The following is a 144179-nucleotide window of genomic DNA, read 5'->3' as shown; positions in this document are numbered from 1 at the left end:
ACCTCAAAATCAGGAGCAACCATCGACTACACCCTGGCAGACCCAGATTTTTCCCCTTTGAGATAATAGAAAGAGGAGAAAGCGACCACTATCCTCAATTATTTACATTAACTGACCTCATGAAAAAGTCTCAGCCATCAAGTGCGCTGACGCATTCTACCCAACTGTAGAATTTAAAATGGTTAACATGGAACGAAAACACTGCAGATAAAATTATGGATTCGTGTATACATTTCCTGACCACTACAGGAGCAAAACCACTGGGGATAGATGCTTTGGAGTGCCTAGTTAACAGATTGCACAGAATGTTTATACATAGCTCCAAAAATCAAAAAGCGGCCGGATCATCGTGTCAGAATGGTTCACTATAGCGCTAAGGTAAAAAAAAAAAAACTGAACAAAGCATTGAGACTATTGCGAACAAATGGTCAACAACCTTCCTGGGAGGCCCTGACATCAATTAAACAAATGAAAAAAGACCTAAAAAAGGAGACCCGGGACGCCAAACGTAAACACAATGAGCAGCTCTGGACAAAAATGCTCCATGTAAGTCGACAAAAAAATTCAAAGCAGTTCTGGGCCCAGATCAATGTTCTAGCTAACGGGAAAAATCGGCACTTTAACTCAGATATAACCGAGCATGCATGGCAAGCTCATATAGAAGCAACATATAATTCACAGACAGCACCCAGAGCAACAACTGAAAACGAAATAGGGAAGGCGATACAAACATACCCTAGCACCGCCAGTGAGACTCTAATAAAAGAGCAGAAGCAGGCAGAGACATTGAATCAAATCTCACAGGCCCGTAACCAGATGACCAGTAACCCGTATTTGGAAAATCATAGCAACCCACAAGCAAAACAAAAAGAAGGAAAATTGCACCAAAATCATCCGGAAACATCAGGGTCGGATCAACTGGTCGTCGACAACCAGACTTCACAAAAACAAGTAATGAATATCATAAAAAAGCAGAGATCAGACGGAGCGCCGGAATCCAACGGTCTGCCAAACGCCCTATTCAAAAAAGACCCACAATTTTGGTCTAAACATCTAGCCACACTGTTTGACAACATTTGGGAATCCCACACTATCCCCGATTCATGGCGAGGAAGTATATTGCACCCAATATTTAAAGCAGGGGCTCGCGCAAATCCCTTAAACTACAGGTTAATAGCCCTCATAGACGTCGAGGCAAAAATCTACGCTGCAAACCTGCTTAAGGATCGAGAAGATTGGGTAGAAAACATCAAACTGATCCCCAACACACAGACGGGCTTTCGAGCCGGAATGGGCACTTTAGCAAACATTTCCGCCGTTACACTCCTGGCCAATCAATCTATCGCATACTCCAAAGTACCCTATGCGTGTTTCGTGGACCTCAAGGCGGCCTTCGACAAGGTCCCTAGACAAGCCCTATGGGCAAAAATGAAATCCTGGGGTGCACCCTCAAACTTATTAAATGCAATCATAGACCTTTACTCAAAAACATGGGTTCAAATAAAAATGGGAGATGGTCGAAGCCTAACAAACAAAATCACTACCATCAATGGCTTAAAACAGGGGTGCGTGTTGGCCCCCTGTTTATTTAATATATACACAGCTGACCTAGACAACCACTTACGTTCAACATTAGGCGATCCTCCAAAACTGGGGAATGAGAGAACAGCAAGTCTGCAATACGCAGATGATATTGTGTTGCTCTCCCAAACGCCTCGTGGCCTACAACGATTAATAAACAAACTGGTAGAATACACAGACCTCAACCAACTACAGATAAACTTTTAAAAAACAATGGTCATGTGTTTTTCAAGTCCACAGGAAAAAAATACCAAAATTCACTTGGACGATTAACAGCAACAGTTTGGACCGCGAGGAGACATACAAGTATTTGGGGTTAACGCTGGATAGCCATCTTAATTACAAGCAACACCAAGAACACCGGAAAACTAAAGCTAATCAATTACTCTTTGCATTTAAAACCTTGCAAAAAAAACGTAGTGACAGTTCCACTACCCACTTATTAAAGGTCGTGGCATCAAAATTTCTACCCGCAATCACATACGGTTCCGAACTATTAAACACAAAAGATGCAACATCCTTGAATATCGCCCAATCCAGCCTCTTCAAAAAACTGTTCCACATCCCGCGCCATATCTCACAAGACCGAATAAGACTTGAATTTGGGCTAAAAAACCAGATCATGGCAAGACAGGGAGCGCTGGTCAAGTACTACTGGAGAATGCGAGCAGCGGAGGACGACTCCCTGGTACACTGCTGCTGGCTGGAGGTCGAAAAACAATCAAAGCTGACTAATTCGGCCTATTAGTTCCTAAAAAATCAATAGAGGCTTTAAAGTTAGAGGAAGCATGGCACACTGCACTGTCCTACTCGGAGTTCAAGCAATTGGTCAAAAAAGTATTCAACCAAATGTCCCAAGACCAGGACAAAGCCTCGTTGTCGATGAAAACAAATGCTTGGATGGTGCTGCCGACATATAAAAAGCTAAAGCCCCAACCATACCTTTTGGAACACTTTGCAAACCGAATGAAACGGCAATTAATTCTACTGAGACTGGGAGTGTACCCAACTAAAGATTTAACACCCAAATGGAAACGCACCTGGCCTTCAATGGACTGTCGCCTTTGTGGACAAGATGACGAATCAGTGCTCCACCTACTTTGTATTTGCCCGGCACTATTATCAGAACGGAAAAGACTGCTGCGGCCGTTATTGAAAAAAGAACTGATAAGGACATGCAGGTCCGCAGTAATAAAATGTCTAGGAGGGTCAACAGTGCAATTGGCATGCAAATCATTAAAGCTTTTGAATCTAGCTGCAAAAGCGTTAGAAAAGAAAGACACGGAACTTGATTCAGAAAACGCTTAGACATTTACTTCAAAGCAAATATACAAGAACCAGATCCCGCAAGGTTGAACAACTCCATAAGACTAAAAGGCACAATTTGCACAGTTTTTCTTTTCTTTCCTTCGTCTTACTGATTACAATGTTTTAAAGTGAAACTCTACTAATTAACTAGTATTCAGACATGAATTTTAAATCACAAGTGTTTGTGTTTTTAGCCAACCATCTTCGTATGATTTAAACCAAATCAAATAAAGTATTTTTTTACTTACTTACTTACTTACTGTGCAATGCTGTGACCTAACGTTTTCCTATGTGCACTGTCACAAACCCATATGCCAGGAGAGGGGACCCTGGTGAAGTGAGAAGGCTGTTGCCTTGGAGCAGCGTGCAGTTTCGAAGAAGAAGCAAGCCATTACTTGCGGAGGAAGATCAATGATTTAACTACCCAACAATCCAGGAGGACCCAAGACCTGCAGCCAGATTCAGGGATGCCTACCACATAGGCAGAGGAGCATGTGGGCACCTGCAGCCTCTACCGTAGCATCCAGTCTTCTGGTCACCACCAGTCCACATATGCATGACAGGGCGCTCCGACCATCCGCTCCTGTACAAGCGGGATAGACTGGATACTTGGCCACCAATACTGGGCTTACTCTGACTGACACACTACAGCGCCGAGGCACTTTGGGGCTGATTCACAGAAGTCAAGCTAAACCAAAAGTTGATATAAGTTAGACTTCTGGTCTAACTTTACCTTTGAGAATAACTGAGAAGCAGTAACGTTTAGGGCCAATTCACAAAGGTAAAGTTAGACCAAAAGTCTAACTTAGGCCAAAAGTCTAACTTGACTACTTTTCAGTATTCACAAAGGTAAAGTTAGACCAAAAGTCTAACTAAGATCAAAAGTTTAACTTTACTTGTAGTAACTTACCTTTGTGAATACCGAAAACTAGTAAACTAACGGTGACATGCATCAATAAAACGTTGTGCGATTCCTTATTAGCGATTTTTAAGGAATCGCAAATAAGGAATCGCAAAACGGGATGCATGATATAAATTGCATAATATTTGCGATTCGGCAATAATCGCAATTTTTACCAAATCGCAAAAATTATGCGAATTTCAATTTGCGATTTCGCAATTCCCATTGATTCCTATGGGCCAAAAGGCCCATAGGAATCAATGGGAATAGCGAATTCGCAAATTGAAAATCGCAAACTGTTGATGCATTCCATGGGTGCAGGGGGGGGTCCTTTGGACCCCCCCCTGCACCCCTGAAATGTATTTTGGAGTGCATGTTTCAAACATACATGTCCTAAGGACATGTGTGTCTGTAACATGACAGTGTTTTTAAATGCAAATTAGAGCATTTTAACACATTTTCGCAAATTACCACGAGGTTCAACCTCGTGGTAATTTGCACCCCAGATTTGCGAATTTGCAATTTTAAAATTATTCATGCATTGCTTTTGAGGAATCGCAAATTTGTGATTCCTTAGAAGCAATCGCATTTTTGGGATTCGCTAAAAATAGCGATTTTCCCAAAAATGCATGATGCATCTCAAAACATGATTTTGCATTCGCAAACGGCCGATTTTAGCGAATCGCACCGTTTGCGCATGCAAAAATCGTTGATGCATGTTGGTGTTAGACTTTTGGTCCGCCTTTCCCTTTGTGAATCGGGTCCTTTGACTTTCTTAAAGCCATCAGGGAACTTCTAAGACTTAAACTCACTAGCGGGCCTAACTGGAATGCCGCCTCACATAAATAGGGAATAACCTCGCTCCTTTTACAGGGAACTGGAACTCGAGAGCTGATATAAGGAAAGCTAGTGTGCCTGCATTTAAAAGACAGTACAAACAATAGGATGGTCCTAGTGACTAAATATACAATATTGAATTACGTATAAAAGAGATACAACATTCGGTTTGCTTTGAGAAATGAAATCCATTTTATATGTTATAATAGAAATTGTCAAAGAACATTTATACATAAAGTGTAGTATGGCTGCTCAGTAATGTGCAAAGTGGTAGTGCTCATATGCATAGTGATTTTTAAAAAAAGACAGAAGGAGGAATCATAAAAGTATATAAAAAAGTATATATTTTTTTTCAGGATTGAAAAATGGTTCGAGCTGTTCACAAAGACCCAATAAGAACCTATTTGTATGCTGTTTTGTAATATAAATTCTATTCCATAGTAAATACAGGTCGATGGTCAAGGGATTTAGACTCATCACTAAAAGGAATAGGGATAAAAAAAAAAGGCCAGACAGAATGTCGACTTTTAGACCTGACTAACATCTAGTAATCCAGGTTTGGCATGCGGGTCATCATCAGGACAGATAGAAAAATAAAGATCAAAAAGGCAACCTGGGTGAAAATAGAAAAGATCAATTACTAGAACTTCATGTTTGAAGGGAAAATTATTCTCTATCCATCCGCTAACAAGAGCCACCACTCACATAGGATAGTGTGAGCGAAAGGGCTTGAACAATAACTTAGGCTACCAGGGCCAAGTTGCTCCCAGTGCTGGGGAAATGTAGAGATCAAGCCAAAGATTCTAATATCATCAGAAAAATATATTTCTCAAAACACATAACCACATGATCACAGTTACAACCAACACTGCGATCATGCCTCATTAGATGAAGAAATGCGCTGATGTGTATACCTTCCTGCAGTGCCATACTTACCCCAGACAGGTTAGGGTTACATCGAGCATGTGTCTTATGAGAAAATTTGGGTCCGAGTAGTATACTTATATTCAAATGATGACGGCAACTAATCCAAAAGTACAGAGTACACATGGCACAAGTGAATCGCTGCCATTCCTGAAAACAAAGAACGGAACAGTGGTCAATGAAAATTGTCCCATATCTACCAGGGTGGTGACAGGAAAAAGGAGGAAAAAAAACAGGGGGACAGAGAGTGCTTACCTAGTTGCAACTGTCTGACATTTGTCTGGATGTCAAAACTGTTCAGTCTCACTCAGATGAATTAAACAAATGGATGCAGCCGAGTCAGAATGCACGCTTACATGCTGTTCCGACCGCATGCCTTGGATGCAAAACACATACTCCCAAGATGGCCGCTCCACATCCTAGTTCTAAAAGGACAACTTCTGAAAAATTGTTTTTTCATTGGGCCAACTACGAAGAAACGTCTAAAAAAAAATAAGCATTGGCATAGCCAATAAGTCTCGCCTTTCTGACCTTATAAGTGTTTAGTTATCCAGCACAATATCCTTGGTGCAACAACATCACCTGTTGCATGGCTAAACACGTATAAGGTCCCAAAGGCGAGACCTATTAGCTAGGGTGGGCGGCCAGCTACGCTCCGTGCACGGAGTGTGCGTAGTGTCGCCTACTCCGCATTTTGCGGAGCTGGCGGAGCCAGGCGGCAGTACGCACGCTCCGCAGACGGAGCGTAGCTGGCCGCCACCCGCCTCCCTCCCGCCCTCCCTAAATACTTTAAAATAAAGGAATGCAATAATTTAAAAAGCACTTACCTTGCCGCCGCTGCCCGCCGCGTCCCCGGGGCTCGTCATCTCTTCCGTCTTCCGTCTTCTTCAGTAATGCGCATGCGCGGGCGGCCGCGCATGCGCATTTTCACGAGAAAATGCGCATGCGCGGCCGCCCGCGCATGCGCATTACTGAAGAAGACGGAAGATAGCGAGCCCCGGGGACGCGGCGGGCAGCGGCGGCAAGGTAAGTGCTTTTTAAATTATTTCATTCCTTTATTTTAAAGTATTTAGGGAGGACGGGAGGGAGGCGGGTGGCGGGGCTGGCGGCCAGTGGTTTTGCGGAGTGGGGCTACGCGGAGTGCGGAGGTGGGTGTAGTTTCTCGCCCACTTCGCGAAGCCCCACTCCGCCAACTCCGCCCAGGGCTACTATTAGCTATGCTAATTTTTGTTTATGATACTATGGAAATTTTAGGCCTCCCTCTGGGATGACTTGGAAAAATAAAAAAAAGAAGGATTCGGCTTTGCAAAAGGTTTCTTATGCCAGGTCAACATGGCAGTTTTAAAACTACACACACTTGCTGCAGTGGCAGGCCTAGAGACATGTTTTATTTAAGTGCAACTTTAATCGGTGGCACAATGAGTGCTGCAGACTGCTTGTAGCATTTAATTTACGGGCCCTGGGTACAGGCAGTACCATATATTAGAATGTTAAAAGCAAATAGAGCACAGGCACTTCACCACATGAGTAAAGTGCTCAGTGTCTACCGCCAATAAAAATAGGGTTCTGTAAAAAAGCGAGAGAAAAAAAAGGGGTTGCTCTGTAGAGAGGCCAAATTTCCAACAACAGTTGTATGGCTCCATGGGTAAAAGCTTTCTAATTACATCTGCAATGATCAGACAGCTACAAGTTTGAATCCTGGCAAAACAGGGAAGTCAGTGACCTGAGTGCTACTGAATTTGGTAACAGTAGCATTTGTTATTCACAGTGCTTAAGAACAGCAAAAATACATTTTAAATTGATAGATAAACACAAAATATTACGGACGCTTACCACCAATATGCAAACAGAGAGCATCATCATATCAATCAACACTATTCCAAAAATTACCTCCCATAGGGCAGAGAAAGCAATATGCCAGGCGAGGGACTCATAATGCCAAGAACAGCCACAATGTGGCAATATTAAAACCATTGACAGGCGCAAACATTATGCTAATGAGGGTGCAATTATGTTAAAGATGGCCACAATGTGCCATGCGGTACCACCATTATGGGGGTGGCTGCATTAGGAGGGGACAGTCATGATTCGGAGGCCATAAATGAGGCTGGTATGGGCAACACGTCATTGCCACCATTATGTCAGGCTATCATGAGTGTGCCCATAATATATCAAGAATGACTACGATTATGCAAGCATATTTTATGCCAGTTGTGGGTACTATAATAACAATGATGCACGCAATATAACAAGTATGGCTAGCATAAGTCCAGGTCCTGAATTATGCCTGAAGTGGCCAACATGACTAGGGAAATAGCAATATGGGAAACTTGATATCACTATTATAAGAGAGGCCCCTAGTAAGTTAGGGTAGGTCCCATCATGCCAAAGATGGCTCCAGTACATAGGGGAAGGAAGCTTACTAGATGCTTCACATGTTGGGGGTTAGGTGGGTGGTGAGCTCCCACTCTTTCACCCAGACACATGCATTCAGTGCCACTGCCTTTGCCCTTCTGCTAGACCGCAGTGGTTTCAGCCCCATCACTCTAATAGTAAAATCGCATCCCAAACTATGCTTGTGTGGTTTTGTAATACAAGGCAAATGCAATGTGTACAGCTTTTGCCATCACCCGAGAAACATCTCAGGAATGTGTCACCTCTGCCTTATTGTTAACTTTAGAATAATGAGACCTTCTTTTAATCTGACTATAGGCTATGGTAGCATATTCTGTACTATGCTTAATGCATACTTTCAGCAACTTTTTTGCCCACATCATATTTTTCACAAATAAACAATTTCGGTGATTATTTGAATTAACAAGGAGGGACATCAGTGGAATAAAGGAGTTTACCAAAACCCATATTTTCCAGAATCGTTCATGGCACAGTGCTGCTAGGCATAAAACAACAGAGCACAGTCCTTCCAACAACGCCAGCACGTGGGCATGTTTACCCGACATATCTATACGGCTAGGTACCAAAAAAAATACCAGAACGAAAATAAACAATCGTCACAAAAACACGGAGTACAAAACAACGAACCTGCTATAGAAACGAGTGAGTTATGTTAAAATAAATACGTTTCTGTTCCATTCGGAAATGAGCAAACCAAACTTTGCAAAATAGAATGGCAAAACGAAAAAGGAACTAACTAAACATGTAAATCAGAAAAAAATATTAGAGAAATAAATACTACAAGATGCATGAAAAAAGAACAACTTGTGTGATCCTACATTCAGCGTGCGCAGACCCCGTTTAAAGTTCCACTAAAGGTTACCACTTTTTAATTCGACAGGAAAACGCTCGATTTTTAGACCGAGAGATGCCTTTTTTCTTTGACCCTTATCCAGGAGTGTTTGGCACTGTTTGAAGTGATATTATTTATGAAAGGTCTTTTTTTAACTTGCATGTCATTTACTATGATTAGACACTGCGAGACGAGGTTGACAAGACCACCGAGTGTCGTCATCAAAAATAAGTTGTTAAAAAGTCTAATGGGGAATCACTAGAAAAGGCACAATAAACGTACCCCCAATATTGTGTGCGTGACGGGAGGCTCCTGTGTTTCACACTGTCGTTTCCGGTGCAGTGACATCTCTTCTTAGGACTTTAGAAACCCTCATTACCACATTTTAACAATAGCTACAATATGCATGTCAGTGCTGAGCCGCTGTGCAAGGGTTACACACTTCACGAGACAGAGAGCAACACGTTGATCTGAAGCCGGAACCGTGTTATAGCTCGGAGCCCTTTCCAAAGGCTGTAGTTATCCTCATCCTAAAAAGAAATGCCTCGCTTGTTCATATGTACAAGCACAATGCAAGCAAAAAAAACAAGCCGAGAACGGAGAAATAAAAAGTGCGTCAGCCATTTTTGAAGGCAAACGCGTAATACGAAAAAAAAAAGCTTAGGGGCTAATTGAGAGACACTGTCTCCCGCCACAAGTAAAAGATCAAATTCCGGTGGGCGGGGCCAAAAGAGGACAGGGTGGTAACCCTCAGTGTAATGATTGCCTCTGGTGCAATCATTCCACTGTGCATTGCCTAATCTATGACGCAAAACGACGTGCTCAAATCAAAAATGGAGGCGGAGCCGTGACAGGACTTCTGGAATCTTATAGATTCCAAGATCCCTTGGATGACGAGACCAGCGCATGCGGTGCTTTCGCCAGGCCGAGACCTAAAAAAGGCAGAGCTTTTGAATACAACTCAACGTGTGCATAATTTTTCAAAAACATCATGACATCCGGTATTTTTTCTCCAATATTAATTTTGAAATGATCTGGACAGGAAAAACAAATCCTTCTCCTGCCTTTAAACAAAAAACATTAAAAAAAACTATAGCACATATATACAATTCACAAATTTGGAACATGATAACAAAAGACAAAACAGTTTTCGACGTTTAAAATACTATGTATGGTACACCAACATATGTATGGAAGGGGCCCAAAATATTGGTCCATGAAACTCACATGGTACATGCCAAGGAGGAAGCTGAGATCAAGCACTGAGTCACTACTCACTCCTTTGAGAATTCAAACTGCCAGGAATGGAGGTCGCCCTTTCTCCTTTTTGGCTCCATCCCTCTGGAATAAAATGCCTCTCAGCCTGCGCAGGCACAACCTCCGAACACACTAGTTTCCGAAAGAAGCTTAAGACCTGGCTTTTCTGCTAATCTTTGCTACCTACCCTTTTGGTCAGAATCGTCTGCATGCGCCATGAGACTCTTTTGGACGTGATATGTGCGCAATACAAATATCCTGACTTGACTTGACTTGACTTTTTACAGAAAAAATAAAATGGTGTTATTATATGGCATTACTCTCATGTTGTAAATAGAAACACGTTTGTGGATAAGCAAGATACTATCAACATTCCTACATCTGTGGAAATAAATATCCAAGTAAAGCTAGTATTCCTGCCTTTACTAGACTGCCTATATTATTTGTTCACAAAATACGTGTGTGGATGTACAGCAGAGTTCTTCAATCTGTGGGGCGCGCCCCCCTGGGGGGGCGCGCCACCATCCCAGGGGGGGCGCGAACTCCTCCCTAAGATTGAACCTTTGTTATCTCTTTTACTGTCCCACGTGGGGATTTTCGATTTGCTGCGGCTCCGGCTTTCCTATCAGCACGTAGGAACGTCACCAATGAGGAGGACAGCAGCTAGCTGGCATGTTTTTTTCCCCCCACCATCTGCGTGTTTGTGGTGAGTGCCGTTGTTCCAGAACAAGTAACTTGAGCAGCAAACGTGTAAGTCCTTAAGCAACAGCCAAGAAGGTGTTAACTGCTGCTGAACGCGCCTCTTAGCGCCCAGGTGTGAATGCTCTCGTTCTGTTTTAACTGTGAGAAAGCCTGATCCTATTGAAAAGCAGTGTTAACTCCTTGTTTCCCTCCCCAGTGAGGGTTTGTAAGTATGTTTCATTTTATTTTCATAGTTTCCAGCGCCACAAGCACGGGTAGTAGAGCAACACGAAATACATGTTGACATTCTCTTAAATGCCATCCCTGTCTAGTGCTTTCTAAAACAGGAACGAGGCACCGCAATATGATGCAACACAGAAGCGGCAGGCACAGATAACACATGTTTAAGCGAAAACCAAAGACAGCAGCTCCGATATTATTAAAAGCATGAATTTTTTAAACCACCGCACCCACCCACTGTCAAAAACAATGAGAACTGATGAAAGAGCGAAAATAGGAACAGAAAGATCAACAAGTCAAAGGCGAACCCATCTGAGTGGGATGTGGAAGCTGTGATCACAAAATAAGAAGGGGCTTCATTTTAAGAAGCTTTCACTAGCCCCAAAACGGCATGTTTGGCAATAATCACAGGGTCCTGGGTTTGTTACGTTTTACCAACTATGGCGCAGTTTTGCACTTATGTAAAGTTCAACAAGTGACAATTTATTTTCTAGTGGTCAGACAGCGTAAATGCCGGGAGCTGTAAATATGGATGCAAAATATCCCCTGCACCACTGTAATCTACATAGCATGGACATAAAATTAAATGAAAATAATAAATCTGTAATCCTTCCAATTACAGGACCTGTACCAACAGCCCCCCAGTGAGATTTCCTCAGGTGTCCCTCTCCCTCGCATTCAATACCTGCTTATTCTCTTTCTGCATTGGTCTCACACTAGCCCCTGCCCTAATACCCCATACCTACGGAATTGTTATCCCTCCAGCTGCAAAGTGCACAGTTGCTTTCTATGTATTCAAGTTTGCTAGTGACATATAATCCGTACATGGAGCATGTCTTCAAAGCCTCATGCATCTCAAACCTACATCCCCCACATAAGACATGCTGCATCCAGGGCCGTCTTAACAGCATTCTAAGCCCCCAGCCAAGCAGTGCGCGAGGCCCTTCCTACACAACCACTCACAGGAATAACAAGCATTTGCAATGCAATAGGTCTGGCATTATTAATGTTGGAGCTATTGGTTATTTAGCAATGCCAATAGCTCAAACTTACATAATGAGAGACCTATTGCATTGCAAATGTTTGTTTGCTTACTGTGAGGGCTGCAGTACTTTTGGGGTTTATGAGATACTCCGGGGGGCAGATTTACAAGTCCCTTGCGCCACATTTGCGTCATTTTTAACATGGAACAAATGACGCAAAAGTGTCGCAAGGGGCTTGTAAATCTGCCCCCTAGTCTTCTGTCTTCAGAGGTAACTTTAGGGCAGCAGCCCCTTTTCTGCACAGAGAAGCCAAATCACACCATTTCAAACCCGTTTGTAAATATTTGGAAAATGTTTAACTTTCTCTAAAATATTCCCAGACTGGAGTTCAACCATCACTTAAGCCTCCCGGGCAATTGTGTGGAATGTTGCACTTGGGCTGCATTAGAAGAGCACAGCAGCCAAGCTGGAAAGGTAGTAGTTTCTTTCAGAATTATACAGGCAGGCGGCAACATCCACAGGGCTAAAAGGTCTTCAATTTGCCAAAAGAAAAATGCCAGACATGTGTTCATAAACAGCCTGTGAAATTCCTTGTTTTGGCACTAAATGCGGTTTATAAATAAAGTAGTATGCATTTATTTGTAATGTGACTTTTCTGTCTTTGTTCCTTTTAATTATCAGTCATGGATCTTTCAGGCAACCCTAGAACACAATTTAAAGTGCTTTCTATTCATATTTGCTGTTCAAAGTATGCACAGATAAATTCTGTAAATACAGCTTTAGTGAGTGCTTATTTTTGTACCGCCTGGGACATCAAAATAATGAGCTGACAACCTTAATCATAAAACTAAGTTTGTTGCAGGATCAGCATATTATCTATTTCCTCCACCCTCGATCCCTGTTTAATTCCATAATAGCAACAGTTTAACTTATATGTGAAACGCTACGCCGCCGTCAATAACATGCTGACATACTTCAAGTGTCTGGAAATGCACCCTGCATTCAGACAACACTCTCCTCATTTTCATCCTTAACTTTTACACTCAACCTGCACTCACAGCAATCATAATGCCCTCACACTGTTCCCCATGCACTCCCACATTCTCCCCCCACCCTGTACTCACAGTGATCACTCTGCACTCACAATGCACTTCAATTAATGGCTGGTTTCTTTAACTTTCTGCACTACCACCACACCCTTAGCTTTCAGGCAGAGACTCCTCAAAGTCAGTTATAACCATTCAGGGGCAGTTTTTGTGAAAGCTGAGTCCATGGGGTGGCAGGTAGAAGCCCAGCAGGGTTGCATTCAGATGCAGAACCCTAATCCTCTTGATCCCTGGGGCCTCACAACAATGGTCTAGGCGACAAGAAAGGAGCGAGATTCATAGATATTGTCAAAGAGAAGGCCCAGAATAGGGAGCACTGTATGAGGACTCATTTTTATGTTTACAAATGGCCAGAGACAACATCTTCAGAGAGGTACCACAAAGAAGGGGACAATCAAAGTTTTCTTATTTTTTAAGGGACATTCATTAGTGAAGCTGATACTGCTGCCAAATGTGTAAGTGGCCACTGCTGGTTATCATTAAGGAAGTAGATGCAGCAGGACTGGAGCCCAGGGATTTGAGGGGCCCACTGCATCACAGTTATTACTGTCTACCTTTAAAAAGGGGGCATCAGAGCTTATTTTTCTTTCAAGCATTAGGACCAAGGTGATGATCTGTCATGGTGGGGTAGAGGTAAAAGATACAGAGGAGATAGCCTGATACTCAGGACTGCACTTATCATTAGTGCAGCAGGTGTCGTTGCAAGGGGGTCAACGCGTGTGAGGGGCTCACAACCTCCCAATTATAGGGAGCAGTTTGTTTGGGATAAAATCTGTTTTTGTTTGATGCATTTGCTGTTTTATAAGTCTCATATTTAGTGCAGTTCATAGGCTATAGAAAAAGTATTCCTGATACCATCTCATAAGCCCCGCTCCCTGCACGCAGCCATGTCCCTCCCGCTCCCCAATACTTGGCATAAAGATTTGGAGGGGGGCCTGACCCCAAATCATTTTGCTTTGGGGGGGCTCAGAGTAAAAAAGTTTGAAGACCTCTGATGTACAGGAACAGCAACCCACCACCAATGTAAAACCTACCTCACGCACGGTAATGCATGGCAGCGCAATAGGCTGCCTTGCGTATTTTTTTTCTAAAACCACTCTAACTATTATGAGGCTATTCCCTCTCCATCCATGCAAAGAGGAAATGGATATATTTCTCCTTGTTACTCCAGCCTCAGGTAAATTGACCACTTTGGTTCAAATCTATGTTTACAAGTCTTTGTAAATATGGGTTTGCATCAAAATACATTGATGGATGCACAGGAACGCCTTAGCACCACCCATGTAATGCCTACCCGATGTAAGATAACACAAGGCAAGGCAATGTGCTGCCTTGCATTATTTTTTTTAATGTTATTTTTACAAACCCACACAAATGGGATTTGTGTGGTACTGTAAATCCCAAAATAGATTTCACACCAGGGTTGTGCCAGAAAATTGACTTAACCCTGGCACAAAATATGGGCCTCAACTTATCCATTCTTTTTAAAACTCTGCCACAAAGAAAGTGGCAACAAGGAGAAAACTGGGGGGCTGCACTGTATTTACAAGGATACGGTGCAGCCCTGCGTTTCTCCCTGCATCAGCTCTGATTTGGCCGCATAGAACCACTGCAGACACCATTGCACCATAGTGCAAGGGTGCCTACGATGCAGGGGAAGATTGTTTATGTGCAGGTAGGTGTCCATCCTGCACATAAGGTCTGAAATGGGGTTTTGTGACTTCTATGTCTGCTGCTGAATGCATCACACAGAAGTTCTCAAACGTCATTTTTTTAATGATTGTTTATGTGCAGGAAGGGACACCTTGCTGCACACAATCAATGGGCTTATGCTGTTTCCATGTGTGCTGCACAATGCAGCACACATTGAAACAGCTAAAAACAAGAAGGAATTAAACATTTCTCGTCTTTGCGCTAGGGTAAGACCAGGTTTTCCCTGGTCCTAATTTTGACGCTGCCCCATATTTACACCACCCTTGTAAATATGGGTCAGCGTCAAAATCAATGGGTGTTGCGGTGGAACGCCCACTTTAACACCCATTGCCCGCCCCTTTCACACTACTTATAGTGTGAAAAGGTGCCTTATTTACATGGCAGCGTTAAGCTCCTATCGCCAACTCAACAGCAGAAAAAGTGACAGTGTGGCGGCTATAGGGGCTTGTAAAGATGCCCCTGACATTAAATCCGTTCAGCTTAATTAGATGCAAAGACTGTATTTTAAAATATCTTTTGGGTTGAAGGCACCTTCTGCAGAGATCTGTGTGTTCCCAGTAAATCTTAGTGAATAATAATGGCAAGATAGCTCTGGAAGTTATGGCACTTGCGGGAAAGATATGTGTTTTGTTGAGCCTCGATTTTGACTCAAAGTAGCATAGAGGGTTAATGTGTCTCCTGCAAAGCACTGCATGTAACATGTAAACAACAGATTTTATTTTATGTAGATAAAGAAGTGGGTTACTGCTTTGAACACAGAGATCTTTATGGTACTTGCAGTTGCTTCTAATATAGCACAGTGAGCTATGAAAAATGTGTGACTTCTACACCTTGTACCCACCACTGTTTTATGTAACACATCCTGTAAATTATTTTACAAATGTACATGATTACTGTATATTTAATATGTACGTGTGATGTAAAGCGATCTGACACCCTGCCTTGGGATGAGTAGCACTATAAAAGAAAAAATAGTGGTATTTTAATTATTTCAATAGCTCCTCATGGGTAGTAAGTGCTATATAAGTGCAATTTATTTTTGTGTAAATACTGGGAAAGACCACCACATCTGACATTCTTACATTGCAAGTGTATCTCCTAAACAGAGACTGAACAGAGTGAAAAGCTGCCCCTCTTAAGTATGTGTGAAGTGCTAACAAAGTGTGAGCCTTTGTTTCCCCTACACTGCATTTGCATCTAGGTGTGAGGCTCTTGATTGCTTCCACACAGTAGACAAGAACAAAAGGAGGCCTGATGACCCCTCAAATTCGGCCTTTGTTATGGACCAAGCTGGAGAATGAAAAAAGAGAGACGCCTCCCACCTGCACGTTGTTGCGGATCGAAAGCAGACAACCCGCAGGCGCTGCAGAATGGGTCCCGGTTTTTTAAAATGATACTAGTATGAGTTCAGCACATTTTTCAGTGAGGCACAACTTCTTGTCAGGGTGTAAGGCATCCACCTTGTGAAAATAGAGGGTGGACGCCATCCATGCCATCCACCCATGTGTACCCCCGACTAGTGCCCTGCTGATGGATAAAATAGTCAAATACAGTGTGAGTTCCGAGTGGTTTCTAATGTTCGACAATTATCTATGGAGGCTCCAGTCAATACCACCTATTTGAACATGCTGCATTCGGCCAGGTATTTTCGTTGCACAGAGAAAGACAACAATCCCTATATCAGTGCTGGGATCGAAAAATGGTTATGGGAACGGATGTATGACGTTACAACTCATACATTCACAACGCATACCATTACAACGAAACTTTTACAACGCAGGATCCATTACAACGCATGCCATTACAACGCATGCCATTACAACGCACTGCTATTACAACGCATGCCATTACAACATAAGTATGGGTAAGTATATATATATATTTTTAATTAATGGGAATGTAATAGTAGTGTAAGTGTTGGATAGTGTAGGGGTTAAAATTACTATTGTAACTCCAGGGGGGTGTAATAGTATGGTAAGTGTTGGATAGTGTAGGGGTTAAAATTACTATTCTAACTTCAGGGGGGCGTAATAGTAGAGTAAGTGTTGGATGGTGTAGGGGTTAAAATTGTATTAAATACTTACCCATACTTACGTTGTAATGGCATGCGTTGTAATAGGAGCTGCGTTGTAATAGCATGCGTTGTAAAGGCATACGTTGTAATGGATCCGGCGTTGTAAAAGTTTTGTTGTAATGGCAGTGCATTGCTTTAGTTGTGTTGTAATGGCTGTTTCCCATGGGAACACTGTGCTGGAGGGGACCTCTACAGATAATATTGACAAACTGCAAATGCTGCAAAATATTCCATTATGAGCAGTTTTTGATTTACCAAAAACGTGGCACACCTCCTCCTGCTTTCAGAAACTACACTAGGTCTTAGTTGCAGACAGAATTCAGTTTAAGTTGATAATCTTAACATATAAGTGACTTTTTGGCAATGTCCAGAGGCATTTGAGACATTTTATCCCATAAACTCCTGGTAAACTACTCAAATCAGAGATCAGAAATCAGCCAGATTCATCAGAAAAAAAGGTGGGAATAAAGTTGTTCCGCGTTCATGCAAGCAATTTAGGGAATGCACTAACTGAGAAATTGTGATGAATTAATCAGATACTACCATTTCAGGAACCACAAAGGTCTCATCTTTGTAGATGACTATTTGTTTCTATTTAAATTGATCATTGCACAACTGTAGGCCTCTGGCATTCTATAAATATTTGCTGATGATCATAATCATGATTATATTGTTGACAATGTAGTGTGCATGCATAGAATATAAAAGTGCTGAGGCATACCGAGGGGTATATAATCTGCTTACAACAGAACATATATTGAGGTATTTTGCAGAACAACACTAATATTTGGTGAGTACCAAGATCAATTACCCTAAGGAGTTGGCAGATTGAGGGGTCAACACAGGAAAGCCCCTGGAGTGGCCAGCAGAAAGGAGACCCAAGCCATTCAAGCTGAGCTTATGGGGATTTGGAATCAAAAGTTCCACAAAAGCACCAACATCTAGCTGAATGATAGGCATTTGCCAGAGCACCTTGGGACAGAAGGAAAAGGGTTTTCTGAGAGGCAGCATTTCCTTGACTGCTCAATAGCATCAACTCTCAGCAGGGGCTGGTACGAACCTATCCATAAAAGGGGGCATGAGGACTGTCTAGAGCCCTCCTGACTTCCCATAGTATATATGTCTGTGTAGTATGATCTATTGGCATCAGGCTGGATGAGCGTAATCACCCTTGTTAAAATGGATAGTTTGGAGGTGAACCCTAAAGTCCTGGGGATGGAGTGTGTTTGCACTGTCAAATACTTCTAGAGGCCCTTCTTGAATTAAACACTATTTACTGAGCTGATAGCTACAGGTGCGTGTGAGATCATGGTGGAGTAGATTTTGTGCCCCCAAACCTGTAGCTCCCTGGCCAGTTTTCCAGGGCACCTGATATTCCCCCATCACTATGGCCAACCTTCGGTGGAGCAGCAGACAGATTGTTTCCAATAGAATCTACACGTTTATCCACCTATATATGTTCATCCTTGGAAATGATCTGCCAGACTGTAAATTAGGGGCAGTGCAACTAGTTGGTAGCCTGAAAAACCTGCATTATATGTGCACTTGATCAAGAGGGCATTGGCACTTACAGGAGAGGGCCCTGAGATTGCACTTCTGAACTTGAAGGGCTTCCATATCTGGAGCACTTCTCAAAGGCACAAAGATAGTATAAACTCTTTAAAATAATAGACATGAGGCTGTGCATCTTTTATTTCCTAATTTTATAGCTGCAAGTTCTGCTGTTAAACCAAACACATACACTTATCTCGCTAAAGCGAAGTCTTGCTTGTCAGGGAATCGCCCATGTAGATCCTTAGAATATCATAGGGGAAAGGTGGATTTACCCTTGTGGGCCTCCTAACATGGTCTGATGGAAATTGTCTCACTTTCTGGCCAGGTCCATACTTCAAACAGCAGCCCCAGAGCTGAGTATCCAAGAGACATTTATAAAGATATTATGCTTAGTCCAATATACACTCACTCTACTTAAAGATGTTAGCAACCTTTAAAAATAAATGTTACTCTAAGATTGAAATATACAATTCTGACCCACAGCTTGTTACTGTGTGTTCCACTTTGGATAATGTTGTTTTCTTTTCCTAAAAGCAGTGTCTCTTTAATTGTTATTGTTTTTAGATGGTCTGAAATATGCCTTCTTCAGCTCTGTTTTGTATTTATTATAACATACATTGGCAGACCCACACTGCCCTACCAAAATGGTGAGTAAAATTATGGGTAGGCACCCTTGGGTCATCAATATCATAGAAAAGACTATCTTGCTCTCTCTCTCTGTCTCTTTCTCACTCTCTCTATCTCTCTCTATTCTATTGGCTTTGGGACTAGTCCATATTTTGGTTTGCTTCCCAGCACACCGGCTCAGGGAGGTACATGCAAGCACTGTCTGTTATTAAACTATACACTGTGCTAAGAGTGGACTTTAATCAACGCTCTTGTGTTTTTAAATAGAACAAATCTGGTTTTAATCATGTGTGATAGCTTAATATATAGGGCGATGCTTTTTTAACTGTAGGTCAATTCCTACTATGACACCATGCCCAAGGATGAGGAAAACACTGGCATTTTAAATGTTTAAAACTTGAAAGTTAATGTCATAAAGTTTCTCCTGGTCATAAACCAGAATAAATACTTGAAGAGATATTGTCTCCTTCAATCCCACAAGTTGTGTAATCATAGTTAATAATACTTCAGTTAAACAGAGGTAGTATAAACTTTACTAATTCGTCTGAACAGGGATTTATTTATACAACTTTCTATTACAATTCATGTCAGCCTTTAATAAATACTCCTTTGATTATGACCCTTGAAAGTGGTATTGCCGTGTATGCTGAATCAGAAGCAGCTGAGCTGTAAATAAGGGTAATACTCTCACTCCATAGGAAATCTAGTTTTAGCATTCTTATTAACTTTGCGTCAAAGTTGAGAAAAAACATCGCGATGTCTGACAAATTTGGTGCAGGCTCATAAAATAGTGCACAAGATAAAACGGGGAGTCCCAAAACGTGCGATCAACATCCCAATTGGTTTCCAATTACAACATTTCTCAGTGCAAAAATTTGTATCCGCTGGACAAAAGTTCACCACCTTTTTATGGCACGGCCTAATTTCTGTGTCTTTTCTTGGTTTGGTGGAATTTCATCCAGCCTTTCCTGAGATGTGACTGTCTTCGGCAGATATCGAGTAGGTATTTGTGCTCGCCTGATAGAAAAGAGAATTTACAGTGAGCAATACAAAGATAGCCCTGCACATTCGAAATGGGCATATGTTGCTCTCCCTGCAAATGTTCACGAACATCGGGAAAAAAAAGAACAAGCATTTACAATGCAACGGTTTCGCCTTTGACAAAGTTAGATCTATTGGCATTGTAATTGCCAAATTGTTTATTTATGTGTTGGTTTTGAAAACAGATGAATAAATGGCATTGTCATTTACAATGTCAATAGCTTAATCTTTCGCAAATGAGAGACCTATTGCATTTGCACCCACACACACAGCCACACGCACACAGAGCCACACACACACACAGAGCCCCCCCACACACAGACACACAGAGCCCCCCACACACACAGACACACACAGCCCCACACACACACAGCATCACACACACACAGCCACACACACACACAGCCACACACACACACAGAGCCCCCCCACATACACACAGAGCCACACACAGACCCCCCCACACACACAGAGCCCCCCACTCACACAACACACAGAGCCCCACACAGAGCTCCACACACAATGCAAGCCTAGACAATGGCGCCATATAGCACAGTAGGCCAACATCTGCAAATTAGGGCCACATAACAAAAAAAATTGTTGAGCCCCGTTTTAAGGTAATCTGTTGTACTCAGATTTGCAATCTAGCTAATACACCACTCAGATTCTTAGCGGGCATTTATTCACTTCAAACATTGTTATTTTATAACCTGTCAGATTATACATTATGAACTCACCCCACATGCCCGGCTTAATAATATACTGAAAGGCGGTAATGCATACTGTAGGAATGTACGTTTTGCTGTCTGGGCAATTAGTCTTTTGTAATACATGCACCAGTGCCTTGCATTATCTCAGCACAATCTGTGTGGCACAACCCGGGCATTTCATTCGTGTGAAAATAATAAGGAAAATAAAAACATGCCTTTCGTTGTCAACGCAATGTTCCATGACTAAAACTGGGAGGGAAGGCCAGGGGGTTAATGCACATGCTGCGCGAATGTACCAAATACTTTCTGGTCTGCGTTGTGTGCTGTGGCACTGTAATAATAACTTGTTATTGCAGCAGCGAGTGTTATGTGCAACTACAGTTGCCGTGACAGCGGTTGCAGTGCCCTGCTCTGTCCTACACAGCATCGCTGACAGCAGAAGGTGCATGTTCTACAGCCAAGCGTGTACGGTAGTGAAAGCAGTGCCATGAATGCGTCTCGCATACACACACTGACAGCAGCAGGGTGGATGTGACATGCTCAGCCTTACACTCGTGGACAGAGGCAGCCGGGGTGCGTTGGTCTCATCCGTCCCTGTATATCGCAGCAAGGTTGAACGGATGAACGCGTGTGCCACGCGCAGTCGTGCAACAGCTGACCTCGCACAGCGCAGACCCACCGGCCCGACAGCGGCGCAGCCTGGCAGCGCAGGTAGCAGTGTCTTCAGCACAGGAACAAACTACTGCCTCTGGCAGAGTGACTTCAGCACGCAGGCTGCTCCGCTGCTCCCCCACTTCCCGTACCACAGTCACCACGCAGGCAGCCGTGTCTGTTAGCTATCACAACATACAATGAGTGAGGTCTAGATCTCTGTTAAGTGTTACCTGCTATATTTTTTTTCCGATGCGGACGCTGGGTGGAATATTTTAACACCATTTTGCCACTCGATCTGCAAGCTCATTAAAGCGTATTTCATGTTTTTAAAACTAGTCATTTGGGCTAAGAAGTGCCTTAAAAACCTGAAGCACAAGATTGGTATTCACTAGTCACTGGCTGGACTAGCAAAAAGCTATGGAGCAGTGATCTTTATTTTAGAACTTTCAAGTCACAAGGTGTTGGCTCTGGTGGAGTCCGGGAATGTGGGGACTGTTGAGTGGGAAAAGAATCATAGGACGGCAGTTGCTGCCTAGACTTGGGGACTGACTCTCTCAGTGCAGTCAATTAATTTTTTGGAGTGAAAAAGTAGTTTGAGGCAGAGGCCGACAGGACACAGAGTGTAGAGAGAAAGTGAGAACAGAGAGACGGTGTGCATGGAGAGGAAAACGAGAATACAGAAATGGAGTTAAAGGAAGGAAAGGAAGAAATGTCGAGAAAGCAAAGAAAAAAGTGAAAGAAGCGTACGTGAGAAAGAGGTGAGGGCTGAGATAAAAACAAAATGAGGGAAATGGAGGCGAGGAAGAGAAGGAGAGAGAAAGGGAGAACATATCAGCATTACAAAGGTATGCCTGGTGCTTGCCTAGATCACCAAGGGGTGGGTGTCAAAGGACCAGCAAAAGCACAATGAAAATTCCACTATAAAACCACAACAACAACGTTTTCAAAAACAGTTGTACATAACTGTCCTTCCAGGTTATTGCACTTTAAATAAAACATGAATAAATAAACTTCTTAACTGCATGCACTCAAGCCCATTTTGGAGGAACAAAACTTATCAGCTGACCCTGGTAAGAGAGGAAACAGCTATCCTTAAGGAAGGCCAACCAGGAAAGAAAGGCCAGGTGCTGTGCCCTATGCAGGTAGTCCACTGAAGGGGCGAGTTGGAGGGGTCCAAACGGAAATGGATGTGAAATCCCAAACTGCACTAGAAGAACTCGAAGTTGTTCGAGAGAGAACAGGGTGGAAGGAGAGCGTGGAGAGGAAAAGAAACAAAGAAGAAGGAGAGAAAGCAGGGGAGAATGGAGGAGACCAAGATAACAAGAGAAATCGTGGTCACATTAGAGCTACCCTCTTCTGCTGGCAAGTCACTGCAGACGCAACTCCTCTTAGCTTAGATCGCACACAGCAGCCCAAGACCTTCCTCTGTGTGCAGTGAGGTTACACACAGCAGAGACCTCATTCCCTGTGAAGTTACACAGTGAAAAGTACTCAGACAGTTCCCTCCGTGCAGAGGAGTCAGCAACTGCAGCGGGGTCTCCCCATCTGTGTAGGCAGGCACACACTACAAGCAGCCGCTTCCCGCACAGTGAAGCCACCTCCTTTATGAAAGCAAATCGATCCGAGGCACCACAGAGGGTTACAAACATTCTGGCTGCAAGGCTCCGGAAATACAATCTCTTTGACAAACACACAGCTGGGCTCGAGGAGTCAGCAACTGCAGCGGGGTCTCCTCATCTGTGTAGGCAGGCACACACTACAAGCAGCCGCTTCCCGCACAGTGAAGCCACCTACTTTATGAAAGCAAGTCGATCCGAGGCACCACAGAGGGTTACAAACGTTCTGGCTGCAAGGCTCCGGAAATACAATCTCTTTGACAAACACACAGCTGGGCTCTCTCGTTTAAAAGCTGAAGTGGTCACACGAGCGTTTCTCATTATATAGTGTAGTTCCGGCGCTCATTTATACTCACTCAGTTTTCGAAGTTTCTCTGGTCTGATAAGGCTCTACTTAGCGACCCAGAAAGGCACATACTGCCAGCAGGGCCCGAGGGACGTAGGGTTTTCACAGAGCACTCAGCATTAATACGAGCAGTACAAATTAACAAGTCCTAAACAAGTCAGATCCCGGGCCGGATGCCAATCACAGCGCGGCCCGGAGAATGACGTCATGGGGGTGTCCGGGCCGGCAGCCAATCAGAGCGCGGCCCGGGGAATGACATCACGGGGGTGTCCCGGGCCAGCAGCCAATCACAGCGCGGCCCGGGACACACGGCAACAAGGGGCGGGACTTAAAAAAAGAGTCAGAAACGCCCCGATTCGCGTTCTGACCGGGAAAAAGTGACTGACAACGATGTCTTCCAATGGTTGGCCTCCATTTATGGAGCTAGCCACTGGAAGACAGAGGCGGGACTAAGCCCTATACTGTAGGACATAAGGTTTCGCCCTGGGCGGAGCACCTGCTTCGCAGGTGCTATGGCCAGGGTGAAACCTAAAAACAAGACTACTCTGCTGGGGAACTGATGGTAAATAATGCATAAGTGGACAGACATTGGCCCACTCACTTAGTCAGATTTGTCCCACACCTCTTGTGCAGGGCGAAGAGCAAAACAATCAAACACGCATTGGTAAACGCAATAGGTTTCACCTATGTGATTAATAATAAGCTGTTTTTTATTGTAAGCTGTAGCTTGGTGAGCAGTCAGTTGTGCAATATAAGTTACTGACGACCCTTTTAAGATTTATACCAAATACAATATATTTCACAAGCACAGTGCAAGTGCTGTGCAGGCGAAACCTAACAGCAGGCAACACCTAAAAAGCACAGCGCAAACGTTGTGCAGGCAAAACCTAAAAATTGAAAAAACAGAACAAGAATTTAACTGTTGGAAACTTGCAAATCCGATACAATACAGTTTGAGAGAGAACTATATCCAGCCCCTTCATTTTCTTAAAGCACAGTCCACGCACAATGAAAGTGAGAATGTGGGAGTCCTCCAATTAAAACCCATTCAAGGGAGCTAATCATATACATTGTTTAAAAACAAAACACCATTTTCAACAAAGTGATGCTTTGCATGAGGATTCACTAATTTGAGGACGCCTTTGATACCTTTGATGTTACCCAAAAATAAGGAGTCTTTTAATATAATTATATCTGTTTAAGCATCCCACGTCTGCTGAGCAGGACAGTGTAAGACCACAAGTTCAAAATCTTTGCTTTCATCACACTTCAGAATTACCAAAAAACGGCTTTGTTCGTGCTTTCTTAACTGCAGGAATATTTTGAAATATATGTATAATACATTTACGTGTATTTAAATTTTGTGTTAGTAAAAAACATCTAACTGTCTTTCCTTTCACACTTCTTGTACTCATGCAGCTCACTTTACAAAAACTGCTCACTTTGCAGTCAATAAACGAAATGTAAACACCAATCTTGATGTTCAACAAGTAAGCAGGGATTTGCCAAAAGACATGGCCTGACAGTTGACCTCTTGTTTTGAACGCACAGCAATTGTAACAAGCAATGCAGCGGAGGGAGACAGACAGCAGACACATGCGCTCTTCTAGAGTGCATCTATAAGTGAAAGAGAGGGACTGCAGGAAAGTAAAAACAAGCAGTTGCACACAGAAAAAGCAGCATGGTGCCCTGGCAGCTTTTATCAGAAGAATGCAGCTCTTAGGCCACAGTGCGCTTAGCAACTGGAATCAGAAAGTATGCGATCCCCGAGGAGCCCTAAACAGGAAATTGAGCACCCCAGTTAACCACCAGTATAGTAAGCGGCGCACGAGCAGCCACACAATAAAGAAGACGCGGACCCCAGGTAGCCGCTTACAAACAAATGCAGACCTGGGGCCATAAAGTGTCTGCATCATGGCGCCTAGGCATCTATCTAAGAGTAAGCCGCTCTCCCAATAACTACGTGACATTTGGGTAGCAGCTGCAGTGGCACAACAAAAATATACTTGCTCCCCCCCAATTCCCCTCCTCCGGTAGATGCTTACAAACAAAATAAAGCTCCTTGGGCAGTGAAAAGTCTGAAGAACTTTCCCACAGGATGATACAAACAAAAAACAAAAACAAGCACATTAGAAATGTGTGCAGACGGGTTTTCTGGGAGGCAGCATTTCCTTGACTGCTCAATAGCTTGAACTCTCAGCAGGGGCCGGTATGAACCTATCCATTAAAAGGGGGGATGAGGACTGTCTAGAGCTCTCCTGAGTTCCCATTGGATATTTCTGTGTAGTATGATCTATTGGCATCTGGAAGGATAAGCGTAATCACCCTTGTTGACATGGATAGTTTGGAGGTGAACCCTAAGGTCCTGGGGATGGAGTGTGTTTGCACTGTCAAATACTTCTAGAGGCCCTTCTTGAATTAAACACTATTAACTGTACTGATAGCTACAGGTGCCTGTGAGATCATGGTGGAGTAGATTGTGTGCCCCCAAACCTGTATCTCCCTGGCCAGTCATGAGCCATGCATTCGCAAATGCACATCTAACACATACAAATGAGGCACCTACCACTAATGGCTGAAGGTTCACATTCGCACATGTTGATGTTTTCATCTTAAAACAAGTGCCAGCCTCTGATGTGGCTTTAGCACCCGGTGTGGGCCCAGCGAGACTGGCTAGTGTTGTTGCGATCGGAGCGTGCAGCTCCTGGTTTCATGAAGGCTTTTATCTAGTGCAGCCATGGGGAGATTATGAGGACTCAACAAACAGGGAGTGCAGTGCAGCCCAGGTGCAAACTGAAGAACAAGAACACTGGAATGCTGACCTTTGTCGACATCAAGAGAGCAGCCTCACAAAGAAGTTCGGTGGATGAAAAGGAGTACTTAGGCCTTGGAATACTGATAAGAGCAAACACACATGGAACAACAGGAAATAGTGTGCAACAGCCAATAGAAACTGAGGAAAAGTAAGTGGGAAGAACAAAATACAATACAAAATAAGGGTGGGATATAAGTCCCTTTTAACATTTATATTAAACACAAAAGATTTCACTAGCACAGTGCAAGCGCTGTGTAGGCAAACCCTAAAAATAGTCCTTTACCTTTTCTGAGCTTTCTGTTAGATTCACCTATACGACCACTCATGCACCCATTCACCCACCCATACACCCACGCACATACCCACTCAGCCATAGAGTCACTCACACAGACACTCTCACCAATACAGCCACTATCCCATATACTCAGTCTCCCATACAGCCACTCACACACCCACTCACATATGGGTACAAACAGCCACACACATAATATATGCTAGAAATAGTATCACCCATTAGTATTACACAAACTCTTCTGATTTAACTTTTGTGGTACCTTGGTATATATTTTAAACACTAACAAACTTTTTAAAATCACTTTTGAAGATTGGATGATGATATCAGTGATGTTACTGACCATGTCATCAGAGATGTAAAATGTGAGGTCATAAGCAGTGCATTACGGGGCTCAGCTCAGCTAACTATATCTACTGAAATGTTATGGCTTTGCACAAGTGAAATCTGAGGCTACCTATAATGTACCTGAAACCTTTGTTTTTTTCAGTATATATACTGGCATTCGCCATTAGTTATTTATAGCTAGGACCATGTTTCCATAGGAAGATATTTTTTGACTTTGGCGCCGATTGATGAATCTTCACAAACATTTCAAAGAGAAGTGCCCCAGTGATTCCAGCTGAGCATGTAAAGTTTTGGGGCGATCTGTCAAGCGGGGGCAGAGAAAAAGGGGGTCAAAAAAGTGTTTTTCACATGTTAATTTCATAGAGATTTCAGCCATACCTAAAGCCCAAACGGCTGGATGGAATTACAACACATTTGGCAAAAAACTAGTTCTTGGGCCAGAAAGTGTTTTTTTTTGTGGTTTGGTATAAATCAGTTCAGTAGTTTTAGAGATATTAACCAAACACCAAATTTGTATATAAGGAAGCAGATCCTCTGTGAGTCCACCCATGGGGAATCTGCATACTCACAAGCCAAAGCAGGATTCTGACAGGCTGGCCCCACCTTTACAGAAAAGTTGGGGTTGCCATTTTATATGTCGGGAAATGGTCTCTGGGGCTAAGAAGTTGGTTGAATACTAAGTGAAGGAATAAGGTGAGGGCTTTCCTGACCCCTTGTGTATGTTAAAATAGGGGTCATAAATATACGAAAACATTTGTATTGCCACTCACAAGATCCGTGGTTCTATCGCAGGCCTCAGCGTGGCCCCATGTTAATCTGCAATGTGTCCACGGATCTTGTGTGACAAACAAACTACAAACACTCTCACACCCACTTACATACCCATACAGACATTCATTCACACACTCACATATCCATACAGACAATGTTATATCCACACTTACACTTATACAGGCACTGCCACAGCTACTCGCATACATATACAGGCACTCTCACACCCACACTTACACCTATAAAAACACTCTCACACCAATTCAAATATGAATGGAGACACTCTTATACCCACACCTATACCCATGCAGATACTCTCACACCCATTTACATACTCATACAGACACCCTCACACCTACTTACAAAACCAATACTGGCACTCTCACACCCACTCACATACCCATAAACACACTCTCACACCCCCTCACATAACCATACTGACACACTCATTCATTCATTCATTCATTCAAAAGTCTTTATTTCGATTAATACAACATTAACATATTTAACAATTTTAAAAGAACCAATAAGGTAGAATATAATGTAGTTGATTTCATAATGCAATTTGGCAAATCACAACAGGACATTATAGCAAGTTAAGAACCGACCCACACGATAAAAATATAACTTAAATTCATGAATTAGAGTGTATCATACATTTTAACTTCAGTTATATACACATTCCACTAAAGCTAAAAAAAATATTTTTAAAAAACTACAGCTAAAAGGGGAATGCAGAAGGAATCTTAAAATAATCAAGTTAAACATAATTTACGGGCACGGGTAATCCACATCCAGTGTAAAAACTTTTCGACTGCAATAACCACAGGCTGAGAGGTATTTGTTTTTAGAATCCTAATAGCCTCGCAGCCTGTTTGAAGACCCAACTGTAGACAAATAGGTTTCAGCCAAGATCGCCTAGTGGCATTATAATCTGGGCAAATAAAAAGGATATGTCAGATACTTTCCTTTTGTGTAGGAAAGAAAGGGCAACTGGGATCATGCCCTTCTCTCCATTTGCAAACGAAGGAATTAATTGGTAAAGTTCCCACCCTAAATTGGTGATATCTCTTTCTGGCCTCAGGACCAGTAATACAGTCCCAATTTCCCTCAAGAGCAGTTGAATGTTTGAGTTCCAAAAAGTCCGCCTTCAATGACGGACCAATAGTTGTACCAAATCTTTTCATTGGAACCATGCTCCAATAAAGTTCTCTGAGGGTTTTTCTAGGTGGGAAGGTATTGGCTGTTGGGTCTTCCCATAAGCTCACTAAGCCCATGGCGGAGTAAGTTGCCTTTACCTCCCGCAGGGAATTTTATGGGCCTTGTCAGCATTTCTGACATCTAGGAATGCCTGGTGAACCACTCACACACCCACTCATACCACATGACTCATACACCCACTCACACACCCATACACCCACTCACACAGCCATACAACTGCTCATACACCCACTCAGTTATCCATAGTGACACACACACTCATTCACTCACTCATACAGTCACTGACACAGCCACTCACTTACTCATACACCTTCTCACACAGTCACTCACTCACTTATACAGTCACTCATACAGCCAATCATTCACCCATAAAGCTATTCACATACCCACATATTCACCCATACAGCCATTCACACCCCTACTCACTCACCCATATAACCTCTCAACAGAGCCACTCACTCAACCATACAACTATTCATGTACCCACATACACACCCACACAGTCAATCACACATATACTCTCTCCAATACAGCCACTCACACACCCATAGAATATGTTCAAGTTCAAGTTCTGAAATTTGTATAGCACACTACTCACCCAGAGGGTCTCAAGGCGCTTGAGGGAGGTGCTTTACTTATCAAATATCCAAGTTTTTAGTTGCTTTCTGAAGGAGAGGTGGTTCTGGGTAAGGCAAAGGTGGGAGGGGAGGGAGTTCCAGGTCTTGGCCGCCAAGTAGGAGAAGGATCTACCTCCCATGGTTGATCTGTGAATTCTCGGAATTGCGGTGAGGGCTTGATTGAACGATCGTAGCTGGCGGGAGGGGGTGTAAAAAGATAGACGCGTGTTGAGGCAATCGGGACCTAGGTCATAGAGGGCTTTGTGTGCGTGGGTGAGGAGACGGAACGTTATTCTCTTGTTGACAGGGAGCCAGTGGAGATCCTTCAGGTGGCTGGAGATGTGAGCTTGTCGAGGGATGTCCAGTATGAGTCCGGCTGAGGCGTTTTGGATGCGTTGGAGTTTTTTCTGTATTTTGGCTGTGGTACCTGCGTAAAGGGTGTTTCCATAGTCCAATCGGCTAGTGACCAGTGCGTGAGTGACCGTCTTTCTTGTTTCGGTGGGGATCCATCGGCAGATTTTTTTTAGCATGCGTAGGATGTTGAAGCATGATGATGAGACGGCGTTGACTTGTCTGGTCATCGAGAGGGAGGAGTCTAGGATGAAGCCCAGGTTACGTGCGTGGTCCGTAGGTGTGGGTGCGGTTCCCAGGGCCAGTGGCCACCATGAGTTGTCCCAGGCAGAGGGGGGTGATCCTAAGATGAGGACTTCCGTTTTGTCCGAGTTGAGTTTTAAACGACTAATCTTCATCCATTCAGCTACTCCTTTCATTCCTTGGTGTAAGTTGGTTTTGGCGTTGTTTGGGTCTTTGGTGAGGGAGAGGATCAGCTGGGTGTCGTCTGCATAGGAGATGATGTTGAGGTTGTGTTGGCGTGCGATGGATGCGAGGGGAGTCATGTATATGTTGAAGAGGGTGGGACTGAGTGATGATCCTTGTGGCACGCCGCAGATGACTTCGGTGGCCTCTGATCTGAAAGGGGGGAGGCGGACTCTCTGGGTTCTTCTGGCAAGGAACGAGATGATCCAGTCCAATGCTTTTCCTTGTATTCCGGTGTTGCTAAGTCGTTGTATGAGGGTGCTATGACATACTGTGTCGAAGGCTGCGGAGAGGTCAAGTAAGATGAGGGCAGCTGTTTCACCGTTGTCCAGTAGCGTTCGAATGTCGTCTGTTGCTGCGATGAGGGCGGTTTCGGTGCTGTGTTTGGCTCGGAAGCCGGACTGTGAGGGGTCGAGGGATTTGTTGGATTCGAGAAAGGCGGCGAGCTGACTGTTGACAGCTTTCTCAATGACTTTGGCAGGGAATGGGAGGAGCGAGATGGGACGGTAGTTCTTAAGTTCAGTGGGGTCTGCTGTGGGTTTCTTTAGAAGGGCGCTGAGTTCGGCATGTTTCCAGCTTTCCGGGAAGGTAGCGGAGTTGAAGGAGCAGTTGATGACGTCACGGAGATGGGGTGCGATGATGGAGTCTGCTTTGTTGAAAATGTGGTGGGGGCAAGGGTCGGTTGGCGATCCCGAGTGGATGGAGTTCATCAGGCGGATAGTGTCTTCAGTGGTGATTGGGTTCCAGTCACAGAGGATGTTAGAGGGCGGTAGTGGTTCGGAAGTGGGTGGAGTGGACTGGTTTTCGGACTGGTTTCCAAAGCTGTTATGTATGTCGGCGATTTTGTTGTGGAAGAATGAAGCTAGGGAGTCGCAGAGGTCTTGGGAGGGAGTGATGTCGTTGGTGCCGGCGGTGGGTTTGGTAAATTCTTTGACAATGTTGATTAGTTCCTTGCTGTTTTGGGCGTTGTTGTCAAGACGAACCTTGAATGCTGATTTCTTGGTGGATTGGATCAGTTGGTGGTGTTTGCGGGTGGCGTTCTTGAGGGTGGTCAGGTTGTCAGAGGTTGGGTTTTTTCTCCAGGCTTTCTCGAGGGTACGACAGAACTTCTTGGATTTCTTAAGGTCATCGTTGAACCAGGGGGCTTTTTTGCTACCTTGCTTGATTTTATGGATTTTCAAGGGTGTTAGCTCGTCGGTGCTGTGGGTGATCCATTGTGTGAGGTTGGTGGCTGCTTGGTTTGGGTCCAAAGATATGGCGGGAGGGTTTTGGTGAAGCGAGGTGAAGAGCTGGTCGGTGGTAATTTTGTTCCAGTTTCTTCAGGAAATAGGTTGTGGGGCGATGTGGGTCGTGGTCTTTTTGTAGATGAAGTGAACGCAGCTGTGGTCAATCCAATGGAGAGCTGTGGTATGATCAAGGGAGATGTGCTTGCTGGAGGTGAAGATAGGGTCGAGCGTGTGTCCGGCCAAGTGGGTGGGGGTGTCAACAAGTTGTTTGAGTCCGAGGTTGGCCAGGTTGTCCAGGAGGGTGGTGGTGTTGCTGTCGTTTTTCTTTTCCAGGTGGAAGTTGAGGTCTTCCAGTAAAATGTAGTTTTCGGAGGGAAGTGCATGCGGGCTGATGAAGTCAGCGATGTCTTCGCTGAATTGTGTGCGGGGTCCTGGTGGTCTGTAGATGAGGGTGCCTCTGAGTGTGGTTTTGTGGTCGGTGTGGATTTGAAAGTGAAGGTGTTCCGCGGGAGCGAGGTTATCATCGGAGCTGGTCGTGATACGGATGGTGTTCTTATGGACGATGGCGATGCCTCCTCCTGTTTGGTTGGTGCGATCTTTCCGGATGATCTTGTAAGTGTCCGGGATGGTTATGGCGATGTTGGGAGCTGATGAGGCGTTCATCCATGTTTCTGTGAGGAAGGCGACGTCCGGCGATGTAGTGTCGAGTAGGTTCCAGAGTTCGATTGAGTGTCTGTGGATTGAGCGGGTGTTGAGCAGGATGCACTTCAGGTGGTTAGTGTCTGATTTCTGTTTGGAGTTTGTGGTTTTGGTTTTGGTCCTGATGCAGTTGAACTTGCAGGGGTGGCAGGTGAAGGGTCCATGGGTGTGTCCTGGGGCGGCTTGGAAACAGTTAGGTGGTCGGCCGCGGTTGAGGGCAGAGAGGGTAGCGGCGTCATATGTTAAGCGGGTGGCATGGGAAGGTCGGGGGCCAAGGGGTCTGGCACTGGGCGCGGTCCAGGCGTGGACGGGCGTAGACGGCCTTACCTTTGGAGCACCTTCGGCGCGCATGGGGCGCAACCGCTGCGCGTGAACGCTGCACGCAAAAGTCATAAGTGGATAGTGGAGGGGGGAGGGGCGAGGGAGGAGTAGCTGGGAGGCGGTAGCGGGGTGGAGAGGACGGGCTCCGAGGCACAACAACAACAAAATGGCAGCACAAGCAGCAAAAGTGAAACCGGGACAGAAACACACACACAACCACTCACTCACCCACACAGCCACGTACACAGATACTCTCTCCAATACAGCCCCTCACACACCCACTCAGTAAACCAAACACCCACTCAAACAGCCACCCACTCACCCATACAGCCACTCACACACCCAGTCACTCACCCTTAGAGCCACTAGCACAACCACTCACTCACCCTTATAGCCACTCACCAATACAGCCACTCGCTCACCCTTACAGTTACTCACACTCACTTATTACACCATACAGTCACTTATGCACCCACTCACACACAGATACAGTCTGTCACACAAACAGATGATATATGTTACAAATAGTATCACTTAATAGTCGTACAGAAAGAATAGCAAATTAACTTGTGCAGTAGGTTAGTATATATATCTTTAAGTCTCCGAAACGTTTACAAAACACAGTCACAGGATGATGTCATCAGTGATGACATTTGAGATGTCATCAGTGATGTCATCAGTGATGTCACTGACCATGTCAAGAGGGATGTAATATGTGAGGACATAAGCAGTGCATTGCGGGGGCGTAAGTTATAGTTAGCGCAAGTAATTATAACTACTGAACTTCTATGGTTTTGTGAAATCTGAACTTTCTATAATGTCCCTGTAACCTTTAGTTTTTTCAGTGAATATAAATATGAATATATATATGAGACAATAACATCACATAATGTGAACTTAATGTGAACTTAAATTGCCTCTCACTGTAAGCATACTATGTGGAAAAAAATAGTAGAATTTTTAGAAAACAAAAAATAATTATTACTCACTGAGCTCCGCAAGCTCGACACCCAGCAGGTCAAGCAGGTGCTGTACTTGGTCGAGAATGCTGGCCCAGCTGTGCGTCATCTGCTGTAATGTGCCCTGCACCCTTGTGCTGTGGCTCATGCACTGGTGCACTCTACCCCCAGCAGCTGATGTCCCTGCATTGTGTACCTCTGCCTCAATGAAAATGGGCAGGGGCTTCACCCCTGCATGGTACCCAAAAGGTGAGCGGGTGTCACGGGTGCCAATGTTGCTACCTATTTCCACCAAGGAGGATACTGAAGAAGGAAAGGATGGAAGTGCAACAGGAAGAGGAAAGAAGGAAGTGAAAACAATAAAAAAAGTACAAAAAAGTCCAGAAAAAGTAAAAAACACAGACAGAAATGTTAAATACACACACAGAAAGAAACACAGTGATAAAAAAGAAGTTAATGACTGGTGGATGATGGGGATAATGATCAGAAGGGGAGGATTAAGACACATTGAAAAACAGATCCAGCAGCACAAGGAGAAGCAGAAAACCAGGTAACAAAATGGCCATGCTCATGCTGGGCGGGTGGTGCCGTTCACACTGATTATCGCAGAGAAATGTGCTTCCAGTGTGAAGAAAACAGGGTGAAGACTCGGACAAGCACTCTTCCGCCCTTTAGCCCAATTCCATGGAATCTCGCAGAGATTTTTCTAACTCTATGGTATTCCACTGAATAAAACTCCACGAGTTCCGCCCAGGCCTATTTTTTTACGTGAAGCCAATATTGATATGTGCATTCTGTGCTAGGAACCATTGCATTGAAAGCTTATAATTCAGGTGGAAATTTGAATGAAAGCATTGAAAGAGCAGCTAGACAGGTTATGAAAGGGTTTTGATCTTATTAGTCATAGCCCTCACTCTAGTCATAACATTTGGATTTTCAAAGCACATGTGAAAAAATATTGGGATTTTATTAAAGACATAAAGGCTTGGATTAATCCAACCAAGGTTTTTTTCAATGCCTTGCTTTGAGAGGTGTATCTAAAGTGAACACTCCTTTTATTGGACGACCTACATGTTCAAATCTCTAGCTGTTTATATATAGAAGTAATAAAGAAATCTTCCTGGTGGTTCCTTTCTGAATGAGAAAATTAAAGTCTGCAAAACCTGATCTTCAGATTTTCAGCAAGTGTCATTCCAGACTGCTGAGCAATTAAACTTTTCTGACCAAGAACTTTGACATTTTCTGAAGACCCATCAGAGCACTGGGGTGAAGCACCTGTCCTAGCCCAAAGAAGACTCATGATTCACACCCTTTGTCAGTGCTTGGCCCTCATTAAATCTATTTTCATCTCTGACATGACCATCTTGATGAGCTCCTATTGTGCATATCTAATCTTGCATGACTTTCTTCATCTTCAGCCTATAGCCCTTGACAAATGAATGGAGCAGCTGGTGGGGATGTGATTGATCTCTTCAAGCAGAATAAGAGATTGATGGCCAATTTTATGACTATGTAACACACACAGAAGTGTCTATGGGTCTGAGTGAAACCGAATACATAATATGATGCAATATGAGCAACTCAACAACGTGAAGAACAGAAGAAGTTAAATTCACTAGTCCTGACCTGTCCCTAGAGAATAGGGATACCCATCAGTCACCACTCGATACCGCCCTTCATCATTTGGGACTCCTTAAGAACCTTCCTTTATGCCAGTTATGAGTGATATATGAGGATAAGATGAAATATCCTTTATTTTATTTTTTATTTATTTTATTTATTTAAACTTATAAGGCGCGCAGCTACCCGCAGTGGGTTTCCCGGCACCAAGGGGCAGAATAAAGAAGGAAAGAACTGCCAAATAAGCTTGCTAAAAGCACTGCTCTAATCACTGCTGAAAAAGCCAGGCTTTTACAGGTACATGCATCAAACTCGGCATTTGCGATTCCTTAATTGCGATTTTTAAGGAATCGCAATTAAGGAATTGCAAATGCCTATGCATCAAGAAATCGCTAAATAAATTGCGATTTCTTAGAATTCCTTAATTGCGATTAGCATTTTGCGAATCGCAATTAAGGAATCCCTTCCCATTCATTCCTATGGGCCTAGAGGCCCATAGGAATGAATGGGAAGACAATCTCAATTTGCGATTCGCAATTAGCTAATCGCAAATTGAGATTGCGATTTCAAGGGTGCAGGGGTGTCCAAAGGACACCCTGTTGCACCCCTGAAATCAAACAATGCACATATGTTGTATACACACATGCCCTAAGGGCATGTGTGTGCACAACATGAAAGTTAAAAAAATGCAAAAAATTGCATTTTTCTAACATTTCGCAAAATTACCATGAGGTCCAACCTCATGATAATTTTTTCTCTCTAATTGCGAATTCGCAATTTTTTTTAGTTTCATGCATTGCTTTTGAGGAATCGCAAATTTGCGATTCCTTAAAAGCAATCGCACTTGAAAAAATCGCTAAAATAGCGATTTATTCACTTTTAAGTTGATGCATCCCAAATAGTGATTTGGGAATCGCAAACGGCCGAATTTTGCGATTCGCACCGTTTGCGATTCCCAAATCGCTTGATGCATGTGCCTGATAGTCCCTTGCAGAAGCAAAAGAGATCTGTTTCCGTCTTTAGGGTCACGGGCAAGGCATTCCAGGATTTAGGACCTATATGAGAAAAAGATCGACCGCCCATCTTTACTAGCTTAAATTTAGGAATGATGAAATCGCCATTACCTGAGGATCTCAAGGAGTGCCTGGGCTTGTAGGCCTGAATGAGACCCTGTAGGTACTTAGGGGCTGTGCCTTGTTTGATCTTAAAAATGTGGCATAGAGCCTTGAATTTAATTCGGCTCATGATCCTAAGCCAATGAAGATCGTGAAGTGCTTGAGAAGCAGATATTCTCTGAGGAATGTTACGAAGAAGCCGTGCAGCCGCATTCTGAACAACTTGAAGTTTATTTACTGTTGTCAAGTCTGCTCCAAGGTAGAGGACATTACCGTGGTCCAGGCGGGAAACAACCAGTGCCTGGACTACAGTCATCTGTGTTGAAATAGGGAGCATCCACAGGATTTCTTGAAGCCATCTTAAGGTGGCAAAACAAATAGAGGCCACCTTTACTGCCTGCTGCCGCATCGTGAGCTTTTCATCAATGAGGAATCCGAGATTGCGGACCTGAGCAACGGGTTGGGGAGTAGGGCCAATGTTGAGGACCCCATAGATCTTTACCCTTGCCCAGGATCACAACCTCGGTCTTATCCCCATTTGGCATGAGGAAATTGCTCTGCATCCACTCGGAAACTCGAGTCAAACCCTGCTTCAAAGCCGTGATTTTATTACCTTCCACATTAGAGAGGGAAAAAATAATTTGCGTATCATCGGCGTAAGAAAATAAAGTAAGACCGGCTTCCTCCACAATAGTGTCCAGGGGTCTAACATAGATGTTAAATAGTAGTGGGCTGAGGATAGACCCCTGGGGAACGCCATACGCCGATGGATGGATTGTAGAAGATGCTTTAGCGGAGAAGACTTGAAAAGTGGGACCACTTAAAAAGGAAGCTATCCAAGCTAAAGCAGGGCCTTCAACTCCTAGGGACCGAAGAGTTGTGAGAAGGATGGAATGTGGCACGGTATTGAACGCCGCACTTAAATCAAGAAGAAGGAGTGCAGATGTTTCACCGCTATCGATACCATGGCGCAATCTCTCGGTAACTCCTAAAAGTGTGGTTTCAGTGGAATGGCGCGCTCTAAAGCCTGATTGAGACCGATGCAGGAAGCCTGAGCTCTCTACAAGGTGAGTCAACTGTGTGTTAAAATGTCTTTCCAAGATCTTAGAAAAAATGGGCAGCAGCGATATAGGCCTAAAGTTGGATAAATTAGAAGCATCCGCTCCAACCTTTTTCAGAAGAGGAATAATCATCGCATGTTTCCACTCCTGTGGAACATGTGACTCTGTCAGGGAGGAGTTAAGGAGTTTCATCAACACACGGCAGGAATCCAAGTCAAGTTGCTTCAGGATCTTAGCCGGTAAAGGGTCACGTGGGGAGCCAGATTTGATACTTTCCAGACAGTGAGCAAAATAAACATCGTCAAAAGGTGACCAATCAGTCAGTTGGACTGCCAGGGAGGGCAGACTGTTATGGGCAGACACTGACGTAAGAGGTAATTCCTCATCGGAGGTTAAAGGGCTCAGAGAATCATAGATACGTTCTACCTTAGCTATGAAGAATTCAGCAATGGAATTACATTGTGACTCATCCAAAACAGGGGGGGCAGGGATCGAATCTGCTCCTGTCAGCTTTTTTACCACAGAAAAAGTGTGCGGGGCAGTTCTGGGCATGTATTACAGTATTAGCAATATAGGCAGTTTGTGATAGTCTCTAAGGGCTTCCTTATAGGCCACTTTGCAAGACAAGGAGTAAGAGCGTCTCCATTTCCTCTCGAGAGCCTTGCATTGAGACTTCATGGTATTTAAATTTTACGAGAACCATGCCGCGGGGGATGGTGGAGCAAGGAGTACTTAGGTACCAATGGAAGAAACTTATCTACAGCAGCACTCAACCATTTGGAAACTTCAGCATCTAGGACAGATAGGGACGAGTCAACATCTGGTAAGGTATCAGACAGGTGCAAGTTAAAATCCGTGATGTTAAGTTTGCCCCAACGTCGTAAACTCTCTTCCGTGTCACTGATACCAGTGGCCATAGTCTTAGTACAAGGCAGAGTAAATTGAACAGCGAAATGATCAGACCACTCCAAAGGGCGGGCAGCTGGTTCGCAGTCATACGGAAGATTAGAGAGGACAGGATCTAATAGATGCCCTGCTGAGTGTGTGGGCCCAGAGTTACGCAACAAAATATTAAGGGCTTCTAAATCAGATAAGAAGGTTTTGCTAACAGTGCATTGTGGGTCCTCCAAATGTAGGTTCAGGTCACCAAGAATGGTGAAATTAGCAGCCTTTAACACCTTGCCTGCTATGACCTTTCCCCTCCTGTGCTGGAATATGAGAAATTCCATTGTTCATGGCAAGGTCAGCTCGTCATAAGCACAGCTCCAGTGTACTGCATGACGAGCTGACCTTGTCATGAGCATGGAAGGGGTTAAGGACAACGGGGCAATAATTTCTGAAAAGGACGTCGTCCATACATTAGAATTCCCAGGGGGACGATATATCAAGAGACCAGACAGGGTCATCTGAGGGCTTGCTGCTAGTTTGAATTGAGCGGCCTCACATCCTTGGAGAGGAAAGGCTTCGAACTTACAGATATACATAGATTTAAAAATGATAGCAATGCCACCTCCCTTGCCAGTGTCTCTATCTCTCTTGACCATGACATAATCAGTAGGGAGGGCTGTGACAATGTCAGGTCCAGAGCTTGCATGAAGCCAGGTTTCAGTCAGAAACACGGCATCAGGTCTTTCATCAACAAAAAAATCATAAATATGATTTTTATGTTTAGGAAGGGATCTACAATTTATACTTTAAAACTGGAGTTTAGAACAAGTAAAAGGTGATTTTATAACACTCGGTTTACCATGCTTATATGGACGTTTCATCAAGTTAATTCGACAAATAGCCCGCTGTATTGTCCGAGTGCTGTAAACTAATTGTCTCTTTTTGTGGGTGACGGGATTACAGTGCGTGTGAATGTGTAAGGAGTGTATTAAAATTGGTTGAAGTAGCAAAACATCTTTTATTGTTTCTGCTCAATCCTCCAATATTAAAAACAGAATAGCAAAGAGCAGTTTTAAACAAGTAACCGCCCAGATGGTGTGTAGGTCGACATGTTTCAGCAAAAAAGTGGACCAAGTAGTCCTTGCCTTCTTCAGGACCTATATATAAATGCTACTGCAATATGCAAAGTGATAAAGAATAAAAAATAATGTGATCACCTGAGATCCTAGGTGTCTTTTTCTTCCCTACACATGGATCGATTTTATCACTGTTGTGCAGTAGAAATGAGCCTCATCTCACATTGCAGTGGCTCAGGAGAAGGAAGCACCGCTCTCTCCGTCGGTACTTCTTGCCAGCATCCAAGCCGACTGGGGAAGGACCATTCAGAAAGTAATGGACGGGACAGAATCCAAGATGATATTGGTTGAAAACTGACTTGAAAGGATGAGTGCAGGAGTCGCTAGATTAGAGTTGCCAATCCACCCAATGGAGAAATAGATATATGCTATGCAAGTGCAGACGACTAATAACTCTGACTCTAACTTCCAAACATATGCAGTCACCTCCAACATCAGTGTTACAGACAGACTGGACATTCTAGAAAATTCCAGGAAGGCACAAAACATCTAGCTGATAGATTAGCTGGAAATGGCGGATGTGTGTCTTTTCTGAAAGTTTATTGGGGTTTTCCTGTGGGGCGAGATGAACTTTAAAGGTGACAGCAACTCTAACTAACATCATGCACTAGGTGATGTGTTTGCCCTTGAGAAGTAGGAGTGGCAGTGGCATGAATCAGGGGACAATGCGACTCACTTTGACCAGTGAACTAAACTGATGCTTGATTTTGAGGTGAGGTGGGCAGTATGGAAGTGGAGGATGCTATACTAGGATGGATGACTACTCTTCTTTTCTGACTCTGCTATAATGGCAAAAAAACAGCAATTGCAGATATTGGGGAAGTTTGGCTCAATGGTTAGAGCGGCAGACCCTGATGCAGAGGTCTAGCCCAGGACCAGGGTTCAATTCTCGCCTCTGCGGGTCTTGGGCTCAATTTCCGCGGACCTGATAATTCTCGCCTCGGTGCCTATTCTAATCATGGGTCCCACTCTGCAACTCTGGGCAATAGCTTGCTTAATCTCTCGAACGGCCCCAACAAAGCTAAGATGCCTGGCTTCACCTTGGGGGTACCCAGGAGTGGGCACTTCACAGGGAAAAGCCAGGAAGGGTTCCCCAGCGGTATGCATACAAGCGCCTGAGATACCCCTTCGGGGGTCGATTCTCTGCGCTATACAAATACTACTACATTTAAATTTACATATGTAGCCTAGGCTATCATGCTGGATACTCTACATCTAAAGGAAGTGGTTGCAGAGCAGATCTAAACTTAACTAGAGTTCCTCAAAAAGAATAGCTTCATGCACCTTCAGTCATGCAACCCGTTCATTGATCCTATTTATCATGGGGAAATTTGGAATGCTGAAGATGTTTTACTGCAGCTTTGTATAAGGCCACTGTCTGACATGTATTTCTACATTGAAAATTTATATTTATTTGGGTTCAGTAACCAAACATTTTCAATGAAAGTGCTAGAATTGCTGGGCTGTCCAAGAATGGTAAACCATTTCCTAGGCTATCCTGTTTTCAGTGGTTATTATTTGTGGATTCCAGTGGTGTTTCCCCAGTGTTTCCAACCCTTTGAAATCAGTGCTCATCACTGTTTATTTAGCTGTCCAACCCACAGAATAGACAAAACTGTGCTTTTCCTGTCTTTTCCCTGGGTTTACAAAACATGTTTTGTTTTGCATTGATTGTTATAACTCACATACTTATTTTAAAGAACAAGTAATGCAGGCTGTGTGGTGTCTTCCCCTTGGCATTAGGTCAAATAGGCTTATGTTAGACAGTTTTAAACATAAAAAGTATGCGTATTGCACTCTCACTCACACTCACATCTCAATACCCTCTTTCACATCTCAATACCCATCACAATCTCTTTGTCAGAGCTCTGTCTGATTAAAAAAAGCATAAGAGTGATACATTCAAATGTTTTAATAAACACATTCCTGGACACCGTTGGAGGTCCATTAACCCCCAACCTTATCTGAATATTATGACACTGTAGGGGTGGTCACCCACCCAACATCAGAGTATTGTGAGTATACTTTTAAAATCTGAATGACACCAGATTCATCTGTAGCCTGGCACTCAAAGGCTCATGAATCTTGATGTTTTATGCATGCTTACACTGCTTTCTGCACTTTTTGGCTGACTACATTAAGGTGCTGTGGCTGTTTTGTGGACATTCAAAGCTGTCAAGTGTACCCATGGGAAGTGTCTCACTTTAAGTCAGTCCTGACCTTTTAACAAGCATCACATTTTATTCTGGGACTTGAAATGTTGTTGTTAACATTGTAAGTGTGGGCTCAAAACAACCCCCAGCAGTAATGTGCAGTTGGGTAAACAGCCAGGATTAGTTGAAGGTATCACACACAACAAAAGAGCAACTTGCACTTCTGAATTGTGTTGGTATGTGGAAAGTCTTGTGTCCTGTTTTTACAACTATCCATGTGCTTGGTGACAGCACTCTGGTCACTACACCTTGCACTACACCTTGCATTCAATATTTAAAGCCTGTGTTATTTGACAGGTGACCAGCTATCAATATTGACTTGTTAGAAAAGGGGCGCAGGATGTATGAAAGGATTTTACCCAGTCTGTGTTTGTGGGTAAATGTGATACTACACATTTACCCACAAGATTCAGCCATTTTACTAATCAGTGAATGAATTAAACACGTCCAAAACGCCATATACGAACTTGACATTCCGATATTTTTTGAGGTGTATAAAATAGTTATATCAGACCTAAAATATGCTTCTAACCCCAACACATGTAATTAAAGCACACAAAATTGGAGGGAACAAAAGAAAAAAGAAACAATATTTTAGTGAAATCCCTAAACAATCCATCTCAAGCAGAATAGCCTTAGACTAATCTTTCTTGTTGCTACCTTGCATTACAAAGTTACAGTGACATTCATTCTCTCTCACTTTCCTTTCTGTGAATGGCATTATAGTTTGTGGTTGTGCAGGTGTTTATCAGTATTTACATGCTTACACTGAGTAGGTCTGTTTCCCTTTCAGTGGGGTTTTATCCTTTTTTATAAGCTTAAACCTAAAACAGGATAGCCTAGGCTTTACATAGATTGGGGTTGGGAGTCATACATATCTTGATATCTGTTCTGCAAAATATCGAGGGACATGTTTGCCCTTTTTCAAAACCTAATAAAAATACTTGTTAAAGAAATAAAAATAGAAAAGCTTCTGCATCAAGGATAGTTAATGTAAGACTTAAAAAAAGTATTGTAAAGATTTGGCCTCTTTTTCAACCATTTTGAGGACAGAATGATATAATACTCTGAGGACTCATGCGCTGGAAGGCTTCAGTATTTCATTGACGATGCTATATACTAATGTATATGGGGAAGTGTATTTTTAATACAGCAGTGCCTGATTTCCAGTTTAACCTCCTAATTGGGATATTTCAAATTACTATGGTAGTCTATTATAATGAATAAACCACAGACTCCTGTGTTATGGGGTGCACTATCCACTTGCTCACTATTACGTGATGCGTTATTTCCTCAGATTTAAACGTGCTGAAATATTCGCAAAAAAATCGCAAAAAATATTTCCAAAAATTATTACAAAAAATTAATTAATTAAGAACATGACTATTATTCATCACATAACATTATCATTCTAATCACAGCGAAAGCTAAACAAAAATAGAAATGCCATGAAACATTTGTTGAATTTTCAATCTTCAAAACCACTTTTATTCTTCTTTATCCATCATCAAATGTATGCGTTTGTAATCTTCAAACAACTCTCCACAAATCAACATATGAAGACATATCCCAATGCATTTCGGTATGCACCTTCGTCAGGGGAATGCTCTACAAATAACATAAAGATCTATCACTATACATATCATAAAATATTCACATTTTCTAATCAAAAGTCATTTTTTTATCAAAAGTCATTTAATTTTAACAGAAGCCAAAGATTTACCAGCTAGGCACACATATAGTGCATTACCAATAAACATGCTCATAAAAATTCACCAGTGAAAAAATGAATGAATGAATGAAAGCCAAAAAGCTTGACCATGCACTAACAGTGCCCAAAAACGAAATTCACCATAAAACCATATGTGTATCCAAGTGTTTCAAAATTGATTGACACTCCTACCTTCACTGACCACAATCAAACATATAAGAGATCGATAGTATTTTGCCGAATTTCTGCAAAAAAAGCATATTACATAAATGTTTTAGTTGTTGTATCTCTATGTGAGTTTGTATTGTGCCCCTAGCACCGAACTGTCACTCACTTGTACTTGTAACGATGTACCACTTTCTGAAATGAAATAACAATGCCGTTGTATCAGGCTTGCAACACGTGTTTGCGAAGAGACTAAAAAGGAAATATTACGTTACCCTAAAGAGTCCAATTCTTGCTTATATTTTCATGTGTTCAGCCGTAACTTTTACCACTCACTCTCCGAATCGTTCAGCATGGTCACAGAATGCCGGTACTTGGCGTCTGACGTCACGCCTTATATGAACATAAACAATGGACTACGACTAACTCACCCTATCCAAGATGGCGTGTGTTTACACTTACTCGGTCTGAACAAATCCCGAATGGAATGTCAATGAAAAACCCTTTTCGTGTGCACTCGAGTTCTAAATGTCGAATATAACCAATAACAACTTGTGGTTGAACTATTGATGAGATTCTGAACTCTAAGAGGGTGCCCAAAATAATAATGAATAAATGTGAGGTTTTATGAGCATAAAATCCAATAATGCATTAATGTGATATGTACAAAAATGTATAAAGAATATCAAGCATTTCATCAGGTCAATTACATTTATTTACAGAAAACAGATCATCTCTATCTTATCATTAGGTCCATAGGGAATCAGTGTCCTAAGGGACTTTATCCAGTACGTTTCTCTTTGTGCTAATAGTCTCACAATATCAACATTTGGTGTCTCCACCAATCTCTCTAACACAGTAAATCTTAATTGGGGTATTGTGTGACCAAATTCATGCCAGTGTGCAGCCAAACAAGATTTGATGTTCTTGGTACGTATCATACTCTTATGCTCGGTCAGCCGAACCTTCACCTTCCTTGAGGTACGTCCAACATAAACAAGTCCACATGGACATTTAATTGCATATATCAGAACACTGGAATTACAGTCAGAAGTGTGTCTAAGTGTTATCCTTTTACCAGTCTGTGGATGTGCAAATGAATTCCCAACTAACACGTTACCACAGTGTCCACAGTTTTGGCATTTCATCATTCCCTTTTGGCCTAAATCTTTTACTTCATGTCTGCGACCCTTCAAAATCTCCTTAAGATTCCTCGACCTGGAGTGTGCGAACAATGGTTTATCTAAAAATACATGTCTAAAGTCAGGTTCTTGTTCAATGATCTCCCATCTTTTTCTTATGCATTTTTTTAAGGCCGCTGCGGCTGTAGAGAATTTTAAAACATAAACTTCTCTTTTGTCTTGTACTCTCTCGCTCTTCTCTAACATTGTGGATCTAGATATGGTTGTCGCTCTGTTCTCAGCCTGTTCTAATACTGTATCTGGGTAACCTCTCTCTTTATAATCCTTTCGCATGTTCTTGATGGTCTCGAATCCTTGAGTTTCATCTGAACAAATTCTCCTTGCTCTGATAAACTGTGACAAAGGTAAATGCCTCTTTAGAGACTGCGCATCAAAATGTAAAGCGTTGTTCCTGTCTGTTGGCTTCTTATATACACTCGTCACAAGCGTATCTCCTTTTCTTTGAATTAGTATATCCAGATAGCTTATCTGCACAGAATTGATAGTGTATGTGAACTTGATGAAAGCGTGACAATTGTTTAACTCGTTGAGTCGTTCTCGTAATTTCTCTTCTGGTCCTTTCCACAATACCAGTATATGATCAATATACCTTAGATACAATGCTAGATGTTCTTGCCACTCAACCTTTTGTAGTATGTGTTGCTCTTCGAATTTGGACATAAACATATTTGCATATGTCGGTGCCCCAGTAAACCCCATAGAGGTACCCATAGAGGTACCCGTCTTTTGTAGGAAAAAACAATTCTGCCACTGAAAATACCCATGATATAGGCAAAATTGCAACAACTCTAGAAGAAAAATGTTCTGACTCTCCTCATATTCGTGTCTCAAAAGCATCTATTCTGCTGCCTCTAGCCCTTCCATATGTGGGATCGAAGTGTAAAGAGCTGATACATCAACTGTGCACAACCACAGTTCATCATCAGCAGAGAAAGTTACTCTCTGCAATTTCTTTAAACAGTCAGTGGTGTCTTGTACAAAAGTTGACCATTGTTGCACTAGAGGTTGCATATAATGATCGAGATATTTCCCTAATGGTTCATGTAATGATCCACACCCCGCCACTATCGGCCGGAACGGTGGGTCCTTCGGATCTTTGTGCATTTTAGGCACCATATATATGTATGGTCTACTAGGATATTCTGTTGTCAGGTACCTCCGTGTTTGTTCCTTTATCCAACCCAAATCAATGGCTCTTCTTAAAATTTCAGATAAGATTCTCTGAAACTGGGGGCGTGGCTTGGATGCCGAGGAGGTAGGCAGCGTGAGCTCGGAGCTCCGTGCCCGATCCCGGAAAATATCCTGAAAATTTGATCGGACCCCGAGGCAACCGATACCATCCGGTACTGGAAGGTACTGCGGAGGGTCCGGGTCCCACGGAGGACGACACCGAGCCATCCCACAGCAATATTTCGACTTTGAAAGTTGAACCCAGGCGAGAAGTCGCGGACCCCAAAATGGCGGCGAGGGCATGAGATCGGACGTGACGGAGACATCTGCCCGGAGACCCACTGAGGACTGCTCCCTGACAAATCAGGGGTGTTGGCGGCCGCATCGCGCCTCTCCCCGGGTGCCGAGTGAACTTTGGGCGCACCCTCGGGCGGTGGCTGAGGACCGCCCCCTGGTAGGGGCGACGACAGTGCGGCAGTGACCCAGTGACGAGAACCCCGGGCCCCTGGCACGTCTGGCGCTGGCCGGGCTGCGATCGCTCAGAGTTTCCTGCTTCTTGGTGACAAATCCGGGCCCGGGAGCCCTGCCGGAGGACGGAACCCGACGGCGCTCAGAGGGAGACCAGGAACTTACTCGGAGACCACTGCACAACCCGGCCCAGATGGGGAAGACGAAGGGGAAGGGAGATGGCGCGACCGATACTGAGGCTGCGGAGGGTGCGGAGCGAGACCAAGCGGCGTTGCAGCGGATGCAGGATCGTATCCTGGAGGCCATCGCCACCACAAAGGACGCCCTGCAACAAGATATAGCTCAGGTGGCGACGGGCTTGGGCCTTCTGAAGGCTGACCACGACAAACTTAAAGACAGGGTGAAATCTGTGGAGATCACGGTGAAGGAATTAGCCCCAGGCCAAGAAACGATGAAGGCCCAGATGGCAGACGTGATGGACCGCCTGAAGGTGCTGGGAAGGAGGGCCGAGGATGCCGAAAACAGAAACAGGCGCAACAACGTACGCCTAGTGGGCCTGCCGGAAAAAATTGAAGGCGACGACATGGTGGGCTACCTTGATAACTGGCTGCGGACAGAGGTGGCACCAGAAGGTCTGTCCCCCTTCTTCTCCCTGGAACGGGCACATAGAGTTCCAGCGCGCCCGCCAGCCTTGGGCCTTCCTCCTCGCCCGGTGGTGTTCAAGTTGCTCCATTACCGGGACAGAGACTGGCTCTTACAGAGGGCGAGAGAGGCTGGGCCCTTTCAAGTGGACAACAACAGAGTCACCATGTTCCCGGACTACACATTTGAGACGCAGCGACTCCGGGCAAACTTCCTGTCCCTCAAGCGGGAGCTCCGCCAGGAAGGCATCAAGTACTCCCTGTTGTTCCCTGCCAAGCTAAGAGTGGTGGTGGATGAGAAATCATTATTCTTCACGACCTCCGCGGACGCTTGGGACTGGTGGGACACTTATAAAGCGGAAACGGACGGTGCTAAGGCCAGGGAGGAGGAGGCTAAGGTGGCGAAGCCGATCAGGCAGTCCCAACGGATCAGGAGGAACCGCAAGAGAACCGGGAAACCTTCGGTGTCGCAGACAGAGGCGGAGAGGCAGGCGGCGCTACAGGCGGTAGTGGACTTATCTAGGACCGCCAGGACTCAGTCCGGGAAGGGCACGGAATCGGAGGACCCGGGCACGGGCTCGGAGACAGGACAATCGGAATTTGGTGGAGCCCGGGGCCCTATTGTGACGCCGCAGACTTCGGGGGAGATACTGGAGGCGTGTTGAACTGAACTGGCGGAGTGGACTCGTTGGTTGGACACCGGGGCACTGGGCCCGCAGCAGTAGACCATTATTGATTGAGGTTTTGGGGAGCTGTAATGTGGGGATTGTGGGGTGGAGCGCGCGGGGCTGATTTGTTTTAAGGTCTTATCGCATTGAGCCGCGCCTTACTGGCCCCTAAGGTCATCGCAGTGGGGACTGCGACCATTACCACCTTTCCTTGAGGGGTGGTCGGGAGTGTTGGTTTGGATGGGGGTACTTCCAGTTGCGGGGGGGCCTGCCCTGGGGGGGTGGGAGTTGCGAGCAGTTGGGGTGGCTCGGGGGGTAGTTGTTGTTGGAGGGGTTCGGCTTCCTGTTTGGAGAGGGTGGGTGGGTGGGCCCGTGGTCGCGGGACTTATGCGGACATTGTTCTTTGCTGTATGGTCCGGTTATGTAGGGGGGGATGGCTAGTACTGGGGCGTTGAAATGTGTGACCTGGAATGTGCGGGGTATGCAGTCCATGACGCGCAGACATAAAGTTCAGGCGTACCTCAAACGTAGGGGGGTTCATATAGCGTTCCTGCAGGAGACACATCTAAATAAGCAAGAAGGGGCGGCTTTGCAAAGGCGCTGGAGGGGGCAGCTATTCTACACGAAATTTTCGGCATTTGCAAGGGGGGCATTGATTTGGATACGGGCGGGGGTCCCCTTCCAGGTCTCAAAGTCATCGGTGGACCCGGAGGGCAGATATGTGGCGGTGGAGGGGAGGCTGAGAGGCAGGGTGATATCTCTCTGTAATGTGTATGCTCCTAATGTAGACCTGCCCGCCTTCTTGTCTACCATCTCGGGCAAATTGGCGGGTTATTTGGCAGGGCCGGTCCTCTTGGGGGGGGACTTCAACTCGGTTGAGGATGTGTTCCTAGATAGGTCCCATCCCCCGCTGCGCGCGTCCCCAGTACATAGGGTCGCCAAGCGTAGGTTGGAATGGCAAGAGAGCTGGGCCCTCACGGATGCATGGAGGGCGTTGCACCCCACCGCTAGGGACTATTCCTTTCACTCGCACCTGCATGACTTGCATGTGAGGCTGGATGCGTTTCTTTGTTCGGAGTGTGTGCTCCCCGCGGTGGGAGGGGCGGAATACTTGGCCAGGACGATATCGGACCACAACCCCTTGTTGATGTCTCTGGAATGGATGGTGACTGTTAACTGCGTGCCAACATGGCGCCTGCAACCTGACACCCTGGACGATTTGTTGCTCAGGGAGGCCCTGAGTGAGCGCATTGAGAGGTATTTTGAGGAGAACAGTGGCTCGGCCTCCACGAGGGCGGTTGAATGGGATGCGTTCAAGGTGGTGGTGCGGGGACACTGTATTGGACACGCGGCAGGGGCTAGGAAGACTCTGTTGGATGACTTGGATAAGGCTGAGACACGGCTGAGGGATTTCGAGAAGAGGCGCCCGAATCACCCTGAACTGCAGGAGGGGCTTAGCGGGGCACGGGAGGGGCTGGCGGTAGAGTTAGAGCGGCTGCGTAGCTTCGACCACAAGGCGTACATGACAAGGGCGCATGCGGAAGGTGATAAGGCGGGGTCGATGTTGGCTTGGCTTGCTAACCCAGTCCGGGGGGGAGTGCCGATCATGGGGATCCAGGAGCCAGGGGAGGAGCCCTGCCTCACTCAACTCGGGATCCTGAATAAGTTTCGTGCTTATTATGAGGGGCTCTATGAGAGTGGTGGAACGGGAGGGGCGGAGGAGCTTGAGGAGTTCTTGGACGGGCTGCAATTGCCGCGTGTGGAGGACTCGGAGGCAGAAGAGCTAGGGCGGCCCATCTCTCTTGGAGAAATAGGTTGTGCTGTAAAACAGATGGCTAGGAACAAGACCCCGGGCCTTGACGGACTACCGATCGAATTTTATGGCAAATACCTAGAGTACCTTGCACCACGGCTGCGCGAGGTGTACAACGAGGCACAGGAGAAGGGCCGACTCCCGGGCTCCATGTGCGAGGCTCTCATGATCCCGCTCTTGAAACCGGGCAGAGAGGGTGCGGCGCTATCCTCGTATCGTCCGTTGTCTATGTTGACGACGGACTACAAGATCCTCAGTAAAATTCTGGCCAACAGATTGCTGGTACACATGACAGGCCTGGTTCACGGTGACCAGTGCGGTTTCATACCGACACGCAACACCACTCATAACATCCGTAGACTCACGAGACTGATGGGTGCGGACTGGCCGGACGCCGTCTCCCCATTTGTCCTATCCATTGATATTGAGAAGGCATTTGACAGCCTCGAATGGGGATACTTGTATGAGGTGATGCGTCGCTTCGGGCTGGGAGACGGATATATAAGGTGGACCAGGGTCCTCTATACCGAGGCGGTAGCGAGGGTCCGGGTGGGCACACTGATCTCGAGACAATACCCGATTAGGCGTGGCACTAGACAGGGTTGTTCCCTATCCCCGCTCCTGTTCGCGTTGGCGATGGAACCCTTCGCTGCGGAAGCCAGACTACGCAGGTTTGTCATTTAGGGGGAGACCGCACTTCATCTCCCTGTACGCAGATGACTTGCTGATGTTTTTGGCCGATGCGGGCCCCGAGCTCCAGGGGGCGCGGCGGCTACTGGGGCAGTTCGGTAGGTTGTCGGGCCTGAGGGTCAACTGGCCTAAATCCTGTCTGTTTCCCCTGAGGCCGGGAGAACCGTGCCCACTCACTGCTCAGGAACTCCGGTGGGAGCCGCGCTGTCTGCATTATCTGGGGGTCTATGATTACCACGCCCCGTCCGACCAACTGGATGGCATTCACTCGCTGTATTAACGCCCTGCGAGGGTCCATGGACTTCTGGGCAACTCTGCCGCTCTCCCTGGCTGGTAGAATTTCCCTGCTTAAAATGATAGCCCTGCCCAGGCTTTTGTACTATTTTAGGACACTACCGGTATGGGTCCCGAGCTCTGTTTTCAAACGCCTGAGGTCGCTGGTCATAGCGTTCTTGTGGGGCACGGGTAGGAGGCGCATAGCGCTCGACACGCTGTTGCGCCCCAAAGATGAAAGAGGTATGGCAGTGCCGGATTTTGAAGGATATTACCTAGCCGCGCAGCTGCAGACTTTTACTCAGGAGGTGGCGAGAGTGTATAGAGGCCCCGAGGACGCGAGAGTGGAAGGCGCCCCGCGACACGTTCTAGCCTATATTACGCTGCACCAGAAACTCCGGGTGGGAGACCTGACGGTCGAGGAGCAGACGTTCCGGCTTTGCTGGGACCGGGCCCGTAAGCGGGCGGGTGTCCGCCTTATGTATGCCCCCGAAATACCGCTGGGAATGGTCACCGCCCTCCCACATGGAGGTGACTGGTCGCGCTTGCTAGGATGGGAGGAGGCGGGAATACACATGCTGGGTGACCTCTACGAAGATGGGGTGTTGCTGCCGTTTCGGGACCTGCAGGAGCGATTTGACCTCCCGAGGGGCGACTACTTGCTACACGCAGCAGTCACGGGCGCCATGCGAGCCCACTGGGGGGAAGGGCTGCAGGAACCGGGCACCTCGATGGCCTGCCAGTACGCCATGATGGCGGCGGGAACCTTTAAGGCTGTCACGTGCCTGTACTCTAGGATGCAGCGGGAGGCCTTGCAGCCTTTGGCAGCCCTGAAGGCCAAGTGGGAGCTGGACCTCCAGGTGGAGATACCAGACACGACCTGGGGCCAGTTGCTAAGGCGGGCACGGAAGAGCTCGAGGAATGCCAGGTTCCAATTGATTCACTTTTATGTCATTCACAGGGCATACCTCACCCCCGGGAAAATCCAACAGTATTTTGGGGCGACCGACGCTGCTTGCCCCAGATGTAACACGGCTGGGGCGGATTTATGTCATATGCTGTGGGATTGCCCCTCTTTGGGCGATTATTGGCAGGAAGTCGGGCGGGCCCTTAACGCCGCGACGGACAGGGATATCCAGTTTACTAAAGCAGTTGGCGTCCTTCATTGGTTCCCGCACACACCTAGGAATAAGATGACTAGTAAATTTATAGATCTAGGGCTTATCCTGGCCAAGCGAGAGATCACAAGAAACTGGAAGTCCAGAGTGGGGCCCACGTATAAAAGATGGTATGGGGAATGTCTGAGATGGGCCGCGTGTGAAAGTACCCTACGATACCAGATGGCCTGGAGGTTGAATGACGAGAAGGCACTGGAAAGGGCGACTGCATGGGAGGTGATAGTGCAGGCGCTCCGGGATGTGGATGATGAGGAGCAGGATGGCGAGAGCGACCTAGATGGAGCAGACCCTAACATTACACAGGAGAACACACCTTAGCGAAAGATTACTTCCTCCTGCAACACACCGGACATTTTTACACTATTAACCAAGTGCAGAGCGACCACGGGGGAGGGTGGGTAGGAGGCTGTTTTGGAGGGATGTTGGGGTACCGAAATTTGGGGAGGGGGAGGGGTGAAAACCACAAAAGCATCCCAGGGTTATATGCTTGATGAAGCGGTCGGACATGGTAAGGAGTTACAAGACATGGCCAGGGATGAGATCGCCCGCGCCGAGATCGAGGTGAACCTCCCGGATGGAGATCGACTGGACCACACTAAGCCTGTACATGTTGTGTTCTTATTGCTAAATATATTGTCTGTACATTTCTATTGGTGATGCAATAAAAATGATGTTAAAAAAAAAAAAAAAAGATTCTCTGAAACTCTATGGTGGGATCTGATTCTAACTGTACATAGGTGTTGGTGTCTTTCACATGTTGATCTACCTTAAGATGATAATGGGTAGAGTTGAGCACCACTAATGCTCCACCCTTGTCTGCTGCGACTATAGTAAGTGCCTCATTAGAGGCCAAATCATTCAATGCTATAGTTTCTTGCTTGGTCAAATTTCTTCTCGTCTTTCCATGATGTTTCAATTCTGCAAAATCTTTTTTTACTAGTGTCTCAAATAGGTCTAAAGCTTTGTGTGACATAGGTGACATGAATAAACTTTTTGGTTTAAAAATATTTGTTCTTGAAATCTCTGCTGTGGGCTCAGGGCTCTCTGAAGCTGTTTGGTGAAAAAAACACCTAAGTCTTAACTTTCTCATGAATTTAAAGAAAGAGACTTCAGTCTCAAGTTCATTGCTTTGATAAGTTGGCACAAAAGACATGCCCTTATTCAAAACTGATGTTTGCATTGGACTTAATGTTACATCAGAAATGTTCATGATTAATTCCTCTTTGGATTGCGTCTACTCCATTTTGTTTTTTTCCCTTGTCCCCTCCTTGTTCGTTTGTTTTGTTCTGTGTGTGTTGTGCGTGCTCGTCCGGGGGATGATTGGAACTGTGGCCTCCCTCTAAAAAAGGCTGCCTACTCTGAATGTTTGTTGCGCCTTCTGCACATGCACTTACTACTGCTGATTCTACAGGGGGGCGTGTAGGTAAGGTGTCCTGATCTGTGGCCAGACTTTCCCCCGAAGTGTTAGCTGTTGGTTTTTTAAAAACCCTTCTTTGTGCATAGTTATCGGCCCAACTATACACCTCATCAAGTTTATAATCTAATGTATCACGCTTGAACTTGCGTAATTTTCTTTCATGAACTTCTTTCGTATGTTCCTCTAATTTGTCATTAATCTCCTTGAGAGTCTTATCCATCTCCTCAGCAGACATGCGTGTTGACAATTCTGTTTTCATGTCACTGATCTCAGACTCTAACTCTTTCAAAACATTAGACAACTCTTCGACAATCAAGAGTACTAAATCTAGCGAACATTTGTTCAATATCGCAAACCATCTTGCGAGAAATGGTTTATTAAATTTAAATAGCATAGGTCTTAATGAAATTCTCAGTCCCCTAGGTATTCGCTTTACCCTATGGTATTGTATCAGAGTCGAGCTATATACTAATGTATATGGGGAAGTGTATTTTTAATACAGCAGTGCCTGATTTCCAGTTTAACCTCCTAATTGGTATATTTCAAATTAACTATGGTAGTCTATTATAATGAGCATCGTTTTTCTCAATTTTACAGATTACAAACGTATGCTTCCGCTTCTGTTTTAAGAAATCAAATGTTAATAAAGGTATGTGGAAAAAGGTGTAATTGGCTCACCAGTTAACGTTCTGGTTTCTGTTTTTTTATTTCTAAGACAAATGTTTATTAAAAAGCTCTTAGAAAATGCCACCACTGAGAGGACTTCTATAGGGACAGTTAATAAAATCCGAATCATTGGAACTACTTTCACTAAAATTAACACTAGAAGTCCCAGCCTTAACAGTTCTCAGAAAATAATTTTATAGATTATTCCCATTGACCAAGATTGACCCCCCTAAGTAAAGGGGCAAATTAACATAAGCACAATCTGAATCTCTGCTTAACGGTCACAATATTTGCAAGATGTACTGTTGTGACTTGATTGACACCGTGGCCCCGCTCCGCGCGAGCCTCACGATCACCAGAGAGCTCAACTTCATCAAAGACCCTTAAGGGCCAGGAGACAGCCACAACATGTGCATGATTTCATTGTGGGGTAACTTCCTGTTATGTTCCTTGTTCCTACTTCCTGTTGCTTTACCTACCATTGTCTGTTCTTCTGTTTATACTCTACATGCGTGTAGAGGAAAGGGAGGTATGTTGTGACTTGATTGACACCGTGGCCCCGCTTCGCGCGCCACAGTGGTATGTTGGGTTCCCTAACGTTCTAAGGTGAGCGCCGCCGCACGCTGACCTGTCAGTTCCTATCAGCTGGCGGAAGACGGCGGCGCGCTGATGTCCTGTTATTTATGAATAAAGCTTGTCCTTCGAACAGAGTCTCCGCCTCATGTTGTAATCACAACATGTACTCTTCTGCTGCGGACCCAGGTAAAAGCGGTGGGGTGGTGGGGGTGGGGGCTACTAGACAGACTACCATGATGGGAAATGAAATAAATAATTAAAATTTGGTACAGCTTAATCCTTCTAGGCAGCAGCTTTTCTCATTCGTGACAATGGTAAATAAATAATGAATTTTACCTCATTGCCGTCTGTCAAAACCCACCCCCTCCCCACAGCCCCACCGCTCTAACGGGTACCAGCTGGTTCCCTTATATTTCAAAACCAAACCTAATTCCTTTGCAGAAGACACATCGGTACAGTACTGCCAGTCTCTCTTTCTGTAGCTAGTTTTCGAATGTCAATCTACCATTTAAGGAATCAAGACCCAGTGGCATGTTTACCATTACTTCATGCAACGCGACTAAGCAAAGGAACTTGCTGCAGTGTGTTGTGTGAAAGGAAGAGAGCAGAAAATGTGCCATATTTACAAGGATATGGAGCATTTTTGCTCTCTTCTGGTGCACTGTGTGCTGCGTAGGCCCAAAACCCATATTTCAACGGTGCTTGCATTATGGGTATGATTGTTTTCGTGCAGGAAAGAATACCTCCCAGAACAAAAACAATCCAAAAAGACATGATACAGAATATAAAGAGGGAATAATAAGAGAGAAAAAAGATTTTTCTACTCGTTACGCCATCCTCTGGAGATGTACCAATTTGATGCGATTTCAGATTTTCAAACTTTTGTAAATTTGGAATTGCATCAAATCAATGTTTGGAATCATCGGAACACCCATGGAATACTTCTCTACTCTAAATGTAACATAACTCAGCGCAAACTACTGCATTGCATTACATTTCTTTAAAAAAACATGCAAAGTGGCTCCTATCGACCCTTGCATGCCTCTGTAAATATTACTGAAGCCTTTACGTTGTACTTGCATCACATTGCGCAACATAAGGACAACACAAAAGCTTAGAAATCTGGGTCCAAAGGTTCAACTAACAACTTCTTTTGTCTTCTTAGTTTGTACAAACACAAGCAAATTAATTTTTTTAATTTCACCCATGTCACAAAATTTCTCAGAGCACAACAACCATTAAAATTATCATCCCAGTTGCTGCTATTTTATTCAGTTAAATTATTTAACAGAATCCCCATGGTCACCTGAACTACTTTAATAAAGGGGAGGAGTCCTCAGTCCTTGCTAACCTTTCCTTTCATTATTTTAATTCGAAATTTATTTGTTTTACTACTAACATATTTGTATGCCCTGCATTTCTCTGCATCTACAGGCCTTTTTTTTTTAAAATAATATCCCCATTGCTGTATTAAACGGATGCCAATAAAAACGAAAGAGAGGTACTGGTGATGGTGTGCATTTGGTAGAAAAGTGGTCGTTTGTTATTGGGTGCAAATGCTGCTGGTGGTGGTGGTGATTGTATTGGCAACTGGGGTGCTAATGATGTAAGTGATATTTATTGTGGTGTCATTGGTGGTAATGGTAATATTGGTACTGGTGGTTCAGTTTAGGAGGTGTAATTTTCGTGGTGGTGGTACTGGTATAGTGGTGGTGGTATTATTGTTGGTGACATTATTAGTAGTTGTGGTGCGGCATTGGTTTTATTAATGGTGGGGATATTAATGGTGGTATTAGTACTGGTTATGATTTGGTCTTATTGGCGATGGTCGTATTGGCAGTGGTGGTATTGACAGTGGTATGTGTAATGGTATGGTATTGATGGTGATATTTTATTTGTGGTATTAGCGTTAGTACATTTATGATAGCATGTTATTGATGATGGTGTAAAATCTGGATTACTTGTGATTGTGGCATTAGTGATGTGGTATTGTCATTATCACTGGTGGTGGTGCGTGGCTTGTGCGCCGATGAAGGAGATCGCCTGAGCGCTGGGCTCCGCGATCGAGCCTCCATAGATCCTGAGAAATAGATCCTGTTGACCCCAACCCACCTAATAACACGGGGAAGGGTGTCCCCTGCGGCGGACCCACAAGGCGCCACACCGGAGATCGCCAGTCCTGCAGAGAATCGCCGGCACGCTGCCCGGGGCATCCCACTGCAGAACAGATCCCAAAATGGCGGCTGCAAAGTCGGACTGACTCCCGGGGTGCCCAAGACTGTGAGAGGCCCTGCCGGCCCACGGGTGCTCCGGAGCTGACATCGGAGGGCAGCCCGTGTCCTAAGGTGCAGCTGCCACCCAAAGGAATCGCGCAGGAAGAAGCGCCACGGGATCACTCGGCCCGCTCCTGAGGGCCGCACTGCAGTTCCGTGAGCCTGTGCACTGGGGACGGGAAGATCAGATCCCCCTCGCCGAGCCCTTCTCACACGAGATGCCACCAAATCCGGGCACACGGAGGTGAGAGGCGCCGGCGGGAGGATAAATACACAAAGATCCACGGATCTCCTCTGCAGCTAAATCCACTGGCGATTGAGGACGCTGACCCCTTCCTCTACCCCCCAAATACCGCGGAGTGAAGTGGATGCTCTCTGGAACCCCTGTGTGAGGGGCATAGCGGCTCTGTGATCCAATTGCAGAGCGGGCATAAAGCTCGCTGAGACAGCGCTGCGGCACACTACGCGGGGCCTCCCCGGATCACTACGACTCCCCACACGTCTGCTCTTCCTGCTTGGGGAGACAGACCCAGTGAGGTTATTTCGAACTGCGAGGCTCACAAGATAGACATGGCGATTGAACGGAGGCCCTGACGGTGCCTGGAGGCTTGGGGCCCAGAGGTGAGACGGCGTTGCCATTTGGTTTGCCACCAGATTTACGGCAGCGGGGAACGAGCGCCACAACTTGGAGGCCATAGCTGGGACTGCTGCAAGGGGATCGGAGGCTGTGGAGCGGCGCACTGAGAGACGAAGGTGGGGTGAAGTGGTGAGACTCCACGGTGGAGCGCCGAGAGGGACAGCGGTAGAACCCCGCGACAACACTCCTGGGGCTGACCGGACACCACACATGAGCGGACGAAGCCCGTCTCGGATGTTCCTGTGGGTGCAACACGACGGCCAAAGTCGCTGGTGGCAGTTTTAGGGCGGCCCCAGCCCCAACCGCGGGCGAAGAAGGCCCGCGCAACGGCCACAACACAAGGAATTTGCTGCTGGGAGGTGTCTAGAACAGCCTGCTGCTGCGACCATTGCATGCCACCGGGATAATCCTACTGCCTGTTCTGGGACATACCGCTGGAGCGCGGTTTACCCTGCCCCGTGGTGCTGCGGTAGGCGCCTGTGTGACTACAATCTTAATGGCTCCTTTCTGGATCCACATTACAGCGTTACGGCTGGGGTCCCTACACTCCACGCGCCTGATCCACGACTCGGAAGGCCCCTGAGGTGTGAACTCGGGGGTGGCAGGCTGTGCGGAGAACCCTGATTCTGGCTTGTGTTTCCCTGCCCACTGACGGGGCGCCGGATTGTGTACTGCCAGCATGGGAAAACCTAAGGGGATCAAAAGCGATGCGCAACCCACGTCAGATGCCGAGACATCGGAGAAAGGGGACCACTCTGACCTCGGACAATCTCGAGACCCTCAATTGGACCTCCAATTGGACAAAATCCTGTCAGCGATAGCGGACTCCCGTGCAGCGCTCCAACAGGACATTGTGCAGGTGGCCACGGGCCTGGGACTACTGCGGGCCGATCATGCAAAACTGACAAAGAGGGTCAAACAGGTAGAAGGCACGATCCGCTCTCTTGAACCGGCACAAAAAGACCTCACAGCCACTATGACCAATGTGCTGGCCCGCATAGATACACTGGAGAGACGAGCGGAGGAGGCAGAAGGGCGTAATCGCCGGAACAACATCCGGATAGTTGGATTACCAGAGAAAGTCGAGGGGAAGGACATGGTGAGCTACCTTGAAGAATGGCTCCGGACGGTGGTGGTGCCGGAGGGCCTGACCCCTTTCTACACACTGGAGCGGGCTCATAGAGTGCCGGCAAGACCACGACAACAGGGTCGGCCTCCCCGCCCGGTGGTCGCCCGGCTGTTACACTACAGGGACAGAGATCTGCTGCTCCAGAATGCACGAGTAAACGGCCCCTACCAGGTGCAGAACAGTCAAATCAATATCTTTCCAGATTACACGTATGAAACGCAACAACGGCGGACCTCTTTCCTGGCGGTCAAAAGAGAACTGAGAGATTAAGGCCATGCAGTACTCCTTGCTCTTACCAGCTTGGCTACGAGTAATTGTGGACGATACTACCAGGTTCTTTGATAGTCCTGATGATGCCTGTGCCTGGCTAGAACTCTACAAATCTGGAAAAGACGTCCTCGACCACCGGCCCAGACTGGGCTCTGAAGGCTTGCCACAACGGAAATTGCGACGAATCCGAAACAGGCAAAGGGGTCTGAGGAGGCCATTACTGTTGGAGACCACGGCGGAGCGGCAGGGGGTCCTGGAAGTGGTGTCTGCCCTCTCGGGAATACAAGACTCTCCATCACAGGAAGAAGGAGAATCGGAAAAAGGGGGTGAACATTCGGGCACTAAGCGCTCCGAAACGGATAGTATGCCTTTACCAGTGTTCACCCCGGCGACGGCAGAAGAAATACTAGATGAAGGCTAGAGGCACCCATTGAGCTGTATGAGATCCAAATGTAGACTGTAACAGACGGTCCGCTGTGCATTGTGGAAGGAACTGTTCGCTTAGAATTGGGAGGTGGGCGGTCATTGAGATGTGTCACTAATTGGGGCTCGATCGCCTGGTATGGAGCTTTGGTTTTGGGCGGCTGCCCATTGGCGACCAACCCTCCCGTACTGCCCTTAAGGCACACCCACAGCGACCTCTGTTGGGTTAGTCAAATGTTGTTATTTGGGAGTGTTTGGACGGGAGCTAGATGGAGGTTACTAGGTCCTGTTCTGGGGGGAGGTGGGTCTGTTTTGTTATGGGATGTTGGAGGGAGGGCTCATCATCGATGCTGATGTTTGCCCACCTTTAGGGGGGCTAGGATGTGGTAATAGTGAAACGCACGGGACATTGCGGGACAATGGGTGATCTAACTAATTTAAGATGTATAACCTGGAATGTGCGGGGGCTCCACACCATGACACGATGGCACAAAATCCATGCTTATTTAGTGCGTAGAGGAGTGCAGGTTGCATTACTTCAAGAAACACACTTGACACAAGCTGAAGGGTTGGCGCTACAGCGTAGATGAAGGGGCCAAATATTTAATACCACGTACTCAGCGTTTGCTAGAGAAGCCCTAATCTGGATCAGAGCTGGGGTCCCATTCCAATTAAGCAGGCAACTCATAGACCCAGAGGGTAGGTTCGTAGCAATAGCGGGAAGGTTGCGGGGTAAAGACATAGCCTTCTGCAGTGTCCATGCACCCAATGTTGATCAACTAACTTTCTTGGCGAGGTTGTCCGGATCCCTGGCGCACTTTCTTGTGGGGCCACTGCTAATGGGAGGGGATTTTAACTCTGTACTGGACGTCTCACTTGATAGGTCTCACCCCCCCTCTGGCGGAATCTCCGCAACACCGTATAACCAAAGGCAGAATGGAATGGCAGGCGAGATGGGACCTATTAGATGTTTGGCGGGCACAACACCCACAAGATCGAGATTACTCCTTTTTCTCAAGTATACATGAGCTCCATGTGCGCTTAGATGCAATGCTCTGCTCCCCAGACCTAATACCAGCTATTATGAGGACTGAATACTTGTTGAGAACGTTGTTGGACCATAATCCTTTGTTAGTCGCTATGCAGTGGTTCCCTAGTGCCTCATGTGTCCCTGCTTGGAGGCTGCGCCCGGAGGCGCTGGAGGACCCCCTCTTTCAGGGAGCGCTGGAGGAAAGAATTGTACAATATTTTGAGGACAATGCCGGCTCGACCGCAAAGAGGGCGATGGAATGGGACGCCTTCAAGGTGGTCTTGAGAGGGTTTTGCATAGGGAAACAGGTAGGAGCGCGAAAGACTCTCTTAGATGATATAGACAAGGCTGATAAGAAACTCCGCGATGCAGAACTATCGAGACCTGGTCACCCCGAGTTGCAAGGAAGGGTCAGTGAGGCGAAGGAAGCGGTGGCAGCAGAAACAGAGCACGTGCGCAGCTTCGACAACAAAACATACACGGCCAGGACCCATGCAGAGGGCGACAAAGCAGGGACCTTGCTGGCTTAGCTGGCCAACCCCACGAAGAGGGGGACCCCTATAGTGTCTATGTGCGCGGCGACCGGCGGGGAGGTCTACACCCAGACCGAGATTTTGCATTGCTTCACGAGATATTATGAAGCCCTATGCAAAAGCAACTTAGCAGTCGGCACTCCAGCCATAGATGCCTTTCTCAAAGGACTCTGCTTCCCAGAATTGGACCATGAACAGGCAAAGGCATTGGGCAAAGAAATAGAAATAGGGGAAATACGACGCGCCATAAAACATATGGCACGCAACAAAACCCCTGGCTTAGATGGGCTGCCCATTGAATTCTACGGCAGATACACTGACCTTTTGGCGCCAAGACTGTTGGAGGTCTATAGGGAAGCGAAACGATTGGGACGATTGCCGCAGTCTATGCGGGAAGCGTTGGTAATACCCTTACTGAAATCAGGGGGGGAGAGTGGAGACACGGCGTCGTACAGACCACTCTCGATGCTCACCACTGATTACAAAATACTTAGCAACATCCTAGCGACTCGCCTGCTAGAACACATGACCATACTGGTGCATGAGGACCAGGCTGGGTTCATTCCAACGCGGAACACGACCTCAAACATACGCTGATTGCTGCGGTTGCTGAAGGGAGACCATCTTGAGGCCCGACACCCAATGATATTATCAGTGGACATAGAGAAGGCGTTTGACAGCCTTGAATGGGAATATCTCTATGCAGTGCTGAGGCGCTTCAGAGTGGGTGAGGACTACCTGAGATGGACGACTGTGCTCTACACCTCGGCAGTGGCCAGAGTGAAAATGGGCACGCTGATATCGCAGCAATATCCTGTAGAGAGGGGCACGAGGCAGGGGTGATCACTATCCCGCTGCTGTTTGCTCTGGCAGTAGAACCTCTTGCAATGTCGATCCGCACGGGGGATCACTATCGAGGATTACAAAGTAGGATTGGGCAACAGTACATATCGTTATATGCGGACGATCTCCTGCTCTTCCTCGAAGATGCCGACGAGGCACTAGTGGGAGCCAAAAACCTACTAACGAGCTTCGGCGAAATATGAGGCCTGAAAGTAAACTGGGCCAAGACATGTTTATTCCCTGTACGCCAAGGAGAACCCCAACCACCTGCGGCCAGTTCGGTGCGCTTGGAGCCCAGCTGCCTGAAATATCTGGGTGTGTACATTTACCACATGCCAACCGACTTATTAGAAGGCAATATTGGCCTTGGAATAATAGCACTGAAGAGCAGCATGTCCTTCTGGGCTACTCTCCCGCTGTCGTGGGCGGGCCTCATAGCACTACTGAAGATGGTGGCACTTCCACGATTCTTATATTACTTCAGGACGCTCCCGGTATGGATACCTGCTGCTACCTTCCGGCTTCTGAGGTCCATGATTGTGTCCTTCCTCTGGGGGGGCGGGTAGTCGGAGAGTAGCATTGACGACACTACTACGACCTAAGGCGGAGGGAGGGTTGGCGGTCCCTGATTTTGAATTATATTACTTCGCTGCTCAACTACAGGTCTACACACAAGAGGTAGCACGAGAATTCAGGGGCCCAGAGCATAGTATGGGGCATGGTATTACTCGCCATGTTCTTTCTTTTATAGCGCTACAGCAGAAATTAGATCTTAGAGATCTCACGCAAGAAGAAAAGACGATCAGATTATGTTGGAATCGCTCGCAACGCAGGGCGGGCATACTACATCCCTATGCCCCCGAAATTCCATTGGGGATGTTGACGGCACTGCCGCATGGCGGCGATTGGTCGCAACTACAAAATTGGGAGGAGGCTGGAATCCAGGTGTTAGGGGACTTGTACGAGGATGGGGCTCTACTGCCGTATCCAGCACTCCTGGAACGGTTCGACCTACCTAGAGGGGATTTCCTGCTACATGCGGCACTGACGCGAGCGATACAGAAGCACTGGAGAGAGGGCCTGACGGAGTCGAGAGCGGTACAAAAGGGGGTGGTGATGAACGGAGCCGAGAACAACAATGGCCTGTCAGTATGTTATGATGGCCGCGGGAACGTTCAAGGCAGTCACGTGCCTCTACTCCAGAATGATTAATGAAGGGCTCACACCTCTGGGGGCACTGAAGGGTAAGTGGGAAACTGACATAGGTAAAGATATCCCTGAAGCGACATGGGCACAGATTGTACGGAGGGCCTGGAAGAGTACTCGTAATGCGAGATTCCAACTGGTGCACTTCTACATCCTCCACCGTGCATACCTGACGCCGGGAAAGATCAAAAAGTATTTCGGCGTAGGCACTGCAGCGTGCCCCAGGTGTGCAACGGTGGGAGTGGAATTGGGCCATATGCTGTGGACATGCCCGGCATTAGCACTTTATTGGAAGGAGGTGGGAGACACTCTGAACACAGTCAGAGAAAGGGGCTTAGACTTTGACATGGCTGTGGGTGTCCTACACTGGTTCCCCCACACCTCCAAGAATAAGATCACTAGTAAGTTTATAGACATGGGGCTCATATTAGCAAAACGAGAAATTACACAACACTGGAAAGCAGCGGTAGGACCCAATGGCACTAGGTGGAGAAAAGAATTTCTTAAGTGGGCTAATGGCGAAAGCATGTTAAGATTTCAGACTGCGCGGAGACTACGCAGAGAAAAGGCACTAGAAAGAGCTCAGGCATGGGACGCCTTAGTACAGTCATTGCCCGACTTTGGCTCACATGATGAAACGGCGGAATGACACACTGAGCAGAGCAATCCCCCGTGACGTGACAGGCACATCACACAGAACACTTTCCAGTGACTCCTGTGCACACCCATTACCTTGTCTGGAACTGACTATAACCATTGATGATGATGATTCGGGGAGGGGGGAGGCAATATGGGGAACCTTGTTAGTTTTATTGGGCGAAGGAACACTAGGGTTTTATGTTTGGAACCTCATATATGTGAGCTGAATATCATCCTTCCCCAATGCCTGAAAACGTGATTATGGGCCCGATGGGAGATTTACGAAGCAAGGGAAACGTAATTGAATTTGTATGTTGTGTGAAACAAAACCTAATAAAATTTGTTTAAAAAAAAAATCACTGGTGGTGGTGGAATACTGATGAAAATGGTGTTAGTAACAGTGCAATTAGCGATGGTGGTGAAATTGTCAATGGTGGTATTGCTGGTATTCATATTGGCGGTTGTGGTGGTATAGGTGATTGTATGGTGTAGTTGATGGTACTTTATTGGTAGTAGCATGCTACTGCTGGTGTGGTTTAGGTATTATTGGTGGTATTGAAACACTGGTAGTGCTGTGGTATTAGTGGTGTTCTGTTACTGGTAGTGATGCAATGGTGGTGGTATTGGTGGTAGCATTGGTGGAACTAGTGGTAGTATTGGTATTGTAATGATTGTATCTGTGGTATTGGTGTTGATGGTATTGGAGGTGGTGATGGTATTGGTGGTGATATTGTTTTTGTGGTGATAGTATATTATTGGTAGACGTGGTAGTGTGGTAGTGATAGCAAAACACACAAGGTGATGGACGGAATTTTGCACATTGGCAAAACATTCACCCCCAGTCCCAGATCTGGGTTTAATCCATGATGGATTAAACCCAGACCAGTTGACTGGGGGTGAGTGCTTGCAATGTTCAACACTCCCTCCATCATCCCCTTTGGTTTTGCAGTGTGGTATTAATGGCATTGGATGTTGATGGGGTTATTTGTTTTGTGGTGATAGTACAAGTGGTGGCATGCCATTGATAGTGGTATGATATTGAGGCTTGTTGGGACGGTAATGTACCCTACATGATGTGCACTTGTGTACTCTGCCCTGCGTAACCAAACTTTATAATCTCTTTTTTTGTGCCCATGCCACCTACTAATCCCATCTGCGAGCATTGACCTATGCCTGGTCTTTTGACAATGATACGTTCTTGGCCTAGTCCTGAACAAGGAGGGGCACACCAAATGTACCTTCATATTAATAGGGGTCAACTGTCCCTGTTGTGGGTTTAAGGTGTGGAGCTTGGTGGTGGTAGCGCTCTATGGTTGGGGAATTATAGTCACTGGCTTTTAACTGTGATGCAAGAATACAGGTTTGCAGGCCCACTCATATAAAGTTCAGCAGTTCTTGATAAACATAGAATCCTCAACGTGACATCACATATGTTGCGTGTGTGTGCTAGACACAATAGTGTGCTCTGTATGAGGGATACATGCCTGGCAGTTTAGTTTTGGTAGCTCACAACCTGGACCAGAGTAAAAGAAGCATGAGGGGTTGCTTTCTCCAGACAGCTCCTATGTTTTGCTGACATCTCCTGGATGGGAGAGGGGAGCACCAGACACTAAGATAAGGAAAGAGGAGGTAGGCTTTCCTTAGAAGTGCCCGGGATTTTCCTGAGACATGACACTGTAAATGACTCTGATAGCAGCATATGAGTCAATTAATATGCTAATTCCTTCAGTGGAAGAATCTGAGCTAATAGTCCCCATCCGGACTCCCAGTTTAGAGAGTGCAGGGTAAGTTTTCACTCTGAAGCGGTGCCTCTTTTTAACTCTTCTGATTCACAGATGCTTTTCTTTAAAAGGCTAACATGGGTTTTCGAGGCTCTTTTAGATTGTGGTCAAGTAAGAATGCACTGATATTTTCCATCAAGTTTGGTGAGTGAGCATTGTTTGCCGCCAGTATACTACTGTAGGGACAGACTATAATAAGCAATACTCAATACCACCCCCTTGCTTTTTAACTACTGGAAAATAAGCAGTTTAATTATGCCACAGATCCTGATATATTCATATAATTGGTGAGTAGACTATTTTACCACTTTTTACATACAATAACTATGTCTCAGTCCCTCAGGAGACTTTGATTTATAATCCCGTTCCTCGCCTTTTTACAGGGCTTTAGTTGGCCCTCGATTATCGAGGGAAATGTGAAAGTTTAAGTTTATTTGCATAAGTTAATTAAACCCATTGCAATACAATAATATAACAATTAAAAAGGAACCATTGTGGGGGCCTGGCTTACGCGCTGCACCTGATGGCGGACCTGGAGTGAGCTCCGCTGAGATGCGTAACTCTTCGTCGCCTCCCGAGCCTCACCTGACAATTGCGGAGCGAGAAGGGACACGCCGCCGCATATGAAGATGCGCTGAGCCCGGTGAGAGGCTTTTTGGAACCACTTCTCTCCTCCTGTGGCTTGTTGCAGATATCAGCAAATCTACCAGACGCGAGTCGCGGGCGGCCGCCATTTTATGGCCGCTGAGCCCGCGTCTCGCTTCCTCCTCCCTCATCTTTGTACTCCTCTGCCTGCGACACTGGTATGCCTCATATCTTTCTCAAACAATCCAAAGCCTCTTCCCATCTTGCTGTCTGTATGAGGAGGATTTATTTTTTCGCACATTTTTTGTCAGAGTGTGATTGATGCTGCCTTCTTCATGCAATGTTACCGCCATTTTACAATATTTATCACACCACCTCATGGAAGATTTACCTGCCTAATTCAGCATTTAATAGTGGTGATTTATTCCATTTTATTTATTATATTTTTTTTCCTGGGACTCTCTTCATTGCTCAAGCGTTTACCCTCCATGTGATAAAGTGAAATCTTTGCCAAGTCTTTCTCTGATTCTCTTCAACACGTAATTACTTTGGAGTCACTTCGACTATTGGCTTCTGGAAACGAGGCACTCCTTCCCTTATGTGACACTACTTTCTTTCTGCTGTTTGTTGGAATGTACCACTGTGGAAAATGAATATTTTTCGGTATTTATGTCCCATTATACACCCTCTCTTTCACATCCCGAGCTCACCATGATGGAGACTAGAAAACCCGGGCACATAAACGTAAGGTTGCACACAACGCACTTCTTCCTCCAATTACAACCACACATTCTTATGTCCAAGTCGATTCCGAGAAACGAGCCCCGTTGCAACCACACACTCTTATGGTCAGGCCGATTCTGAGAAATAAGCCCCTGTTTGCCTAGACACAACGACCAATTCCGAGAAACCAGCGCCTGTTTGCTAAGACACGACACCAGACATCCTGTCACGACCAGTTCTCTCTCTCTCTCTCTCTCTCTCTCTCTCTCTCTCTCTCTCTCTCTCTTATCTAAGGAACCAGCCTGGGGTTATTTCTCAACACTTTGCTCCTGCCATGACTTCTCTTTCTCATGATTATGACACAGTTACGCTGCTCCTGTCATGACTTCTGTATGATTACCACACGAAATACTGAAATTCGCTCAAGGGAAGCTCCTTCCTCTTTTCTATGTCAAGAATGTATAAATACCATGTTTTCCTTGATTAAAGTAGAGACTATTACCGAGCCTCCTTAGGTGACGGAGGTCTCCCTTAACTCGAGTTACTGAATAAAGACCCTTAAATTCTAACCACCATGGACTCTGCTCTTCATGCTTGACCTTATTGATATTATAGAAATTCCGATCAAGGTAAATTACTAAAATATTTACCACAGTAAATTGGTGCCGAAGAGGAACTTCCCTTTCTCCCCACACGCCGGTGATGCGGACCCGAACCTGTCTCTCCAGATACTGACGGACTTCAAAGTGCATACTGCAGGGTGTTCCTGCATGAACTCCTCTGTGTCAAAGAGGGACCGAGACGCGGCCTAGCCATCCATACGAGAAGGTGAGGACGACAGCGGAAGTCTCGACCCAGAGCCCGAATCTTGTGAAGGTCTTCAGAACCCCGACAAGTCCCTGATCAAGAGCGCAGCGTAACTAGTCCAGTGTCCAGATCTTCAAGGTCTTCAAGTTCTCTGCACCTCGTGAGTACTGCTGGGGGTGTATCAAGACGGGTTCTGATTTTTCAGAGCCCGGTCAAGACGGGTTCTAGGTTTCTAGAAAACGGTATGTTTGTACTCTGATACTCAGGGTATATCAAGTTATCAAGTGTAAGTTTTATTGTTTGTTGATGCAATGCCTTTGTTTTCTAAGTTGTGTAAACTGAGTACCCGGAGGGGGTTACTGGAACAAGATGTACCAGTCCCCCCAAAGGATACTCCTGGTTTCTTCATGTATACGAAATTTAGAATTGGTGCCATTTTGTACTTAGATCTTTGGGAAGATTACACTCAAGATTTAGAAATTGCGATTAGATGGTCGAAGAGTGGCACATGGGATTTAAATTGTATCATGGCAGTTGAAAAGAAATGTTGGGAAAAGAAAGCAAGACCCTCGATGTTAGAGAGTATCGAATTATGGCGAAAGGAAGCACATCGAAGGGAACAGAAAGAGCAAAGGAAAGTAGAGAAGTTACGGGATCAGAATGATGATATTAATTTCGAACAAAGAAAACGGGAGGTCTTGGCCTCTATGACGGGTATATATCTCATCCTTTCACAAAGGACAGAGTCCGATGGTAGTCCAGACCCTAGTATTCCCACAGCACCTCCATGTCCTAAAGTTCCTTCCGTATTCGAAGACTTCATTACCACCTATTTAATGGAACCACCTCCTGCTTATACTAATCAAACAACAGTCAGACGGATAGTCACCCAGACGGAACCCATCCCGGATACTTCAGATGGTGTTCTGCCTATGTTAGAATGTGAATTCGACCCGACTCCAGGAGAAGGTCCACAAGCAGATGTCTCCTATCGCTTTAGGGAAGCTTTAGAAGGCATACGGGAGGTACCAAATATCACAAATTGCCTAAATAAAATTTACGAAGCTCTCCGATCAGGAGAAAATTTAGAAGTCCTACAAGAGGGTATTAAAAATAGACCTATCGCTTATAAAAAATGTCTCTCACGATTTATGATTACCTGTTTTATCCGTATGATCTCAAGTGCTGGGAAAAAGGTTCCCGACGACCTACTTCAGCTAGGTCAACCAGTGATAGCGGGGAATTATAATAAAATAAAATAAATAGATTTCTTCATCCCTCTCTTTACCAGTAAGGTTTCCGACTCTCACCAAAAAAGTGCCCCTACCCAAGAGACCGAGAATAGGGGTACAGATGAAGACAGGGAAGAAGGAACTGCTTTTCAAGGGTCAGTACATTTTCGTATCCCTCGTTCCCAAAGTAGCGGACAACTTAGGAATAAGACTAAAAAATAGTCAGCTTCTTCAGATCGATCATTCCAACTAACACAAAAGCTTTGGAGGATTGGATGGACAACAAACCTCCACTTACCACACAAGAAAAAGAACTCGCTCGATCAAGCACCCATTGGGTGTCCCAATACTCTATATATGGCCCTGACATAGTCGCTCAAATGTTTTTATCGCTCCCCATGTCATATCAAAGACTAGCCAGTATCTATATGGTTCAACACCTCATTACATTGTATGACGGCACTAGCTACCCACCCAAAATGTTACATCCTCTTTTACGAGACTGTCTAGAAGGGAGGTGGGTGACAAGGGGACAAGAATTCCTAAACATTTTCCTAGATCAACGACAACGCTATGTCCAATACCTTTCTAATGTTTATGATTCCAATCCCCCTCAGTATGGCCAAGGTAAATTTCCTCTTCGAGAAGTACATCCCATTGTAGATTCTGCAGGAAAGCTACAACAAACATTTGTCTACACTCCCCTGACAAAAATTGAGATATTAGAAATGAAGAAAATGGTCCCTTCTCATGAAAAAGATCCTACGGGTTTCCATAGGGGACTCAAAGATATCCTTCAAATGGGTTCCTTTACTTATAAGGATCTCAATATTCTCCTCAAAGTCCTACTGCCTCAAGTAACATACGACAAACTAAAGGGGAAAGATTGGAAGGTAGAAGGGAAAAAGATAGCATGGACAGCTTTATAGACAGAAGAAACTACTCGTACTCCTGGACAAGGCATGGGACCTCTAGTCCTGCAACTCCCTCGCCTTCTCCCGAAAATACTCTCCCAGTTATTGGCCACCAAAAAGGAAGATTGGGATGCTATCTCTGCGTGCAAGCAAAAACCAGATGAGGATATAGGGGACTATTATACAAGACTAGAGAAATGTTTCCTTATCAATAGCGGTCTCTCCTCAGGTGGAGACGCCTATAGTCGATTGTTTGTTTCAAAACTTGTAGAAAATACCTTACCTCAAATCAAAGATAGGGTATTAAAGGTTGAAAGCACTTCGCAAACAAGTTCACCTTCACAAGCACTTCAGATGCTCCAGTACCATCAGAACAGAATTAGAGATGAACAGGAACAGGAGAAAAAGAGGACAAAAGATACTAAAATGAAGGTATTGGTAGCACAGACCAACACAATTCCTCAGACTCATAAGCAACGTCCAGAAACACAAGAAAAGGTTATTTGTAATTATTGCAAAAAGCCTGGCCATTTTGTACATGACTGTCCAGTCTTACAACACAATATTGCTACTGGAAAGACACAGCCTCGCACCTATACCACTCGTCCCTCTGCTCCAACATCAACTCCCCCAGCTGATATTAAATTAGCCACACAACTCTATCACAGTGGCATCCTATCCTGAATTCCCTACAATTTCATGAGACAGCTGGGAGGAACACGATAGTCGTCCACTGATCCCGGTCCCGGTCGACCAAAAGGGTCCCTATGTACATGCTAAGCTCCTAGGTAAAGAAACAACATTTCTGATTGACACCGGGGCCAGTAGGACGAAAGTACAACTCAACGAAGTTCCCAAGGTACCCCTCTTTGGCTCAAATAGTATTTCCTTGGGTTTCTCAGGTACACCAGTCATTAACAAAGTTTCTGAACCAGTATCACTTCAGGTTGGCCCTCTTACAGCTTCCACCGATTTGGTACTTACTAAGTCCTGTCCCGAAAATTTACTCGGCATCCAGACATTTAAGGAGCTGGGTGCTGTGATATGCTATTCCCCAGAAGGAATCCGACTATTCCTCCGAGATTTCAAAGGTCATTTCACGACAGGAGAGTTAGATGTCAGATTAAGGGACATTCCTACTACATTATGGGCTACGGATCCAACTGATGTAGGGTTCATTGATAATACACCACACATAGTCACGTTGAAGGAAGGTGTTGTCCTACCTTGTGTCCGCCAATACAAGTTACCTCCAGATGCGGAACAAGTCCTTATTCAGATTATCGATGACTTGATACAAAAAGGAGTAGTCAGAGAAGTACCTTCCAACATATGTAATTCACCAGTTCTACCAGTGCAAAAGAAGACAGATGACGGTGCACCACCAGTTTACAGACTTGTGGTAGATTTACGAGAACTCAACAAATGTGTGGTACCACAGTACCCTGTGGTCTCAGACATCAGTACTCTGCTAACAGCTATAGATCCTGATGCAACCCATTTTACAGTTATTGACCTTAAAAATGCTTTCTACAGTATACCCATTCATCCAGATAGTCAGTATCTATTTGGATTCTCATTGCAAGGTCTTAGTTTCTGTTTCACAAGAGCTCCTCAAGGGTACACAGAAAGTCCCAGTATCTACAGTCAGGCACTTAAAAGACAGTTAGATGACATTGTTCTGCCCTCCAATACGACATTGTTGCAATATGTCAATGACTTACTGATCACTGCACGTTCCGAACCAGAATGCGAACAAGCCTCACAAACTGTCCTAATGTTTCTGCACAGCATGGCCACAAAGTATCACCCTCTAAATTACAATTGTGTTTACAGCAGGTGGCATACGTAGGACACCTGCTGTCAAAGGAGGGTAGGGCACTCACACCGGAAAGAATCCAACTAATTTTTAACATTCCTGTCCCTAAGACACAGAAAGAAGTCTGTGCCTTTATTGGCCTCACTTCCTATTGTAGGCAGTGGATTCCCCAGTTCACCTATTTGGCCAAACCCCTGATACAATTAACGACCTCCGATTTTGCCACCTCTTCTCCATTGCCATGGACACCTGACCATACCTTTGCTTATGACACTCTCAAACAAGCGTTATGCTCTGCACCTGTCCTAGCTACACCTGATTATGCCAAACCTTTTGTCCTTTTCATCATGGAACGGGAAGGTACAGCCTTGTCAGTGCTCACACAAACACAGGCCAATAAACATTGTCCCTGTGCTTATTTTTCCAGTTCTCTTGATCCTGCTGCACAAGGTTTGCCTGCCTGTTTTAAATCCGTTGCAGCTACGGCTCTGTCAATTCGACAAAGTGATTCCATAGTGTTAGGACATCCTCTTGAGGTACAAGTCCCACATGCGGTAGAATTACTTTTGAATAGGACACAGACACAACACTTGACCATAGCTCATCTCACAGGTTATGAAGTTATATTATTCCAACCCCACATTATCATAAAACGATGCAATATCCTCAACCCAGCTACACTGCTACCCACTGTTCCAGAAGACAACCAAACTCACGACTGCTTAGAGATAGTCAAACTAGTCACAAAACCCCGGTCTGACCTTGTAGACGTGCCTCTAAGTACACCCGAACACACACTGTTCGTAGATGGTTCCTGCATGCGCCTCCAAACAGGCGAACTTTCAGCAGCTTATGCTGTCACTACAGAGAATACGGTCCTCCTAGCAGCCAAAATACCCGTGCATTCAGCCCAAGCAGCAGAACTCATAGCCCTTACACAAGCATGTGAATGGTCCAAAGGGAAACGGGTTAACATCTACACCGATTCGCAATATGAGTTCGGGATAGTCCATAACTTAGGAATTTTGTGGAAAGAGAGAGGTTTTCTGACCTCTCATGGAACTAAAATACAACATGGGGATCTTATTCTTCAGCTACTAGAATCAATACACAGACCCACAGAAGTAGCTATACTGAAATGCAAGGCACACACAAAAGTCATGGACTCCATCACCCGAGGTAATACTCTGGCGGATGCCACAGCTAAACATGCTGCTCAGACAGGAACACTGAATACTGAAACTACCATTAAGACTGTTTATCCAGTTATCGATCCTACCAAAAATGTAGTAGACATCCAAAACCAAGCTACAGAGACCGAAAAGAGAAAATGGGAAGAAGAGGTAGGTTCTCACACAGATCAGGGCTGGGTAACAAAAGATAAATCCAAATGGTTTCTCCCTGATGGTTCCTGTAATCATAGAAACTGCCCATGGTCCTGCACATCTAGGAGAAAAAGGAATGTTGGACAGCCTAAATTTGGTATGGCATAACAAGCATCTGCGCTCAGCAGCCAAACAAAAAGTACGAACCTGTACGATTTGCTGTCAGTTCAATCCAGGGAAAAGTGTCTCAGTTGAACAAGGAGGGTTCCATCCCCCAAATCACCCCTTCGAAGTCCTCCAAATGGACTACATACAAATGGAGATATGTCGAGGACATAAGTATGTCCTCGTAGTAGTGTGTACCTTGACCCGATGGACTGAAGCATACCCCGTCCCAGACTACGGTGCCCAAACGACAGCTAAACAATTAGTTAGGGAATGTTTCCCCCGATATGGGTTGCCAAGAGTTATATACTCTGACAACGGACAACCATTTTCCTCTAAACTAATGGAGGCTGTTTCCTTACTGTTAGGATATACCTGGAAATTCCACTGTGTTCGACACCCCCAAGCAGCAGGCTTAGTCGAACGACATAATCAGACTCTAAAGACCAAACGAGCTAAAATATGTGCTGACAAACAAATGACTGGGTTACAGCTCTTCCGGTTGCTCTCTTCTACATGCGAATGGTGGCACATTCCCGGACGGGTCTGTCCCCCTTCGAAGTCACATATGGGAGACCTCCAAATATCTGGGGCGTCCCATCCCCTAGAAAGTTAACTGATATTGATTCAAATGTTTTGACGGATTACCTAGCTTCCTTGATGTCTGCACTACGTTCTTGTCATTCACAGGTGGCTGCAGCCTTTCCAGACAAAACAACGCCCGAGGAACACACCATCCAACCTGGGGACTGGATCTTCATAAGGAATTTTGACCGTGCCAGCCCCCTGGAAAGACGGTGGACGTCTCCCAAGTTGGTGCTACTCACGATGAGGACTGCAGTCAAGGTCGAAGGACGAAAAGGATGGCTCCATGCTAGCCCCTGCAAAAAATTCTTCGGACCAACTCCTACTGACATTTTTTCTAACCCCAAGACTATAGACACTGAAGCAACAGACTTTGTTTCACCCCTTCCTGAACTTTCCCCCCAAGACGAGTACAGATCGCGGCTGCGATCCCATCAGAAACAAGCTAGAGACACTGCATCTGACCTCGACCTACCGGTGGCTGATTAAGTCCAAGACGTAGTCTTGGTGAAGTGGTTGCTGGGAAGTGTCCGGTCACGTATGCACGATTGATTCAGACTAGCGACAAACCATGGAAAATATGTTTAAAATCGTAAAATTATTGCATGACAAAGTTTCAATTATCTTCTGTCATGATTCTTATTTTTTGTATCACGGCTTGCCTAGGTTGGTTCTTTCATCTTGCTTTCCCACCTGCTTCCCCCACGCTTTTGAATAACACAGCTATGCATTCACTTGTAGATCTCCCTCCACATCTCGAGAATAGAAGAAAAGAATTTTTCAATAACACGTTCATCTCCACACTCCACCAACATCAAAAGGTTATTAACAAAACCAACTGTTGGGTCTGCGGTTTATTGCCACATTCCGTACACGGAGGAATGCCTTTTATTCCTCTGCCTTTCGGCTATGCTGGATCTACCTATGCATTCTCTATGATATTCTCCGCTTCTGTTAGAAACATTCCTGAGATCAAGGCCAAGAACACTAGTACTTAGAACGAGATAAAAACAAAGCCAGTACGAGCCGTTGAAAAGATGGTAAATTTCACCGCAACGTGGGGACGAGCAGATAATAATGAGAATACCAGTTATTCCCTTTTTAACGACACTACCTCCTTTAGGGAAACGTTTTCCGTCCAAAAAAGACAGACAGAACAGGGAGGATGGGCTGTGCCCCATAAGGGCCTATTTTGTGTGAGAGGAAAGGGCAAGGGTCAGAAAATGGGAGATGAGGGTTCTTAAAGCTGTAAAACTTAAGCGTCGTCTTATCTGGTCTGGCCATAATCTCTTCATCTCTCAAGATCTCTCCACTGCAACAAATGAACGCTGTAAAGAATTCCTTGCCTTATGTCCACAGATGAGACTTCTCAACATTCAATATGGTATCCTTCATCCATGCCTCTGCAAGATCACTCACAATGGTTTGTCACAGTCTTCTGATGACCCAGTAAAACTTAGACAGTATCTTCAAGATTTGTCGCCGCATGTAATGAACACTCGTAACTGATTGTTTTCATATTGATGCCATGTCATGCCATAATGTCTCTCCACTGATTCAATGATTGTGTAGAGTGTTCCTTTTCTCCTTTCTTCTTTTCCTTATTTCAATCTTCTGAGGTTCTTCTTTCTTATCTTCACTGTACTTTCTCTCTGAGGTCCGCGCCCTCAGGCGTTACCATGCCTGCCACTTCTTGCTTTCTTCTTTTTTTGCAGATCTGGATACCTTTCCTTGATCTGCTTAATTCTTCTTCTCTATCCCCTTTTTTCTTTTTCTTTCTTCTTTCTCTCTTTTCTCCTTTCTCATTTTTTTCTTTCTTGCTTATTATTTTCGCTCTTACCAATTCTTTCTTTTTTTACTTACCTTCTATCTGTGATGTCTTCATCCCCAGTTTTGTGGGTTTACTTGGCGATGTGTCTTTGTGAAATTTTTGTTTATGGTGTGTTTTCTCTTGTAGTCTCATCCTTGCAATGTTTCTACTCCATGTGTTCTCCATCCTCCCAACCTCCCATCATGTGTAACTTTGTTACGTGGAACGTCCGTGGACTTGGAAATCCGGTGAAACGCCAAACGGTATTGTCCCACTTATCTAAACTTAATTCTCAAATTGCTTTTCTTCAAGAAACAAATTGTACAGATGTGGAATCGCTGAAATTGAAATGACAATGGGTGGGCCAAGTACATTTTTTCCCCTGCATCTAACAAAATGGGAGGTGTTGCCATACTGTTCCATAAATCTTTACCTGTTCAAATTATTTCTTTCAAAATGATGATGACGGTCGATGGGTAATGGCAAAGATTGTGATTCAGGACAAGACATGTGTTTTGCTTAACATATATGGTCCTGTTAAACCTGACCCTGAATTCTGGAATGTAAATTCTTCTCTCTTCAATTGATTGCTCTAATATCATAGTTGCTGGTGATTTTAACCAATGGTTAGATCCTTACTCAGATAGACTATCCAAATGTAAATTTCAACCTGACAAATCCCACAAATCTTTCCAGTCGGCCATTGCCTCTCGTCGGTTGTTTGACGTTTGGAAAACTTGTAACCCAGATGTGCTTGAATATACATTTTTTTCAAATATGCATCATACTCGTTCTAGTATTGATTACATATTGGTTAGCAAATCTCTACTCCCCTCCATTAAAAAATCAGATATTGGCTCAATTTTTATTTCTGATCACGCCCCTGTTTATGCTGCTTTAGATTTGTCTCTCACTTCCTCCAAATTTAGTCGTTGGGAATTTAACACTTTCCTATTATCTGACACAGTTTTCATCAAAGAGGTTACCATTTTTATTACTGAATTCTTCACCTTCAACAATCCCCTTGATACCTCTATCCCTAATACCTGGGATGCTTTTAAGCTGCCCAACGTGCTTTCACCATCACCTATGTTTCTAAAAAGAAAAAAGCCACTAGGAAAAAATATGAAAATCAACTGCAAACGATTTAGAGCTTAGAACATACATATTTTACTTCTAAATCTCGGGACTCCCTTCATGATCTAATTGCAGCAAAGACTGAACTTAATAAATTGGCGACTATTGAAACATGTAATGTTTTGCTCAAAATTAAATCTAAATATCATGGAGGACAAAACAAAGCAGGTAAAATGCTAGCAAATGATCTAAAAGTTAAATCTGAATGCAAATCTATTGGCCCTATTCTTAATTAATTCACTAGTAAACTGGTTTCATCAGATAAGGATATTGCTGTTGTTTTCCACAACTATTATCGATCTCTTTATTCTGATGATACTATCCCTGCTCAAAACCTGAACATTTTTTTTTCTGGCCTTCCATCACCGCCCTCACTTCCTGATGAGTTTGCTGATTTGGAGAAAGACATTACTCTTCAGGAAGTCACTAATGCTATCCACTCTTTGATGAAATCGAAGGCGCCTGGCCCCGATGGATTGCCTGTTGAATTCTTCTCTACTTTTCACTCAATTTTTGCCCCCAAATCATTACAACTTTTTAATTCTTTTATTGAAGATGCTAAAGCCTCTGGGTCTTTTATGGATGCCTTAATCATCATTATTCCTAAACCTGACAAAGACCACTCCCATTGTAAAAATTTCCGCCCTATATCATTGATTAACTATGATTGCAACATTTTTGCCATGATTCTTGCCTCCCACCTAGATAGTATTATTCCTTTATTGATTAAAACTGATCAAGTAGGATTTGTGAAAGGTAGACTAGCTTCAGATAATGCTCGAATGTTTTCTAATATTATCTCTCATGGCAAAAAGTTCAAAGATCCCCTTGCAGCCCTCGCTTTAGATGCTGAAAAGGCCTTTGACCGTATCAATTGGCAGTTTATGTTTCAAACTCTCCAATGGTTTAGTTTTGGGCACTCTTTTATTTCTTACATTAAGCTTTTATACTCCTGTCCCCGTGCTAGTATTTTTGTTAATAACCTTTTTCCGAAATATTTTGCTTTATCTAGAGGGACAAGACAAGGATGCCCTCTCTCTCCTTTATTATTTATCCTTTGTCTTTAACCTTTTTTGGAGCGTATTCGATCTAATTCTCAAATGACTGGTTTTAAACTTACCTCCACTGAAACTAAAATATCTGCTTATGCGGATGATATCCTGCTTTATATGTCTAATCCTGTTGAATCCCTTCCACATTTCATGAATGAAGTTCAACTTTATTCCGCCATCTCCGGTTATAAACTTAAATTATCAAAAACAGAGTTCTACCTTTAAATTCTATTTGTTATCAATTTATGTTTAATGACACTAATTTTGATTGGTATCCCTCAAAAATTAAATACCTCGGTATTTGGTTATCATCATCCTTAGCTGACACACTTAAATCCACATTTAGTGCATTATTGAAGAAAATCAAATCCCTTTTACACTTATGGTCACCCTTTTACTTGTCAGGGTGTGGCAGACTGGACTCTATCAAAATGATGATTACTCCTCATGTATTGTACATTCTATCTATGCTTCCTAATAAAATCCCTAATGCCTATTTCTCTCGCATAAATTCCATCTGTGTAAAATTTTTGTGGAATAACAAACACCCACATATCGGCCTCAACAAACTTATTCGACCAAAAAATGAAGGTGGTGTTCGCTTTCCTAACTTACCATTCAGCTTTTTTGATTAAACTAACCTTTTCATTAGCTTATGATTTTTTGGATACTCCTATCCCTCAATGGATTCTTTTTGAACGTTCCTTATTGAAAGATTTTTCCTTCCAACACATCCTTTGTATGTCTAATTGCTCCTTTTTGTCTACAAATCCAGTTTTGAAATACTCCCAAACCTTACTGCATACTACATTTTCTAAGGACTTTACTCACCTTCAATGTTTTTTATCCTCTAGTGTATGGTATAATAAATTCCTAAAATATAAAGGCAAATCTTTTTACTTCAAATATTGGAAGGAAAAGGATATTCTTTTTTGTCCATCAATTTTTACACAATTTTTCTATTATTCCCTTCCACGAATTGCAATTGCAATATCAATTTCCTGATTCTTTTTTACGTGAATACAGTATTATTACTGATGCCATACATTTACACTTGAATACCTTCTCCTTGCCTCCCATTTCACCTTCTTTAACTCCCCACACACCTCTATACCCTTTGGGGCATATTATCAAGCCTGTGCGCTAAAATTATCGGTGCTTTATCGGCCGAAAACGGCCGATAAAGCGGCGATTATGGGCTTGATAATATGCTCTGTGGAATTCGAATCGAAGCCCATGTTAGATGTCTTCGCATCTAACATGTGCTTCGATTGGAATTCCATAGAGCATATTATCAAGCCCATTATCGCCGCTTTATCGGCCGTTTTCGGCCGATAAAGCGGCGATAATTTTAGCGCACAGGCTTGATAATATGCCCCTTTATTTTTAACACATAGACCCAAAGCCGCCCTTGTATATAAACTATTATCATCTACTATTACTACTCGTTCCAAGTTAAATATTGAGACTGCTTGGGAAAATGATTTATCTGTTTCCCTACCTGTTCTAATTTGGGAGAAACTGTGGTCTAAGTTATTTAAAGTCTCCGCTGCTGGACGTATAACTCAGTCTTTGTTTTTTATCTATCATAAAGCTGTTATTACTCCTGTTAGTATTTGTAAGTTCTCACCGACCTCCTCCTCATTTTGTTGGTCCTGTTCTAATGAATTGGGAACGTTAACGCATCAACTGTATTACTGCTCCTCTGTTTTATCTTTTTGGAAGTCAGTTTGGAATGTTTGCATGTTAATATTCAAATTTAAAATTTCTTTATCATTATTACATGTTATTTTAGGATCTTTATCTTCCGATATAGACGTTGAACCCTGTGTAGCACGGTTGTTTGACCTTTTTATCGCTTTAGCTTTTAAAGTAATTTTATCATCCTGGAAAGATAACTCTAAACTATCGTTGCTCACTTGGTGGAATTTTATTTGTGATGAACATAGGATTGCCACTGTCTCCTCTTCTTCTGTTTCTCAACAAATCAAGACTGATCTTCTTTGGCTTCCCTTTACTACTTACCCTTCCTCTAATCCTCCTCTACATCGATTCTTTCTTTGTCTTTCTCACTTTATTAATCTTTACATTATTTTGTTTCTTTCTTTTCTTTCTTTCTTTCTTTCTTTTTCTTTCCTTCTCTTTCTCTTTTCTCTCTCTCTTTCTTGTTATTTTTTTCTTTCTTTTTCTTCTATTTCTCACCTTATTCCATGCCAATTTGTTTTATTTAGTTTGTAAGGATACTTATACGCCCTAATATGGCGTTTGCTATGAATTTGAAAATCGCAATAAAAATTTCTTAAACAAAAAAAAAAAAGGAACCATTGTTCATGAAATTTAAAAATTCTGATAAAGTGCAATTTTTGGAGCCCTCATATGAGTTGGGCAGTTGTCTCACTTATTTCACTGCAACCGATCCCATAAGGCAGTGTCACCCATCTGGTTCTTTGATTTTCCAGATCTTGTATCCTTTCTGTTCTCCTCGTGGGTACGAGTTCTCTCATAAGGTGCATGTGCTTTGCAGCCTTATGGGAGATTATAAGCGATTTTTGTAAGTTATGGTGCAAATGTTATGCGCCATCATGTTCTCAAACTAACTTTTAATCTTTTCTCTGCTTTCGGCCCCGGTGGAAGATGACACCTGTCTAGCTCGTCGATTGTCCAAATCTTCCTTCATTTCTGTTCTCCTCAAACACTACAGTTACTGTCCTTGGCCCTCTTCCGTTTTTAAAGTACTTGTGCAATGTGGTTTTATGCCAATTTAGCACATACTTCTATTTGAGTTAAATGGTTTGAGGTCTCTGGTCTCAATTGTTGCATCCATGGCTGGATCTGCATCCTTTTCAGGGTCTTTTTCTTTTTCTTTATTTTTTTTTTAAGTGATCCGGGTCAGCTTTTGGTCTTTGCAAGGACAAGGTCTAGGACCAATACGGGGCTGAAGCGCATCCCTGATGACAAATCGACCACAGCGAGCCAAGATGTGGTGCCCCTTTTGTGTGAAACACATTGCCGATGCCTCAAGGCAAGTACTTGCTTTTTAGGTCTCGCTAGAGCCCAGCGCATGCGCTGGTCTAGCGAGACATTTAGTAAGCCACTTTTGGAAATGCTTCCAAAGCGGCGACCAGCTAACCCTCACGCGCACAAGCGTGCGCGTGTCGTGCACAGCACTTTTTTCCGTCGCTCGCGTGCGCACAACTTTTTTTTTTTTTAAATCTTTTTTTTTGCGGCCTGCGCACAGCCAATGCTTGTGGGCAAAAGTGCTCTACATGCGTTCGTCAATTAAGTCACCATGTAGTTCATATATAGCCCTGTGGACTGATGCATCCACTTCGCCGATCCTGTATGTTTGACCCTGTGGGTTCTAATATCAGCAGTACCACTTAGCCTCGCCATTCCGAAATCCTTCAAATGAGTCCCCTCTATTGAGTTGCTATCAATAATCCTAGTATCTTGCCCCTCTTCTTCCTCATGTTATCCTCTTTTGTTCTCTTCCTTGCCTAATGTTCCCAGGGTTCTCCCCTTGCGTTCCTGGCTTTTCTCGCCCCCACCCTAACCAGTTATTCCCCCTCTCTCGCCCTACATATTTCGCCCCACTCTCTCTGCTCCCGCCTCCTTATCCTGTTAGTTTAAGCTCGGGCTCATTCTGATGCAGTGCAATCCATACTAATGTGTACCCTTCCCGTCTGTCTTCCCGTCTCACGGCGTTTTACGGTGGCTGGTGCATTACTTTCGCTTGTGCTTCCTGAACGACGTACTCCGCATTCCTAGAGTCTTTATCCTCACATTTCATTATGAGGATTTCCGCGGGATCTGTGTTTTTGTCCAGAAGCTGAAAAAGGCTGGTATCTGTGTTCATCTTACTTCACGTTGGAACAAAAAGGGTGATGAGGAATTGAAAGGCTCTCGGGGTGTTTGTGTCGAGTTTGTGAGTCTGTGTGTGCGTGCAGAGAGAGCGGAGGTTCGGGAGCTCGGGGCACGACAGGCGCCTCGCTGGGTGAAGGGCAGCGAAGGCAACGCCTGTGACAGTCGTCCTGTCGCCGTAGCCCGCATGTCAACTACTTTCAAAGCAGCATTAGCACCCCAGACAGCCCCATCCCATCTCAGAACAAGCATTGGCATAGCCAATAGGTCTCGCCTTTGGGAACTTGTAAGTATTTAGTTATGTAGCACAATATCCTTGGTGCAACAACATCAACTGTTGCATGGCCTTAACACTTATAAGGTCCCAAAGGCGAGACCTATTGGCCATGCCAATGCTTGTTCACTTAGGTAGAGTTCCCTAAGTAGGATTTTCCTTTTGTTTACCAAGGCCAGACAACAGCACAGAAGGTGTAGCCATGATTCTCGCTTGAAGTCACTGAGTCAACATGCTCCTTCAGTATTTTGGTTTGCCGAGGCCCGGCAGAAATCCATTATTGGCAGTGCTAACAGGCGCAAGTTCATGATCTCTCTTCTTATTTTGGGGTTCAACAAGGCGAGTAGGTAAGGCTGTGGTTTGATTACCAAATATGAGGCTTTCAGCGGAACCAAGAAATGTGAAGTTTTTAATGTTGCCTGGTCTTGCGAGAACAAGGCTAATTGAACTTGTTTGTTGATGCGATTTTTGCAAGTAGCATATGAGATGCAAGGCAGAGTGAGTGCTGGTTTATTTATTTCAGTGAAGGCAAGGGCTATCTTGAGCTGCGTGTTCCACGGGGAGCCAGTTACTTCAAATGTGTCTCTGAGGCAGCTTTTTAAATAATCCTCCGGAGATTTCAAAATTTGAATGTAGTATTATAGGAAGTCAGCCTCGAGGATTAGTGTTTGTTTGACCAGTCCGAGCTCCAGCCTGAGTCTCGCCTAGACAGATGTTTTGGGAGTTGAAAGATTTTTTGTAGCCCATGCACTGAGCCAGCTCCATAATTTCTGAGCAGGTGCCCGGGAATGCGTGATGCCCATAAGAGGGTGCTGGGAGGAGAGAAGCTTGGATGACTTTTCTAATACTCTCTGCTGATGGACTTTTTAGCTTGTTGTTGAATTTTATTATACCATAGATTGTGGCCGTCAATTTCTTGGACAGTTCTTTTTTTGTGCGGGAGAGTTAAACAGATTCAGTGAACTAAACCCCCAGATACTTGTATTTCTGCACTGCGTTGATTGTCCTGAAGCCTATGGTGCTAGTGGTTTGTTTTTTGGGCTTTTGCCGTCCAAGTACAACGATCTTGGTTTTGTCTAAATTGATGATGAGGTGGTTAATTGTACTGTACTCGTGTTGGCTGGTCAAGGCACATTGCAAACCCACTTCAGTGTGATCCATGATGACAATGTCATCCACGTACTGAAGAATGTGTAGAGGTTGGTGGCCTTGTTGGGGAGGGGCCAGGCAGATGTTGGAGAGAGCTTTTACCAGGTCCGCTGTATAGAGGTTGAAGAGTAGGGGGCGACCTTGTTTCAGACCCCTGAGCGTACTGATTTTGGCTGAGAGAGATGTAGGGCCTGTTTTCACCCATACCCAGGTTTCGGATTAGAGGGACGTTATTGCCGTTAGAAGCGAAGATGGAATGCCCCAGTTTGCTAGTTTCCTCCAGAGGGTTGTTCTGTCGACTTTATCGAAGGCTGCGCTTAGATCGATGAAGCAGTAGAAGAGTGGAGGTTGATTCAGCTGGGTGGCACAATGTCAAAAGGCAGATCTAAGCCATTATGTTGTCAGTTGTAGCAGCTCCTCCACGAAAACCTGTTTGAAAAAAGGGGAGCAATTCATTTTCTTGTGCCCAAGATTTAAATTTTTCAAGTGGAATTCAGGCATATGCCTTCACTTCCAGATCTAACAGAGCTATTAGGCCATAGTGGCTTGAATTTTGGAGATCTCCTTTTTTTGTGGATCGGGCATAATATTGAGCCTCTCCAAGTTTCAGGGGTCTTGCCCAATATATACGTGGTGTGAATAGCAGGGTTAATAGCGCTGCCCATCCCTCTGGAGAGGATTGAAAGATCCCAGCAGGGAGCCCATTTGGGGTCGGCGCCCCATTGGCCTTCATCGATTGTATTAATTCTGCTATTTCTGTAGGTGCAATAGGTGCCTGTGGATCTTCTGCTTTCGGGCAGCAGTGGCTGTGATAACTATAGGGTTGTGTGTAAAGAACTAGTTCCTTACGTGGATCACTCTCACTGATGCTGGGACTGCGTTTGTCCTTGGAGGTTCAAGAGATTTCAGAGTGTTCACATAGTGCCAGAATCGGGCTAGTGATCCTTCCTTATGCCTACTAAAGATTGTTTTCCATTGCTCCTCTTGTTGTGCTTGTTTCAAGGCCCAGTTGGTTTTTTTGTGGGCTTTCCGTGCTTCCTTTACAGCCAACAGATTTTGAGTTAAGTTTGAGCAGGCGGGTTTTCTTCCTCAAGTTCTTCCGCGTGAGGTTGATACTCCGTTGTGAGAGAGGTTTGTTTAGGAGACTAGGTAACTGCTGATTTTGCATTGGGAGACCCCCGTGATCCTGGAGTGATGCTGCCAGATTTCGGATCATAAGGTCTCAGGGGCATATTACCAAGCAATAGCGATAATTATCGCTATTTCTTGGTTAGAGACAAAAATTTACCGCAGAGCTGCGGCGTTTTTTATCGCAAATAAACCTTGGTATTACCAAGTTTTATCGCAAATACGATAAAAATCGGCCGCAATGCATGAATATCGCTGAAAATTCAGCGATATTCATGCATTACCAAGCTAATGCTCTTAGCCATGTTATCCACCTCCCATTGGATAACATGGCTAAGAACTGCTCAGGGCAGGTGTTAGCTTTTGGAGATATTCGCGCTTAGCGTGAATATCTCCAAAAGTTGGTAATAGGAGATAGCGATGTTAGCGACAGTTTCCAGTCGCTAACATCTTGGCACGCCCACTTTGCATGTCATTAGTGATAAATATCACTGACATGCAAAGTGGGGCCCAAGATGGTCGCTATCTCCTACTAGCTGTTGCTAACTGGTGTTAGCGACAGCTAGGTAATAGGGAGATAATTTTATCTCCGCTTTCTTGTCTTTTAAAGCCAAAAAAGCGGAGATAAACCCCCTTGATAATATGCCCCTCAGTTAGTTAGGAGAACATCCCTCGGTTGGTCCTGTAGGTGAAGTTCTTCTTTATCGAGCCATTTGGCTACCTTGTGTGACGGATAATGCTGCCACTTGATTTGCCTTACCATGGTCATTAATTCATCTCCTGTAGAGTAGCCTAGCTCCTGGCCAGTGTCAGCTTTCTGATGCTGTAAGTTCAGGTTTATGACCAGTGTATTATGGTTTCTTTCTGTTCGGGTCACTGTGACAAAGCTCTGGAGACGATTTGTTAAACAGCTTGTTATAAAGATGTAATCAATTTTGGAAATGTTCTTGAACGCGGGGTGGGCCGCCCTCTATGCCTCCTTTGCAAACTGGCCTGCTGATTTTAGGCCATACGTAGTGAGTAGGACATTGAATTGGTCTTGTTTGCAACTCATTTGCGCAGCTTTGAGGTATTTATCGAGGGAATTTTTCACCGCCCCACCACTCATTACCAGACCACTCACCTGTCTGACCTCCTCGAGACTATCTAGAGGTGAGTTTCTCGCAACTCTTGAACTTGTACGATACACTTATTTGTTTAGAAATGTAAACACATTTCACCTCCCTCCCCCTTTTTTCTATCATGCAGCATATATACAACAGGTATTGTCCTGATGAAGGAAAAGCAGCAATTTATGGGTCGAAACCTCAATGCTAATTACACTTGATGCTTGGATGATGTATTTGTGAAATGACGGTACTTTTTAATCTGCACAGCTTTACATAATGTGCTACAATTTAATTGTCCCAACCAGGCATTGTTGTTCATATTATCTTATTATCACTCAAATATTTTTTTTTCACCAGCCACGGGTGCTACACTGTGGAACCTAACTTGATCGCTGAATACATTTGTTATACCATGTTTGATACAATATATAGTACACTTACAGTTAATGACAATTATTATGTGTGTACCTTGCTTTCAAAGCTTACAAAGAAGTCAAGTATTTTTTGCAAGTCAGCTCTGGAGACGTTGTAAAATGGAAGAATAGGCAGCCTATTTTACGGAGTGCAGATCTGGGGAAGTGCAAACGTGCACTGACATACATCTACTGATCAACGCAAAAAACATATTTGCATTGATGGTCCTATGTAAAAACTGCACTTTTACAGAGTCGATGGAGGGAAATTTTACTTTTCCGCTCGTAATTTGATGCAAATGTCACTGCAAAATTGAACTTTATCAGTTGTGCACGTCGAAATCTGCAAGTCTGCAACTCTGCAAGATCCCTCTATGATCGCCTTGGAAAGCTCAACTCTAGGCCGTCTTTTCTAATTGGCAGAGGTTGAATTTGTATATGTGTGCAGAGCCATCATTTTTGTTAAGATGTTAAACCCTCAGGGGAAAAGCATTTTAGCAACACTATGATATGTTGTGTTTCAAGTCTCCGATAAAGGGAAATATTTGACTCCCGTCCAATCCTCGCTCCCCAGTGGCTTGATATATGGTTAACAATTTGCAGTTGACTCCATTAGCAAGGTCGACTTCACAATACATGGAAATTTATGAAGACAAAGGCCAGATCAGAGCTGTTAAAATGCGCCTCCATGACACAGGAAAACTCTGGACACTTTGTCATGAATGCTTTTTTTGTCTAAACTGTGATGTCAGGTCAACATTAAGGGTACAAAAACGCTTCTAAAGTATGCACATATTTCACAGAGTTGAGCCTAATGTAATAACACAGGTCATAATAACAAACCATTACAGCCTGGGTCTTGGCAACTATCTCCCCAGGAAAATCTCCAAGCAACAGCTATCATTCCTGCTGTGTTATGGCATTCACAGGACAGGAATGGTTCGCCAGTGAGTCATGGGGGCCCATGAAACGCGATAGCAATGAGGCTGTTGGGCGATCAGTTATTCATGTGTTTACTGAAAGCTTTAGTACATGACAGGAACCAGAGAGAATTGAAAAGAGTAGCTGAACAGCTGTCTTTGTCTCCTGTGAGCCAGTTCTAAAGAATAGCAACTTAGCTTGCGTGGTTTTTTACTTATCTGTAATATTGATTTCACTTTGCACCCTTAACCCAATTAACCAGATCAAGCAGGTGTAAAAAATCCATGTAAATGTGATTTTTGAGGGGTAGTTATCAAATACCCATGGAATGAAGTTTGTTGAGAAAAGAACACGATTGGCGAAGACCACTTTCTTTGATAAGAACAGCTCTCCTGGGTAGCTTGCATTATTTACTAGTATATTACCTGAAGAGAAGTGAGATATAAAAAGTATGAGGCAAAAGGGGAGATTCGGCATTATGAAAGCTCAAAGGCATTCAGCAGCAAGGGCTTCATGTGTGCCGGTGCTCGGAGGGGGGGGGGGGGGGGGAGGACTGACATACATTTTTGTGGACTAGTATTTTTTTTCATCATCAGACTTTGCCCAAGAACAGGAGAGGGGGAAAAAACGAAAATAAATAAAGGGAAAAGAGAAAGATAGAAAACAGTGAGGAAGGGAACAAAACAACTAGGTAATAAAATCTGCAAGAATTAGAAAAAGAGAAAGGAAGTAAACAGTGGCAGTAGAAAGAGGCACAAGCAGGAGGGAAGACTAGGCAGTCTTGGTATTCAGCAATGCCAGTGTAAGGCACCCCCAGCAGCGGGCACCTAACTAAAATTGTGGTACTTGCAATTATTATTGTGATTTTGCAAATGAGGTACGGCAGGCACCTATGTTTAAACATCTTTATTAAACTTGGTAAATCTGAGGTCATAAGTCCCAAACATTGACTAGTAATGCTATTTTCTATACAGTTACACTGCCTTATATTCTGAATGCTGGCCTATACAATCTGAACACTACCACAAAACAGAGCACCCGTGTGTGAAGAAAAAGATACCCCCACATGGGACTGAGCTGCAAGGTGTAGGTTTACTGTGGTGTCTTCTAAAATGTGTATGCTTCAAACACAGATGTTATATACACACATGAAGTCTCTCGGGTACTGGATTGTGAGAGGAAGGACCAGAGACAGTCCTTAATGTGCAGTAGAGGGGGGAGGACGACAGGTGCACACACACACAAACATACACCCTTCCACTTAAGACACAAGCATGGATAAAAACCAACCACCTTACACTGAGCCTCAAAAGACAGACTCTTCTCCCCCAATAACAATCCTTTACCCATCCAAGAATGGATCAAGAATATTGACGCATTTACCTGCTCTCTTTCTCCTTCCAACTCCGTTAAGTCCTCGGGCATCACTCTGCACAAAAACATGTTGTCGAAGGAGCACATCAGCAACTCAGCCGAAGGAGAGCTCTGCACACACAGACATCTCAAGAAAATAAAACGGTTTATTCCTCCAGATGATCTTAAGACGGTTGTGCAATCCCCTGTCATCTCAAAACTAGATTATGGCAAGAACCCCCTTACAGAAACTCCAAAATGTCACCTTGCACCCTTGAAAGCAGTTCTCAACACAGCTGCCAGACTCCCCACAGGAATTAAAAGTTTCAATCACATATCTCCTGCCCTCAAGAGTCTTGACTTCCCATCAAAGAAGGATGCATCTTCAAGACAACCAGGCTCACTGATAAATCACTTCATACAAAAAAACAAATACTTAATAACCAAAATTTCAAGAGTAGGAAGAGTCCAGACACTGAGAATCTGCAACGTTGTTCTGCTCATTCCTCCTAATCTAAAGAAGAAATCATTTCAGGCGCGCTCCTTCTAGGAACTCACTCCCCAAGCACCTCTGCTGCAACCCCTCTTTTCCTTCTTTCAACCTTAAACTTCTACTGCTCAACAACTACTTCAACCTGCGTAAAAGCTGCTCTACGTTTATCTCATTGATTGGTTCCTTCAAGACGATCACATGACACTTTCAGTCTCCTATTCTGTCTTCAATACCTTCCTCAATGCGTCGTTGCAATATACTTTTTTGACTTTATAACCACAGTCAGGCAGTTTTTATCTTTTACAGCGCCAAGACAAGGTGCCCTTGGCATTCGAGCGCTCTACAAATCTCAAAATCAAATCAAATCAAATCAAAATCAAATCACTTAATGCTGTATTGTTTGTTTAACTTTGATTCATATTAATACCCTCATATACCTCTTTTAAACATAAACATGTAAAGTGTACTGATACCCTCGGGTCTAGCTAGCGCTATATAAAACTCAAATAAATAAATAAAAATAAATACACACCAACTCACACCCACAAGCGTACACATATACACTCACCACACGCATACACCCCGAATCACAGCATGCATGTGCACATTCACATACATTTGTGCATGCATTCAAACCTTTTTTACTGAGCTGCGGTGCTGACAGCAGGCTATGCAGATGGCGAGAGTGGAACAGATGGCACCGAAAGGAGATACATGCTTTGGGTAGGGAAGGGAAATCAAGATAATACTACCACCTCCTCTTAATGGCTGACCTTGCCATGGGACAGCCAATGAGAGAAGAACCTTCTCTACCTCTTCACAGAGTGTTATAGGGGCAGTGAGAGTTGCTGGTCCCATCCCACTCAGTGACGAGGCTTTATGAAAGGTACTCACCCCTGATCACTTCAGGGCTGAAAACTGAATCATCCAGGTCTGAGGCTATCAGTGACACTCCCCCTCATCATGAAGGGGAGGCTCTCAAAAGACTTTGCTAAGCTGATGTGATGTGATGACACCTTAAGAGCAGGGACATCTTCAGCATGGTTCAGGCTTCCAAGCGCCTGCACATTTAGAACATGTAAAATCCCTAGCTTCATCTATCTATCTATCTATCTATCTATCTATCTATCTATCTATCTATCTATCTATCTATCTATCTATCTATCTATCTATCTATCTATCTATCTATCTATCTATCTATCTATCTATCTATCTATCCACTGTGTAGTTATATGTGATATATGTGACCCAGAGTATCCATAGGAAGAGCATTTTTGTTTTCCTAATAACTTTGATTTGGTTTTATAATTCATCATATACCTTTCCCAAAAACTTTCATTCACTTCAGCTCCTTCTGGAAAGTTTTGGGGTTGTCCGTCAAGCAGGGCCTGAGAAAAAGGGGATGTCCCAACATCCTTTATTCCCCATGCAATTTCAACAGAAAAATTACACAACAACATGGGGAACACTACAAGAAATGGGGATGCCACCCGACTTACTCCCACTCATCAATAGATTGCACGAGGACAATAATGCTAAAATCCGATAGGGCACACTGGGTGAAGTTACTGATTCTTTCCTAGTAGAAAAAGGTGTGCACCCAGGATGTGTAATGGCACAGACACTATTTTCTTTATACATCACCAGGCGCTTTATAAACTCCTATAATAATAATCAGATCCATCCCCACGGATGACCCCACACTAGCAGGTGAAAAAATACCCATACTAATGTTCGCAGATGACACATTGATAATTTCCAAGACGCCACAGGGTCTCCAGAGAGACCTAACAATCTTTGACGAGTTCTGCTTGAAGCTAGGCTTGGAGATCAATGTGTTGAAAACAAAACTTATGGCCTTTAATCCGCATAGGGCTTTTAAGGGGGGTATCAAAAGGAATGTTCAGCTGCTAGAGCGAGTTAAGGAGTTTACATACTTAGGAGTTACCATTCAGGAGGATTTGAAATGGAATCACCAGATTGACTGGACATCCCTAAAACAGCGGCAATTATCGGGGGTGTTGCATATGAAATACAATATCTCATTCTCAAAGCCAATTAGCCCGGTACTCGAGATCTATAATATGAAAGTTGTTAGTTCAGCCCTATATGGTACAGAACTTTGGGGATACGAGAACATATCTAAGCTCACACTATCAGAAAATAGGTTCTTGAGGAAAATTAATAGCTTACCCCAAAGCACCCCAATGTGTCCTTTATTGTATGACCTTGGGAGAAAACCAATTGTAGATATAGCTAAATTGCGTCCCCTTTTGTATTGGCAGAGACTCTGAACTACTCCTGAGCTTGCAGTATATGCGGCTGGTTTCCAAGATATAGTAATGGCAGACGCTTCCCACCGAATAAAATGGCAAAATGGAGGTTAGAGATACCTTAGCAAGTATTGGTATGAACTCATTGTGGGAGGCCCCAACAAATTCCACGTTTCCCTCAAAAAAGATTTTGAAAGATAAGTAGTGGGAAATGGTGCAGTATAATACACTGAGAAATAGTGAGTTGGCCTCTCTTACAAGATTATTCCTGGAGTGCAAATTAATCCCTAGATTGGAGTTATACTGGGATTTAATTACAAAACCCTATGAGCCGAAACTATATTTCCAGTTTAGGGTAGGTACACTGCCAGTAAGAGTATTTACTACTAGATGGGCTAAACCTGGCGATGACTTGTGTCCGGTATGCCAGTCTAGTAAAGAATCCGTGGCCCATCTAATGTTTGCCTGTGCTGGACACGAAGCTCCACGCCGTGTTTGGTTGACACCAATCTGCAAGCTTTTAGGAACAAGAAGGTCTAGTGAAGCAGAGAGGATTCTAAGAACTGACACAGCAACTCCGATTGCCATAGCAATGGCAAAATGCCTGGGGTGGTTGTGGGCAATAAGATCAAGCTTCCTTTTACCAGTACAAGGCTAAAAGAGGCAGTGTTAATATGAATGCCGGTCCTAATAGTCTATGCCCTGTAATATGTAAACTGTACTTAAAAAAAAGATTTTATTACATGAACTTTTAACTGGTTTGAACATTGTATATATTACTCTTAAGGTGATTCTATTTATCCATCCATTTAGGCTTGTATTACATTTTAGCTGATGTTTTATGAAATCATTTTGAATGTAATTTGTACGTGCTTTTATGTCTTAATATGTTGAATAAAGCTTTTTGGATTGGACACAACAATAAAGAAAACAATGGCTGAACAGAGTTACATCAAATTTGACAAAAAGGCAGATACTTATCCAAATAACATGCTTTTTGTGATTCAATGTAAATCTGCTCAGCACTTTTAGAGACATTAAGGTTTAAAAAAATAGCAATATCTCCAGCAGGACTTCCACAGGATAAAATGTTAAAAAACCAAATTCTTATTGTGATCGAGCGATGTGATTGGCTGGCTTTAACATCAAGAAAATTGTTACTGTTGCCATTAAAGGACTCATGGACTCGGTCCTTGAGTACTGGCAAATGTTAAAAAACATAGGAGGGGCAGGGTAGGGACCCCTGCCCCCTAACCCTTGTAGGGAATTTGCAGCAGGACCCCCAGGGGCTAAAAAACAAAGACTTTCTTGGGGGCATGGGTCTTGTCGCTGGACTCCCACCAAATGTCTTGCATGGTGGGAGGGAGGGGAGGCCACGCACAGGAGGTTGGGCACCCATTGCAGAACCCTGGGAAGGCCTTATTACTCCTATACACTATTCATCCCTGAACTCTAAAAACTCCTTACCACACCTGTACTCTAGCCATTGCTGAACCCTAAAACATCCTTATTGCTCTTACACACTACTCATCCCTGAACCCTAAACACTTATTTTCACCCCTATACACTCCCTATTCCTGAACCCTTGAAATCCCTAATACCTAAACAAAACAAAAAAATAGCCATATGCCCATACATGAAATTATATTTTAAAACGTTTGAATGAATACATTACAATACATATTAAATAATCCCGGATTTATTTGTTTTTGTTCAAATTAAACACTTTAAATGTAACTAAAAGTAAATTACTTTTAACTTAAAAATGTATTTATTTTAAAATACTATTTCAATTGAAACTACAAGGCTAATATATTTATATAAATGCATGCACATCTATATGTTTACAGTGAAACAATAATGTAATCAGTGTGGTCATCAATGATGTCATTTAAAATGCCATGAGTAATGTAATATGTGAAGATATAGGCAGTGCATGACAGGAGCTCTTGCTATAGTAAACTAAGCTAAAATTGGCAAATTCCAACGTTTTTTATGGTTTGTTTTGTACATATAACTGCACCTTAACTGTGTTTTTCCCAGGGAATTTCTGAGTTTCTTTTTTAATGTATATTAAGATGAAATTACCAAACCCAACTATAACAGTAATTTAATGGGTTTTTTTCAGTGAATATCCGGGTTTTTTTTTCAACGTATGTTAAGACTTTATCACCAAACCTAACTATAACATCACTTTAATGTTGTTTCTTTCAGCAAATTTCTACTTTCTTTCAACATATGTTAAGACTTTATCACCAAACCTAACTGTAACATCACTTTTACCTTTACTTTTTCAGTGGATTTCAGTTTTTTTATTAACATTCTAATTGGAATTGTTTTTGGACCTCACCTCTGTTTATGGCTAACATTCGGTTAAGCCTTGAGTCACACTCTTTGGAGGTGCCTGACCCAAGCTGCAGAAGCCTTCTGATGTACACAGTGAGATTGGGGTACACAATTTAACCTACAGATCCCAGTTTTGATCTATGTCCCCCGAAAGCAAGCTTCCAAACTATGGTGCTAGAGCCTAGGAGAAGCTTCCTCTACTGTACTTGGCTCCCTGCAGGCCATCCTCTGTGAGCGAGTGAACCCATGGCACACAGCATGGCCAGGCTTGCACCCTGAAAGCACTACATTCCTTCACCTGCGCTCTACCCTCCACAGTTGTCCTGATTATGTTGCACAAAGCCTTCAACCCAGTTCAACCTCAGTTTGGATCCGTGGTCCCTTGAAAGCAAGCATCACTACCTTGGCATGGCAGTCCCATGCAAGCTTTCTTGTACATTACCACTGTACCATGGTTTCTCCCAAGGGGCTGCGTTAGTACCATGGACACACATGGGACTCTTACTGGTTTCTTTCATACCAGGCACTGGTACCACAGATCCTGTGACAAAATTGAAGTTATTTTTAAACATAATATAACATGTGTATTTGTAAAACTTACGTTCAATCAAGGGTATCTTGGCACTGATAACAGATGTTTATTGTTACCCAACTCAATGGTACTCATTTTATCAACCTCTGAAGGATGAAAGACTGAGTGGACCTGCCATCATTTTAACCTGTGAACATGAGGTCGAACACAGGCCCCTGCAGTGGACTCATTAGTCCCCTAAGCCACCCTACCCGATAAACACACGTGTTACTTTGCAACCCTAAAAATGAGCGTGGACATCAGGGTGTGCTCCCTCTTTCCGCTTTTGTGTCCCTCTCTTCAAGACACAGTCCTCAAATCCTGTAATGGTAGCCGGAATATTTTCTCCTAATATTGCAGCCAGCTAATCAGATCTTTTTGGTACTGTGAATCCTCGGTGCTGAAATGGCCAATAGGAGCAGCAGTTAACTTGGCCAATCTGAATCGAGCATTACATTTTCATTTTAAGTTGCGGAGGGTCAGCCATACTGGTACTGCAGATTTTCCACAACTTAACGGTCCAGATGTCTCTAACTTTATATTAGGTTTAATCACTTATCGTGGCTTATTTGCAAGGAATTAACGCAGAGCAGTGCTGCAAGCCATTTGGCTGCGCCATGCTGCGTTAATTCCAAAGCAAAGGGATGCATCATATCTACAACAATATGATGGATCCCTTCACTCTCCCCTGCACTGGTGTACAATTAGCTGCCATGTGCCAAGGGTTCAAGGGTGCCTGTGACACAGGGATGGTTGTTTTTGTGCAGGAAGGGTCACCTTCTTGCACAATAACAATCACAAAAGGAAACATTTCTCCTCGTTGCGACTCCCCAAGCCTCACCTGGGAGGCGTAGCATTCTGACGCATTTCCAGGTTTACATTTTCTCGTAAATCAGGAAATGCGGCAGAAGCCGTGGGTGTTGTGTGGGAACACCCACAGCAACACACAGGGCACGCCCCTTTCATGCAAAGTGTTATTTGTAAAGGAACCATATTTACAAGGTTGCGAAAAGCCATGAAGGGTGGCTTTACGTGTCCTTATAAAAATGGGGTAGCAGGTTGCGCCGCCGGTGCGTCACATAAAGTGACGCACTGGCGGCGCAAGGGGCTTGTAAGTAAGACCCTTATCATGTTTAGCTTATTTTTGTAATATTGAGTTTCCTGCAATCTATCACGGAGGGGCAGAGTCAAATGTGGGGGGGGAAGCATTCCTTTATAAATAATTGGGGTGCAAGTTAATAAATATGCATGCTATTTGATAGGTTGTTAGCAAGTTGAACCCAGGGCAGGAATCCGAAGTTTCAGGAAAATCTGAAGAAGGAACAAAGTTAAAGCAGTGATCAAAACATTTTTATTTGCTTTGGTGCCGTACCATGGACTGCTATGAATTCCAGTAAAACCTAAGCATGTTTACCTTACTCTTCCTATAAGGAGTTTCATGCAAAATCAGGAACAAGGGGGCACAGTTCAAAGGGATGTGGGGAGAATAAAAGTGTTTATTGGCTAATAATTTGCTAAGATTCTGTAGAAGGCCTGTCCCTGATGCGCATGGCCTTCAAACATGTGTAGGCCTAACCAGCAGCCTGGATAAGTACTTTATTTGTGGACCTTGTTTTAACGGGTTCAGAGATCAAATTTTGGTACAGAGGACATGTAATGGATCATGGCAGCTAAAAGATTCTTTATCCAATGGGATCTTTTATTTTAAATCTTTGTGGACTCTCCTAAACTAACGCTTCAACAAGCTCTCTTTTTTAACCCTTTCAAGCCCACTGACAGATGTTTACAATGATAAATTATTGACAAATAAAGAACAGATTTACCCCAAACCAAGCAGCTGCTCTTCTCTAGGTAAAGTTTTGCTTTCATTCCAATACTGCTATAATTCCCTTCAGGGTTACTTTCTGTAGCAGAGAACAAAGATTCCTATAGAAGTTAAAAAGGAATCTGCTGCTTTTTGACCACCCTTTAACCCCTTAATGTGTTTGCATTAAACTAAGAATATCATAAGTAAGCTAAACATGATAAGTGTCTGTCAAGCATTGTGCAGATCTCTAAACCTGTGCCAAAGTTATTAGCAAATTCATGATTTATTTTACCCCCTCCGATTTAAAGTTGCCCCCTCCCCATTCTCAGATCTGCATGAAACCTGAGATGTCTGCACTTGCTTAATGTGCTAAGAGCCTTCCAAATTTCGTGCATATTCGTTAAGAGCATCAAACTTATTAGCTCAGGAACCCGTTGCTTGACCCACTGCTGTTAGATGAGTCCCGAACGAAGCTACACGTAAAGGGGACACTGGACTAAGACTAGATTCCACATTTACCCCTCCACCACACACAGTCCCGGCAGCAATTATTGCTTTTGAACAGGCTGTGTTTCTGGACCTGGAAACTTGCCAGGATCCCTCGACATTTGTAAATGTCAGTACTGCAGAGTACCGTGCATCACAAAGTCTACAGAAAGACCCGAGCATAATCATAAAACCAGCAGATAAAGGCGGAGGCCTTGTACTACAGAACACAGCGGATTACGATAGGGCATGTCAAGTCCTACTTGATGACAGGAAAAACTATATCCCTTTAATCAGGGATCCCACGGAGGAACTCCGGGCACGAATTACCAACCTCGTCAGGAGGGCGGAAGAAGATGGGCAGATATCTAAAAATGAGGCCGACTTCCTCAGCAGCAATGATAGTGTGACTCCCTACTTTTACACATTGCTCAAAGACGCATAAAAACCGAATGCCTCCTCCAGGACGTCCGATCGTCTCAGGCATAGGCTTCTTGTTGGAGCCCCTGTCGCGCTTCTGTGACCATTATCTCAAGCCCATTGTACAAAACACTCCAACTTACCTGAAAGACACTAAAAGTCTCCTACAACTTCTACAAGACCTCAACTTTGCTGAAAACTCAGTGACTCTTGTGACACTTGATATCGAGAGCCTTTATACCAGTATCCCCCAGGATGATACCATCAGAGTCCTGGGGGCAGCTCTGGACACAGTGGTCTGGAATTATCAGACACCTAAGGAGTTCATCATCGATTGTGCCACTCTAGCACTAAAAGAGAATTTCTTCTCATACAAGGGTCAACTATTCCTGCAATGCACGGGTACTTCTCTGGGCAGCACTTTTGCCCCGAGCGTGGCCGGCCTGTATGTCGCCGACTTTGAGGCCAAGTATATTTTACCATCTAACGGCCCCTTCACCTCGTCCATCCAAGTTTGGAAACGTTACATTGATGACGTCCTAGTGATCTGGACCGGCAGTGATGAGCAACTGCTAGCTTTTCTCACGTGGATCAACACTTTGGACCCGAATCTCAATTTCACGTATGCTACTAGTAAAACTGAGGCCATCTTTCTTGATGTGACGATCACTGTCTCTGGGACCAGGCTGTCAACTAAAACACACTACAAACCCACTGCTAAAAACAACTTACTGGAGTTTACGAGTTTCCACCCACGCCCACTGAAAGAAAATCTCCTGTATGGTCAGTACCTACGAATTAGACGTAACTGTACCAACTTACAAGATTTCAAGTCACAGTCGGTTGACCTTACAGAGAAACTAAAGTCAAGAGGCTACCCCGTAGCAACTCTGAACAAGGGCTACAAAAGAGCGCGCAACCAACCACGGGAAGCGCTCCTTGAGGACAAGACTGACCACCTCAAAGATATTCCACTTACCTGTGTAACAACATACAGCACCCTTTCTAATACTATATAAAAGTCCATCAACAAAAACTGGAAAATCCTAACCAGTATAAAAAAAACCTGGGAAAAACCTCTCTTCTCTTTCAGGAAGGGACGCAGTTTAAAAGATGCCCTGGTCCACACGCGACCTAAAGTAGCGGCCCCAGTAGTAGTAAGATCTGTGACAGATACATGGGGAATGCCAAGGGTGACAGGCCATTTTCCCTGTTCAAACTGCAGCGTCTGCCACCTTACAACGCATACCAAGACCCTAGCACTCGAACCAGGGAAAGTGTGGACACAGAGAGACCATACCAATTGTAACTCTCCGAATGTCATATACATGATTACCTGCCCTTGCGATCTACGCTATGTGGGTATGACAAGTAGGAAAGTAAAGCAGAGGATCTGTGAACACGGATCTAACATCAGATGCAAAAAAGCAACAACAAAAATGAGCAGACATTTCCTTGAACACAATCACACCACCAATGAAATGCAGTGGACTGTGATTGAACAGTTGAATACTGGCAGCAATATTAACAACCGCCTTTTTGAGAAAGAGCAGAGGTGGGTCTATAGACTGGGGACCCATCTCATCGGACTTAATGATGATATTCCATGGAATTCTGTGATTAAGTAGATACCTTTGGCAGTCACTAGAATCTCACTTTGAAACGGTACTCCGTGATCACTGCCTTTCCAGGATCACACACGGCTGCGTATAGGCCTTAATAATGCTCCTGTTACATGACATACCTACCACCTAATCTCCATGGCAGGTTGTCTCTTATTGCACTAACAAGCTATCTGCAGCCATTACCGCCTACAATTTATAATAAACTAATCCCAGAGTGATCATCATCTGTTATTGCGTGCTTTCGTGTGCTTAACCTCTCTGGCAGTCACGATCATCTATCTATTGTTGGCGTTTATTTCCTTGGCTAAGCGCTAGGAACTGCAGCCTTCCTCTGGGTCTATTGCATGACACCTTTGATTACTCGGTTCTCTGCTACTCTGACGAATCACTACATACGGTGATACGCTGTCCTTCTGATCGAGCTCATCGAACCAATAAAGTTATCATTCTTAAAAAGGCTCGGAACACGATCACCTTGGAACCGATCAAGCCTCTGCCTGCGACACCGCAACATGTGACTGATCACATCACAATACGTTGCAGTCTCAGATTGGTTACTGACACAGGGCTCCGCCCCCCCACTTAGGCCCCCCCCCCCGGAAGCAACCAACGCCTCGCTGCCAAACATTCATAACCTGCTGGCCGGGCCCCGCTCTTGATCTTCGGGGTCCGGTCTGAGGGTAATGCAGGTATACTGAGGGTGCCTAGCATCGAGGGCGTAAGTAAACCAGCACACATTGACGATCCCGATCTCGGCGGCATATCACAGAGCTAAGTACCGTTTCTCCAATTTTTGACGCATTGTATGTTTCTTTCCTTTCCTAAGGGTGTGCCAATTACGTTACCACCCCCTTCCTGTGACCCATGGTGTACCCCTGTTACACCACAAAAGTGAGACATTTTAAACTTACCTTTCTAGCGATCTGTTTCCAATTTTGGTATATTGATCGCTAATGGGAAGACGCTCTTCCCTTTTAATACAAATACCCACTATCCCCATTTTTTTCACTTCTAGCACGCTGCACTTCCCAGTGATTAGTGCATATTAACCCAGGGACAGAGGTGGTGATAAACATAGCTTTATAGCGCCACACACTGTCTCTTCACGATGATTGGAGCACCATAGATCTACAATTGTGATTAAGAACAACCAATAACTGTTTGCCTTGTCCTTGATGTACGCCTATGTCTTTCTTTCTTTACAGGTGCAGAAACCTTAATGCAGGAAGCCTCCTAAACCAGGAGTTATTAGGAAGACAGTTTTTCTTCCTAATTATTTGCACTTTTTTTCACCTTTCTTTTTTCACTTGCACGTCCCTAGGTAAGGGTGGGCCTTAGTGTGCCCATACCGCCAGGGTTTAGTACACCTATAGAGTGCTGATGAATGCCTGGTAACTTTACACCGTTTCAGAGGCAGAAACATGTTGACTGACAATTAAGGAAATAACCACACAATTAATTGTGGACTGCTTTCCTACACACATTTTAATAATGTGTCCTAAGTGATCACATAATAAATCATTTTTTGATACACTAAAGACATTTTTAATCCCCTCACCACTATTTAGTTTATTTTTCACTGCACGCCTTGAACTCACATATCCTGCTCAGCAGTAGATCTGGCGTCGAAGCACACTGAAGAGGTACTCGGCCTCTTCAGTGGGGCCCAATGATGAAGCATGTCATCACCAGGTGGTGAGTGAAGGCTTTCCTAAACGTCCTGAGTGAGGTCGTCTCTCCCCCCTTTCGTTGCTTCTTTGTGTGGTTCTGTTGAAACCATATGACACTCTTTTTTTGCATGATAAATATCTGTCAAATTTCATCTGGAGTCATCAAATGATGCCATAGTCATTACCAAATTAAAACATTTTTTACCCCTGCCCTCTTTTCAAAAGTGCCCCACTTGACGAATCTGCACACATTTGCTTTGATATTGTCTGTAAAAACCTGAAGAAGCTGATTTTTATTACCACAAAACACATGTTGGCTGCTGCAAAGAAACTGAGCACATCAATTTATTTTTATGAAGGTTTGTAAACAGTTTTATATTTATGTAGAATACATTGTTTTTACATTTTCAAATCTGTATGATTGTTCATCAATAAGGTGAGAAATTTAATTTAAAAAAGATTTGCATGTATTATCTGTTTAGCTGTTCATTTTTTATTAATGTGAGAGATGAAACATATTGCATTTTGACAGACAGCACATCCTACCAAATTGAGCTCCTTAGGATACTATATATATTGTTGTAGATACTGTTTAATAAAGTAATATCAGAAAAACTGGACCCTGGGCTGAGCAATTGACTACGGAAGAGTATAAACTGGTTAGACACAGGTACTTAGTCAGGATGCATGGTATGGTCAGCTTTATAAAAGGTTGTATACCAGGATTATTACCTACATGAGATAACCATGTCCTGTTTGACCCAGGAAGAGGCAGTCCTACTGGGAGCTCTGCTGACTACAATAGAAATCGGGAATGCTAAAGACCAAGACACCTGGAGCTGAGGTTGTATTCTACATATACACAGACATTGGCTCTTAAGCTGCTATCTTTGTATACAAAGGCATTCAACAGAAAGGTACTCCCCATGTCAACTAGAGAGGCTGTGGAAGTGGTGTTGCCCAAGCCTGGTAGGGATTACTTACATGTAAAATCTTATGGCTCACTTTCTTTGCTGAATTTAGAATATAAAATATTGAGGAATATTATAGCAAACAGGTTGATGCCACTACTGACAATGCTCATTCATTCCGATCAGTGCGGCAGTAATACTTACACTAATAGAAGATGTCTCTTTTGTGTATTTGATAGAATGCCCAAGACTATGAGCCGCCACATTATTAGATAACAAAAAAGCTTTTGAAACTTTGCTATGGCAATATCTGTTTGAGGTGCTACGCAGAACTGGTATGCAACTGAATGTCCATGGCTGTTGTTTTCTCACCCCTTGGATAGAGTATGAACAGGGAAGGTAATTTCAGCTCAGTGGTCGATACAGAAGGACACCAGTCAAGGCCGTCCACTCACGCCTTGGATCTTTCCTTTGGCCGTTGACAGACCTATTGAGATACTGGGAGATATGCCTATACAAAATCACATCTAGCTGAAAGTATTGATAGTCTTTGGAAATGTAGCAGGCCTGCATATTAATTAGGATAAATCATATCTCTTTCTAGTCCTTTCACAGGCAAATCACACATGATTAGAGCTGCCTAGATTAATCATTTGGGTGTTTATGTCTACTGCTCAGATGTCCAAATCTTAGCAGGTAATATTGCCAGATGGTAACAGCAACAAGGCAATCCACCTGGAAGAGTTAAATAATTAAATAATTAACATGAAACTAATTAATCTAGTCGTTTACGATGCAACAATAAAAATCAAATGTGATCAAGAAAAAGACACGCATTTGAAATGTGCTGATTTATAATAGGCAGTCATAGTTACCCTTGTAGACCATAGAAAAGCTTGGAAGACATTCTCCTTTACCTAGAAGCAAAACCTGATATTGCTGAAATGTGTACAACATGAATTGGAAGTTTGACCTTAAATTGGCATGTTTAGAAATGTTGTCATAACTGCAGAAAGATCTGGTTTAACAAATGTATTATCTTATAAACAACCATTTATAATTAAATGTCATGAACTTCCGACTTTCTCATGTTTCATATCACGTTTGAATAGAATATTTTGTGTGTTTTAAACAATGATGCTTGATTCATAGTAAAAAGAATGCATTACCTAACAGTGATTTTGCCTTTCAGTTAATAGTTCATTGTTCTCGCAGTGAAACAAACTTAGATGTAGAAGGCCGATCTATGTTTTAAGGCCTATGGGGACCAAGTCCAGTGTTTCCAGAATCTAACTATACAAAATGTACAAGCCATATGTATTTTTGTGGGAATGGAGGACATGAACCTTCTTACTGAAGAGGACTGCCATCCTATTGGCTTATAGAAAAGGAAGCCTGTTACAAAGTTTTTGACATGTTTTCTTGACTTTTATATTAGTGTGTGTTCCTAGGTAGATGAAAAAAAGCTCTGAAGAGGATTGGCCCATACCCAAGGCCCTAATGGATGTGGCTACGTCTGAATCTGTTACCCTTGCTATTTGCTATTGCAACCGTATGCTGATTTGGTCAGATTAACTACTCTTTATGGAAAGTTCAGCTACTTAAATTTGGCTTGGAAGCTTTATGCTGCTCTTATCTCAATCTTTTCCCTGAAATTCATCATCATCAAACAACTTTATTTCAGTTTGAAAAACCATGAAAGCACACAAATGAAAACTGATACAAACATTTCATAAAACACAATGAACTACAAAACTCAATTTGCTGCAATTGGAAAGGGAAGACCACTCGGTCCCCCCAAACGTATGGATGGGTGCCCCGATCCCCCGGGAAACCCTTGTGGACGGGGGGGGCGTGTCCCGGCTGGTATGCCCTAAGCGGCGTAGCCGGAGCACGCTCTTCCCGCCCAGAAGGGGTTGTCCTAAAACACCCGCCCGGAAGTCCGCGCACGGATGAGCGTACCTGAGGCGGGCCCCCGCCCTCCCGCAGACGGATAAATAGAGCGGGACTCCAACGAAGCTTCCTCTTGTTCCAGTGCTCTGAAGGCTGCACCACTCGTCGCTCGTGAGCCCTCTGGGGAACAAGCTGCAATTTTTGAGAACTTGTAATCTTTGTTATTTCTCTTTCAGTGTCAGGCGCGTGGAAGAGCGGGTCACTCTAACGATCAAGTCGAACGGAGTAACCTAAGTCATGTCTGGCAAGAAAGCGGGAAAGAGCTCCGAGATAGAGAGGATGCTACGCACCTTGGTGAACCGGGTAGCGGTAATGGACCGAAAGATGGGTAAAGTGGATGAGCTCGATCGTGGCTTAGCGGCCATCAAGAAGCAGATGGCGGCCCAGAATGCCCCCTCGGGGCGGCCTAAGAAAGTCATAGGACCGGCCTTGCCGAATGTCGCCCCAGGGGGTAAGGGTAAGAGGAATAAGGGGAGAGCAGGTTCTAGTGAGGTCCCAGTCCCAGAAGTAACTCCGTCGAGCCCGGGCGCAGACAACCCAGTCGCGCCGGTAGATAGCCCGGTACCAGGTCCGGATGGGGGTTTACCAATCCCCGTGATGATCACGCCAATTGGGGATGACCAAATGCCCCCTGAGCTGGCACTGCAGTTAGCGGCAGTATTACCATGGCTAAAGAAAGGAGCAGGGGGATCAGTGGCTGTGGGCGACCCGGCTGAAGAAGCCAGATTAATTATTGAGCAGTTGCGGCAGTCAAGGGATGCCGGGACGGCGAATGTACCTTCTATTCCCCCGCAGGTGGCGACGGGGGTCACGACGGACGGTCGGGCGAGGACAACGGACACGGCTGGGAAGACGGCTGAACCCGGTAAGAGAGCGTTCCCATTGGTGGGGGAGGGTCCAGTACCTTCAAGGCGGGAAAGTTTATCGCAGCACATTCCCATGGCTACGAAAGAGATGGTATGGGGAGATAAATACATCAACATGTTTTCACTGTTGACTGACCATCGTGAGGTAGAATATGCAAAGACCCAGAAAGATTTGTGGCACCCCAGCGTATGGCGAGCCAAGATGGCGGAATTCAGAGTCGATGAGACCATGGTGAACTGGGTCAGGGCCTTTTCTATTTTTACTGCAATTATTGGTGAGCGTAAACCAAAAGTGTTACCTGACTTGTCATGTTATCAGAACAGGATCATGAATTTCTATGCAATGTACGGGGGAAATGAATGGAAGGGTTACGATGTTACCTTTAGAAAAGCGAAGGAGTTTAACGAGGCTTTGACATGGGATTGTCTGGACACGGTGTCGTGGCATGCTCAGCTCTTGCCGGGCAGGCGGGTAAGTCGGTACCAAGCACGAGCGTCTCTGGGACATTCCATCAGAAGCCGGCACAGCCCTTTCGGGCGAACGCCGGAGGGGATCCGCATCCCAGGTCCGGCGGGAATGGAGGCAAGTGGGGGGTTTGTTGGGGATTCAACAAAGGAACCTGTACCAGGCCTCAATGAACGTGTACGTTCCGGCATGCTTGTTCGGGCTGTGGGAATTCCTCACACCCAGAAGCGAGTTGTCGATCCAAGTCCAATGGTGCGGGAGGAAAGGGGGGATCCAAGAAGGATTGATGTGGTGCCTTGGAAGCAAACATCTTCGCCCATTGATATCTTGGCTTTGACCCCCTGGCTGAACCGATACCCAGATCACGTCTCCGCCGGGACTTTGAGGAATGGCTTTCTGTATGGCTTCAAGATCCCGGCGGGAAATTTTCGGGGGAGCCCCTTTTGTAGAAACCAACTGTCTATTCAGCACAACCCGGCGGTGGCCGCCACAAAGATAGCAAAAGAAGTCAGCTTGGGGCGGGTAGCAGGGCCATTTGTCTGCCCGCCAGTTGCGGAATTTGTGTGTTCTCCTTTAGGAGTGGTTCCGAAGAAAGACCCGGGGGAGTATAGACTCATCCACAATCTGTCGGCCCCTAAGGGGGCCTCGGTAAATGAGGCTATTGACCCCGAGGTATGATCGGTGAGATATGCATCGTTCGATGACGCAGTCGTTCTGTTGAATCGCCTGGGCCCCGGTGCATTGTTAGCAAAATCAGACATCGAATCGGCATTCAGGTTACTCCTGGTACACCCTCAGGACCAGCGCCTGCTGGGATTCACGTTTCAAGGGAAATATTACATGGATAAATGTATGCCCATGGGTTGTTCAATTTCATGTGCCTATTTTGAAATGTTTAGCTCCTTTTTGGAATGAGCGTTCACCGAGGCCACAGGGCATAGACAGGTGATGCACTATTTGGATGATTTCCTTTTCCTAGGTCCGGCGGGCACTCGGGAATGTGCACAAGCGCTACCGGACTTCTGCACACTCATGCAGGAGTTTGGAGTCCCATTGGCGCCAGGTAAGACGGTGGGTCCATCTACCTCACTGGAGTTTCTGGGGATTGAGCTGGACTCAGTGGAGGGGTGTTTCTGTCTGCCAATTGAGAAGGTGGCCAAGTTCAGGGCTTCCTTGGTACAATGTCTCCGTAAAGATAAGGTGACCCTGCATCAGTTGCAACAGGCAGTGGGTCAGCTTAATTTTGCCTTAAGAGTGATGCCGATGGCTCACCCTTTCTCACGTTCCATAGCACAAGCTATGGTGGGCCTTAAGGAAGGACACCACCGCACTAGACTGTCGGCAGAGGTTCGCCAGGACATGCGCATTTGGTTAGCATTCCTGGCGGATTTCAACGGTCGAGTGGTGTGGAACAAACCCCCAGCCTCGTCGGACGAACTGGGATTGTGGACCGACTCGGCGGGGAGTGTGGGATTTGGCGCGATCTTTGGAAACCGATGGTCGGCGCAAACATGGCCGGCGTGGTGGCACTCAAGTGGCCTAACAGGTAACATTGGATTCTTGGAGCTATTCCCTATTTGGGTGGCTCTGATGGCATGGCCGGAAGACTTTAGAAACTGATCTGTGGTGTTTTGGTCAGAGAACATGACAGTGGTCGAGTGCATTAATCACCAGGCTGCACGCTGCAAGTGGATCTTGAGACTGTTGAAAGAAATTGTATTGCGATGCATGAGATTGAATGTACAATTCAGGGCAAGACATGTGCCGGGTCTACTGAATAATGCAGCTGATGCACTCTCTCGTTCACACATGCAGGCTTTCAGGGGTTATCTACCTACCGCGGAACTAGTGGCGGCACCGTTCCCCGAAGCACTATGGCAGATCGGTGCCCGAGAATACAAGACCTCGTGGCAGCTAGTTTAGCGCCCAGGACAAGGAAAGCTTATGAAGGAGCGTTTCGTTCATACTGCGCCTTTTTAGGGCCGCTAGGGGGTCATAGCTGGGGGCGGGAAGAGTCCTTCCTCCGGTTTTTGGTGGCACTTCATAAGGAAGGCCGATCGGTGGCAACCGCCAACAGATATTGGGCTGTCATATCATTCATGGCATAGCTCCATGGGATACGGGACCCGACGGGTTCCTTCTTAGTCAGGAAGGCGCTCCGCGGTTGGCAGCGCCTGGAGGGTTGCAGACAAGATAAAAGGCACCCGATTGGGTTAGACAGATTGTCCTTGCTACTAGCGAAACTGGATGAGACATGCTCCTCACCCAGCGAGGTAATTCTGTTCCGAGCGGCTTTCGCATTGGCATTCCATGGGGCCATGCGGGTAAGTGAACTCGTAGCAAGGAATAAGAAGGATATGGAGGGAGGTCTATGCAGGGATCACGTTCAATTAAGGGGCGATTCTCTGCTGATCTCGATAGCCAGGTCAAAGACAGACCAGGAGGCTTTGGGGAGTAGTGTGGTACTGCAGGGCGCCCGAGGGAGCCCCAGTTGTCCAGTAAGGTATTTGGAGGACTACATGGCACAGAGGTTGACAACATGGGGGGGGGACCCTGCTTAGACACGAGGACGGCACCCCGTCGACAAGATTTCAGTTTTGGAGGGTGCTGGTGAGGAAATATAAATTTTATGGTCAAGTTATGTTCCCTAGCGCGTACCCCACCGTCTCCATGTACGAGTTAAAGTGCATGTAACTTCCCTCCTGTACCAGCTATGAAGACGCAAATATATTTGCGTCCAACGTTAACATGTTCTCTTTCAGACCCACCATGAATGGGTTGAATGGTCCGTTCCTAAGTATGCTATGCCAACGTCTTTTTGTAGCGTACTTCTACGTTTTTCAGCTCTGGCTGAGTAGGCCCTGAATTTCTGCCACCGAGCCTCTTTCCTGGCTTCTGACTCGAAGGGCCTCTGCCCAGGCTGTCTCTGTACCCGTGAACTCTGACTTACTTTCAGCGCGGCCCCTCGCGCTCAGCTCAGCCTGCTGCCTGCCAAGATCGACTATAACCTTCGAGTTATCTGTTCCACTCCCCGAAAATACATTCCTGCCTGCCAGTTTCTGTAAACATTCCCCTCAGCTGCAGAACCAAGGGGCCGGCCTGTCTCCATGCAAGTAATTCAAGTAATTCATAGCCCTTGTTGCCATGCTCCCATGGAAGGCCCGTGCCCCACGCTTCTCATACAGACATTCAGGCGCTTATACACGCACTCACAGCAAGTATAGAATAGCTTCTGCCCTAGAGACCTTTCCGCCCAGATAGCTTAGTTCCTAAACACCAGATACCAGATATGATAGAAGCACAAGTTGATCTGACATGCCAGACTTCTGTCTCTTTCCGTCAGTGTAAATGTCAAGTCCCCGTGCACCCTCTAGTCACACGTGCAATACACGTCATGCAGCTGCGCGCGCATCCAAGCTTCCGATTTCTGCTGACATTGCAACATTCCTGTTAGTGCCACCCCTTCTGTGACACTTACTTGTGACGTTTCCAGAACACACCTCTAGTTCACGCCTCTTGATTACGCACATGTACCACGTGTATACTGTTATCTTGTCTTCTCTCAGCTGTTACGCCTTCTATACTGTTTCCAATGGTGTAAAATAAGTATATAAGCTATGTACTGTTAATAAAATGTAGCGCTCTATCCCTTCTGACACCCTTGTGGTGGTCAGAACACGATATCCTGGCCATGACCATTCCTTTTTAAGGAATAAAACCCCTAAGAACTCTAACACCACGGACTCTGTCTCCTTCTTCTGATTTTGAGTTATTATTGATTAAGTACTTACCTGCATAGAAATTAAGAGAGTAAATTAATTATTTACGTCATTTTGGCGCCCGAACAGGGACCCCTCCCCCACCTCACGCGCCGGTTGGCGCATTGCAAGCTCTGTCCCCTGCCATCAGTTAGATGGACCATACGCGTACCGGCAGGATTTCCTGCATCTCCCTCTGACCCACGGAGGTGACGAAGACTGCGATCAGTGCCCAGACGAGGCGGTGAGGAGTGCGGAGGATCCCGACCAGAGCCTAGCCGAAAGAAACAAGGTCCGAGGTGTCAAGAGGCCCACCAGGTTTCCGAAGTTTTCCGAAGTTTTCCGAAGTTTTCCGAAGTTTTCCGAAGTGTCGAGTCGAGTCCCGCCGAGTTTTCCGAGGCCTTCTGTTTTCCGTGCTTCCCGGTGAGTACCATTGCTGGGACGTATCTAGACGGGTTTGGGTACACAAGTCCGGTCTGCACTGTTTTTAGGCAGTGTATCTGTACTGTTTAGCAGTATATCTAGTATTCCGAATTTCTGAAACTCTGCACTGTTACACCAGTGTATCTGTACTGTTTAGCAGTACATCCGGTATAGGGGGTAGTCATCTATGTCTCCAATGTCTTTTCATGTGATCAATGTCGTGGTATGAATGTGACCGTTTTATGTGCATTATTGTGTTTTCTTGTATAACCAGTTATATTCAGAGTTAAGTATCAAGGATCGCACCTTCAGAATCAAGTAGGCAAAATGCCGTTTTTCAACAAGTTAAAGCAGATAGGAACTAGGAAAGGAATGTTAGAGGAAGAAATTCCTATTCCCCCTAGGGACACTCCAGGTAACTTTATGTATAACAAACATGGCATAGATGCCATATTGTATCTAGAATTATGGACCGATTATACAAAGCACCTAGACGAGAGACACAGATGGCCAGTTAATGGAACATGGGATGCCGAGTGCATCATGAAGGTAGAAGAGGCATTACGGAAAAAGAAAGCTAGACAATCTCAGAAAGACGCCATAGAATTTTGGCATAAGGAATCACATAAACGTGCTGAAAGAGCCCTCCGTAGAGAAGACAGACTTAGAGAATCAGATAGAGCTCAAGAAAATGAATTAGTCACTGAAGGAATCCGAGTAAAAACCGAACAAATAGATCGCATCCGAAATAGCCAAGTAAACGGCATGTATCTTATGGCCGAGGGTACACCTGACGCCATTTCAGAAATACCGAAAAATCTGCCGCCACCGCTGGTCCCAACTAAAGTAATGCATAAAACTACTAAAGATATATTCCTGAATTCCTACCTAGAAGACGTAGCTCCAGCTTACACCAATCTGCCTGTTCGTACCCTGCCTACTGACAGGGACGGGGGTGGCACTCCGCCCCCAGGTCATGTTCCGCCGGTACCGCAACAGACTTCTCCTGTTCCGCCAGCCCCGCCACTTCCAGCACCTAAAACAGATCTACCGAAACCACGTTTACCAGATCCTACTAAAAAAGACAAATTCAAATACAGACTGTACACAGAGATGATAGCCAAGCCTCCGCTTCAGGGGGTGCGACCGCGGGTCCTCGGACCCCGCCATTGACACACAGATTAAATGTCAGGGACATACAAAGTCCCTTCACGTTCAGGTCCCCTCACTTATCCCGCTTAGACGCATTCAAAGAAAACATTTCAGTTTGTAGATACGATCCAGTACCCGGTAAAGACGATCTAATGATATTGGCATCACTACGGTTAAGATCTGCTACTGATATCTTGCTAAGCTATGTAGGAATGAAGGACCGTCTAGATAGGATATACGAGTTTGTACAGACAGGGAAAGACCCTGACAGTATCAAGAATGCCATGGAAAACCAGAAAGTTGACATACAAGCACAGATATTACGATTTTTCATAAATTGTCTAATAAGAGAACGAGATAGGCCTGGAACAGATCAGAGTGAATTAGATGCACTGAACAAGTGGGGTCAAAATATAGCCGATGGAAAACATGACAAACAGAATTGCATAGCTACTATGTACAGAAAAATAAGAAAAACAGTCATAGAGGTACACCAGAAAGAGAAAGACAAAGCTTCCTCTGAGGAGGAAGAAGAATCTGAAGAACCAGAAAAGACTGCAGGTACTATAGCATATGTAGGTAAGGGAAATTACCTTAGGAAGGGAATCCGTCCGGAAAGCAAGAGAGTTTTCTTCTCTGCCTTGACAAATCCGAATTCTGCCGAGCATCAGTTCCAGGAAACTGATAAAAGACTTCGAGATCGAGTTGGGTACCACGTACTCAATTCTATGGATGAACAAGAACTAGCCCGATCAGCTGTATCATGGGCCGAAAATGCAGATATATATAATGATGACACGGTGGCGCAGACATTTCTGAACCTATCCCCCGACGAACAGAAATTAGCAGGTGTATACATGATTCAGCACCTTCTTATCAAATACAGAAAACATTATTCTGATCCAGGTCCCTTACACGAGACACTAGAAGCACTACTCATGGATAGATGGAGAGGTTTAAGCACCAAATTAATTCAAATAATTCTAGAACAACGACACCGATATAATACCTTTGTAAGCTCTGAATATGTTCCCGCCCCGCCCCCAGAAAGGAAAATGTATCACATGCAACGCCTGAGTGGCGTTGAAGGTCAGAATCCATTACGAGAAGTGCACCCTGTTATGGGTGAGGATCGTGTCTTGAAACGCGTGTATGTACACACGCCTCTGACTAAATTAGAACTGTTAGAAATGAAGAAACTAGTCCCGTGTCATGATAAGGACCCTGCAGGTTTTCACAGAGAGCTTAAAGACATGTTACTGATGGGGGATTACACATATGATGACATTATGAAAATGTTAAAGGTACTATTACCCACGGGTATCTTCGAAAAATTAAAGGAAAAGGAATGGGAGGTGGGGGACACAAAGATTGCATGGGCAGAAATAGAGGACGAAGAAAAGAAACGGATCCCAGGGTTAGGCCTTGGGGACAAAACTAAAGCATTACCAGGTTTGATAGTACAGGTTCTGCCCAGATTATTGACAACTAGAAAGGAAGATTGGGACGCCATCTCGTCCTGTAAACAGAAACATGATGAAGATACTAGTGACTTCTATTCAAGATTTGAGAAATGTTTCATTATTAATAGTGGCCTCAAACCAAGTAGCGAGTCGTACCCGCATCTTTTTGTATCAAAGTTAGTGGAGAATTCCCTACCGTTAGTCAAAAACCGTGTATACAAGGTCGAGAGTACATGGCAAGCAAACACGCCATCGCAGATGTTACAGATGTTACAATATCACCAGAACAGAATTAGAGAAGAACAAGATCAGGAACAGAAACGTATGAAAGACACAAAGATGAAAATGTTAGTAGCACAGACGGTCCCAGCCGATAGTCACAGAAAAGGTACGACCCAAACAAGTCACACTGCAGCTCCCGTTAAAGGGACATGCAATTATTGCAAGCAACCAGGTCACTACGTACATGAATGCCCAGTTCTGAAACATAACATAGCGACAGGTAAAACTAAAGAAAGACCGCACCCGCCTAGACAAGACCATAACCAGAATCAGTCTCCACAGAATACACAGAATACCCAGCCTATGCATGCTTCGTCAGCTCCAGCACAGACAGTAGCGGTACCACAGCCACAGCCCATTGCCGCGTCTCAGCAAGTCTCACAACAGATGTACCAGTATGCCCAGTCCGCATATCCAGATTATCCCCGATATACATGAAATAGCCTAGAGAGGGAAGGTGGCTTGCCTCTTATTGAGATTCCTGTAGATCAAGAAGGTCCTTATGTACACAGTCAAGTATTGGGAAAAGACAGAAAGTTTTTAATTGACACAGGGGCAAGTCGCACTACGATCAGCCATGATGAAGTCCCAGGGGCACCCCTCTCAGGCTCACAGAATGTTTCCCTTGGTTTTTCAGGTCAGCCTATTGTAAACGAGGTATCAGAACCAGTTCCCCTGGCTGTGGGTCCATTATCACGTGTTACAGACTTGTTACTCACGAAATCATGTCCAGAAAATCTGTTAGGAATTAAAACATTGAAAGCTCTAGGAGCTATAATCTGCTGTTCCCCGGAGGGAGTTAGACTCTTTCTACGGGATTTTAAGGGTCATTCTGTTTTGCGAGAATTCGATGTCAGATTGAAAAATGTACCAGATTACTTATGGGCAAAAGGCCCAACTGATGTAGGTTGTATGCACATTACACCATACCGTGTCACACTCAAAGCAGGTGTTGTATTACCCCGAATCAGACAATACAAGTTACCACCCGATGCTGTAGTGGCTTTACTGAAAATCATTGACGAGCTCATTGCCCAAGGAGTGGTCGTCGAGACAGACTCCAATGTCTGTAATTCACCCATCATTCCGATTCTTAAACGTACTGATCCCAATGCACCGCCAGTATATCGGCTGGTGATTGATCTTCGAGAATTAAATAAATGCATTATACCACAGTACCCTGTGGTCCCCGATATCTCATCCCTATTGACTGCCATTGATTCAGAAGCAACGTTCTTTACTGTAATTGACCTCAAGAACGCCTTCTTCAGCGTGCCTATTGATCCAGAGAGCCAATATCTCTTCGGATTCAGTTTAAATGGACGCAGCTTCAAATTTTCACGCGCACCTCAAGGATTCACAGAAAGCCCCAGCATCTATAGTCAAGCACTGAAAAGACAACTAGATTGTATTCAAATGCCAATTAACACCGCTTTACTGCAATACGTCGATGATCTACTGATCACCGCACGAAGTGAGCCCGAATGTGAAAAAGCATCACTGACAGTTTTACATTTCCTGGCCGACAAGGGGCACAAGGTGTCCCCTTCGAAGCTACAATTCTGTGTTCAGCAAGTTGTGTACTTGGGTCACTTGCTGTCCAAAGTGGGGAGACAGCTCACTCCCGATCGCATTCAGTTAATTGTAAATATGCCGCAACCCCAGACACAAAAGGAAGTGCGGGCCTTCATAGGCCTCACCTCATACTGCAGACAATGGATTCCTCAATATGCATTCCTAGCTAAACCACTCATCCAGTTAACGACACAAGAGGCAGCAACTTCGACTGCCCTCCCTTGGACTCAGGAACACACACAAGCTTTTGAAGAATTAAAGAAAGCATTATGCCAAGCACCAGTTTTAGCAACACCGTGTTACAGCAAACCGTTTACACTTTTTGTTACAGAACGTGATGGTACAGCGTTGTCTGTCCTCACCCAAGATCAAGCAGGTTCACATAAGCCTTGCGCTTATTTCTCAAGTACATTGGATTCAGTAGCCCAGGCACTCCCTGCGTGCTTAAAATCAGTAGCAGCAACAGCGTTAGCAATCAGACAAAGCGACTCAATTGTTTTAGGCCATCAGTTAACAGTACAAGTTCCACACTCTGTAGAGGTTTTGTTAAACAGAACCCAGACTCAACACTTGACCATAGCACGACTGACAGGTTATGAATTAACATTGTTCCAGCCACACATAGAAATCAGACGCTGCAGTATCCTGAACCCCGCAACACTGTTACCTACAATTATGACAGATTTAGTCCAGCATGATTGTATAGAAATAATTAATGCAGTAACAAAGCCACGACGAGACTTAACAGATGTCCCACTGACAAATCCAGACCTGACACTTTATGTGGACGGTTCATGCATGAGAACAAGTACAGGGGAATTAGTGGCCGCGTATGCCGTGACCACTGAAACTGAAGTTAAAGAAACACATCGTATTGACACACTGTCTGCTCAAGCAGCAGAACTCATCGCTCTGACCCGAGCTTGTATTCTAGCCAAAAACAGAAATGTTAACATATACACTGATTCCCGTTATGCATTCGGAGTTGTACACGACTTCGGAGTCCTCTGGCAAGAACGAGTTTTCCTGACCTCTCATGGGGCCAAGATACAACATGGTCCCCTCATTCAAGCACTGTTAGAAGCAATACATTTGCCCTCGGGCATATCAGTCATGAAGTGTAAAGCACATACTAAAGTTACAGATTCTGTTTCACAGGGTAACGACCTGGCAGACCAGACAGCAAAACATACAGCACTGACTCACACCAAGATTACTGATGTGACAAAGACAATCATACCGACAAAGTGTATGGCAGTTAAAGATCCCGCCCTAGATGTAATTGACATCCAGACGCATGCTACTGCAGATGAAATAAAGAAATGGATTGAACTAGGAGGGATTCAGACAGATCAAGGTTGGATGACGAAGGGAAAATCAGCATGGTTTCTCCCTGACTCTATGGTTCAAGTCATGATTAATACAGCACATAGCCCGGCACATCTAGGAGAGAAAGCAATGTTAGACAGTTTACAAAATCTCTGGAGCAATAAACACTTACGAGCAGCAGCAAAACAGAAAGTGCGTACTTGCATGATCTGTTGTCAGTTCAATCCAGGTAAAAGCGTCCCCGTAGAGCAAGGTGGATTTCATCCTCCCGATCACCCTTTTGAAGTCCTCCAGATGGATTATATCCAGATGAACAGTTGTCGAGGATTCAAGTATGTCCTTGTAATTGTTTGTGCTCTGTCCCGTTGGACTGAAGCATACCCAGTTCCAGACTACACTGCTCCGACCACTGCCAGACAGTTGGTTCGTGAATTCTTCCCGCGGTACGGTTTGCCCCGTGTCGTATACTCAGATAACGGACAGCCATTCTCGTCCGAGTTAATGAAGCAGGTTTCTTTACTGTTAGGGTACCAGTGGAAATTCCATTGTGTCCGACATCCTGAAGCCGCAGGCCTTGTAGAAAGGCATAACCAGACACTAAAAATACGTCTTGCCAAGATATGTCAGGAAAAAGGGGTCGACTGGATAGTCGCCCTGCCCGTGGCACTATTCTACATGAGGATGGTCGCCCACTCGAGATCAGGGCTATCCCCGTACGAAGTGGTTTTTGGCAGACCACCGAATATGTGGGGGACGCCCATTCCAAAGAAAATCACTGATGTTGATTGTAATATGTTGACAGATTACCTTGCCTCCTTGATGTCTGCACTCCAATCATGTCGTTCACAGGTTGCCGCAGCCTTCCCTGACAACACTGATGTAAAGCCGCACGAGGTCCGTCCTGGGGACCTGGTACTCGTCCGGAATTTCGACCGGAAAAATCCGCTGGAGCCCCGCTGGAAATCTCCGAAGACCGTCCTTCTTACCACGAGGACCGCCGTGAAGATTGAGGGGAGAAAGGGGTGGGTCCACACGAGTCATGTGAAGAAGTTTTTTGGACGGAAACCTGATCGAGACTCGTCCACCCCCACCAAAGACTGTGTAGAGGAAAAAGACTTTACAGTATCCGAGCGAGAAAAAACTCCCCAAGAAGCATATCGCATGAAACTCCGATCTAGCAAGTCAGACAGTTTAATTGTTTAAGTCCTCCCCTAGGTGAATCGGTTAAATAGTTTCTGACATGTATCCCCTAGATCGAGATAGAGAGAGAGAGAGACAAGTTAAAAGACATACATACTGCAAATCACTGCATAGTCACTGTATAGTGACGTTGTTAATAATGTTTTTTCTAAGTGTTCTAATTATTATTGCCAGTATTCTGCTGCCTATCTACTGGCCTATTTTCAAGCGTGAACAATCTGTTTACAATGTCTCTGCTGAACACACTTTTAGTGAATTACCTGCACACGAACTCTCCTACAGACTTGCGCTGCGCAACAATACATTCATTAGTATGTTACACCACTCCCATCAGACGAACAATGCTACAGACTGCTGGATATGTGGCCGACTCCCTCCCTACCAGAATTACAAGGGAGCTCTGCCCCTCTTTCCGTACCCGTTCACTCACAATGGCTCCTGTGGAGCATGGTTTAAAATAATTAATTCCTTAGATCCTGATATTGCTGTTTTCGATGGGGGCTGGGTTTGGGGAAACTTGAGCTTAGTCCTGCTCAACGTCTGTTACCCTGATAAGGAGGGACTCCCTACTCGAATAGGAACTGATCTAGAAAATGAAGTATATGGATTAGGTAACTACACAATTAGTCTCATGATCCTTACTGATGAATCAGTAGCTGCACCAGTTCTGCCCCATATGCTAGTATTACCAGTCACTGGTGAATTATGTGTCCGAAAGAAAGGTTCAGTACACTTAGGTCATAGTAAATGCACTACTGTGGTCGAATTCAGTGACCATGGTAAATCGTCCTTTAAAGCTATCAGCCATTCCTATTTTGTTTGTGGTCATACCGCATACATACGTTTGCCTCCAGATTGGGATGGTACCTGTTACATTGCATTCCTTCTGCCACCTGTTTTTCTAGCCCCCCCTGATTATCATAGAAATACGAATCTAGTAAAGAATAGACCCAGAAGAGATATTCCACTTGTCGACTACACAGAAACGGCATGGGAACAGTACACTGATTTCAATAAAGGATTCTTTTTCTTCCTAGGACCTGTCCAAAACAGTAAATTAATACGTAGATTAACTAGAACACTTGAAGCTGTAGTACACGAAACTGCCTCCGCCTCAGGTAACTTAACAGAGGAGCAATCTGCTATACGGGTTGTTGTCCTTCAAAATCGTCTTGTTATTGACGTCATCTTGGCAGATAGAGGTGGAGCCTGTAAGGTCATCGGGTCAAGTTGCTGTGTTTTCATTCCACAAAATGCACCATCTGTCTATCAAGCTATTACCCGTTTGCATAAAATTGCAAATCAGATACATCAGAATCCAGGCACCTGGACTTGGTCCGGATGGTTCTGGACAACGTTAACAGCCTGGGGATGGAAGATCCTATCCTTCCTAGGTTTCGGCCTTGTCATAGTATTCAGCTGCTGCCTGTGCCTACAGTGTGGGCCGGCGATATGTGGACTGTGTGCCACATCATGCATTGAACATTCCAGTTTTCTCACAAACAGTCAAAGAAAGAAAGATGAACAAATAATGTTACAAGAACAGACTGATCGATTCATGAGGATTGATATATCATGAAGGGTCCGTAGGGAACAAGGAGGGAATGAGGAAATATAAATTTTATGGTCAAGTTATGTTCCCTAGCGCGTACCCCACCGTCTCCATGTACGAGTTAAAGTGCATGTAACTTCCCTCCTGTACCAGCTATGAAGACGCAAATATATTTGCGTCCAACGTTAACATGTTCTCTTTCAGACCCACCATGAATGGGTTGAATGGTCCGTTCCTAAGTATGCTATGCCAACGTCTTTTTGTAGCGTACTTCTACGTTTTTCAGCTCTGGCTGAGTAGGCCCTGAATTTCTGCCACCGAGCCTCTTTCCTGGCTTCTGACTCGAAGGGCCTCTGCCCAGGCTGTCTCTGTACCCGTGAACTCTGACTTACTTTCAGCGCGGCCCCTCGCGCTCAGCTCAGCCTGCTGCCTGCCAAGATCGACTATAACCTTCGAGTTATCTGTTCCACTCCCCGAAAATACATTCCTGCCTGCCAGTTTCTGTAAACATTCCCCTCAGCTGCAGAACCAAGGGGCCGGCCTGTCTCCATGCAAGTAATTCAAGTAATTCATAGCCCTTGTTGCCATGCTCCCATGGAAGGCCCGTGCCCCACGCTTCTCATACAGACATTCAGGCGCTTATACACGCACTCACAGCAAGTATAGAATAGCTTCTGCCCTAGAGACCTTTCCGCCCAGATAGCTTAGTTCCTAAACACCAGATACCAGATATGATAGAAGCACAAGTTGATCTGACATGCCAGACTTCTGTCTCTTTCCGTCAGTGTAAATGTCAAGTCCCCGTGCACCCTCTAGTCACACGTGCAATACACGTCATGCAGCTGCGCGCGCATCCAAGCTTCCGATTTCTGCTGACATTGCAACATTCCTGTTAGTGCCACCCCTTCTGTGACACTTACTTGTGACGTTTCCAGAACACACCTCTAGTTCACGCCTCTTGATTACGCACATGTACCACGTGTATACTGTTATCTTGTCTTCTCTCAGCTGTTACGCCTTCTATACTGTTTCCAATGGTGTAAAATAAGTATATAAGCTATGTACTGTTAATAAAATGTAGCGCTCTATCCCTTCTGACACCCTTGTGGTGGTCAGAACACGATATCCTGGCCATGACCATTCCTTTTTAAGGAATAAAACCCCTAAGAACTCTAACACCACGGACTCTGTCTCCTTCTTCTGATTTTGAGTTATTATTGATTAAGTACTTACCTGCATAGAAATTAAGAGAGTAAATTAATTATTTACGTCACTGGCAATGACAATTGCTGCGGCGGGCTTGAACCCGTGTGATTTTGGGACCCACTCATTCAGAATAGGGGCCGCTACAGAGGCTACGGCTCGGGGTCTGGGTACAGAAGAAGTGAAACAGTTAGGCCGTTGGTCCTCGAACTGTTTCAAGAGGTATGTGCGACTGCACATGTTGTAAAAGACTGATGAAATGCACTCACGCTTGTTGTCTTTTATTTGGATTACAGTTTCGCAAGCCTGTAACGCGGGGCGAAAATTGGGACCGGCCCAAAACCAGAGGACCAGTGAGAAAGGATCACCGACTGGGGATCAAGTGGTATGGGTCGTGGGCCACTCATACGTGAGGCGTGCCGGGGACGTATTCAAAGCAGGTGACGCAATTCACGCATCTGAGGAATATGGGTTCAGAGTGTCTTCCATGGGAAAGGAGGCCTCTGTTTTGACCAATTTCAGAGCTTTGTGGAGGAACTCTTAGGGCGGCAAAGGTCACCGCCATCTGTAATCATAGTGCATCTGGGAGGCAATGACTTGGTAAGGCTGGGAAGATGGGTGTTGGTAGAGCACATATTGTCAGCAGTCAGTTGGTTGGCCAAGAGGCTCCCGGGGTGTACGATTGCCTGGTCCCACATGATTCCCAGAAGAGTTTGGCGGGGGGGTCTGTCTGTGTCGGCATTGAACCACTCGGTAAAGAGGGTCAACAACAAGATTGAGAAACTGTTTCGCTCTACTCATTTACAAAGCATTCCTCATGGGTGTATTCGGGGTGATCACTATTATTTGAATGATGGGGTGCACCTGTCCGGGGCTGGGAATGACTTACTCATAGGAGACTTCGTAGCATGGCTAAGGGCATTGAGGAGACATGACCTTTAGGGGGTGTGGGTGGGCCGGATAGTCGGTCAACTATCCGGCCTGTGGCGGTAAGGTCATGATCGGTGAGCAGTGATTTCAAGGTCCCTAGGGGGGGCGCCACCCAGTATGGATGGGAGCGCCCGGGGGGAGGTGGCCATTGGCCCCTCCCACGGGGGGCGGCACCCACTACGGATGGGTCGCCTAGGAGGAGACGGCCATAGGCCCCTCCCAGTGGGAGACGGCTATATGCCCCTCCTACGAATTTCCCGGGGGCCGGATATCCGCTCCGGCGGAAGAGAGTGTGGGGAAGGTGGGGAGTCCACGCTGTCCTTCTTACGGATACCTCGCACACAAACTCAGACGACCTTAAGATGGCGTCGAGTGAAAGGGGGCCCCCACAACAAGGGAAGTTACAGTTGGCTACGAGGGTAAAGTCCTCTGCGCATGCGCCACTCACACCGTGAGGGCGGGAATTTGGTAGTAGGGATCTGACACCGGTTAAGACCTTGCCGTTGGCCCTTAATGCTAGGTTGTACAATTTTATTTTAGAATGTTATGCATTTTCAGGATGCTAGACTCGGCTAGGAAACCTTTGTATTAGCGATTTGTTAAGGTTAGCCAAGAACTTGTCTTCATTAAAATGTAATGGAAGATAAAATTGTACATGACTCATGAAACGTTTTAATTTAAAGTTTTAAATTTTGTTTCAAATTTTAATAAATACGGCCGGGGGGGTAACTCCCCCCCGCCTTCCAAAAGTTCAAAGCTGTGTCTGTCTCCTCCCATGGGGAATTGGTGTTGGGAGGGGTGGCGGGCATCCCGGCCCATATGGAAAGGGAAGACCACTCGGTCCCCCCCGAACGTATGGATGGGTGCTCCGATCCCCCGGGAAACCATTGTGGGCGGGGGGGCGTGTCCCGGCTGGTATGCCCAAAGCGGCATAGCCGGAGCACGCTCTTCCCGCCCAGAAGGGGTTGTCCTAAAACACCCACCCGGAAGTCCGCGCACGGATGGGCGTACCTGAGGCGGGCCCCCGCCCTCCCGCAGACGGATAAATAGAGCGGGACTCCAACAAAGCTTCCTCTTGTTCCAGTGCTCTGAAGGCTGCACCACTCGTCGCTCGTGAGCCCTCTAGGGAACAAGCTGCAATTTTTGACCCACCCACCAGCCCCTGTTTGCAATGTTTGTGGAGTAAAGTAATTGTTGGCGATTATTCGAATGTAATAAAAGTTACAGTCAATGTTTGCATCATGGATGTATGCCTTTGAATAAATGCTTGTAGGCCTTTTTCTCCTTTGTAGAAACGTAGAGGAATGGATTAGATAATAAAACTTGTCTTGTGTTTAGGACTTTTTTCCCTTTGTAGTATTGTTAAAATTGGTGAATTGTCAAGCTAGTACAGATCAGGCGTATTTTCTTTCCTTTAGTAGGTAAAACAACTGTCGTATTTATTTTGGTCGGGCGGTAAGGTCATGATCGGTGAGCAGTGATTTCAAGGTACCTAGGGGGGGCGCCACCCAGTATGGATGGGAGCGCCCGGGGGGAGGCGGCCATTGGCCCCTCCCACGGGGGGGCGGCACCCACTACGGATGGGTCACCTAGGGGGAGACGGCCATAGGCCCCTCCCAGGGGGAGACGGCTATATGCCCCTCCTACGAATTTCCCGGGGGCCGGATATCTGCTCCGGCGGAAGAGAGTGTGGGGAAGGGGGGGAGTCCACGCTGTCCTTCTTACGGATACCTCGCACACGAACTCAGACGACCTTAAGATGGCGTTGAGTGAAAGGGGGCCCCTACGACAAGGGAAGTTACAGTTGGCTACGAGGGTAAAGTCCTCTGCGCATGCGCCGCTCACACCGTGAGGGCGGGAATTTGGTAGTAGGGATCTGACACCGGTTAAGACCTTGCCGTTGGCCCTTAATGCTAGGTTGTACAATTTTATTTTAGAATGTTATGCATTTTCAGGATGCTAGACTCGGCTAGGAAACCTTTGTATTAGCGATTTGTTAAGGTTAGCCAAGAACTTGTCTTCATCAAAATGTAATGGAAGATAAAATTGTACATGACTCATGAAACGTTTTAATTTAAAGTTTTAAATTTTGTTTCATATTTTAATAAATACGGCCGGGGGGGTAACTCCCCCCCGCCTTCCAAAAGTTCAAAGCTGTGTCTGTCTCCTCCCATGGGGAATTGGTGTTGGGAGGGGTGGCGGGCATCCCGGCCATTATGATTATACTGGTATGAGTTCAAATTACGTCCTTTAGCACAAATAATTGATCGATCCAGTGGTGTACCCCCAATAGTATTTCTAAATACTAAAACAAAGTGCCAGAAAAGCAAAAACTTAAAGAAAAAGCTCCAAGTGAGTCCGTTATGCCATCCTGCAAACTGAGATAGTGCCCATACGGGAGGCTCAAATATGTTGGCTATCACAAGAAATTAAAGTGCATTGTTCAATTATTCAAGGATGTCAATGAATAGATAACATTGAAAATGTGCTGTAAAAGCTGTACTTGAAACAATAGATATAAAAGATGTTTCTGAGACACAAATTACAAAAGTGCATGATGTATTAGGTTTAAAAAGGTAAAATTCTACTGTTTAAGACATTCTGTCAAAAAGAATATTGTAAGTAATTGATTTTCACGCACCTTCCCACTATATATATCAATCCCCAAGGCTGAGACATGTGTTTCATGCGTATTCGAAGGCCTCCTAGCGTCCCTTAGCACTACTCCTGGTGTGTTCTAGCCTCAATAGCACCAATGCACTTAGACTGCCAATACAGGCTGACTGGAGGTATCTTGCAACTGTAAACTCCACCTGCCTAGAAGTGTTATATTTGAGGATCCTAGTGGCAGCCAAGTAACTCCCAGAGATCGGTACAAGGGTAGTAGCAATTTCCTCCTCTGGATATCGTACACTGGACAAAAAAATAAAAAGTGGCCTCGATCTAAGACCTCTTGTACACCGGGCACTCAGTGCTCTGGTGATACACTTTCAATCAATCAATCAATCATGGTGAAGTACACTAATCCCCTGTGAGGGTCTCATGGCTTAGGGGGAGGGAGTGGGCTGCTCCAGTGGGGTCAGTCAAAGAGCCAGGTCTTGAGGTCCTTCCTGAACTGGTGCAGTGTCGGGCTACATCAGAGGTGAAGAGGAAGTTTGTTCCAGGACTTTGCTGCCAGGTAGGAGAAGAACCTTCTGCCTGCTCTGGGCCTGTGGGAGCGCAGGACGGTGGCTACGGAGAGGTTGGCTGAGCGAAGGTTTCTCTTGGGGGCGTGGAAGGAGATTCGGTCATTGAGGTAATGTGATCCGATGCTGTGGAGGGCCTTGTAGGCGTGTGAACAGCTTAAACGTTATCCTTCTTTTGACAGGGAGCCAGTGAAGGTTGCAGAGTTGTTGGGTGATGTGGTTGTGTCATGGGATATCGAGGATAAGTCTGGCTGTGGCATTCTGGATGGTCTGGAGTTTGTGGAGGTGTTTTTTGCTGATTCCGGTGTAGAGGGTCTTGCCGTAATCCAGTCTGCTGGTGATGAGGGCGTGGGTGATGGTTTTCCTGAAGTCGAGGGATCCACTTGAACGTGTTGCACAGTACTCAGCGGGTGTTGAAGCATGCATAGGATACGACGTTGATCTCACGGTTCATGGTGAATGAAGAGTTGAGTATGATGCTTGAGTTGCGTGGGTGGTCCGTTGGAGTGGGTGGGTTTCCAGGGGCGGGGCGCCACTAGGTGTTGTCCCAAGCAGAGGGGGTGGAGCTGAGGATGAAAACTTCTGTTTTCTCCAAGTTGAGCTTTAGGCAACTGTTGCTCATCTGCGTCACAATGGTTTCCATCCCTTCTTGGAAGTTTCGCCTTGTGGTATCGGGTTCCTTGGTGAGGGATACAGTGAGCTGGGGGTCATCGGCATAGGAGACGATGCTGAGCTCATGGTTTCTGGCGATGGGTGCAAGGGGGGCCATTTAGACGTTCAGGAGAGTGGGGCTGAGGGAGGATCCTTGGGGGACTCCTCATCTGATCTGAGAAGAAGGGCGGTAGTCTATTATCTGTGTTCTGTCTGAGAGTAAGGATCATATCCATTCTAACACTTTTCCTTGAATATCGGCCTCGTGGAGTCTGGTGGCTAGTGTGTGGATGGAGAAGGTGATGAAGGCTGCTGATAGGCCAAGGAGGATGAGGGCTGCTGTGTGGCCGTGGCTTTAGCCAATTTAGCAGACAAGGACATAACTGGTAGGGACTGGTAGCTAAATTGTAGAAACAATTTCCTAGTCAGAATAGGAGGGATCACATCGATCATGTGCTCGTAGCTAGGGAATAGCTTAAACTCCGAAAAGTCGATGGTCACAGTATTTCTACTACTACCTATGAGTTCCCGGTGTACCATCTGCCAATGGACCAATCTGATTGATGTTTTGGATGCAAGAGTGACGACCTCTGGAGCTGTCCAGAAACATCCCAGACCTGAATTCCTAATCAAGGATCTGATGTACATAAGCTAGGGTAACCGCTAGATGCTGTGAAGGGCGTGAGGTCCATATTCTGTGCCAATACAATAAAAGTCAAAGCTCGACTTTCCAAAAAATTTCGCTACATGCCAACTCTGAATACAGTAGGACCAGCGGTATGCTCTTTGGGAGGGTGAATAGCTGCCTAATGAACCTGTTCTCAGAGTGACATAGGAAGCTACAACTAGCGTAACCCCAAGTCTCCAGTCCGTATAGAGCTGTACTCAGAATATTATAAATCTCATTTGCTGGATTGACGTCTAGGAAAAGGTTTTGTTACATATCTTTAGCAGTCAAGATGAGTAATGTATTGGCATACAATCAGCTTTGTAGACCTACATGGACCAATCTAGGCTGGATGTTAGCCTTAGCACTAGGCAATCAAAGTTGGAAACTTGTTCTATTGGGGCTGTGTCAGTAGAGGGTTTCCAATTATAAATTGTAGCTCTAGCATGGTCAAAGACCATGAATTAGATTTTCACATTAATTGGGTGGGAGCCAGTACACATACCTGCCTGACTCCCTTCTGGATACTTAATGGTGGGGTAAGCTACCCCTTATCCCCCTATCTTACACAAGCATAGTTCTCCTCATGCAACCATACCAAAATAGTCACAAAAAATGGGATGGGACCACTATTTTTATCCAGCATTGTCCAAAGCATGGCCTTAGGTACTAAGTTGAAGGCTGCGCATAGGTCAACGAAGGTGACAAAAAGTCTTCCCCTGTTTACCGTCACAGTCTTCCAAAAGAGACAGTAAAAGAAGAAAATCTGATCTACTGTACTGATTCCACTCTTGAACCCTGCCTGGAAATTCATACTCTTCATGTATTCTTGTACTCTAAAACTCTGATTCTAATCTTTGGAATAGGGAATTTATTCTTTCCTGGAACACTTAATACATTATATTTTTGATGCTTGTTCTAACCATTCTTTGAATAAGATTTCTGTAAACTTAATTGATTTATGGACTAACTGAAATAAAGACAAAAAAGAGAAGAACTTTACTAATCTCTTAATTAGAACAAAGATATTGGAAAAATCTATCTAAACTCTCATCATTGACCGAACTTAAAACCGTTTATACTTCTTTAGTTTGGGATGTCAAATTATGCTCCTTGACTCCTAATACAACATTCCAAAGTCAATCAAGAGAAACAAAAATGAATCAGCATGGATTCATGGTAATATTATAAGAAAGGGTAAAAATACCAGAAGAGAGGGAATATTTTAGGGCCGAGTCCGCGCTTACAATTTCTGGCAGCAAAGTAATGGTCAGTGTTTGAAGCAAGGAGTTATAAATAAATTGCCCAAGTTAGAAAAAAGTACCCGAATCCTGGAATCCAATGCCCGGAGCTTGATGAGCTGACAATGTGCAATTTTCAAAGGCGGTTGCTGTCTTGGAGGTGTAAATATTAATAAGGGGATGCAACGTCTATTGTAATTGTAATTGTGTTTACCATTGTGTTATTGAGTTGACAGTTAATGTTTGGATGAATGAAGGTGTTTATTGTTTCCATGTGGAGAGAGTGAAGAAGTCATATTCAGCATGGTCTAAGATCCTAGGATAATAAAAGATTGAGACAAGTGTAGAAGCCACTTGAATAAGCCATTGTTGAATGGTATTTCTCGTTTGCAGAGATTTTGTGAGGTACCATCACCTACACAAATCAAAATAGAAATACTAATAATCTGTAGTGGTTGTCTAATTTTAGTTGATGTTAGCGAAACCTAATTGTTCAAACACGAGAAACTGCATTGATTAGGGTGATTTCACGCTGGTCGAGAATTCACTTGTGAATGAATTTTCTATCTGTATGATAAAAGTCAGTAGGTGTAAAACCCTTATTATCCCTGTAGTTCAAATAATATTGTTTTCCTTTAGAAGAGAAAACAAGAATTGATATATATTTTGTTTTAAGCTTGAAAAGTTATTTTGTGGTTCTGAAAGTGCAATAGAAATTGAAAAAGAGAGTGAACTGCTGCAAGGATAGAGATCATACATCATAGTGTTTCATTGAGATTGGTTGGTGTGCTTTCGCACTGCGATGGTTGGTGACGTCAAGGTGTCTATGTGAATGTCGCATTGGGATTTGTTAACAGGAGTTTGATAAATAACAACCGAAACAAGATTGGAAGAGAAAAGTTGACGTTTACAGAACAGAGCCATAACATTGAACTGTGAATTGTTTACTTTACGAGTCTTGTGAAAACATGACATGTTTGAAGGATGTAAGAGTTTTCTGAGAGGTGATGTTACAGTTCAGATACGGAAAGGTGACATTTTATGTCAACGTAGGTGGGAGTAGATACATGTTTGGGGATTGGTCAATGGAGCAAGATTCCTGAGAAAGAGGTCCCATTGAGATTTCCAAAACACAGGAGTTTTGAAATAAGAAATATTGACAAATTAAGAAGAAAATTATGCTAGATGAGGCCACCATCTAGATCTCTGCAATTCGAAGCTTTAAGCATGTAGGAGTAGGCTGCAACAAACAAAGAGAGAGAAAAATACCAGAAAAGAACAAAAAGAGCAAAGCAGATGCTTGATTGGATGAGGAACAGCATAGACGGAGGAAAGCCATAGTCAAAGGCACTAGACTATATCCAGCAATTTCTACTGAAATGCCAGAGAAGGGCAAGAAAAAAATACTAAAGAAAAAGACAAGGAGGTAAAAGAGAATGAAAAAGAGACAAATATCGATTCAAGACAATATGTATTAGAAGGGATGTTAGCTGCATGCCCTCCAAATTATGCAACCATAGCTGAGAGTCCTGGAAGTAGGGCCACAGCAAGCAGTACAGTAGTGAAAGCTCCTGTAGAAACTAGAGTGGCACAATTTGAGAGACCACTTCAAACACTGCTGATTGCCCCACAACAAGTTGCCTAGAGACAGATTACTCCTCCACCCTTGGTAAATCCACCTGTTATGCATGTACAGGTCAAGCACCACAAGTAGCGGCTATACAGGCAGTGCCTAGACCAGTTGCCAATGCCCCAGTAAATATTAACCTGACCCCAGGGACAGAAAGAGGGGTATGAGGTTTGTATGCAACAGGATTTGTCCTGACTTCTCACAATTCTTAGATCTTTGTGTGGAGACGACCGCAGACAGTTCAAGCACTAGGAGACGGGATAAGATTTGTCTTTAAACCACCAATGACCCAGAAGGAAACTAACTTGATTGAGGATGGAATGTTTCCACCCTGGTTTGAGGAAACTGTCAGTATTAAAAATACAGAAGGCTCAGTGCAAATGACTAGCCCAGAACCTGAGGAGAGAGAATTAAATATTCCAAAGTAAAAAATTGAACTAGAGGAAATTATTAGGAGATGCTTTGATTTAGAATTTTGGAGTATGTATCAAGAAAAATAATTATTTACTTATGTAAGGAAATTGTTATGTTAAGGGATTTTTATAGTGCCTGGTTACTACAAGAAGTGTCTACACGCTAGCACCATAAACGGTTGCCAGGTAAAGTCAGGTTCATCTGAGGGGTCAGACAGTCCTATTTTCTTTGCCTAAATAGCCATATCTTGAGATTTTTCAGGAAACTCGCTTTTGATGGTTCGAGTCTCAGGCCCAATGGCTTTGAATTCCAGTGTTTGGCTACCAGAAGTCCAAAAGACCTCCCCCCAGGCATATTCTGTTCACTCTAGGGATCACAGTCAGGGACACTTCACAAGACCCAAAATGTTTAGCGGGAGTATAGTCTTGAATGAGAGGATAGAAATATCTTCAACCCCTTCTGATTCAGTATCCTATGTGCGAAACAGTGCGCTTTAAAAGAGACTCTGTGCTGATGGGGAGCAAAAGGTAATTCAGCAAGACCCGGGCTCATGGCGAGCCATTTTGGGGTTTTTAATAGCAGCTGGGCCGTTGCATTTTGTACTCTTTCAAGCATCCCAAACCTGCTGTTAGAGACCCCTAGATAGACTATGTTGCAGTAATTACAAGGCAAGCAGCAATTACACATGAGAGATTGACTGAATTAGAACTGAAATATGATATAAAAATTTCAAAAAGCTCTCCATACCAGAAGAGTTAGAGGGTACAATTGGATGTTGCAGCAATTGAAAACATGCGTCCTAGCGAAATGCATTTGCATATTACTGAATTAATAAAATGTATTAATAAATGGAGTAATTTAGAAAATTTAGAAAACAAACGTGCAGAGAAACATTAAAAGAAAAAGAAACCACAGGAGATAGGAATGGAAAATATAGAGCCAAATGAAGAAGGAGCTTCAGCTTATCCACTTAGAGAGATAGCAGGAGGACGGTATGTTCATGTGCCTTGAAGCAGAGGTGATATTGCAGCATTTACGAACAATTTCCCAAAACTGAGTCCCAAACCTGTGCAGGGGTACATACAAGTTGATTGACTTGTTAAAATTTCAAAGGTGCTGTCGGCTGATTTGGATACATTTTTGATATTGTAGTACTAAGTGATTTGTGGGCTGAATGACCACGTGATGAGCCACCAATAGATGTACGCACTAATGCGCCATCTCCTGTAGTTATGAAGCAATATGAAGCAGTTATTACCTTTTTGAAATGCAAAGTGCCTCCAAAGGACTTAGATTGGTTAAAAATTAATTGAAACAAACAAGAAGCAAAATAAACCATTCATGATTATTATGAAAATTTGCTGAGGTGTTGCAGCAGTACAGTTAATACCCTGAAGAGAAAGACATGGGGATTATTGTATCTCAGTTTAAGACCAGAGATCAGTAGGACCAGAGCTCAGTTCCAATATAAAGCAAAGTATAATCTGTTGTCAGAATGAGTCACTTGATGAGATCTTGCAATATGAAAAATAATGCAGGCATGAATTAGAAACGAAGCAGAAAAAGATTAAAGAGAAATTTATATTGGCACAAATGCAATTGGCTCAGAAGGGTTTACAGAATTTTTCTTTTACAGGGAATCAAGGAGGTATGCAAGGTGTTGATGTTTCACAGACTGTTTTCCAGGGGAAATCTGGAGGGTTTGGTATTTCACAGTGTAGAGGTAGAGGTGTACTTATTGAACCAGGTTAAGGATTGGAGGTTTCAGCATTAAAGAAGATGCCTCCTTGTCACATCTGTCACAAAGTCAGGCATTGGAAAAGCAATTGTAGATTTAATCCTGATAATGCAAACAAAAAGGGGCCACTAAAGAGAGAAGCTCAGATACAAAATATGCCAGTACAGCAGATGTACAAACAAGTCCCAATGATACAGGTCCCACATGCTCAAATAATGCAACAAAATATTGGGAAATTCAAAATTCATTGTAAACCAAAAGCAAGCATAAATTATTTTCAGATTATAAATAAAAATGCTTTCCAACCATTCCCTAATGCTGGTCAGAATGTTTTTCAACAATTTCCTGTTTTCAAGAGTGATGGCTCAGGCTCAGACACTTCTCTACGACAGGGCCTGAGAGGGGAGGAATATTGCATGCTTAGTTCAGTCTTAGAGGTTGAGCAAAGTGATCGGTTTATAGATTTAAGGTACATGGACATCCTGTATCATTTCTTATAGTTATTGGTGCTACCAGATCCACTGTTAGAACCATGGAAGTCCCAGCCTACGCCACTTGGTAAAGAGAATCAAAGTTGTAGGAGTTTCAAATAGACAGATTACCAATACTATTTCAAGATGTTTCCTGTAAAAACAGGCTAATTTGAGGAAAATCATCAATTTGTTGTATGTGACAGAAGTCAAATAAATTTGTTAGGGAGAGATGTATTGCTTTTTTTGCTTTTTTCTGCTCGTTACTTCCCTCTTCCCTCTGATTCCTCAAGACCTGGATTTTCAACAGAGACCTCAAGGGGTGTCAGTGTCATGCTATACGAAAGCTGATTGATTGATTGTGCAAGTTAAATTTTACAATCTGCTGCACACTGGGTGGTGTTGAATTACAGACAGATGTAGGATTCAAAATGATTCAACTAAAGATACCTGTAGGTTTGTTCCAATTAATGACAACTGAAGAATTACCTGATGACTTGAGAGAAACTGTGAATCCAGAAGTTTTGGATTTCACAGGAAAAGACATTGGGTTGATTAAAGGAGGTGAACCATCCAGATTACCATAAAGGCTGTGTTTCCAAGAACCCCACAGTATCATGTGTCCCCAGAAACAAGTGCAGGAATTAGGACTGTAATAGAAGACTTGATACAGAAAGGAATTTTGAGGGGGAAAATTGAGAGACCATGTCACTCTTGGATCATTGGTGTGAAGAAACCCATTTGGGAAATATCAGATTGTGCAGGTCTTGAGGAAAATAATTGAGGTAGTTGTCCCATGTCATCACGTGGCACTGAATCCGGCCAAACTATTGTATTTAATTCCTTGTAATGCAGAATGGTTTACAGTAATTGATCTCAGCTAAGCTTTCTTCTCAGTGCCATTGCATGAAGATAGCCAGTTAATCTTTTCAATTGTGTTTCAGCAAAGAATGTTGGCATGGTGCTAAGTCCCACAAGCATATACAGAGAGTCCATCGATTTTTTCAATCAGATCTTGAAAAATAATCTGGTGCCATTACAGATACCCTATTGATTATTACTTGTGCAGTATATTAATGACCTACTTGTGGTGTCAGAGACCCAAGAAGCTTGAAAACAAGATGCCATTGCTTTGTAAAATCACCTTGCTGAAAACAGACACAAAGTATCCACTGGTAAACTGCAGTAGTGTCCGAAAGTTCAATATCTGGGACACATAATTGAAAAGAAGCTAGGAAGGTGTCACCAGAGAGAATGGATGAAATTCTTTAGATGAATCCACCTCAAATGCAGAAGGAAGTCAGAATGTTTCTGAGAATGGTTGGCCACTGTAGGTAGCAGATACCCAACTTTTATCTTGCGGCTAAGCCTTTAATGAGGCTGACACACAGGGATGTGTCTGATCCGCTTTCATGAGACAACACATGCTTGAAAACCGTCCTAAAGCTGAAAGAAAATCTTTGTTGTGGCCCAGCACCAGTAATGCCAGATTACAGTAAAGAGTATTTCTTATTTTGCAGTTAGAGGGAGGTCTGCGCTCTCTCAGGCCTATCAGAATAGCATGGCAATGCTCAGAAAGCTGTGGCTTATTTCTTTACCACCCTTGACTGTGTCACTGCAGGTCTACCCAGCTGTCTTAAAGCTGCAACTGCAGTGAGCACTTGTGTGGAAAAGAGTTTTATTTTCTGAGAATGTAATTAAAAGATGTCAGATTTTTAACCTTGCTACATTGCTTCCAATAAATGATGATGTTGGTTATGAAATTGAATATAATTGTCTATGTGTCACAGATTTATGCAGAAAGCTTAGACCTGATATTAAGGATGAACCCCTGATTGAGCCAGATCGGTAATTGTTGTAGATGGATCATGCTTGAGAAACAACGAAGATACCCTGTGAGCAGCTTATGCTGCATGTACAATAAATGGTGTTGTTGAAGCTTCATGGCTTCAAGGGGTTACCTCAGCACAAGTTGCAGTGTTTATTTCCCTTACTGGAACATGCAGTTTTACTGCTCAAATGAGAGAGACTATATTTACAGATAGTCAGTATGGGTTTGGCATTGTACATAATCTTTGGCAACTATGGTCACAACGAGGTTGTAGTGTAGTTCCTATTTCTCTTATAGGCTCTGCGCATTGGAATAATATACACTATAGATTTAGCATAGGACTCAGGTCAGTATGCTCCTATTGAGTACATTAAGCTTAATTACTAACCAGCTAACTCAGAGGTCACTAGAAACATCTTGAATAAACAAGAAGGCATTTGTTTCTAACAACCGCATAAACATGACAACTTTGTTTCCTTTAAAATCGGAAAATATCTCAGCATCGTGGAAACAATAGATGAAAGTTTCAGTCAGTCAAGCGTGCATGCTTCATTTCTGCAGAGTTACACAGAAAGAATAGATAAGCATTACAATAAAAGGATTAATTGAACAGTCTTATTTTTCGTGCAAGAGATATGAGCTGTTACGATCGTTAGACAGTATGCAAGATATAAAATGTACAGCGTGAGCAGTAAGAAGAAATAATACTGTCATAGCATTGTCTCTTAGCTATGACATATAGTCATATAAACATACATAAATAACACAGGCTAAAAATGTGTATACTCGTCTGATGCTTCTAAATAGTTCTACCCCAATGTACCTAACCTAAGTGTAGTACGAGGTAAGAAGTAGTTGGTATGGCTAAGTTAGTATGCCAAGAGTAAGTATGCCAAGAGTCCCTCTAGGTTCTAGTCAGCTCCATACCTTAGATTGAGGGAGGTGGGAATCTCTTTCCGGATCTCAAACTACAACACCCCGCAAAGGGAGTCAGAACACTGGAATCTGGAATCTCTGCGAGCAGGGAGGACAGCGTCTGGTCAGTGGTGCGTCAGGTGGGGACTCGAATTCCTTCCAAACTTGTAAGTTCTGCAGCAAGCTTGAGTTCTGCAGCAAGCACACAACTTCCATCTCACTATTCTCTCAATACACCTCAAATATACACCACACACAGACCCGTCTTCGGCACACATCAGGAATGCAATGAGGACACATTGATGGGGTTGGATAAACATTAACTGGGGAGTCTTATTAGGCAGTCTCCCCACAAAGACGCAGTTAAAAATGCCTCTACACTTGGTGAGCTGTGTAGCCAAGCCGAGTCATGCAAGTATACAGCCATAACTTGCCATGGCAAGTGAAGGTATATTTATACCTGGAAGGTACTTAGGAATGCTAGCATGGACGTAAAGTCAGGCAGAGGAAGACGTCATGAATGAACCTCTAAGGAATAGTTGTTCATGCATAAAAAATTCTTGGAGAAATCAATAATACAAGCAGGGAATGTCCCAATGGCCTAAGGTTCTCGTTTCTAAGAACTCGTTGTGACGTGGGATGGACGAATGTAGGTGACCATGCCTGTATTTGAATTGCATGGCCAATGCTTAAATAAGGACTGGGATGCTATGCCTAAATAAGGGCAATGCAAATTGTGCCTATATAGGGAAATGATTCAGTAAACCTATGTGCGGGTATCTAAATCGACACAAAACACCCTCTCCAATTTCGATAGAATGACATTACTAATTGCTAAATGCTAAACATGATAAATATGTAAAATAGAGTATCACATGATTCACTAAAACATATCTAAAAGCATATTCTAAAAAATGTCTCTTAAAATAGTGGCTATGCATGGAATGCAAAGGAGATGTATGTATTCAAAGCAATGTTTCATTCTAAGCATATGGTTATGGTGAATGCTAAATGAATGAACATAAATATATACACATGATGAAATGGTTCATAATTACAGAAGAAAAAAGTTCGAAACCATTTCATGTCGGGTTACATAAATGAAATTAACAAGATGACAATATGTCTCTGCAAGTGTTCAAAGAATTCTGTTCTCTAAGAATAAATCTACTGTAAGCAGATTACTTTGCCAAAAAAAAAATACAAATTTAGAAAAATAAAATGAATCATAGGAAAAATTTCCAAGGTTTGTTCTTAGTTTGGAAAAAATGAAGGCCAAATTCAAAGTCTTCCAGGTACACTGTGTGCTGATTCAAAAGTCAGGGGATGGAGAAAACATGAAATCCTCTATTCCTGTAGACAAAAATTAATCTACTGTTGTAGGTGAAAGTTGGATTACCTCGTTTAGACAATTAACCACACATAGATGCAAAGCATCGCCTTCCGCGTTGGAATCATCAGCAATGTCCGTTTCCAATGGTACCTGTGTGCCCGTTGTTTCCTCTCACACCTCAGCAGTAGCAATTTGCGCCTGTGAGATTTTAATGAATGACATCATCAGGATTGGTAGCTGCTGGGGATAACAGGGAGCATGGGCCGCTATCGGGTACAGCAGAGTATTGCTATCCGTTGGCGTGACTGATGAGAATGTTAGACAGATGTCTAGCATACATTCCCCACCGCAAAGCAGGCTGCGTAGAATAGGTAACATGCAATCTTTTCAGATTGGTCTGAATGACGGAAACCATGTGGTATTTAATTCTCGTAGACTAGGTAAAGCCAAAAGTTGTACTATGCGCTCATGACACTTCCTTTCCAGGAGAGCTTTCTCCACTGTGCTGGGAGTGACGCCGGGGGTTTGGCTTGCCATAGCGTAGCAGTAGGAATACAAACAGGATTCCTGCAACGAGTGCTAGACTTAGTGGCAGTCCACCAAACACAGAAGGCAAGTAGTTTGGAATGATTTCGAGGACTGCTTGAAAAGGTGTTAACAGTCCTGAAAATACGTTCTTAAATGCCTGCACAATACCGCTCGTATCAGACATGTTTAAGATACGTCTCAACATTTCTGTGAAATGTGTAGGGCAGTTTGTACTTCACAGAGCCTGTATCTCATCCGAAGTCCTTGCAATTTGTAGATCATAGGTTTCTTTGGCCGAGGTCAAAGGCACAGTCTGTTGTAAAAGAATGGCTTTCATTCTGCTTAGAGTATCAATCTGTATAGAAGAGATGTTCAGTGAAGGCCATAAAGGCGACTCCCTGACTTTATCTATTTTTGAGAACAAGACTTGCATACAGCAAATGACCCTGGCAGTATACGTTACTAGTTAGGAATGCCTTGCAACATACCACAGGAGCTGTGATCCTTCAACATAATGCAACTCTCATTTGAAAGTTATCCAAAAATTGGATTAATCACTGCGGCTGGTAAACCTTGAAGGTGACAGGACAAGTTAACATTGAAACCATTACAAGCCCTGTGTAAATTAATACCCTGACATAAGAAAGAACCACTTAGTGCATTTTCACAGTGTGTACTGCTAAGAAACACTTCACGCCCCCCACTCCAACATCTGTTTGTGTAAGGTAAATCCCAGGATGTCTTGATGTATTCTTTACCTAACCGTTCATAATTGCCTGCTGGTATTTTTTTTAGAAATACTGAAAATGGAAAGTTGTAACAGGCAGAGTTATTTTTCCATGAATGATCCACTCAGTATCTGGTTTTTCTGCTACCGTAAATGGCATTTTTTCTAGTTTTTCAATGCTCAGCATTTTATTCTTTGCTACCCTTTGTGCCAGTTCAACCTGTTTATCAGTGAGATTGAATTCTGAAAATAGAGATGTTGTGTTGATTAAACGCCAAGGCACATAGCCTGCACGCAAGTTTTGTAGCGTCCAGCCTAATAGCAAAATAGAACGTAGTTGAGACTGGCCTTGTTGCAGCATGACCAAGTCTTATTCCATAATGTCTATTGCAGGATACAATGTTGCCCAATGAATATATCCTGGATAACAGTGTCGTCAACCCATTGTCGACTACAGCGAGAGATTTCTCTAAATTAATTCAAACAATTTCTCGTATTCTTTCTGCAGTTTCTGCCTGGGTAATCTTCCATATTTCATTATAAACAGCGTAGCTACTGGCATATATGAAACATTTTTGATGCAGGTTTCCTGGACCTAGCAAGAGTCTGCTCCTTCCTTAAGTAAAGATAAGTGTTGTTTCATATCTAGTGTAGCTTTCTGCAGCCAATCAAGGCATAATTTACTTACACTGTATTTTGTTACTACCCCTGGCTGCTGTCTGTGAACATGACGTGGGTTTGGCCTATTGACAGTGAAATCCGGTATTTTTTGTTCAGGAATTGATCTTGGCAGTTGTTTATGTCTATGGGTTAGAGCAACCATTTTTTCCATTCAAAATCTGATCTGTTGTGATGGAAAATAGTATGCACATCCACCTCCCCCTGTGTAGTGCTATTACTTGCAGGTATGGACGGAGTGTTCATGCCTTTGATCTTGGCTATCCCAAGGCAAGACGTTTGTTGGACAGTGTCATTCAAAACATTATTTGCTGTGGGATGATACAGGCTCTAAACAAAGCTTCTATCCCCTGCACTTGCCAATCTTTTGTACCCCAGACAGATTGTCTGTCAAATGTGTCTTTCCAAAGGTCTAAACCCTGTGTAGACAGTTGGGTAATGAAGGCTGCAGAATAAATCTGTTTTGTATTAGTTAACATACTTTTCATTCCTGTTTTGTTCACATTTTTAAAAAAAAAATGTTTCTGGATTGGATATATTGAACCCTGAAAAATATGGAAACTTCATTGCAAATGTTTTTGAGCTACCCTTTGGTGTTGTAGGACAAAGTTCCCATTGGTTGAACATAGATACATTTCTAGGTGATGCAGTTTTATGCAAGAAATGATGACCATAGTGGTTATAACAATAAAGCTGTTAATAATCTGCTGAACCCTCTAAATAATCATGATTAGAGAATGCAGCTAAATCTTCTAGATCAGACATCATGTTATTAACAGTCTCGAAGTCCCAATCATCAGAAAAGAAAAGGTACTAGAGGTAATAAAGTCACTTTATGAAATTTTAAATAAGTGTGGAATCTTCAAAAATTCCGACGGGCCAAATATGTCATATTCAGTTTTGTCCCAAGCTATACCATCTTGTATAGGAACGGCTTTGATGTTCACAGATGACAAGTCTCTTGCTTCATGATGGGATGATTTGTGTGGTTTCAGAAATAAGTTCTCTCTTTTACTTGCTGTGTCCATTTGAATATATCTTCCATCTATCAACATGCTCATAGTCATAACTAAAGCTAGCCAAAGAAGAAAAAAAAATATTACAAACACAATCCATAGTTCAATCTATGGTGAAACCAGATAAGTCTTTTTCAGGAGATGAAAAAAAGTCTGTTGCTTGTTCTATGAGAGTTCTTTGTGCTGGCGTGGTTTCAGGTTCATTGGGATCCTCAGAAAACGTATCAAAGTTAATGAATTAGCTTGAGGCAGTTCTGTCTATGGCTGAAATTGCATCAGGATTCGTTGAAATCGCTGGAACCAGTTGATCACTTGTTACCTTGGTGTAGACAGGTGTATCAGGACAAACTGGTATTTGGGTTTCAAGAGGAATAAGTTCCATAGCATTGTTGCTTAGACCTAATTTTTCACTTCTGACCCTTCGAAGGTGATGAGTCTTTCAGTTTGAACCTCTTGGATAGTAGCTAGAGGAGTGCATCTGCTACTTGGTCGGAGTCCACTTTGCCTACTGTTAAGTATTGGCCACATAGTGTGATTTGATGTGGTCGATGGACACAAACCTTTTCTCCTTTTTCCCAGCAAAGGGCAGCAGAAGTACTTTCTTGATCCGTGTATTGCTAGGACAAATACTGGTTGTCTGTAAGAGGGCCCAAATTCCTTCTTATCTGCGATCTTCTCTCTGACTAGATTCCCAAGCTTTGGGATCCAGATAGGCCTTCCTGGGACAACTGGATTTTCCCCAGTAGTTGTTGGCTTCAGGAACACATTGCTTTTTTTCGATCTTAGTACATTTAAGTCCTGTAATACAGCCAAACGTTCTTTGATATCAAAAGGTTTATTTTCCACCACTGTGTCTTTAGATTCAAGATCTGGGACCCACATTCTTGTCCCAAATAGGACCTCATATGGAGTGACATCCCCTAGAGAACTTCTTGGCAAATTGTTTAATGAGCTTTGGACCCCATAAAGATGTTTGACCCACCCATCTCCCAAACCTAATACCCTAGCAGTAATAGACTGCTTCAAGTCCCGGTTTTTCCTTTCCACAACGGAATTACCCTCAGGTCGGAATGGAGAGGAGTACCGCATTGCGAGGCCCAAACTGGCCATGGCCTCTTTGTAAGCTAGAGAGCTAAACGCAGGACCCTGGTCAGAGTCTAGTGTGCAATTGCGTATGTGCCGATAAGGACTCGCAAATCTTTAATAACAGTTCGATCATCAGCCGAGCGCTGCGGCCATATCCATAGGAACCTTGAACACAAATCCACTGCGACCATGATATATTTATAGTTACCATCCCTGTGCAAGGGACCGCAGTGGTCCAGGTAAACACATGCTAATGGTTTATCTGAAATTAACAGGGGCGTCTGCTCAGAACGTTTCACTGTAGAGACTTTCATCTTCTGGCTTATTTCACATTCCAAAACTTAGTTTTTGGTGGGTTTCCTAATGTCTGGCCACCAATATCTCTGTTTTAATAAAGATACTGTGGCGGAAACACCTGCATGGGCAGAGGTTATCCCTTCATGTGCTGCTAGGATTAGTCCTAATCTTTGTTCCATGTTTGGAATTACCCTATCCCCCACTCCAGGAATTCGAGCAAGCGGAACGTTGTTCGCATCAAATATAGACGAGTATTTGAGTGGAAACTTCTTAGGTAACGCTGCACCGCTGCCTTTGCTTGAAGCATTGACAGCCGATAATATCTCACTGTCTATTTTTGTTTTTGAACGAGTGATCGCAGCTACGGAAGTCGTTTGCACAGCCCCCTTCGTGGCTTCATCAGCCAATGAATTCCCTGCAACGTGAATGCCATCACGTTGATGACTCAGTGTGTGTATCACATGAGTGTTTTGTAGTCCGTTACGCAACTGAACTACTTGTTCCCAAAGCATTTTATACTTGATTGTGCCACCTTTTGCATCTTTGAAACCATTTTGAATCCAATTCTGTAAATATTCATTATATGATTGAACACAGTAAAAGGAATCGCACACTATAAGTGTGGGGAATGCGCGATCTGTATTTTCAAGTGCCAATTTGAATGCTTGTAGTTTAGCTCACTGAGCTGTATAATCTCCTAGAGATTGTGTTTTGTGACCATCCGTCGGAATTTGCCATCACACATTCGACCTTTAACGATCGCGTATGCTGCACTGTTAGCTTGCTTACACCCCGTAGCGGGTTGTGCTGATCCTTCAGTATAAATTATAAATTCGTACTGGTCAAGAGGAAGAATCTCAATAGGCAGAGGACATTCGTGTCCTTATTGCAGGAATGCTTGTGTTTTTAAATAAGGATCAAAAACATATTCAACATCTGTTGCAGCAAGAGAATTAACCCATTGTACCCATCTCGGATATAAAGCTTTTGCCTTCGGAATGCTTGCTTTTGTTACTGCCTCTAAGGCTGTTACTGGAGTCACAACAATAATGTGTTTCTCCTGAGCTAGAGCTCTTTCTTTTGCTACAGCGGTTTGAACTGCTGTCAGAATTTTATTCATTGAAGTGAAGAGCATTTTCGCTTGTGTATACAAATGTGATTTGTATGCAATTGGTACTTTTTTACCTTAATTAAAAGTTAAGTAGGTGAATCCGCATTAACCCGGAATGATTCGGATCACTAAATTGCATATGTTTACGTGTGTTTGTAAGTGATTTGTTGCTAACAAGTCAGCTTGAGGTGAACGCAGGATATTTGTGTGTTCTTTTGTCCAATTTTAATTTTGAAATCGGGTTTGATTAATTCGTAGAGCGGTTTAACCCTTTCTGCGTAATTTAGAATGTAAGTTCTTCCAAAATTTAGGAAACCTAGAAGCAACTGTAAGTTTTTCAGCGTCTTTGGAGGTTGGAGCATCACACACTTTTCTAAAAAGTTGACTGCCAGGCTTTTACCTTCACTTGAAAGTTTATATCTTAGGGAAAGGACATTGAGGTGGGCAATTCTTGATTTCTTGAAATTGAATTTGTAACCCTCAGAGGCGAAGCCCAATATAATATTACTCACCCTGTTCAAGTGCCTATCCAGGTCATCGTCTGTCAGATAGATATCATCGACATATGACAATGCTTTGTCATCATACATTTGTAGTAACTCTGTTACCCTTGCTGAGAATAACCCTGGGCTGTTCTTGAACCCTTGTGGGAGTCAACAAAAGTGTATTTGGATCCCATAAATGAGAAAGCTATTAAGTACCTGCTTTCAGGTGCTATGTTTTGACAAAAGAAACCGTTAGAAACGTCTAATGTGGTTTTATATTTTTTACGCACAATGTTATTAATTAATGCTGTACTAGGTGCATTTAGCACCGCAAATGTTTTTGGACAACTGTTCAGGTGTCTGCAATCCAAAACTAGACGATATGTGTCATCAGGTTTGGAAACAGGAAACAAAGGATTGTTCATTGAGGAGGTGCATGTTTCAATCACCCCTTGGTTTTCAAGTTGATCTAAGATCTCCCTGACCTGTTTTTTAGCTTCTTGCTTTATTGGATACTGCCTTTGTGCAATAGGTTGATTTTTTAACTGGCTCTTGTGGTGGGGTGAGTCCTCATCCCATCCTACATGATTTGATATAATGCTGGGACCTGGGCAACTGCCCATTTCCTGGCATAAGCATAGTGGAAATGTATTGGAACATGGTTGGAGAAGGCTGGTATAATGATGTATTCACCATGTGGGCACTCCCTGACAAATTCTGGTGGCCAGTCCTGTTCTGCTAGAAGTTTATCACAACCCTTTTAAAGTCTCTCCCAAAAGAGTGCTTTCACTTTTCTTGGTATGTCTCCCTCCATCCGGAGTGTTATTTCATATAACTTTTGTGGAGAACTAACCCAGGTGTCTACAATCTCTAATTGTATATACTCATTCAAGTCCACTGTCTCCAGAAGTTCCTTCAGGTTCTGGCGAGCTATTGTTACTTCTGCTGCAATGTCCAGCATTGTCTGAGCCCATTCTCTGTTCTTGAGTTTCGTTCTCCGAATTTTCGGCATGTTTGATCTTCAGACCTGCTACCTTCTTCTTGGAGAATTGAGGTTTTGGTTTGTGGTTCTGAATGTGTTGATCGGCTTTGGTCTTCACACATTCTTCTTTTTGATCCGACCGTCCTCTTCTTTAAGATGTCTGTGATGCTATATGAAAGGTACGAGGGGAACGTGTATCAGTATCTTGATACCTGTCAGGTTTTTTCAAATTATCCCTATTCCTGAGGTTATACCTCCTTTCAGAGGGCTCATTTTAAGGAGACCTACCTCGGGATTGAGAATGTTTCTCTTATGAATTTTGTTTATTAGTTTCCCACTTCTTTCTAGAAGATGTAGAATTGTGTGTACTCGAGTCCTTTTCAGGAACTTCAGATAGCTGTGGTTTAACTGTGTAATTCTATAAATTTTTGTATTTGATTAAGTAATGCCTTGTCTGACATTGCTTTAATGTCAGGATGAGGTGTGTAGCCGGCTAAAATTGGCCAAGTTGCTCCAGGTCTACCTAGTGGCCCGAGCCTGGTAATGTGATTGTAATGTTTTAGGGTGCCTTTAAACCAGAGCTGATACTCCTGGTATGTGAGTGGAATTTCAACACCCTCGAAAGGAATATATTCCTCAGGTGGTTCATCTTCTTTGTAGAAGTGAAACATTTTTGTTACTGGATTTGATTCTGGGAATACTATCCATGAATAGAATACCTCTGTCTGAAAAGATTCATGTGTCTCTATTACAAAAAGTGCTCTACCACCTCTAGGTGTTAGGCCGTGTTTTATAAGTTTTAGAGCGATGGCTTTCCTTAAATTTAGATGGATGTGTATAACATCCTCATCTGTTTCATTAAAGCCTGTTTGATTAAAAGCAGGTACGACTGTGTCAGCCCCAGCTCACCGGTCCTGGTGTTCTCGGTCTAGGTCATTGTTTAATGAAAAATGTAGAACAAGTTTCAAGGGAACAAAGATAAGGTGCACAATATTTTGGAACACTGTATCCTTCAACGTTGAACAAACCAAAAAGCTAATACATAGGACTTACGTCCTACTCAGCTATGGCGGATATTATCCCTACCCACTCCAGACGTCTTATGGAGTATTATGAGTAGGGGTCTCTGAGAAAAGCACAACTGAGTTACTTCAGTATCTAGCATTAAATTAGTGCCCTACCAAACCATTGGGCACCATGTACTGTAGTTCCTATTTCCCCTACAGGCTCTGCACATTGGAATAATATACACTATAGTTTTAGCCCATGACTGAGATCAGTATGCTCCTATCAAGTACATTAAACGTAATTACTTGTGTGCCAGCTAACTCAGAGGTCACTAGAAACTTCTCGAATGAACAAGAAGGGATTCGTTTCTGACAATGGCATAAACAAGGCAACTTTGTTTCCTTTAGAATCGGAACATGTCTAAGATTCGTGGAAACAATTGATAGCTGTTTCACTCAGTCAAGCGTGCATGCTTCGTTTCTGCAGAGTTACACAGAAAGAATAGATGGGGATTTCAAGAAAAGGGTTTATTGAACAGTCGTATTTCTCGTGCAAGAGATATGAGCTGTTACGATCAGTAGACAGTATGCAAGATATGAAATGTACTGCGTGAGCAGTAAGAAGAAATAATACTGTAATAGCATTGTCTTTTAGCTATGACATTTATTCATATAAACATACATAAAAAACACAGGCTAAAAATTTGTATACTCGTCTTATGCTTCTACATAGTTCTACCCCAGTGTACCTAACTTAAGTGTAGCACGAGGTTAGAAGTAGTTGGTATGGCTAAGTTAGTATGCCAAGAGTAAGTATGCCAAGAGTCCCTCTAGGTTCTAGTCAGCTCCATACCTTGGAATAAGAGAGGTGGGAATCTCTTTCCGGATGTCAAACTCCAATACCCGCGAAGAGAGTCAGAACACTGGAAGCTGGAATCTCTGCGAGCAGGGAGGACAGCGTCTGGTCAGTGCATCAGGCGGGGACTCGAATTGCTTCCGAACTTGCCGCGGTGAGCTGTGTAGCCGAGCCGAGTCGTGCAAGTATACAGCCGTAACTTGCCATGGCAAGTGAAGGTATATATATACCTGGAAGGTACTTAGGAATGCTAACATTGACGTAAAGTCGGGCAGAGGAAGTCATCATTAATTAACCCCTATAGTTGTTCATGCATAATAAATGAGTTCTTGGAGAAATCAATAATCCAAGCAGGGAATGTCCCAATGGCTTAAGGGTCTGGTTTCTAAGAACTCGCTATGATGTGGGATGGACGGATGTAGGTGACAATGCCTGTATTTGGATTGCATGGCCAATGCCTAAATAAGGACTGGGATTCTATGCCTAAATAAGGGCAACGCGAATTGTGTCTATAAAAGGACATGATTCAGTAAACCAATGCATGAGTATCTAAATCGCCACACAACAAGGTTTTCATGACCTCTTCAGGAACCCCAATTAGAAATAGGGTGCAGGCAAAATAGTTTTTAGAAGGTCTTCAGTTTCCAGTCAGAATTGCAGTTGTTAAATGTGCAGCTCATTAGAGTGGGAATGGCTACATAGCCATGGGAAATAGTTATACTGATTCAGTAGCACAGTATTGTGCTTTGTTGGCTTGCACATTTAATGGAGCTTCCACATGCAAGTCTTAGGAAGACACTTCATTCTCTATGCTCATGAAGGTGACAGATACCTGGAAAAAGTAAATAAAAGATACAAGAAAAAGTTTCAGAGGCGGAACAATAGCGTTGTATTGAAGCAGGTTGTGCAAAAAATGCTAATGACAGTTCGATATCAGCTAATGGCAGGCCAGTCATACCTGAAAGTTTTTTGTTCCCAATGCCTCGGTATTTACATGGATACACACACTTAGGTAGGCATGCCATGGCTAGACTTTGTTGCCAAAGCTGGTTTAATCACAGGTTCAAGATGCTGGTGGAATAAGTGTGTCACAGATGTGTGACATGGCAACAAATTAATGCAGGGAAAAGAACACAAGTTACACTGAGTCACCTACGGAGATCAGGTGGTCCTTTCAACAGAATGCAGATGGACTTTTTTGAAATGCCGGTTGTAATGGGCTGAAAAATGTCCTAGTCATAGTATGTCTTCTCGAGATGGGTGTAAGCCTACCCAACCAGCAGAAATGTAGCCTGTTATTACATAAATTGATACCCAGGTATGGCATGCCTGTTTCTTTGAAATCAGATAGGTAGACCCACTTCAATAATGAGGTATTGAAGATGATTTGCACAGCATTAAATATTGAAAAAAGACTACATTGCAACTTTCGATTTGAAGCTCCTGGCATAGCTGAGCAGATGAATGTAACTATTAAGTCTTGTCTAGTGAAAGTTTGTGCTTCACCATCACTGAAATGGCTGGTCACGTTACCTTTGGTGCTAATGAGATTTCAAAGAATCTCTAATAGAAAGACTGGTCTTTCTTCCCATGAAATATTGATGAAATGGGCAATAGATTGCCTGCTGTACCTGCAAATGCATTATTGAACATAACAGATGATATGATACTCAACTACTGCCAAAGATTGGCTCATGTGGTGCATTCTGTTTCTTTTCAGTTTGCAGCTGCCACCAAGAACAGTGCCACAACCTGAATCCTGGTGATTGGGTTGTGATCAAGAAACACATTCAGAAGAATTGTTTGGAGCCAAGTTGGAAAGGCCACTTCCAGGTCATCCTAGTGACCAACACTGCTGTAAAGTGTGGTGGAGTTCCAAATTGGGTGCATGTATTGCACACCAAGAAGGTGAGAATTCTTGAAAAAGAAATTGTGCTCTTTTGTCCTGAACCAAGAACATTAGTGACTGCACCACTACAAGCTGCAAGACAGAGTGGAGCAGTGATTCCTGGATCCCACCAGTAGCAAGGAGAAGGGGTGAATATTATAACTGTAACCAATTGCACTAATTGAAGCACCTATCAATGCACCAAGTGGCTTTGGAATCTCTAACAAAGTAGAAGCAGAGACTGATCCTCAATGTGGAAACGTGACTGAAACAGAATCAGTACAGCAATAAGACCCAGGTGAAGGAGCAGGCACTGGATGGGGGAAGAGTCACCCTTGAAGTTGAATGGTCTCAGGCTTGAAAACAAAGACGACTGATACAAAGTTTATCAAGTTCTCGAATTCCAGTCACAGTATCAGAAGAAACAGAGACACGTGATGAAAGAGATACAGGAGAAGACCAAGCAAAGCCGAGAAGATCAAAAGGAAATAGAGTACCTTGTCAGAGATACTCACCAACTAAGTGTTCTTACTATTTAGACGGAGCACTAAATGTCATAATCGATGATCTGTGTGATGAGAAAGCTGCAGAACCCACTTCTGAGGCCAAGAACTTGGAAAGGGTGCCTCAGGCAAGGGTAGGACTCACAGAAGGCAGAGTCCAGTAGCTCCAGCAGAATTGAAGTAAGTCTTTTCTGCCCCTGAAACTTCAGAAAACAGGAGGCAAGCCAGCTAGCCCTTGGAGATCACTTGGAGGGAAGGCAAAGTCCAGCTCTCATTCAGCAGTCAGGGAGCATCAGGTAGCAGGGAAACAACCAATCCTTCCACAAAAGTAGTCCAGTTGAATGCTTTAAGCAGTACAGCAGTCCTTCTGACAGAGGTTCAGTTCAAGATCCAGAGGTTTCTGATTTGATAGGGTCAGAGCCCCAGTATTTACACCTAAAAGCTCCCTCATTGTAGGGGATGACTTCAAAGCAGCTCTATGAAGTGCAAAAGGATCCCTTTCAACCCATTTCTGTCTGTGGGGTGAAAATCATTGCTTTGTGTGTGCACAAGACTCTACCTATTAAAATGTAAGTGCCAGCCCCTCTCATTCCTACCCGCCCAGGAAGACCCATCAGAATGCAGATGTATGCAGATGAGTTCTCATAATGCAGATGAGCCTCACCTTACTGTGTTTGTGGCTGTCTAGAGGGAATGCACAAAGTGTAGCTGTCACCCAACCCACACGTGTATTAGAGACTGGCTGCAAAGCACATTGAGTTATAAGCACAGAGAATGTCTACTTTCTAAAAGTAGCATTTCCAAAACTGTAATGTTAAATCCAATTTTACCAGTAAGCATGATTTGTCATTACCATTCCAAACATATATAAAATGAAAAAGCTACTCTTCTCTGATCAGTAATA

Source organism: Lissotriton vulgaris, chromosome 6, assembly GCF_964263255.1.
Source record: "Lissotriton vulgaris chromosome 6, aLisVul1.2, whole genome shotgun sequence".
NCBI lineage: Eukaryota > Metazoa > Chordata > Amphibia > Caudata > Salamandridae > Lissotriton > Lissotriton vulgaris.
The sequence above is the reverse complement of the archived record's forward strand: the minus strand, read 5'-3'. Positions refer to the sequence as shown.